The following is a 143,753-nucleotide window of genomic DNA, read 5'->3' as shown; positions in this document are numbered from 1 at the left end:
TGAACCCAAACAAGGCAAAGCAGGGGAGGCCACAGTTGGTGGCCAATGCTGAGGCTGAGAGGGTGCTAGAATAAACAGCCCTAGGTGAAGCCCAGTGTGGAATTCTCTAATAAATAGCTAACAGGCAGAAAAGATTAGAATAACTTTCATAGAACATGGAGAGATGGCTCAGTGGCTAAAAGCATGCCCTGCCCTTGCAGAGCATTTGAATTTGGTTTCCAGCACCCACATCAGAGGGGCTTACAACTGTCTGTTGTTCTGCAGCTAAGGGATTAGACACCTTCTGGCTTCCTCAGGAGACTGCACTCACGCGCACATACCAGAACCCCCAACACCCACGTGTACATAATTCAAAATGTTAGTTACATAAAAGAGTAACCTATGTAGTCAAGCACAGCTCACACGTCCGTTGACTACATTGGAGAGTTAGTTCTTTAACTGTGTGATCATTCATCCTGCTGAGCACACAGACGTCATGGACGTGAGTGACAGTCATGATACCACATGCTTTCTAAACCCCAGAATGTTGGGTGTTTTCCAATAAGACTGCGATGGGGCTCACAGGTGACACAGGCATCCATTACACAGCTCCTCCTGGCCAACTGCCAATTCCTTCTCTGCACCCTTTCATAATCACCCTTTCATAATTACCCTTTCCAAAAATAGCTAGACTTCATCTTATTTGACCTCTGTTATTTCAACGAAAAAAAAACATTTTTTAATATGAATGTTGGGGATCCGAACTCTGGTCCCTACACTTTCTCAGCAAGAACCATACTGACAGCCACCCCCAATCCCTGACACATACTGTTTAGTGGGTCCCTCAGACCTGAATGGGGACATTCATATAAGCAACCCCCTGCTGTCCATAGTGATCACATGGAATGTGCAGTTTGATTCTTCTGCCACCAGTTTCAGCGGTATCATCTGTGACCCTGCCATGTTGTTTCCTTGTTTGTTTTTTTTTTAACCTACATGTAGTAATTTCTGCTGTATGTCTTACCCTTTGTTTACACATATTTAAATATTTCCAGAGAGGACATCAAACACTGCAGAGAGCAGTAGACAAGGCAGTAACAGAATCAATGCCTGTGTGAACAACCACGCCTGGTCATTCTCTTGCTGACATGGTGTCCAGTCAGTGCTCTCATCTGCCGTCCACCCTGCTCAGGGCCACCGTGAGGCTCTATGGTGGATTCATTTCAGTTCATGTGCAAGAGCGTTCCCTTTGTGATGTTGTTGGATTTGCTCTAATAATGCTCCTCAAGATTCTCTACACACATTGGTAATGGACTAGGCTACCACCTTTCCTCCTGTGTAGATGACAGCTAGACCAACCCCCACCAGCACTTCCAGCTACTGCTCCTTCTCAGTTCTCTGTGCTGGACAGGCCTTCGCTGTTCACCCAGGAAGCCTGGCCCCAACCTGCAGCTTGTGTGGAGTTTTCCTTAACCTGGCTACTGCAGCCCTGGGTCTCCAGTCCTCAGATCCACTGGACACCCCAGCTTGGGGACTAGATGAAGTATACAGCTCGCTTCTTGATGAGACAGGGACTAGCCTGGTGTATATAAACTTTTCCCAAGCCAAATGCCTAGGTGGCCAGTGATGTGTATGGGGGCTCCATCATCAGAGTCCACAGGACCTGCCCTATAACCTGGAAAGGGCATGGATACGACTCAGTGTCCTCTAAATGGTCACTGGCACCTCACAGGCCCAGGAGGAGGACTGCAGTGAGCCATTTTTGTTGGTGGCTTTGTCCCATGGAGGGTTCTCTATACATAGTGAACAGTAGGACGGCATGCAAGTCATTTCCCACACACGAATATGTGAAATTTCCAAGGGCTCAGCCTTGTCATTGGTTGATCAGCCCAGTATTGTGGGAGAGCCCAGAAATTCCTTAGGATAACCATCTGTTAAACATGGTGCAGGGTGAACGCACAGCTCTGGGCTCAGGCGATGATGAGAATGGTGACCTCCATTACAATTAAGCTGACTTTATCCTCCTCTGCATGGTTCTGCTGTCCAGTTTGACAGAGAAGCCCAGAGAGCAGAGACCTCTGTCTATGAGCCCCAGTATGGCTCATGTAGAATCTGAGTCCCTAACAATTAGGGGCACCACTGAGCCCTGGACAGTCAGGTCACAGCACATAATAAATATTCTTCGACGCTGTTGGTATTTGGCCATTTTCTACCACACCAGCTACTAGCTACTTGCCTTTCCCTGCTCCCATGATATCCTGCAAGGGTCCCATTTCCATGATTGACCTGTTTGGCTCAGAGCTGAAGTCCACAGGTAGACGTGAGCAAATATTACCACATGGGAAATGAACTGTATCATTTAATATGAGTAAAAAATTCATTTTATTAATAACCAAACATAAATAAAAACTCAACAATCAAAACAATAAGAAAGAAGCCAATGAAATAAAAGGAGATATTTTCTCTAAAGAGAAGGACAGCTTAGATGGGGAACCACAGCAGGGTGGAACTCTGCAGACAATTCTGCTAACTATACGTCAACCTCAGGCAGAGGGAAAACAAACTCTGGTGCACCTAGCTGCACAATGGCAGATAGAAATAAGTGCCTGGCAGCTGGAACATCTGCAGGCCCATCTGCAGCCACACCTGCAGCCACACCTGCAGACCCATCTTCAGCCACACCTAGAGGTGACTGTGTATCAGCTGATGTGGGCAGAGCTTGATCCAAAGTCGGAAGCTACCCTGGTCCAGCTTCTGGCACAAAGGGTTCCAGAACCGCCGGGTCCAGGAGTTCAGGGTCCTCTCCAGGTTGCAGGTCTCCCTGTGGTTCGGCCACAGAAGCTGGAATCAGAGCCAGAATCTCTTGCATCCCTGAGGCATCCTGCACTAAGGGGTTCTGGAGTTGTTGCACAACCTAGGGGCAGAAGGAGATGGGCTTTAGTGGAGGCAGCCTAGAAGCTTCCAGGATGGGGTGAGCTTCCCCAGGATTGCCTGACACACAAGGCCTTTCCATACCAGAGAATTCCCAGTCCTCTCCTCACTGTAGGACATCTTACCTGACTGCTGTCCAGCCCTGGCTTCAGGCCAAAGCTCTGGAGAATTCCCTGGTGGGATTTACCACCGAACCCACCTCCCCCCTTGCCAGGCAGCCGACCCCAGGCCTTTCTCAAGCTTTGACTTTTTGGCCTCCTGCTCCTCCAGCACTGAGAGCAGCTCCCTGGCTTGGTTATCTACTTCTTCGGAAGGCACATTGAGCCTCGCATAGTCCAGCAGCTGCCTCACGACGACCATGTCTTAGGGCTCACAAAAATCCTGGGGGAATTTCTGAAAGGAGAACATGGTGCTGTGGGGAAGAGGAAGTTGCAGGGAAGTGGAGTCAGATGCCTGGCCTTGCTTAACCAGTGTAGCTGTGGGCCCGATCAGACAAGGCAATGGCTGCCAGCCTGGGTGCTGATGGGCACAGTGGTCAGGAGAGTCGGGCTGTGTGTAGAGGGCTGCAAACACTTCCTGTTCCTCAGCAGAGAGACAGGGCTAACTGGGCTGGGCTGTAGTGGGGATAGATTCTCCCAGGGCCCTTCAATTTCCATCCTTCTCTCTGCTCCTCAGAACTCAGGAGCCCACTGGAGAGCTCTGTTCTCCTTCACCTGCAGGTGAAGTCTCAGGTACCATAGTTCCTCTAGTGGGAACCCCCACAGCCCTCAGCCCTCGCCCACCCCCACCTCCCACTGCAAAAATGTCAAAATGGGCCCTTACCTCCCTCTCTCCACCCCTCTCACTGCAGAGATGGTCCCTTGCCTTCCTCTTCTCACCACATCTCACTCCACAGATGGACCTTCACCATCCCCTTTATCCCCACCCCACTGCACAGATAGGCTCACCCCCTCTCCCTCACTCTACAGAAAGGATCTTACCTCCCTCTTCACCCAAAGCCCACTCACCTCTTTGCTGGTCCTCCACAGTCAGACCGGAAGGATCCACACCTGTGGCATTCCATGAGGTGTCACCCCTAAGGCCTTGCTTCCCCAACCTACTAATAGAGCTACAGGAAGCTACTCAAATCAGAAGAAGCTGGAAAGGAACCAGGGATCCTGGGGCTCTCTGCCCTGTTCTCTGAAGGCCCAGGAATGAGCCTCTGTTGACAGATCTTCAGAGATCTCCAGGCAATGGGTGGAAGCCTAGGTGCTCCCTGCCAGGACTCTTGTTGGTTCTGGGCTTCTTGTCTGGTTCCATTAATCCCATAGGTCATTTAGGGCCTAGAGCCTTTTTTACACATGGGGAAAGAGCTCTGCCCAAGGCACAAGAAGGGAGAGTGTTTGACACTCCCTGGAGACAGTGAGAGACAAACTCGAGTCTCCCAACCCCTCCTTTGGCCATGTCACTTTGCAGGTTCAGACCCATGACCAACACTGCCAGGGTACAATCATACTTGTTCTACGGGAGCACAGAGTCCTGGGGAAGAGCAGAGCCCTCCTAAAACCCTAAAACCAGTGTTGGATGTAGCCACTCCCATTGTCAGCATCAGGTCCAGCACCTCCCCGGTGGTAGCAAACTTTGGGGAGATGGCAGGAAAGTTGCGGATGGACAAGTGGTCGTGGTTCTGAACCGCAGTTGGTATATGGTACCATTTATTTGTTCGATGTATCCTGTGCGGTTGTAGTTAAACCTGGGGGGCTTATGCAGAGATGCTGGCTCCTGTGGATTCTGAGGCAGGACCAAGGAAGGCAGGAGGGTTTAAATGTAGAAACTCTGAGACGTCAGCAATCCACTACCATCCATTGGAAAGTGAGCATAAAGAATGTCCTCGGTGTCTCACAGGAACACACACCCAGGCAGGGGCCTCGGGGGATCAGGGGGACCTCGGGGGATCAGGGGGACCAACCAGACAGTTTCTTACTAGAGGTTGGCCTGTGTTACCTTAGGATTCCTGGGGGAAACACGCCAGAAGTGTGTCAAAGGGCGTATCCAACGTCTCCAGAGTGGCCAAGGCAACGACCACTCTTGGCTTTTTGTGGCCAGAGCCACTGGAAGTCTGGAAACAAGAGAACTTCCTGCTCTCTCAAGAGCCTCCAGACAAGTAAGTCAGGTAAAGTTACTGTTGACCTCTGTTTACCTGGTAACCAGGATTCCAAGTTCCATTTGGGTTGCTAAGCAAGTGGGGTCACTTCCTGATTCCTCCAGCCTGAGCCCCTCCTCATAGGCTTTCCTAAGTGGCTACCAGTACTGCCAATTGCTGTCCTTCTGCCTTCCATGTTTGTAACGGGACCCAGTGGCGTCCATAAACTCATGCTACTACCCTGACCTGGGAAGTTGGCCTGCAGCAAGACCTTCAACTTATATCTCAACATATTTAGGAATGCAAAAGAGGTTTCTAAACCATCCCTTCTATACCACAAGCATCCCAGGAAAAAACGATTTCTTCTCAGAGTCTTCCCACTATCCTGATGTCATTCCTAAAAATCACTCTAGCACAGGTTTCCCATCCTAGTATGTCATCATGTGATATGATCACAGATGCCCTATACCTGGGAAAACCTCATAATAGTGTTACTTGAAGGGAAAGCACACATAGGCACTTGTGCTTATGTGCACACACACGTACACACACATAAACACATGAACATGTGCATCACACACATGCACGCACACACGCATGCACACACGCATGCACGCACGCACACACAAACACAGGCACAGCCACACACATGGGCATGTGCATGGACACAGAGAGCATCCATTTACAAATGCCCAGGAGCATGTCAGTGTAGAAAGGCCCCTAGTAGGTGGGTGTCAAGGTTACTTGGTTGAGGTTAATGTTGTGGTAACAAACTTTAGCCAAGTGCATGTGTTCATCTCTAACTCTGTCTTTCTCTTAGGGGAGAGGGCAGGGCAGCTCTCCTTTCATATGCGTTCTAGTGTTTGTCCCCTTTGGGCTTCCACAGGCAACAGGGGGCTTCTTCTGTGTTCCCCAGACAATGGCTCACTGGGTTCTGGCTTCCGGCTTCCAGGCTGTCCCACTCTGCTCACAGCAACGTTCCCTACCCTGAGGAAAAACTGTGCACTAACTTAAAGACTTTGGTAATGTTTCCATATCTTAATTCTTCCATGAGGAGTTTAGAATGCACTCATAGTTCAATTTCATGTTGTTGATGGGAGAAACGAGAAACTTAATACTTCTGTGCAAAAATGGACAAAGAAGGAAGAAAAAAAGAGTGTGGTTCCTAAATTTTATAGAAATATGAAAAAATCATGCTGGCATACACAGCGTGAAACTCTCTTGGGAGTCAAACAGGATGAATGGTGTTCCATGGGGATAGAAGGATGTGTGGGAGGAGAGCTGCTCAGGGCATGTATGTATTTGTATGACAGTAGTCTCCTGTTCCCCATCTCCATGTGCAATGAACTTTTACATAGTTAAAAGTGGTTTTGTTCTTTGAAAAACATCTTACTATTTCACATGTATGAGTGCATGTGTTTCTACGACAGCATGTGTGCAGTGCCCATGGAAGCCAGGAGAGCGTGTTGCATCCTACATACCAAGGTTCTGCATGGTTGTGAGCTACCCTGTGGGTGCAGGGAATTGAACCCAGGTCCTCTGTGAGAGCAGCCAATGCCCTGACAGCTGAGCCATCTCTCAGGACCGTTTATCATTCTCTGGCTGGTCAGAGTAGCCCACTGTAGAAACCACGATTGGTATCCAGTGCTACCCAGCGGGAAGTTTCCAGCTGGCTTATTGGATACAACCCGGTTGTGTCATTCATTTCTGTCCCTTAATTAAATTTTTTTTCAAAACCATCAGACATTAGCAACCTCAGGGATGGCCACACCTATTCTGGCTACAGCCGTGCAGTTTCCATGACAGCTCACTGGGGAGTGGTGGAGCTGTGTCCCAGGATACAGGTGGGCTGCCCACCAGATGAGGTCTTCCTAGCTCAGGCCTGCCGAGGGATGCTGTGCTGTCTGGCAGCTGGGTCAGCTGTTTTCTGGCTTCCCCATAGGAGGGTGGTGGAGGCCCAGCAGAAGGCCTGTCAGAGCCTGGCCTTAGAAGCCAGTCATGCATGTTACATGCAGAGCAGTTACAAAACCCAACAGTCCCAAGGGGAGGCAACCACAGTCTACCTGGTCATAGGCAGCAGAAGATTCTGGAAGAAATGCTCTTGTCCAGCCTACTCGCTTGTACTAATAGAACCTGGCATATGGGTTTATTTTTAACTGACGTTTGCTAAATTGTGCTCCCAAGAAATTGCACAAATGCTCTCCCAGCAGCATACTGAGGAGGAATATATATCTCTAACAAAAGGTTAATTGTCATAAATGGGTTGAATGCTTGTGAACCTCTGCCCACGGATATGATGCTGTGCCATGTGGCCACTAGAGGGCAGTGGTTCTCCATGGAAGCACAAGGAAGCCCTCCCTGACCCGTGCTGGCAGTCATTTCAGATAGGGATGGAGGTTGGGTGGCCGCTGCAGGGAGCTCAACAGAACAGGATTAGGGTCAGGGGCTTCATTCCTCTCTCGGATGCCCTTGGTAGGCTGTGTGAATAACATCAGAAGGCGTGGCTTTCCAGTTCTCTGATTCTCTGCAGAGCAAGTGCCTCTGTGAAAGTGCCCCGCCCATCCCACCTTCTGCAGAAGCATGGGCCAACCAGGGCTGACAGTTCCTTTTCTGGGACAGAGGGCGGTAGAGGGTAATTAATGAAATTTCCTCAGAAGCTCATTTCCAGACAGCTTTATCTTTACCTAGGAATGTGGGGCTCGTCCAGGTTCAAGGAGATCCAAGCCCCTTATGTATTCTGGGTGGCCCTGGACGACAGCCCCTTCCCAACCTGTGTTCACATAGAGGCCAAGTTCACTTAAAGAGGGTGGTGCTGAGTCCTCAACTCCAGCTTGTCTGGCTCCTCCTCTTTTCCCAGAGGAGCCGGGGCCACCATCCCAGGACACTGTCGAGGCTTCTCTGTCCCGGGATACCACCAGTCAAATCTGCCTGTCCCCTGACACCCCAGCTCCTCAAAGTTCTGCTCTGTCCCCCTGACATCCACCTGAGGGCGCACAGGCAGGGAAGCTTCCAGGGGTTGTCAGGGTCAGAGCCTGGCCCCAGGCACCCTAACAACCTAGACTATGGCCACCCATTTTCCTTAGGCCTGTTAGACAAAAGTGAGAAGCCGAAAAATCTGGGTATGGTGGTGCATGCCTTTTCCCCAGCACTCAGGAAGCAGAGGCTGGTGGGTGCCTGAGGTGTTCTGAGAATTTTGGAAGAGTCAGGCTGAATAACAGACTCTCTCAAGATCAAAACAAAACAACCAAACAAAAAGTAGCAGAGAAAGAAGAAATAATTCAAGTCAGCACTCTGGGAAGAGGAACAACTAATGGGGTCCCAGGTTACCCCACCCCACACTCAGGGTCCTCACATGAGGGTTCCTTTGCAATAGAAAGCAAGCAGTGTGCAAAGCTAAGCCGTCCTGAGTGAGGCGAGGTCAGGCCCACACTGAGCCGTCATGGCCTCTGCTCCAGTGTCTCCTGTGAGGTAATCTGACGAGAGACCAAAACTCTGTGAGGCTTCTGTGGGAGCCAAGGTCTCCTCCTGCCAGCGCCAGGCTTCAGCCTCCGCCCTCTGCCTGCAGGAAATTCCCCAAGGGATTTGAATTGTCTCTGGTGTGTCTGCTTCCATTTCCGGTACCTGATGGGAGGGGCACCGTGTCTCTCTGGAGTGTCTTCACTTTTTCCAGGTCAGTGATATTTCCCCGTCTTCCTTTGCACAGCTCAGTCTTGAGTGAAAACACCCATGTCCAAAACTAACAACATGAATAGAATAGAAGTGGGATCCTGTGTTAGGGTAAAATGAACTCTTTTTAATATAAATCTGAGTAATAAATTAATCTGGCAGCTGTGTTTCTTCACCTCCGGTAGTTCCCAATAACCGCACAGAGAACTAAGATTGATTAAGATGGCCTTGAGTCAAATATTGAGCAAATATTACTCCACTGTGAACTCCATGCTGGTCAGGCTTCCTCCCGACAATACCCCACAGTACTTGCATTTCTCATCCTTTCTTGTTCCAGGTCTCTTTTCCTGATGCTTCCTGGACCTCTCCTCATGGCTTCACTCTTCACTTCCTGTGTCTTTCCCCACTCCTCCAAAAATCTGACATCCTACCTTATCCTCTCTAAGAGTTTGTATTGGCTCCATGGCTTTTATTGGCAAGGCAGAGAACGAATGAGGAGCAGTGTTTACTCAAACCTGAGATGAGATCCTCTAAGAATAAATATGACAGAGCCATGTCCAGAGTGAACCCGGAGAGTGGGATAGGGAAACCAGCATTTGAAATAACACAAGGGTGAACTTTACAGAGGGTTCAAAAACATTACACCTACTGGTTGAGCACATTCACGGTCTTGCCAGGCAACCATACACAAGAATCATTGCTCTCTATGCGCTTGTTTTTAGCTATTGTTGAAATGGCTGACACTGTCATCTCCATTTTGTTGTTGGCTTGGAGACCGATCAAGCCATGAAGCACGTGCTGGCTTCAAAACCTTAGCTTCCTCTGCCCCAGCTTCTCGAGTACCGAGCACAGCTATGCTGGTAGTTTCTTGTCGACTTGACACAGCATCTGGGAAGTTAGACTTGATAGTCAGGGGGAAGAGGGAACCTCAGTCGAGGAAATATCTCCATCGGGGTGGCTTTCAGGCAAGTCTGTGCTTCGTTTTCTTCATTAATGATTGACATGGGAGGGCCCATGGGAGGTGACACCACCACTCCCTGACCCACACTGGTGACTTCAGGTTACATGAGAAATCAAGCTGAGAAGCCCCATGGAGCAAGCAAGTGAGCAGCACTCCTTTATGGCCTCTGCCTCGGTTCCCGCCTCCAAGTTCCTGCCTCCAGGTTCCTGCACTGACATTCCTCAGTGATCAATCATGACAGGGAAATGGAAGTCACATAAATCCTTTCCTCCCCAAGCTGTTGTTGGTCGGCGGTTTATCACAGCTATAGAAACCTAAGGAAGATAACAGGCAAAGGGTACTCTGCCATTCGAGATTCCCTCGTGATTGCTCTTCCCTTGTCCTTGAACAACAGTTTCTGGACACATCACAGACTCATCATCTTTTTTGACCTTGTTACCATGGAGAGAGATTTGTTCCATCTGGTCTGATCCCACTCTGGGGACAAACGTGTCAGATGTCAAGGAGCCAGTGCCAGTAAAACTCTAGCCTGTTTTAAGCAGCCAAGAGTTATAGCAGCAATAGCTCTTAGATCAGGCCTACCTGGAATCCATTCCTGCATTAGATTCTGTCTGTCCTGTGGGTGATGTCCTAGCATCTCAAATGCTGCCCAGCCTCCTCTAGGTGATGCATTTCCTCATAATGCTAACAGACGTCAGTTACGCTTATTTCCTTTCATTCCTGTGGGTGTTTTGTCACCTGTGTGTCTATGTCCTGGGTGCATGCAGTCCCTGTAGAGGCCAGAAAAGGGCATGGGATCCCCTGAACTGGATTACATCAGGTTGTGAGCCTTCATGTGTGTGCTGAGAATTGAACCTGGGACCTCAGAAGAGCAACCGGTGCTCCAAACCCCTGAGCCAACTCTCCAGCCCCCTAAGTGCAAACACTTAGAGAAAAATGCAGGTGCCCTCCTTAGGCGTCCAGTACCTTTCAATTATTTAGAGGCTTTATTTGAGTGCACACTGCTAGGGCTTGCTAGATTACCTCCGATCACTAAGGGACGCCAGCGAAGGAACCTGGAGGCAAGAACCTGGAGGCAGGAACATGGAGGCAGGAACATGGAGGCAGGAACTGAAGCAGAGGCTATGAAGGAGTGCTGCTTACTTGCTTGCTCCATGGGGCTTCTCAGCTTGATTTCTCATGCAACCCAAAGCCACCACATGCCCTGTGTGGGGCAGGGAGTGGTGGTGGCATCTCCTAAAGTGAGTTGGGTCCTCACATGTCAAGAGATTCATGCTACATTTGGGACATTTAGTGCCAGTGACAGGCAGATTTTTTTCAATGTAAATATTGCATCTTATATACATGCTAGCATAATACTACTTTGTCAAGGCACGTAGATATACAGAGGACAAACTCAAGGGAAAATTTCTCACTGAATGGCATTGATGAAGAATAGCAAAAATGTTCAGAAAACTTGACACAAGCTAGCATCATCAGAGAGGCAGAAGCCTCAGCTGAGGAAATGCCCCTGTGAGATCCAGCTGTGAGATACTTTCTCAGTTAGTGATCAGTGGGGGAGAGTCCGGCCCATTGTGGGTGGTGTCATTCCTAGGCTGATAGTCCTGGGTTCTATAAGAAAGCAGGCTGAGCAAGGCCTGGGAAACAGGCTTATGAGCAGCACCCCTCCATGGCCTCTGCATTAGCTCCTTCTTCCAGGGTCCTGTCCTGTTTGAATTCTTGTCCTGCCTCATTTGGTGATGAACAGCAATGTGGAAGTGTAAGCCGAATAAACCCTTTCCTCCCCAACTTGCTTTTTGGTCATTATTCATCAAAGCAATTGAAACCTTAATTAAGACACACATTAAAAAATATGGTCTTGGGATACCATTATCTCAGGCTAGTTCTGTGTTTATTCATACTAACAGCATAAACAATTGGGGACAATAGAGGCTGAGCTGTTGTTTTCTTAATTGTGGCTGTTAGAAAAGCATGAGAATTGGGGATGGTAGTCCCATGCCTGTGAACCACTCAACATGGGTTTTATTAACTGCTGAAACATCTTACCAGCCTCATGGAGAAATCCTTTTAGTTTTGTGTATAGGGACATGAGGAAAAAAGACAATTCTATTTTCTTGCTATGAATTTTCTTCTATCTTCCAAAACTATATTTTGGGCCAAAATGAACTCTTCTAAATCTCCTTTATGATTAAAAACTCTGAAGAAAAGGAACAACACAAACTTCTTCTACCCCATGAAGAAAATCAATACAAAAGCCTCAGCCGATTTCATACGTGATGGGGAAAGCCTGAATTGGGGGAAGTTCAGAAGTCTACTCTGACTACTGGCATTCAGTCCCATCCTAGAAGTGCCAGCTTGTGCAATAAGGCAAGAACATTTCATTGAAGTCACACGACGGCAAAGCAGTGAATAGAAAGGATCCCATTTTCAGGCCTCGCCATGAAGTCCATGCAGAGTCCACCAAAGTGTACACGGAATGAACGCACAGAACAAAGAAGTGAATTTGAGAAACTCATAGGGCACAATGACAGCACAGGATTCAGCTGCATTTGAACGCAATGGTGACAATAAGTGGGGAAATAGTAAGAAATGATGTCATAGCAATAATTAGAAATTAAATGCTGAAATCATGAGTGGAACAGTATGTGCTGGGTCCTTAACCTGAAATTATCTATGTGGTAAGAAAAGTCAGACTAAAAATCAGAGAGGCATATGGTAACCACTGATCAGAAGACACAGCACAATAAAAAGATCCCCCCATGTTTATTTTAATTTTTATCAGAAATCTCATTGAGTTTTTAAATTCCAAGTTATTCATAATTTGTATAGAAAAGCAAAGGTTTAAGAACCAACCAAACAATTCTATAAAAAGTAGAAAGAATTATCCACATGAAGTCACTCATTAAGGGAATAATTCCCCAAAGAGGGAAAAACACAGCACTAATTGAATAAAACAGATGAGAGAGTGTCCCCCTCACCACACACACACAAGTAATAGGTCTAATACGTTTTGGAGAGAACAGCTTTCCCCAAAATAGTATTCAAAAAATTGAACATGTGTGTTACAATAGGAATCTTTACCTGACCTTCAGACCAAAAAAAACCAAACTTACAGAGATGTAAATCTAAAATATGGAACTACATGTTACCACTCAAAAAAAAAACATAAGAAAGCCAAGCAAAAGTGGACTCACTTTACCCGCTGTTCTTAGATTTTCAGAGGAATGGGTACATACTTTGGTCAACCATCTGTCTCGTCTGCCATCTATGACAAGGCCATTTGAGAGACTGCCAGGTGCTGCTTAGTGGATCCATCGGTTTCCATGCCCATCCATCCAACTGAGGTCTTTCCTGTCAACAGAATCCTGGTCGATCATGCTGAGTTTGCAGCTAGGGTGGCTATGACAGAGCCAATTTATCTTGCAATTAGCAATTTAGAAAGTTTATAATGGTCAGGCGATGCCTAGGTCCAGTTCAACTAACCTATCAGGATGTCTACTAGATACAAAATGTTAAGCAAAGGCCTAGAGATACAATGGTGAGTAATACCTAATTTCTTGACAATCTCACAATTTGGTAAGAAAAATGTGCATAGAATCCCCCAATGTGCATGAGTGTTTTGCCTGCATGTACATACATATGCCATATGTACATGTGAAGGTCAGAAGTGGGTGTCAGATGTCATGGAATTACTGATGGCTGTGAAGTACCATGTGGGTGCTAGGAACCAAGCATGGGTCCTCTGCAAGAGCAACAAGTGCTCTTAGCCTCTGAGCGATCTTCCTAGCCATTAATGCCAAGGGCACTTGAATCCATTTCTACTCTGCGCAGCCTTGAAGAATGCTGTAGGGCTCTTTGATATTCACTTGGAGTAACAGTGGAAACATGTGCAAGAGGGGATTTCATCTAAGAAGGGACTTTAAAGATGTGAAGCCATGCCACAGATAGGTAACAGTTATATTCATATAGGTTGTAAGGTGACCTCAATGAACGCGTGTTGAGTACAAACAAGGCCTGCCACTTAAGACCAGTAACTACTTGTTTTTGTTTTTGTTTTTGTTTTTTTCTTTTTTTTTTTTTTCGGGGCTGGGGCTTGAACCCAGGACCTTGTGCTTCCTAGGCAAGCGCTCTACCACTGAGCCAAATCCCCAACCCCAGTAACTACTTGTTAAACAAGTGATATTTGCTTGATATATTTTCTGGGTCTATGGATATACACATAACTTCTGCAGGGTAAATCGTCTTCCCTTTTGAACTCTAGCCTTTTGGGCCAGTGGGATTTATGAAAAAGGCTGTTACCATATCTGAGGATGATGAAGGGAAGAGACTTCGACCACTCCTGTCTCCAGTCTTCACCAGTGGCAAATCAAGGAGGTGATCACAATGAAGACGGTTTCTACTTAAGGGACGAACCGAGACAGGTGGAAAACAAGTCCATAATCCCTTTTCAAGGGTCGGTCCTCCGAGTTAAAGATGGTCTTTTGTCTTCATACCCAGAGGACCCATCATAAAAGCTCATCACCTCATGACTGGGATGACGTGTCTTTCTTGGACCCGAGTTTCCACAGTTAGCTATGGCTGTTGCATTTTGGGCTTATATGTTCCCCATCATCGGGCAGTATGATGTCAGTGAAACACTTGAGACAAGAGGAGAAAGGGGAGCCCATACACATGAAAGAGTGAGTGGCTGATGGGACTGTAAGTACCTCAGTGTTCCCTCAACTCTAGGAATAAGACATCTGCAAACTGACACCAGGTAAAGGCCAAGGTATGAGTGCGACAGGAACCTGGACCCCTCCGGTGATCTTGTGGTTCTGACGCTGTGGCTCCCTGCCTGGGTAGCTTGGGGATATGAGCTGCCTCCCTGTAAATGTCAATTCCTATGTCTCTCCCACCTCAGCTTCTCTGGAGCTTATAGCATGAATGTGATTGCTGGGGCATCATTTGGAGTGAATGTTGATTCCCTCAACAACCCGTAGGATGATGCCTGTGCGAAAAGCCAAGAAGATCTTAACAGATTTGGATTTTTCTCGACCCACTTCTCTCTATATAAAAGTTGCCACTTTGTCTTTTGTTCTTCGTCCCTCAGATGCTCCCATCATTTAAAATATGTAATTCAATTTTTGCCCAAACAAGGCAGTGTGCACCCATCACCATTGTCAAGCCAGGGAACGTTTTACTCAAGAAAACCTGCACCTTTTCATACTTGCCTTCCACTCCTCCTTGCTGTAGAAACACCAACTCACTGTCTGTTCCTGTGGGTCTGCCTGTTCTGGGAACAACATAAAAACTCAGTAGAAATAATGTTATAGAGCGTGTAGGGCTTAGCGAGTAACTTCTTTCAGTCAACAGAGGCAGGTGCTGCAACCCCCATGTTCTGCAGACAACTCATTCAAGATGAAAGGCGTTGTAAGGCTGTCGTGGCCATTGGCATCAGAGATCAGGATTTAACTTTGTAGGCCCTTGGGGTGGAATTGGTGAACTGTGTAGGGATTCTGTGTTTGATTTATTGAGCAACTGAGAGGGTTGAGAGAGAGAGAGAGAGAGAGAGAGAGAGAGAGAGAGAGAGAGAGAGAGAGCGCTGCAGAACTTTGTCAGGAGTTCATGAGGGCTCCCATTCAAAACTCTGTGTTGTTGATTCACGATGCTCATAGCAGACATTCAGTAGAATAGTGCCATGCATGCTGGGCTGTGCTTTCCCCAGTGCGATACCACTCTCCCACTTGGGAGACATTATTGTCATTCTTAGATAATCATCTGATCAACCTCTGTCATGTGTAGCTGAATTTTTTTTTATGTGCTTGGCATTGAGTAGTAAGACTGACATGTGTTTCATGAATCGTCACTTTCCAGACATATAATTAACATATTTTCTCCATTTTTAGATGTCTTTTCATCTCCTTGATGGCATCCTCTGAGGTACATATTTTTACATTTTTGAGATGTACAATTTTATATGCTGTGATGTAATCTCTAAGAACCCATTGTCTGGGCTGAGATTATGAACATTTAATCCCTCCTCAATCTTAACTGGGTACTACCTTCCTTAGACCTTTATTATTATTTTTTTTATTTTTGTTTTTTTGAGACAGGGTCTATGTAGTTCTGGTTCTCCTAGAGCTTGCTAAATACAGCAGGCTGGCCTTGAGTGCAGAGTACAGCAGCCTCTACCTCCATTGTGCTGGGATGAAAGATGTGTGCTCACCACAGCCAGTTTAGACTTAGAATCTTTGATGCACTTTTAGTTCATTTGTATCCATGGTTATAACATTAATTCTGAACAAGCAGTGGCGATGGTACTTGCCATTAAGTCCAGCACCTGGGAGGTAGAGGTAGGCAATCTCTGTGAGTTGAGGCCAGTTGAGTCTAGAGAGTAAGTTTCAAGACAGCCAGGGCTACACAGAGAAACCCTGTCTCAAAAACCCAAAAATAAAATAAAATGTATTCCTGTCTTGGGGTAGAAAGAGTGCAAAAACTGGAAGCGGGGAAGTACATCACCTTCTGGACATGGACGGCTGTCACACTCTCAACACAAAGTTGTGAAGGGATGTCTTGGGGAGGACCCCAGAGAAGCTGGAGAAGCTAGGAATGGAAAATGGGGAAGGGGGTGAATGTTACTTCATTGAATGTAAGAAATGATCAAATAATAATAGTATTTCTTCCTATATTATTTTTTAACACTTTGTAGTCGGATCCTTTATTTCCTTTGTGTCCATTAGGCCATGAATTCGTGTGGAATGGGCTCCAGCAGCTCAGGCTCCTTTCCGTTAGTCCTCACAAAGTGGGCTTCTCTGGGTGGCGCAGGCTGGCGCTTCAGCTGAACCCAGGTGCCCTTCTCTTTGGCTTCCTCTTTCTTCTGATCATTCTCCTTCACCTACTTCAGGAAGCTGTCTCTGCTCTCCGCGTGCTTGATGTGCTCAATCTGCACACTGATCCTCCTGGCCAGAATCTTGCCCTTGTTTATAAAGATGCCCACAGCATGCTGGGCAACACTGTAGACTCTTCCGGTTTTGCCGTGGTAACACTTATGGGGCATTCCTTTTTGAACAGTGCCCATTCCTTTGACGTCTAAAATATCACCCTATTTGTAGACTCGCATGTATGTGGCCAAAGGAACAACTCCGTGTTTTCTAAAAGGCCTAGAGAACATGTACCGAGTGCCTCTCCTCCTTCCCATTGTGACATTTTGGTGAGTTACTGGAAGATGGCTACCACAGCTGAAAGCCTATATTGTTTTTAAGATTTTATTTTTAGTTACGTGTGCATGCATATATGCACGCATGTGAGTGCAGTGTTTCTGGGGTCCAGCAGAGGGAGATGGATCCCTTAGAACTGGAGCTGCAGTTATAAACCATTCAACGCTGAGGACTGGGCACTGAACTTGTGTCTCCTGTCAGCAGCAAATGCTCTTAACCACTGAGTCATTTCTCCAGCCCATATCTTGATTGTTTGATGTTTTGATGTATTATAAAGACAACTATCTGTTAGCATCGCTTTGGCATCTTCCTTTGAGTGGAAAAGAAATATGAGTGGATTCTGGATTTAGCTGAGGTTGATTTGATTGCTATTAAGTGAGTAAGCATTTAGTGGAGATTGTTATTACATTTTGTCTTCTGTGTAGTTCTGTTTCCATTCCTTACTCCAATAGACAAGAAGCTAATATCTCTATTTTTCCAAACCTAGTGTCTTAGTTAAGGTTTCCATTGCCGTGAAGAGATACCATGACCAAGGCAACTCCTGTGAAGGACAACATTTAACTGGGGATGGCTTACAGGTTCTGAGGTTTAGTCCATTATCATGTCAGGAAGTATGGCAGTGTCCAGGCAGATGTGGGGTTGGAGGAGCCTAAAGTTCTACATCTTGACCCAAAGGCAGCCAGGAGGAGGGTCTCTTCTTCAATAGGTAAAGCCTGAGCATAGGAGATCTCCAAAGCCCACTCCCACAGTGACACACTTCCTCCAACAAGGTCACACCTACTAACAGTACCCCTACTTTACTGTCATTAGAGTCCACTCTGGGATTCCAGTGTCAACTAAAGACCAGCTGAGACACCCAGCCTTGTAGACTAGATTCTTGGACTTTCTGTTCATAGCTAGCTATTGTTGGATTAGCTGGACCAAAGCCTGTCATTTTAATAAATCTAATAAAATTTTACACACACACACACACACACACACACGCACACGCACACACACAAATAAAATGAAGAGAAAGATTCATTCTACACGTCCTGTTACCCTAGAGAACCCTGACTAATACAATTAGAACGTGTTAAGACATGATGCAGGGGGTGTGGGCTCTCCGAAGGTTCAGGCAATCTCACTGAGGACAGAGAATGCTGGTCCTCTTTCTCCTGTTTCCGGATGTTCTGTCTCTGCAGACAGTGACTCATCTAAGGTGCCATCTGCTCTCTGGACATTGAAGACATTTATCCGCAAGCAGGTTCTTATTTAATATGGAGTCCAAACCAGCTGGGGGTGGGGTGGGGGTGCAAACCTTTAATCCCAGCATTTCGGAGGCAGAGGTGGATCTCTGAGTTCTAGGTCAGCCTGGTCTACATTGTGAGTCTTAGGACAACCTGTACTATGGGAGACCCTACCCCTTAAAAACAAATAAAACCACTTACATTTTGACTATGATTTTCTCATTGTTATAGTCCTAATCGAAATAGAGAAAAGTTTTTTTTAATTATATTTTCCCCCATGAGAACAATGGCATCTAGAGTTCAGGGACTTAGACATGAACCAGCTTCTATTAATATACTTACTGAGGGCAGAGGCCTTTTGGTCCTGTATTCCTGATGACTATAATTCTAGTTTTAGTGAGTCCAGTGCCTTTCTCTGGCCTTCAAGGACTCTGGGCATGTACATGAATGTAGGCAAAACACTTGTATCATGCAAAAATAAAAGTAAGTGTATCTTTAAAAATAAACGAGAGTTCTGTATGTTTGGACTGTGGATTCGTGTTAACTATTTGTCTTAGTGTTCTGCAGAAAGTTGGGTTGATGTAGTGCCTTGAGAGGCATGCATCATAGGTTTTTCAGGTTAGAGTTTATGGTTCCTGGGGCACTGAGTGCCTTTCAGTTCCTGAGAAACCGAGGCACTCCCTCAGGCAGTGAAGCACTCAGGACACTTGAGTGTCTACATCCCCGCAAGTCCGTGAAGCGTGCAGAAACTTGGCTAAACAATTAGGCTTAGAAATTAACCTTGTTGTGCTCCGTACAGCTTGAAAACATCATTGTATCCTGGCAACTACTACTGTATTGTTTCTGGTAAGGGTATATAATAAGTCTAATTGCTTGCAATAAACTTGTCTCAGCTTCAGACTTGCTGAGAGCCCCTCTGACCATAATCAGGTAACCCTGGCTCAGTGAGAAAGCACTGGTGCAGAGAGCGTTCTAATTCTGTGACGAGACATCATGACCAAGGCAACTCTTATAAAAAGGAGAGCATTTAACTGGGGACTGGCTTACGATGTCAAAGGCTTAGTCTACTATCAGGGTGGAGAGCATGGCAGCATGTAGGCACAATGCTGTGCCAGAAGTAGCTCAGAGTTACATCCTGATCCACGGCAGCAGGCAAAATGAGAGAGTGAGTGAGTGAGAGAGCAAGAGGGAGGGAGAGAGCTCAAAGCCCACCTCCGGTGACAGATCTCCAACAAGGTCACATGACATCTACTCCAACAAGACCCCACCTAATCCTTCCCAACAGTCCACCCAACTGAGAACCAAACATTCCAGTGTGAGTCTATGGGGAGTCAATATTCTCATTCAAACCACCCTAATATTGACAGGAGAATAACAAAAATGGTAATCATGAAGGGTCACAACAATATTAGATAATACAAGAAAAAATCCAAAGAAACAAAGAAATACTAAAAGGATGTAAATCTATGGGAGAGCAGTCAGGAAGCTTCAAATCTCAATACAGAAGTCTGCAAGATAGCTGTAGTCTAGTTTAGAGCCCTGGCCAACCGCTTGCTTCTTTCTACATTAGACCCATAAAGGACACAATCATTACTCAATAGAAATTATATACAGATGCACAGCCTTTGGATGTGGCGGCTTTGTTTTCTGGGAAATGGAAGTATTGTAGAAAACCCTTCTGTGTTCTTCACAGATACCAATGCATGACTCTCATTCAGTCACACTATGGCTTCCAGACGGTACCCATCCTGTTGTGTTTCAAGCACCTAGCAGAAACGCCTTTTTTTTTTTTTTTTTTTGGAGCTGGGGACCGAACCCAGGGCTTTGCACTTGCTAGGCAAGTGCTCTACCGCTGAGCTAAATCCCCAACCCCCAGAAACGCCTTCTAATGCTGTTAAAACCATCATATCTTGAAGATTTAAGTTGGGCATCATGAGGGCCTGCCAGCAATCCTGGCACCGAGGAAGCTGATGGACTATGAAGATAAAACCAGACTAAGTTATAAAGGGAGACCTTCTTTCAAAACCAACAAAAACTAAGTCCAACAAAATACCAGCGGGTGTGTGTGTGTGTGTGTGTGTGTGTGTGTGTGTGTGTGTGTGTGTGTGTGTGTGTGAAGTGTCTGCCTAGTGGCTGATACTTTTCTTTTGGGGGGTGGGAGGACGGGGTGGTTCAAGGCATGGTTTCTTTGCATATGCCTTGACCATCCTGGAACAAGGTCTGTAGACCAGGCTGGCCTGGATTACAGAACTCCGCCTGCCTCTACCTCCCAAGTGCTGAGGTTAAAGGCATGTGCCACCACTGCCCAGCTTCTTTATCTGTGTGTGCCAGCACTCCTTCCCCCACTCAGGGGGTGGCTGGTTCTCACATCTAACACCAAACAATGCCTTTCTGAGGCACAAGATGGAATGCCTACTTTCTAGTTCCACTGTTATCAGCTTATAACAAGCTTAACGGACAAAATGAAGGCATGTGGTTTGGTTTTTGTTTTCATGTGTGTTCCTGCACGTGATGTGGAGGCCAGAGGTCAACTGTCTTCTTCAATGACTCTCTGCTTTATTTTTGAGACCGGATCTCTCATTGAACCAATCCGGTCAGACTGGGTGGCCAGTAAGTCTCAGGGATCTGTCTGTCTGTTCCCCTAGACCTAGGAGTGCAGGCATGCACCACTACACCCAGCTTTTACGTGGGTGCTAGGGAGTGAACTCACTCCTCATGGTCGCCTAGCAAGCATCTGACTAAGCCATCTCCACTGCTGACTTCCTGTAACAGCTCCTTTACTGGGTTGCTGCCATGTCTCTCCATTCTGCTGTGTCCTGTATGAAGTACTAGAGCAATCTTCCTTAAACGTAAAAACTTACCGACACCTGTCGCTAAAATCATCAAGGGAAAACTGTTGTCATCTAACAGCTACAAAATGAAATGATGATCCCTCAATTAGTCTGATATATAAAGGACGTCAATTCAGGCTCAAATCAACCTTCCTGGACTCACGAGAAGCCTGCAAGTTATTTATCCCCAAGTCCTAACTTTTACAGAAATCTTTCCTGTTGGTGAGCGCACCCTGTGCTATTTCTAGGCACGTGACTAATCTTATGTACTAAATGTGATCACTGACTGAAAAAAAAAAAGCTAAATATGGAGGTGTTTCTAAACCTCTCAAGATTTGACATGAAATGCTTTCTTGTGTTTTACCCGAGTGGCACTACCCCCCCCCCCACACACACACACACACACACACGAGACCCTGTCACATAGTCATAAGCAAACATCAAAGTAAAAATCGATTTGTTCCTTCCCTAAGAGCAAATGTCTTTTCCATGAAGATAGGGACTTGATCCGTCTTGTCAGGTAGTGAACCCTGCCACCAGTCACCTAGTGTGGAGTAAGTATTTGGAGATGAGTAAGCCACAGTGGACAGAGAAATGAGCTCACACAGTCTTTAATGTTTACTGGTAGAAATAGACTTTAATGCATACTTTGTGTTTATATAAACTCTATGTTCTTTTAAAGGCTTTAATTTGGAGCTTTTTGGCATCCAAATTTACATATTTTCTATGCATTTCACTACTTCATAGACTTTAAAGTATTTTAGATTTTAAAACTAAATTTGAGAAATCAAGCATGCTGTAAACCCTACCTAACCCCAGAAGTGTTTGTACTTCTAAAAAAAAAAAAAAAAAATCACAAAAAAGACAAACTTAAACTATCTGTCATAAAATTTCCACATTCCATGAATAAAGAAATACTAGATTCATTATTATACATCGCTCGCTCTCTAGTAGGTCAGATTGTCAGACACGCTTCAGTAAACAATCTCCATCTCGATTAATTCACTCCCCCTTAGAGATGATCCTGTCACTGTTAACACTGTGCCACATGCAGTCTAAGCCCCAGAGCCTCAGTCTCCAGCCTGCAGTTGTCAGCCTGGATATGTTCCCACAGTTACATACCTGCAGACACACGCGCCGTGTGCCACGTGTTAAATTACCAATTCAAGTAACTTAAGTATATCTAGCAGACATTCAGCCTAACAGGCTACGAAGACTCAGACAGTAGTGTCCAAAGGAAGCACTGAGTTCAAACTCGGAAACCCCAGCAAAACCTACTGCAGAGTTGAGAAAGAATCAAGATCCCTAACATACTGGGTTGTGCAGATACAAAAGTGCTTAGCATGACAAAATTACCAAAATAAAAACATTTTAAAGGTTATTTGGTTCTAGCAATATTAACTATTCTTTACTTTTGGATAATTTAACATCTGCATTTTAAATTTTTATATAAACAAACTCTTTGTAACAAGGTTTAAAAAAAAGCACACAAAAAATAGTGCAAACTATAATCTGATAGGTTTTTTGTCTTGGTTACACCATCACAAGTAACTCAAGAAAAGTGTTCGACTATGACTCCAGGAACACACAGCACTGAGCAGACCCCATTGCTCACCCGCTGTCTGTGGCCCCCAATTCTAAAACAGGTCGCCGACAGACGGGGCAGGTACAGTTCTCTGACAGCCAGCGATCGATACAGTGAATGTGGAACTCGTGCAGGCACGGCAGCTGCCGGAGCTTGTTCCCGGCCACATAGTCACTGATGCACACACTGCACACTTTACCTAACTCACTGTCAACCGCGCTTTGCTCATAACTCCTGGTAGAAAGATTGTCAATCTGCTCCTTGGTTAGACCACGAATTGGGTCATCATCGCCTTCATTCAGTAGGAAGAAATGAGCAAGGCGCAGAATGGGTAATGTCCCAGCCTCAACGACATTGTCTGCCCTGCGTAACTGCCTTCTACCTCTGGAGCCACTGGAGCGAGGCTGTGGTGGGGTGGGCTCACTCACATCTAGCGTTTCCGCACTGTCGTCTTGGGCCTGAGGGGCCTGTGAGGAGCCTCCTCCATGCTGACCATGGTCATCAGCCGCACCTCCATTACTCAGTTCTAGGTACACCTCTGGTAAATGCTGATCATTGCTTTGATTCTCTGATGCAGGCTCCACCTCCATTAGAGAACTCAGCTCTCCAAACCCAGTCATGATCTGCCTTAAAATTGACCGAAGAGCCACAGAGGATGGCTCAACCACTTCATTCTCGGAAATCCTCCGAAGAGGAACTGTAATGGTGCTCACATAGGTCCGGACACCCGACCGTTCTAACTGAGAAATAGTTCTGTGGAAGCCCCCACTGTTGCTCTCAACTGTACTTTCGGCCAGCCCTGCCCTAGACCGGGTTCTATTTGCAATGCTATCCCGATCTCTAGTTTCTCCAGGACGAATCCTCCTGACTTGCAGGTCTAGTGTGATTGCTGGGTGGCGCTGGGTGGCAGCTGAGGACCTGCTGGATTCTCCTTCTTCTACTGTTATCCTTGACACGAGTCTTGAGTTGGACAGTGGGGTATAATCGGTGCCTCTGCGTTCTGTGCCTTGTTCTAAAAACACCCTGGTTCCACCTCTCTGCCTCACAGACCTGTTTCTACCCGTTTGCTGTAGCGGTCTACCCTGTCTTTGGGAATTATGACCAGTCCCATTCTGTCTCTGAATAGGGGACCGGCTTCGACTACTGAGAGCAGGACGTAATCTTATTGGCTCTAATCTTTGGTTTGTGTTCCTCACTGTAACATTACTTCTAGCCCCGTTTTCCCAAATATGTGCTGCTCCAAACCGCTGCCGTCCACTTTGCCTGGGAGCACTACCATCGGACTGGTTCGTGTGGGTGTTAATAACGTGAGTGCGAGGGGCACTAACTCTGGAAACGCCAAGCTCTGCTCCAATGCCATTCCTTAACCTCCCCAGTGCTGAGAAAGATCCTTGCACAGAGCCCTGCCTCCTCGAGCGCCTGCCCCCGGGAGCACTGGAGAGACCAGCACTGGAGCTCACGGAGGTCTGGCTTCGGGTTCGCCTAGCCACAGGACTGGAGGGTCTCTGCTGCCCATGCTCTCTGCTGACACCTGACAGAGGGATGTCCACAGGCTCCGCTCCGCGCACCCCGGAGCCTCTGCTGTCGGGGTTGATGTGGATCTCCAGGCTGAACCCGAACTCCCCGCTGTCCGGGTTTGTGCGGCTCACAGCCCTCCAGCTCTGACTCCCACTCTGTCCACTGCGCGTCACGTTCCCAGTGCGCCGGAAAGTGCTCAGCCATCGGAGCAGAGAGCCCTCATCTGAATGTTCTCTGAGGTTTTCTGAGTCTGGAAAGTGAATCAAATCAATTTAAGGTCAATTTCTATACTAATAGTTTAGATCTTTATTAAAACATTGCAAGAAAGACAGCTGTACTTGAGCTAAACTCGGGCTCTGCATTTATAATGAATGGAAAATGAAAAAAATCAAACTTTCTAAAAGTGTATTAAAAGCACACTACAGAAATTAAAATACTGCGCCTATGACAGGGCACATGCTGCCAAGCCTAACTGTCATGAGCTGGATCTCCAGGACCCACATGGTGGAAGAACTGCCTTATACGCAAATTGTCTACACACACACACACACGCACACGCACGCACACACACGCACACACGCGAGCACACGCGCGCACACACACACAGAGCGTTTAAAGAAAAATTCTATTTAGACTCAGAAACCTTTTATCAGCCTTTTATCAGAAACCTTTTACCCTCCTTAAGGTCCAGCCCATACTTGTGGGGACCCATAAAGCAACCTCTCCCCTTGGCCATTGTCTCACTCTGCAGCCCCAACCTGGCCCCACCCCATCTCCTGCTCTCAGAACCCCCACCAGCCACCTCCGTCCATGCAACTGGCCCACAGTGCATGCAATGAGGAACCTCTTCCCTTCTGCTCCACCCCTCAGAACAGTAAGACAGTAACGACCTAATTCCAGATGCTCATGGCTCATTGCAAAAATAAGCTATATAAAAAATAAAGACGGGCTGGAGAGATGGCTCAGTGGTTAAGAGCACGGACTGCTCTTCCAGAGGTCCTGAGTTCAATTCCCAGCAACCACATGGTGGCTCACAACCATCTGTAAGGAGATCCGATGCCCTCTTCTGGTGTATCTGAAGACAGCTACAGTGTACTTATATATAATAAATAAATAAATCTAAAAAAAACCAAAGGAAAAAAAAGTCTTTAAAAAAAAAAATAAATAAAGACAATGCTAAAAAAAAAAAAAAAAAAACAAAAACACAAACCCAAAACCTCCTACAAATCCCATCAGTGCCATGGTCCCAAGGAGGATCACTTTCAGGAACAAAAGTCAAAAGAATTAAACACCATCGAAGAGTTCAAAGGATTTAAGGAAGACAAGGATAAATACTTGAATGAACTGGTAACAGCAGGAATTAACAGAAGCCCCAAGGGGTTGGGGATTTAGCTCAGTGGTAGAGAGCTTGCCTAGGAAACACAAGGCCCTGGGTTCGGCCCCCAGCCCCAAAAAAAAAAAACAAAAAAAAAAAAAAAAAAAAAAAAAAAAACCAGAAGCTCCGAAAGACACAAACACATAACTAAATGAAACAAAGGAGAATGGAATCTGAAGATGAAGACAGAAACATAGTCAAATACAAAACTCAGGAAAGCCTCAGTCAAAATAGGTCAAGTGGATAAGAGCAATGTCAGGACTTGAAGGCAGGGCAGAGGAATTGGGAAAAAAAAAAGCATGAACAAACATGTAGGATCTTTGGACACCGTCAAAGAAATTAAAACTATAAATTACGGGGGTTGGGGTTTTTGCTCAGTGGTAGAGCGCCTGCCTAGCAAGCGCAAGGCCCTGGGTTCGGTCCCCAGCTCCGAATTATGGGGCGCTATAAATTATGGGGGGTTGAACTCCAGGTCAAAAGCATAGAAAACATTTTCAATAAAACCACAGGAGAAAATTCCCCAAATGTCAAGAGACCCTTAAACAAGAGAAAATAGGAATGATGCAACAAATTCCAGTTAAAATGCTAGAAGAAAAGGCCAAGGAAAGGGTGCTCAAGCTTCGAGAGAGAAGGCCCAAGCCACACAGAAAGGCAGGCCTATCACAGTAATCAAGTCCCAGAATCAAGTCTCAGAATGACATTACCCAAGTTCTGAAAGGTCACACATGCCAGAATATTATACCCAGCAAAACTGTTTGATAAATGTGTGTATATTTATGAATTCATATACATATATATGTATATATATATGTGTGTGTGTATATAATTCATACACACACACACACACACACACACACACACATATATTCTTGAAAACTTTCCTATATCTGCAGCACTCGACTTGTCATAACAACTACAGTAATAGCCAGCAGGTGTTCATAACTGAGGGATGATCCAAGTTCCCATTATCTCTCTTACTTCCTCATGCTTTTATGAACCCAGGGACCTTAGGCCTACTCAAATACCACTCAACTGTAAACATGGAACTCAAAAGCCTTTGTCATAAACTTAAAATAGGACACAGGTAAAATGTTCACAGAGATGGTGAATACTAGAGACAGAAAGGCTTCAGGGAGGTGAGTTCTTAGGAAACCTCCTTTCTAAATTTAATGTTGATCACACCAGCTGTCCCCCTGAGGAGCTAGGAATGACCCCCAGCTTCTGTGCAGGTAGAGCAGAGACTCCTCAGCCAGCTGACTGGGAACATTACCAGTGATGGATATCTCTGGGAGAGAAGGTAAAACAGAAAGAGGGGTCCCAAAATTGTGCTTGCTTTGAACTCTATAATTGCAGTTAGTTTAAATTGGTTTGCATTAGTATTTTGCTTATTGCAAGAATTTTTAATGATTTAGTGTTTTCTTGATGAAATAACAAGCAAGCAAACGGAAAAGCAGCAGCAAAGACAGTTTCCTGTCTGTATTAGGCTCTGTAATACAAAAGCAATGTAGTGTGCTCATGCAAACATTAGGAAGAACTATATTTGGCTAGGGGATGTAGCTCCGTGTTAGAATATTTATCAAGAACACATGAGGCCCCAGCTTATCTCAGGAAGGTTGGAAGGAGGGAAAATATATATTTACTATTCTGTACACATAAACTTCCTGAAGGCAAACGATGTATGAGAACACCTCTGAACTTATTCTCTGCTCTCTAGTCCCTAACCAGACTGCTCTCAGGAACACACGAGTTATCTGAATGAGGATCACATCACAACAGTGAAGCGCTGCAGGCAGGCTGAGTGGGGCAGTGCAGGCCTCAGTACCTCCATCACTTGTCCCACTCCCCGAGCCAGGCTGAGATACCAGCTGCTCCTTCGCTCTATCCAGGCGCTGCTGTAGCTCCTCGGATGTTATGTCTCCTGAAAGAACGAAACAACACTCATTTAAAAAACTTACATTACCAAGTTTTATGAGAACTCATGAAATAAAAACTTTAGCAACTGGGGCCAGTGAGACAGCTCAGTGGGTAAAGGCACTTACTGCTAAGCCAGACAACCTGAATTCAAAGAACCACACAGTGGAAGGAAAAAAAAAGATACCTACTGGCTGTCCTGTGGTATCTAAACACTCACCTTCATTTATACACACACACACACACACACACACACACACACACACACACACACACACACACACACACACACACAATAAAATGTAATTTAAAAAAAATTCTTAACAATCTATAAAAGTTGATCCTTATTATTTTCATGGTCTATAAATTAAATATTTGATACAAATACACATAACTTAGTCATATCTCATTTATTATTTTATTAAAATTGATGTTTAAACTTGAATAATTTTGGTTACCAGTATCTCTCCGTAAGAACCTGTTAAGTGGTTGGGGAGTTAGCTCAGTGGTAGAGCGCTTGCCTAGCAAGCGCAAGGCCCCTAGGTTGGTTCCCAGCTCCAAAAAAAAAAAAAAAAGGAAAAAAAAAAAAGAACCTGTTAAGTTAGGGCTGGAGAGATGGCTCAGCAGTTCACAGCACCCAGATTGAGGGGCTCACAACTACTTCCTAATGCCAGCTCCAGGAAACCCAAGAGACTGGGACCTGAAAGGCTCTGCTGGCCTTCTTGGACTTGACCTCACATACACAACCCCCCACCAAAGACAAACATCAAAAACTAAAACAAGTTTTAAGACAACAACAATACAATGAAGAGCTGTAGTCGTGCAGAGTTTGCTTCTTAAGAGTTAACAAGAAAATTGAGGAGTAGTTTTAGGGAAATGTTCAAATCTTGGTGCTTTGATTCTACCCCAATATTTTATTATATGAGTCACCAACATAGAAATATACAAGCACACAGACAAGCAAATTTCAGCTAGTTTCCTATAAAGTGAATTTGAAAGAAAACATATAGACATACATTGGACACTACCTAGCTGAGAGTTAACACTTCAAATAAGTTAAGAATTAAGTTTCAAATAACATTTTATTTGTACAAATATTATGTGAGAGAGAAAGTGTGAGCGAGTGAGCTGGAGTGTAGTTTAGTGGAAGAGCACTTCCCTAACAGGTACAGAACCCTAGGTTTCAATCCTGAGTCCGTCTCCATGAGGAGTTGGCAGGGAGGGTAGTGAGAACTATACATATAAACACTTAATGCCTATATACATGAACTTTTGAAGTTCGGCCTGTGTATGCCCATATACCCAGTATTCTCATGTATTTATCAAACACAAAGGGCAGTGACTTTGTTACACTGCATAATTTCAGACTCACAAAACAGTACTCAAAGGAAGCACTCTCTTTACTTTTTTTTTTTTTTTTTTTTTTTTTTTTGGAGCTGGGGACCGAACCCAGGGCCTTTGGCGCCTACCACTGAGCTAAATCCCAACCCCCTCTCTTTACTTTAAAAATCCTCCTTCTAAAAAAAAAAAAAATCCTCCTTCTAATGATAGAAAATATTCCCCCCCCCCTTGCCCATTTCTTACCAGGGGTGCCTAAAAGATTATGATCTCTCATTAACCGATAATCTTCATCATTGAGCGCATTAATAAACTGGTAATAGGCTTCTTCTCTGTGGAGACGCTCTTGCTGCCATCTTCTCTCATTTTCTTGAAATGAGATTTCTTCTCCACTACCACCTGATCTAGATCTAGATGGATTCATCCTGAGACTTCTAGTTTCCTGTTTAAAAAACATGTACAAATTCAATGCATCAGTCATGAGCTAACATAGCTTCACTGTGTTTTGGTTTTGTTGTTGGTTTATTGAGGTCAGCTCTTACCATGTAGCCCTGGCTGGCCCAGAATTCGCTGTGTAGGCCACTAACAATCTCAATTGTGATTCACAACCACCTCTAGAGACTCACTGAACTGATAGTCTAAGACTCTAAGAAGCAGTGTTACCTTTCCTCATCTCCTCGCCAAGGTAGAAAGTCTCTTCTCAAGGACAGCACTTACACGTAGCCCCCAAAATCAGAAACTCCTGAGGCTAACCATTGCAGGCTGAAGGATGGCCTGATACCAACAGCCAGAGCTCTTGTGTGCTTTCTCAATCCTCAGAGCCAGCCATGGCGTGTTGTTTCCTGTTGGTTTTCAGTCTCAGTGAGACCAACTTTGAGTCTTCAGCAGACACAGTAGGCAAAATTATTTTCATCTCAATAAAGTGCACTGAGACAGTGGTGGCCATTTTATATTCGCCATCTTTTCTGGGAGGGATGCAGGACATCATCATCTAAAATATAGTGGGCTGCATTCCTAACTGTCCTGGGACACATGTAAGAGCCCTTGTATATTAAGAACATGTATTATTCAGGCCTAAAATTTTAACATGATGAAGGCTTCTCAACACAATTTTTTGAGAGACAAAGAAAAAAATTTTGAAAGACGATCAATTTAATATTCAGATATGAGATTTGTGTGCTGAATTGTACCTGACTCAGTGGTAACTTTTAGAGCAAAAGCCTAGACCTACGAGCTCCTAAAAGTTGTTTTGTTGTTTATTTGTGAGTTCTATATTCTAAGATTTGACACATATATTTGACTAGTGGATACATTTAAAAAATAATAATAAAGTAGCTAGGCAGGTGGTGGCCCACACCTTTAGTCCCAGCATTCAAGAGGCAGAAGTAGGGGAATCCTGAGTTCAAGGCCAGCCTGGTCTACAGAGTAGGCTACAGAGAAACCCTGCTTTGAAAGTCAAAAACAAAACAAAACAAAAACCCAAACAACCCACCCCCCTAATTGCAAAATGCAAAGCTAGCTAGTTGTCTTAGGTTTCTATTGCTTCGATGAAACACCATGACCAAAACAAGTTGGGGAGGAGAGGGTTTAATTGGCTTACACTTCCATCACTGGAAGAAGTCAGGAGAAGAACTCAAACAGGGCAGGAACATGGAGGTAGGAGCTGATGCAGAAGCCACGAAGGGGTGCTGCTTACTGGCTTGCTCCATCTGCTTTCTTACAGAGCCCAGGACTACCAGCCCAGGGATGACACCACCACCAGACAGGGGCTAGGCCTTCCCCCACGGATCACTCATTGAGAAAATGCCTTACAGCTGGATCTCATGGAGGCATTTCCTCAACTGAGGCTCCTTTCTCTGTGATGACTCTAGCTTGTATCAAGGTGACACACAAAACCAGCCAGTAAACTAGGTGTAGTAACATGTATTCATTCCTAACACTCAGGAGAAAGGCAGACTGATCTCTGTGTGTTCCAGAGCGGCCTGGTCTACAGAGTGAGTTCTAGCATAGTCAGGAACACACACACCTGGAGGGGGGTGAGATTCACTCAAGACGTTAATAACATCAAAAAGTAAAGGGTTTCCATTTGCAATGTAATTAGTACTATTATTAGCAGACAGCATTTTTGGTGGTCAGAAACCTCATTTTAAAAACAGATGTTTAATAAGTAAAAATCTGATGACAAAAAAAAAAAAAGTCAGGTTCCTTAAGATATTCAAAACCTGAGACCTTCTCCAAGGCAAAATTCTTGGATTACTAATCATAAGTAAGCCAAAATGAATACCTTATTTTCCTTTGAGCATTCTTCTAACAGATAAGACTGTATCCATGCTTCTGATATTTCTGTCTTTTTTGAGAGCTGCTCATCTGAAGTAATAAAAAGAAAAGTTGAATTATTCAGCAAACTGCCTCTTTGAGGTCCTGGTAGTCTCCCGACTCCTCTGCAAAGCTAAAGCGCTAAATTCTTCAGAAGGTTCTGTTTTATCTTCATCTAGGAAATTAGAGCTTCATACAATTAGATAACAAAAAAAAAAAAAAAAAAAAAAACTCCCAGAAGGCCTCTCCTTCTACACTGTCACTGCTACGAGGATTCCGCCTCCTCCTTTCTCAAAGGCCTTGTATCACGTTCCCATCCGGGTATAGCTAAGGTTAGGTGAGGAAGTTAGGTTAGTTTAGTTCTAAGCCTTCATTTCGTCGTCAACCGCCTCCACCATCCCGCTACCGGTTCTTTTCCTTACCCTGTTAATCGAGGCCTTGGACTGGGGGTAAAATGAAGTCCCTACTCCCGTGTACAAACTGGACTCAGGAACCCGACCAATCTCACCTCAATCTAGCCTCAAGTAACGCTTCCCCTGTGACCTGGATTTGGCTTTTGCCAATCAGCAACTAGAAAAGCTCAACCAGCAAGCAATTAACCAATCGGATAAGAGGTAAGTGCCTCTCCCCTCCGGCCCCCCGCCCCTTAGCACGCCCTTCTTTCCGAGGCGTCTCCCGGAAGTAGTAGTGAGACTCACAAAATGACCCTTCCCCGTGTACGCAGCACCCCCCCCCCCGATCCCACCTCCCGCGGGATGACCCGCGGTTGTCCTCACCGAGGCAGCGAGGGGGCGGAAGATTCTCTGGCCGAGCCTTCGAAGGCCACCTACGCCCTCTAATCTTCCACTGAGGCGCGAAGCTTAGAGTCTCTGCTGCTGCTCGGAGTCGACCGAGCAGAAAGAAAGCTAAGAGAGAAGACCGTCCGGTCTCAGGCCTTCTTTCACCATCTAGAAGAACTAAGGCACGCCACTGTCTGCGCCGACCCTGTCGGTGCGTCTGGAAAGGGTGCTCGCCGGAAGCCGAGCCGCGGCGCATGAGTTCCGCATCTGCAGTGCGCAGGTCCGGCTGTCTCGAGCTCCGGTCTAGGCTCTCGAGAGCTCAAGGCAGCTCCCAATCCCGAAGGCTGAGCCGCCTTTCCACGCTTTGAAACTGCCAACTCATCTTTTAATACTTTCGTGTCCTTTGACGAAGTCTGGCGAAAAGTGCATCTATAAAGCTCTTCCTTGCTCTTTACTACCCGGGTGTAACTACCCAGTTCGAGCATTTATTTCCCTTAGGGTAGTTCACTGGGATGAGGAAATTAAACGTCAAGTGCTTGTAATGGGAAAGCATTTTGAAACTCCCAATATTAACCATTTACGTTCTTTCTCTCCTGCTATCCCTTGTCACCACCTCCCTCTCTTTTTATCGTGTGACACCAGACTTATCTAACCATTTTTTGTGGTCCTAGTGGGGCCCTTTCCTGACACCCCCATCAGCTAAATGGCTTAATCACAGTTTAATACGCGCATACTGCTGTGATTCATAATTCTTTCCTCCCTTCTTTCATTATTGCGTGAATTTGTTTTGTTTTGGGGTCTCATATAGCCCAGGCAGACCTTTAGTCGGTGAACTTCTTGCCCTTGCCGAGGAATGTGCTACCATGTTTGCGGGGTGCTTGATTGCCCGGATGTAGCAAGCCTTATTGGCTAGCAGGAAGATTCCCCCTCTCCCCCTCCCCATCTGTTAAATATTTAAAACATAGGAGAATGGCAACATTAAACAGGTTCTTGGCAAGTGTTACAGATTTCTCCTACAGAAAAGTGCCCCCAGCTGGGGAGACCAGTGACTTTAAAGTGGGTTGGGTTTTATTTAGGGTATCCTGCTTGGTGATTCCTTTCCTTCCCTTTTAAAATTGATCCAAGGGGTTGGGGATTTAGCTCAGTGGTAGAGCGCTTGCCTAGCAAGCACAAGGCCCTGGGTTCGGTCCCCAGCTCTGAAAAAAAGAAAAGAAAAAAAAATAAAATTGATCCAAAAATGTTTAAATGCCCCTTTTATGTTGTTGTTCTTAGGATCAGACTTTCCTCTGACCTTCTGAAAGCAGCAATATCGTTGGAGTTCCTTCCCTCAACTTCATCAGGGAACCACATGATGGAGGCAGTATTAGGCTCACTTCTCTGTGTAGCCCGTCTTTCTTTTTGTCTTTTCCAAGATTGCCTCATGAATTTCTAAAGCTTTCTTTGTATGTCTCTATTGGGACTGTGGTGGTTTGAATAGGACTGCCCCACCCACCCAGACCCTTGTGTTTGAATGCTTGGCCATAGGGAGTGGCACTATTTGTAGGTGTGGCCTTGTTACAGGAAGTGTGTCACTATGGAGGTGAGGCTTTGAGGTCTTTTTTTTTTTTTTTTTTTTTTTGTTGTTGTTCTTTTTTTTCGGAGCTGGGGCAAGCGCTCTACCTCTGAGCTAAATCCCCAACCCCGGCTTTGAGGTCTTAAATGCCCAAGCTGCAGCCAGTGTAAAACACATCCAGTCTCTTCCTTGCTGCCTGTGTGTGAATTATGATGTAGAACTCTCAGCTTCTTCTCTAGCACCATGTCTGCCTGCACACTGCTATGCTTCCCACCATGATAATGGACACTGTAAGCCAGCCCAATTAAATGGTTTCTTTTATAAGAGCTGCCTTGGTGATGGTGTCTCTTTACAATAGAAACCTTAACTAAGACAGGGAAAGGTCTATTTTTTTTTTCTTATTCTGACTTTGTCTTTCAGAGGCACACATAAAGCCAGCTCTCTAGTCTTTCACCTTACCTTGAAGTCCCTTCCATTTCTTTTTACTACTGGTCCTTGTGGACTGAAGTTCCCCCTCCCCTCCAGGGGGCAGGGTGCTACATCTATGTTAAGCATTCTACAAGGCGGATTGATTAAAACTTTCATTATTGTGTTACAAGTAGAAGCCAAATAATCCTGTGATATCTCCCCTCACCCCCAAAGAGCCACTTAATGCCCATTTCTGTGTGTGACCTAACATCCTTGTGACTAGCAGGTTAGACCTTATGAAAAGTCCCTCTAGCTTCCACCAACTCAAAATAATGTAAACAGATAGCATCTGTGGCCTGTAGTCCTAGTCCATGCTTACCTGATTTTCTGAAATCTGTCTGCCTGCTAACACCAACTTCCACCCTGCCTTCCTCCTTCCTTTCATCCTTCAAGATAAGGTAGCCTGTGAAGCCTGGCTGTCCTAGAGCTGGCTTTATGGACCAGACTGGCCTCGAACTCAGAGACCCGTCTGTCTCTGCCTCCTGAGTGCTGAGATTAAAGGCATGTGCCAGCACAATTGGCTTATCCACCAAGGTATCTTGAAAGTATCTTGATTTTATTTTCTGTGTTCTGTTACTATAAAACCATCATGAATCTGTTACTGCTATGGAACATGTTATGTGGAGTAACTGAAATCTGTCTTCCAAGCCATGGTCATTCAAGTTTGGCTCCAGGTTAAACCGTCTCTTACTCTCTCTGAGGCAAGAGCTGTTTTTTGCATTAATGGGTTTTAGTGGCCCCAAAGATGATCCAAGAGTCACTGGGTTGGTGCCAGGACGGGCCACTTATGCCAACTGTTAGGTGTTGATTCCTCAGGGGAATGCCGGTGAGTTGTTTCTGGGGCTTGGATCTACTTTGGTTTGCTTTATTGTGAGCTGGTTGCCAGGCCCCTCTTTGTTTGGTTACTTTATTATTCTCCCTGTTTGCTTAGGGAGCCCTTTGTTTAAAGGCATCTGTTTCATTTGGTTTCTGCCTGTGCCGAATTCAGTTTGTTTGCTTTCAGGACATTTTGGTTTGTTCGTTTGCTTTGTGCCTCTCTAATTCATGGAAGGAGGAAATGTTCAGAGAAAAGCTGCCATGTGTTACTCCAGCTGGTTTTATGTTTGATAGTTGTGTTAGTTTAACTTATATGTGTTTGGAAAATGGGGAAATCTAAAGATAACTTGGTTTTATGAATCTCTTCATTGAAACATTTAATCCAAAATAGGAGAGAGAGAGAGAGAGAGAGAGAGAGAGAGAGAGAACACACACACACACACACACACACACACACACACACACACCCTTAAAAATCCCAGACAAGAGAATTTAAAATGAACAGACAGCCTGCTTTGACATAAAAAAAACTTCCATAAAAAAGAAGTGATAAAATTGATGGTTAACAAAAAGTTGATGGGCTGACTATATTGAAATTAAAAGGAAAAGCTCAATAGGAAATTGGTAAGAAAATGTGATAGGTTATATCAGACGAAATTTTAAGAAATCGAACTCTTCTCAACTCTCTGTTTCCTCTCTTACCCCAACCCCCCCTCCCGAAACAGGGTTTCTCTGCATAGCCCTGGCTGTCCTGGAACTTACTCTGTAGACCAGGCTGTCCTCAAACTCAGAGATCCGCCTGCCTCTGCCTCCTGAGTGCTGTGATCAAAGGTGTGGGCCACTGCTGATGTCGTCACTGCTGCCAGGCTCAGTTCTCTATTTTCATTCATACTTTTCTAACCTTGATCTTATTCCTTCTTCATTTCCAAGCAGAACAAAATTCCATATGCAGAGAAAAGATGATCACAGTTGGTTTAAAGATAAAACTTAAAAACTTCACATGGCACATGGCTTTAATCTCACCACTAGGGAGGCGAAGTGGGAAAGATCTATAAGTTTGAAGCCTGCTCTGTCTATGGAGTGAGTTCCAGGATAGCCAGGGATACACAGAAAAACCCTGTCTCAAAAAAACAGAAACAAAAACAAAACCAAGAAAAAGAAAGAAGAAATAGAAGAGATTCCATACTATATTTAAAATAGGTATCCTTAAATTATTTAGAGAGTGTGTTGTCTGTGGGTATACATGTGCTCTGTGTGTGTGTGTGTGTGTGTCTGCTGGAGTTAAAGAGGGCATTGGATCCCCCAGAACTGAAGTTATAGATGGTTATGAGCCACCACATGGTGCTGACAATTGAACCCAGGTCCTTTTCTACAACAGCCTGTATTTTTAACCCTTGAGTTACCTCTTCAGCCCTAAAAACATTGTATTTAAAGGTAAGACTCTGCTAATTCATTCTCTCTCTCTCTCTCTCTCTCTCCCTCTCCCTTCCCCTCCCCTCCCCCTCCCCCTCTCTCCAGGGTCTCTTTATATAGTTCTAGCTGTCCTGCTCACTATGTAGACAGGCTGTCTTAGAACTCAGAGTTCACAGTACAGTACATCATGGTGGGTAAACCACAGCAGCAGGAATTTGAGGCAACTCGTACACAGCAGATTTCTGATTTTATTTAATCTAGAACCATGGCCCATGGGATTGGGGTGGGGTTTTGGAGACAGGTTTCTCTGTGAAGTCCTGGCTGTTCTGGAATTTAGAAGAGCTGCTGGCCTTGAACTCAGAAATCTGTCTGCCTCCCCCCCCCCCAAGTGTGGCATTAAAGGTGTGGGCCAGACAGCCTGTCATGGGGTGGGTCTTAATTGTAGCCTTTGATGGGTGACATCTTCCCTTCAGGCCTTCTTTCCAGTTTTTCCAATGAAGAGAGTTAGTCTGGTGGTTTGAATATCCTTGGCCCAGGGAGTGGCACTATTAGGAGGTGCAGCCTTGCTGACGTGTGTCACTGTGGGGGTGAGCTTTAAGACCCTCCTCCTAGCTACCCATGAGACAGTCTTCTGTTTGCCTTTGGAAAAGATGTAGACCTCTTAGCTCCTCCTATACCATGCCTGCCTGGACACTGCCATGCTTCTTGCCATGATGACAATGGACTGACCCTCTGAACCTGTAAGCCAGCCCCAACTAAATGTTGGCCTTTGTAAGAGTTGCTTTAGTCATGGTGTCTCTCTGGTTAATGGAACCCTAACTAAGACAGTGGGTTTCTCTTAAACAGTTACAGATGCTTTGTTCACCATCTTAAGCTCACAAGACGCTTTTTTTTTTTTTTTTTTTTTTTTTTTTTTTTTTTTTTGGTTCTTTTTTTGAGCTGGGAACCGAACCCAGGGCCTTGCGCTTCCTAGGCAAGCACTCTACCACTGAGCTAAATCCCCAACCCCACGTTTTCTTTTTCTTTCTTTCTTTTTTTGTTTCAGAGCTGGGGTCCGATCCCAGGGCCTTGTGCTTGCTAGGCAAGCGCTCTACCACTGAGTTAAATCCCCGACCCCTCGCGCATGTTTTCTAAGCAAGCTCCACCGTTTTCTTGTCTTTGTCTCCACTTGTTATCTCTTCTCTTCTCAAACCAGGTATAAGAACAGTAAGCATTAGACAGACGAAATGCTGGCCTGTCTGGATGTTTCCTCCAGGAAACAGATTAGTCTCTCGCCCGTGGCTTCAGCATCACTCGTGATCTGAGGACATGGGCAGACTGCTGCCAGGCTCTTAGGTAACACCTCTAGTCATCCCTATCCCAGTTCCTGATAGCCCTGTTCCCCCTGAAGCCTCAAAAGCTGGGTCTCATGTCCTCTTTCTCTCATCATTTCTCTCTTCCAAAGTTCCACCAAGATGACCCATTTCAATCTGATTACCAGATTCAAAGTCTTTTCTAGCCCAAAGAGTGCGGAACTCTTTCACATTCGTCCTGTAAACCAGCTGTAAAGGCCTAGGACCTCGCATGCAGTTTTATAATATCACCAACTCCATTTTACGTACCAACCTTCTGTAGTAGTTACTTAGCTTGTTGTACTCAAATATCCTGACGGTTTTCTTTTGATTCACAATTCCTGGGTACAGTCCAAGCATGGTGGGAAAGCTATGGTGGCATGTTGAAAGACCCTGTTATTAAAGTTGCAGTACCTCATGACCGGATGACTCTCGAAGCTTGGTGCAAAATGGAAAGCTCCCTTTCTTCTTGGGTCTTCCCCATCTCTGCCTGACTTTGTCTGGAGAGTGTCTGTAGTCCCTAAGCGATTTGCCACAAAATCCATCAAAGTCTTGGCCATCACCTCCTTCCTGCCCCAGCCTATGGGCAGTTGTAAGATGCCCCTGCAGGAGCTGTCAAAAAATGGCAGCACCATGACATCTCCTCAGCCTGCAGCTGTCACAGGAGCTGTCCAAAGACGGTCTCCCCTCCCACCTCAGCAGGAGCTGTCCACAGCTGCAACACCTTTCCTGTCTCAGCCTACTGCCTGAATCAGGAGCTGTCCAGGGTGCTGACGCCTTTCCTGCCTCAGCCTACAACCTTGGTGAAACGCCACTGCAGGAGCAACATCTCTCCAGCCTCCCCCAGCAGCTCCACTAAGATGGCGCTCAGAGAAAGCCAGCTGCGGCCAGGAAGAACTTCCCACCCTAACCCATAGACCTAATGCAGGGAAAGGGGGGTGAAAAAAGCAACCGATCTCTGAGCAGGAAAAAAAAATACCATTCCCAAGATTCCCACAAAACCACACCAATCCCTGAGCAGGAGAACCCACCAATCCCTGAGCAGGAGAACCCACCAATCCCTGAGCAGGAAAACCCACCAATCCCTGAGCAGGAAAACCCACCAATCCCTGAGCAGGAGAACCCACCAATCCCTGAGCAGGAAAACCCACAAATCCTTGAACAAGAAACCCCACCAATTCCTAAGTTTCCCAATCCTCTCCCTGGAAATGTATGCCCTGAAAAGCCTCCCTCCCCCAAATATATAAGCACTGCCCCTCTGTCCAGTTCCCTGCCACCTGTTCACTGGAGTAAGAGGCAGTCATCCCTGGACTCTTTCCACACCCTGGACCCTCCAGTAAATCTCTTCATGAGGCTTTCTGCCTGGTGTGACACTCTTGTTGGAAGAAGAAAAGAAGCAACAAAGAGAAGAAGCGAAGAGAAAGAGCAGGGCCGGGGCTCCCGAGCTCCTCGGCTCAGCTGGGGATACCTCCCCTGGGAGCTGCAACGTCTCTGCTGAGGAGGCAGCATATCAGAGCTGTGTGGTTCCTGAGCTCCCGTGTCTCAGATGCCCTTCCACTGGGACACGACATGTCTCACCTAAGAGCTGTATGGTTCCTGGGCTTCTGAGTCCTAGGACACCCTCCCACTTAAGCAGAAACACAAGAGTAACATGGGAAGTTGGTAGGAGGAACAGGAAGAAGGGAAATAAAGTAATTATATTATAATCTCAAAAAAGAAAAGAAGACCTACCCTGCAAAGTTGTTCACAAATTGCACACAATTTTTGTTTGTTTGATCAGCACTTGGCCACACCTACTGGACCTTCACGTAAGTCTGTTGGCTTACAGGCAATTACACTAGGTTCCTCCCAGGGACCTAACGATAGCTTATGTCATCACCTGCGCCATTACCTGCTGCCAGGTGTGGGCTGTGTATAAAAGGACTACTCGGGGTTGGGGATTTAGCTCAGCGGTAGAGCGCTTGCCTAGCAAGCACAAGGCCCTGGGTTCGGTCCCCAGCTCCAAAAAAAAAAAAAAAGAAAAGAAAAGAAAAGAAAAGAAAAGAAAAGGACTACTCATCACCCTGTTGGCTCTCTCTCTCCCTGCTCCCACATGTTCCTGGCTGGTCTCTCTCCCTGTTCACACATGTTCCTGGCTGGTCTCTCTCCCTGCTCCCACATGTTCCTGGCTGGTCTCTCTCCCTGTTCACACATGTTCCTGGCTGGTCTCTCTCCCTGTTCACACATGTTCCTGGCTGGTCTCTCTCCCTGTTCACACATGTTCCTGGCTGGTCTCTCTCCCTGTTCACACATGTTCCTGGCTGCTCTCTCTCTCTCTCTCTCTCTCTCTCTCTCTCTCTCTCTCTCTCTCTCTGTTCACACATGTTCCTGGCTGGTCTCTCTCTCCCCCTTCTGTCCTTCTCTGTCCTCATGGCCCTGCTCCCATCTGTCTGCCTCTACTCCTCCTCCAGGTCCTCACTCCCTTCCCTTCCCCCAAATAAACCTTCTTTATATCAGATTTGTTACATGGCATGATTTCTCAGGGGCATCTTGGCATGGGCCTGCCAGGTACACTTCATCCCCAGCTGTATTACATTTCATAAGAAGGTCCCCCAGCATGGAAACCCCGGGCATTCCTCTGCCTCTTCTCTATAAACTAGTGTGGCTTTGTTGGAGGAAGTGTGTCACTAGGAGGTGGGCTTTGAGGTAGCAGAAGCTCATTCTGGCCAATGTGTCAATCACTTCTTGCAGATCCGGATGTAGGACTCTCACCTACCTCTCCAGCACCATGTCTGCCTGCCGTTGTTGTAAAATTATAAAAAAGAAAACGCTGCCTTTTAACCCACTCTAGGTCTGGAACTGTAGCGCCCCAAGATATCTCCTAGATATCTTGCCAGAAGCACACATACCAACTCTGTGGTGGCCCAGACCAGCTGCCCCACACTCCCTTACACTTAAATCTGCACATGAATGAACACACAGCACAATAAACTTTGATCCAATTGATAAGACATAATTGCCCACCTTAACATACAAAGCCCTGTACACACCCATCCCTTAAGAACATTCATAACGCCCTGTAAAGATACAGCGTGGAATCCTAACGTCCTCTTCCATGCTGTCCCGTGGCTCCTCTCTGTCTCCACCCCTCTTCCGTTCCCATCTCCTCCTCTTCCCTCAAACTTTCCTCCCGCCCATCCTTCCTTCCTGTCCAATGACAGGTCTCCTTCTATCTTGTACCTGCCTCACCTGTGACATCATCCCGCAGCCTGCTATGATGACTAAACCTCTGTTAGCCAGCCCCAACTAAATGCTTTCCTTTATAAGAATTTCCATGGTCCTGTTGTCTCTTCCTAGCAATAGAAACCTTAACTAAGACAGTACCCCACATGTCTAAGCTCAGAATCTCTTGGCAACATTCCTACCAACCATGCTTTCTATTTCTTAAGTCTTTTCTTAAATGGAGGTCTTTATTTTATATAGTCATTTTTCATTCACTATTTCTTTTTTTAATTAATTAATTTATTTATTTAATGTATAGGAGTACACTGTAGCTGTCTTCAGACATACCAGATCCCATTACAGATGGTTGTGAGCCACCATGTGGTTGCTGGGATTTGAACTCAGGACCTCTGGCAGAGCAGTCGGAGATCTTAACCACTGAGCCATTTCTCCAGCCCCCTCATTATTTCTTAAAATACAAATTTCCTTGTTATAATTTTATAACCCGTGAGCCTGTCTTTTAAGAATATGTATTCATATATTTATTTCTCTGTGTGTGCATGTGTGTGTGTGTGTGTGTGTGCGCGCGCGCTTGCTTGTGTGTGTGCTTGTGCTCTTTTGAGTGTATGTATGTGCCGCTCCATATGTGTGGTGCTCACAATCCCAGAAGTGTGTCAGCTCCCCTGGAACTAGAGCTACAGAGATTTATGAGCCACCATCATACGGGTGCTAAGAGTCAAATCTGGGCCGTCTAGAAGAGCAGCCAGTGCTCTTAACCATAGAGCCATCGTAACCCTAAGCACCTGTGTTTCTTGCAATTGTAAAATTAGCAAGGATTAAAAAATTTAAAAAACAGTCATATTTTGCTGACAAAAAGTAAATGAGTGACGGGAGGTTTTGGTGTACACCTTTAATCCCAGCACCAGGGAGGCAGAGGCAGGCAAATCTCTGTGAGTTTGAGGCCAGACTGGTGTGCGGAGTGAGTTCCAGAACTGCCAAGACTAGCAGAGAAACCTTGTCAGAAAAAAAAAAGTTGTTCCTATTGGACTTCCCTCTTTTCTACTATAGAATAAGTAAGATTTGATTATGTAAATAACTTTTAAAAAGGTTTAAAAGTATTTAATTGTGCTTACAAAGTCTGTAGAATCCTGCTTTCTCAGAACTCAGACTTCATAATATTTTTGAACTTATAACAGCCTCCCCCAATTCCCATGTAATTTTGTTAAATTGGAATTTGAGTTTATATTATTGTCCAATTTCATTTGCAATGTGATTTTTTTCACCTACTTCCCTAAAGTTTGCTCCAGTACTAAGATAACTGAACAGATCAAATTGTTACCCACAAATAAAGGTTAGAATGATTTAGATATCAAGACAAATATTTCTTAAATGAGAACTAAACATTTTTTAAAAGATTTATTTATTGGGTTGGGGATTTAGCTCAGTGGTAGAGCGCTTGCCTAGCAAGCACAAGGCCCTGGGTTCGGTCCCCAGCTCCGAAAAAAGAAAAGAAAAAAAAAAAAAAAGATTTATTTATTATATATAAGTACAATGTAGTTATCTTCAGACACCAGAAGAGGGCGTCAGATCCCATTACAGATGGTTGTGAGCAACCATGTGGTTGCTGGGAATTGAACTCAGGACCTCTGGAAGAACAGTCAGTGCTCTTAACCACTGAGCCATCTCTCCAGCCCAAGAACTAACCATTTTTTATGAGGTTATAGTTATAAAACAAAATTGGTTTTAAAAGTCTACCAAAATTGAAAGATTTAAACATTTCTAAGCATTCAATGAAACAGTTTATAGAGTGAAAATCACTGTAAACACAAAGGGAAATATACGGTCCATTTAGTTTAAAATTACAAGTTTTGTCTGATGAATAGACCTGACTTCCTCTCTGTCACATTTACTTCCTTGGGTCATAATGCATTGTTGATTATTGGGTTTTTGCTTTTTTTTTTTTTTTTTTTTTCATTTTTATGTTTCTCAGTGCCCATAGAGGCCAGCAGGGAGTGCCGGATCCCCTGGATGTGGCGTACAAGCAGTTGTGAGACTTCATGTAGGTGCTTAGAATGAAACCTGGGTCCTCTGTAAAAGAGTAAATGCCCCTAAGCATTGAGACATCTTTCCTGTTCCAATCTGGATTATTTCAATTGTAGGTATAATATACCTATTATATTTCACATATTATATCAGATGTGGGGAGGTGGGAAGAGGGGAAAAAAATCAAACTTGGATCATTATAAAAGATGTGTTTTGATTTGACCCAGGTGTTTTGTTTTTGTTTTTCCGTAACGGCTTTACCTGCTACTTCTCTTCCCTGAACCCTGCCTGGCTTTCTTGCCTCCTCATTCTCATCAGATGTTAAGGATGATGAACATTCCACGTAGTTGACCTCCACATATGCGAAGATGTGGTGCTTGACCAACAGGGGGAGCTTAAACCGAAGTTTCCAGAAAAAAAACAAAACAAAACAAAACAAAAACAAAACAAACAAAAAAACCCCTGCACCTCAAAACATTTTCGAGGAGTGATTAAAACTTCCGCAACCAGGGAGAGGTAGGACGTGCTTATCTTGGGAGTTTTTAGCCGCCTAAAAGGCTATTTATTGCTCATCTCTGTGACTGGCATTGGCTGGTTTTGTGTGTCGACTTGACCCACATTAGAGAAAGGAGCCTCAGTTGAGGAAATAACCTCCATGACATCCAGCTGTAAGGATTTTCTCAATTGGTAACCAGTAGGGGAGGGCCCCGCCCACTGTGGGTGGTGCCATCCCTGGGCTGATGTCCTGGGTTCTATAAGAAGGCAGGCTGAGCAAGCCACAGGAAGCAAGCCAGTGGCCCCCTCCATGGCCTCTGCATCAGTTCCTGCCTCCAGGTTCCTGCCCTGCTTCAGTTCCTGTCCCAACTTCCTTTGGTGATGAACAGTGATGTGGAGGTATAAGCGGAATAAATCCTTTCCTCCCCAACTTGTTTTTTTCGGTCATGGTGTTTTGCTCTAGCAATAGAAACCCAAACTAAAACAGTGACCTAACAGCTTCATATTTGTTAAATCTTCCAGGGACATATAAACAGACCATTAACTCTCACTAACCGAAAACCTCTAGAGCAGACACATTCTCGCTTTCCTATCAGCAGCTTACCTGACATTTCTGCCAGTTTATCTGCCTGTGTGCATGTGTGTATAAGCGTTCTTGTATAAGCACCTATGTGTGCCTATGTGCCTATAAGCATATGTATACGCCTGTGTCTGGAGCCGAGAGGTTGATGTCTGTCGTGGAACCGTGAGAGCAGACCATTTCAGTAAAGCTAGCTGGTCATCCTGCTACAGAGGTCCTATCCTGCCTTTTCTGCCTTCCTTGCATTAGTATGACAAGCACACACATAAACATGTATGGCTTAAAAACTTTTCTTTCTTTTTTTTTTTTTTTTAAACAGGTGTCTTGGCTTCTTGACAGCAGACTGTTACCTGTAAGTTAATATAAATCTTTTCTTCCCCAAGTTGTATGTAGACATGGTGTTTTATCATAGCAACAGAAATCGTATTACGACACGTGGCAAGCATTTTATCAATCTAGCCATCTCCCCAGGTCCCTTCACTAAGTTTTTTCCTCCTGGTATAACGATGTCATTAAACTGTTACCACGTTGGAATTTGTGGTAACTTAAATCTGTGTCTCTGAGCCATGATCCCTCATATTTGTCTCTAGAATAAACTATTACGTTCTTTGAGTGATAACTATTTTTCTGTTCGTAGAGTTCAGTATTAACTGAAGTGAAAACGGCTTTATCTGGCTGGAAGTATGACGATATGCTTACCTAGCACGTAGCCCGAGAATTTCATGAAAGATGCAGTCAGATGAAAGAAGAGAAACCTTAAATAGAATTACGTGGTTTATTGTAGCATTTAGAGACAGGTAGAGGCTATAAGAGGGAAAACCTGGACTCTTGGGGCTGGAAGGGAGCAGCAATTGCCCTTTAAATCCTGGAGTTCAGAAGTGACTCCAATACAAAATAACTCCTTCACTAACGGGTGTCTTTTGCTAAGTTTATATTGGATTGTACAGATGCGGCTTTGGGAAAAATAATCTCCATGCAGCAGAAACTCGTTGCGTGATGGACTACCAATCCCATCATGCAACGTTCTGAATTCGCCGCGTCGTGGTAAAGTCGGCTACAGCAGCCACCCGTGCACAAGAGCCTTGGCGTTTTGGCTGCACTGCCGACTGGGTTGGTCCACGTGGTAAGTCTGTCAGCATCTCCGCACCGCCGCTGAGCGAGGCCCTTTCGCCTGCTGGCGTCAGAAGAGGCGGCTGCCACCTCCTAAGCCGCTCACAGGTGGGGCGGAGGCAGCGCGAGGCTTTGCGACGTTTTTACGACAGCGGCTGCCGTCTTCCGCGTTCGCCCTCCCTCCCTCCTCCTCCTCCTCCTCCTCCTTCTTCTCCTCCTCTCTCGGAGGAGCTACCGGCTGTTGTGTGGCGTCGCTGGTCTATTGGGGCGGATGGCTGCCTGAGTGTTCGTGAGAGCGTGTGGAAGAAGGTGAGGCGCGGACGCGCGTGGGCGAGGAGCAGAGTCAGCCGTGGCCGCCCCGCGCCGCACCCGCAGCAGCACGCGCGGCCAACCGCGCGCGAGCCGGCGCCCCGGGAGCGCGGGGACAAGGGCGGACGCCGCTCCCCGCCCCCAGCGCGTCCCTCGGCTGTCGCGCGCCCGCGGGACCGCCCGGCGCTTCCCTGGATGTCCCCGGCGCCCGCGCGGGGCCTCCTGCCGTCGCCGCGTGAGGCGGGCTGGTGCTGCGGCCGGCGGGTGTAGCTCGGGGGCTGCGGCTGCCGCGCCGCCGGGTCCCCACCGCGGCCCTCGGGCCCCCGCCCCAGCACCCCGGCCTTGGAGGCTGTGACAATGGACTATGACTTTAAAGTGAAGCTGAGCAGCGAGCGGGAGCGGGTCGAGGACCTGTTTGAATACGAGGGCTGCAAAGTTGGTCGAGGCACTTACGGGCATGTCTACAAGGCGAAGAGGAAAGATGGGTGAGTGTGGATGTCGCCGCGGGTGTCCTCGAGGCTGGGAGGCAGGTGCCTGGCCCGGGTGCCAGGGTCCCCACTTCCTCCAAGACTGCCTCTGTCCTGGCCAGCCTGATTTGGGGAGGAAGTGGTGTCCCAGGAATCCAGACTCATAAGGAACCCTTCATGCAAGAGGGAGAAGGACCTTCTGTCTCATGGGCAGTGTACCTTTTTTTGGGGGGGGGGATTTCAGTCCAGTGCAGTTTCCTTTTTAAAAGAAGATGGTTATAAAATGCCATTTTAAATATATCTGTTTTCCTTTGGTGGATTTATCCGGTAACCTTTTGGGGACTAACTCATCTGGGTCTGTATGATATCTATCCCGTCAGTCTGGAAGAGAAGCTCTGATCTTTTCCCCTTAATCAGTTGTGATCAGTTGATGACCAAATTTGGCTTTGATTGGGAGAAAGAAGAAGGCAGCGAGTAAATGTGGTTCTGGAGAGTTCCTGGGAGGATCATCTGTAATATAAATGTAGCAGTTGCTATTCAGGTATCATTAGCTGTGAGGTTTTTTTTTATATAGAACAATGGGTATTTGGTGCAGAGTGGATGGTGTGTGTGGTGGGGAGCAAGTGAAGGATAGAGTCTATGTTGTGCAAGCTCTTAAAGCAGAATGTATCAGCTGTCAGTGAACTTTAACCTTTTTGCTTTAAATATTCTCTTCTAGAAACAAAAATTAAACCTTTGGCTGGGGATTTCTCTTAATTGAGTAAAGCGAATGGGCTCCTTTCCCTTTCGTCAGTAGATGACTGCATTGTAATATTGCCAGAAGGGAAAGTACTTCTTAGTTTGGGAGAAAATATTTAATAATTTCCCGTTTCCTCCTTGTACAAATAGATATTATCTCTGCCTTTAGCACTGGGAAATTATTGGGAGGATTATCATAGCTTATTATATAATTTTTTGGATTTATTAGAAACAGCTTTCTTTGAGTATCTTATTTGGCTAGTTGCTATTTCACCGCTTGGGAAAATGGCTTTTTTCATGTTCACAGGAGTGCATATTCAGAATTGCATGAGCACCGTAAATGAAAAGGCTAAAGCTGGAGTAAGTCCTTCTTGAGGGAGCTTATTTATACATACTTTCCGAGTCTGGATAGTGGAAAAGGAAGTGTCTGTTTATTAAACACTTCTCTTCGCTTTACTGGAATAGCTTCCTGGTTTATCATGTATTTCAGTGCTTTTGTGCAACAGTGGAACCAGCAGCTCTGGACAGAAAGGAGGGGATGGGCAATCTGGCGTTCTGGGTGCCCTGTAGGTTTAAAACCTTTTTCGCAGAATGTATAAAGCAGGGACATCCAGAGCCCTCATTAATTCTTGTCTAACTAGATTTGTTTTATCAATATTAATGAATTATATTTAAAGAAATTATCCAAATCAATTTACTGCATAATAACTTTTAGAAGGGCTAAAGCATCCTCCATCCCTTAGTACTATGTAGTTTGGGGCATGGTAATAAAATCTTCACTCCCATGACATTTGATATTATAGTACATTTGACCAGTCTGTCATTTGTTTTAAAAAAAAATGTGAGTGGTTTCTATATTTTATTCTTATAAAAACAGCCAATTCTAGTTTCATAAATTATCAGTTTAAGCTAATAAACTATCCAAATGTGTTTGAGTGTGGTCTATTTTTTTTTTCAAGTATATAACGCGTATAGAGGGAGATGCTTTAAACACCTTTTACATCTTGATGATCAGGTTTTCATTTAGGCTATTGCGAATAATTTCAGAAGAAACTATATAGCTTCAAATAGCTGCTGTTAGTGTGTATTTCTTAGTCATCTGTGGCAATTGCAAATGAGTATTTGCATTTTGGGGGGATTGTTTTTTAAGCTGTAATCCTTTGGGTTTGTTTTCCAGCAACCTTTAATGATTCTGTTTGTTGTGATGAACCAAATTCTTTTTTGTAGCGCATCAAATGTCAAGAGAGTTTTCGAATTGGGATAGTTTTGGTTTCCGCAGGGAATACTCCATTTGGCTTGTTTATATGGCCAGGCTACTAATGTGCTACATTGTATTTATGACATACTTCAGTGAAGCACAACTTTATGCATTCTTGGACTTGGTGTAATGCCATTTGTGGCTGTTTGAATCTTCTATAGTAAGATGATCAAGTCACTTGCTTCTGGTATTGATTTACTTTCAAATTAAATGGTATATTCTGCCACTGAGATGTCCCAGTCCTCAAGGAACTTGGGCAGGAATAACACTTTAAAGAGAATCTGGAACCCTGCAATAAAGTTAAATAATGGGGATGCCTTTGCTTGGACATATTTGGTTGTTAAAACGAATACATGAAAATGTTTCTTTCAGCTGTCCAGTAAACAGAATATGGGGTAAAGAATTTAGACTAGAGGAATTAGCTTGTTGAATTATTCAAGCTTAGGAAATAGCTTAATGATTGTGGCATCATGAGTTAGTAATACCACCCTTCTTGTATATTACATGGCCAGATTAAAAAATTCGCATCATAAGGAGTAAAGGGAGTAAGGAAGTACTTCGTTTTAAAGCATGACTATACAAGATAAAGGGCCTTTTAAAATCATGCTTATTTCAGGTTTTGAGAGAGTTAAAATAAGTGCACACTATATATCTTGAAATTAATTCTTCTGGTGTGTGTGTGTGTGTGTGTGTGTGTGTGTGTGTGTGTGTGTGTGTGTGTGTGGTTTTTCAAGACAGGGTCTCACTACGTTGCCCTGGAACTCTGTAGACCAGGCAGGCCTCAAACTCAGAGCCCACCTGCCTCTGCTTCCCAACCGATAGGATTAAAGGTGTGTGCCACCACTGCTGCCTCTAATTCATTCTTTTTTCTTTTCTTTTCTTTTTTTCCAGAGCTGGGGACTGAACCCAGGGCCTTGCGCTTGCTAGGCAAGCGCTCTACCACTGAGCTAAATCCCCAACCTCTAATTCGTTCTTAAATGTGCCATAAATAGATAGTGTCCTTTATTTCTGAACACCAAAAGAGTACACCATAGGGGGCAGAGGGCGTGGGGAGGGGTTGGGAAAGAAAGGATGAGCATGTGGCTGCTTCTTAAGCCAATTGTATTTCCTTTTAAAAAACAGAGGCAACCAAATATAAGTCTGAAAGAATGGAAAACTTAAGCAAAACTTGTTCTCAATATAGTCACTGGGCGTTTGTACAATTAAAACGTTAATTTGTTTAGCTGAATGTTTTGCTGGCTAAGTCAGGAAAATCAACAGTTTAGGCTATCCTGGACTACCTAGCAGACCCCTGAGGTAGGTGTGTGTGTGTGTGTGTGTGTGTGTATGTGTGTGTGTGTGTGTGTGTGTGTGTGTGTGTAAATTAGAAAAATCAACTTAGAATAAGAGTTTTTTGGAAAACACCCATGAAATTTTTTTGTCTTATTTTTAGTTTTGTTTTTGTTTTTTTTGACACAGAGTCTGACTGCAGCTTTGACTGTAGACCATAGCCTTGAACTCATCTGCCTGCCTCTGCTTCTTGTGCTGGGGACTTGGGACACTATGCCTGGTGCCACAAAAGTATTCCTAATCCTTTATAGCCTTATTCAGTAAGCCAAAGAATATAGAAACGAGAGAGAAGCAGGGGGAGAGAGAAAAGAAAAAGGAAACTTTGAGAAGATTCAGAAATTAACTTATAAAGGTAATGACAGCAGCTAAATTGTTAAGAGAATTAAGCCCTAGCTAGGTCCTGACTGAAGCACTCTAGATCAGTTTCCTAAGAACAACCCTATTATGTTCCATTCACATATGAGAAAACCACGCCATTGAAAGCTAAGCAGGTTTGTCCTGTGAGTACATGGCTAAGCATAGCCGTTAGGACCTGAGGATATCCTTGCCATATGTGTACTCTGGAGCCTATGTCTGGCTTGCTTTGTAGATCAGGCTATCCTGGAACTCATGGAGGTCCTCCTACCTCAGTCTCTGAGTGCTGAAATTAAAGGCATGGGCTACTGTGTCCGGCTGTGATGGAGCACATGCCTTTAACCACTGTGCTTCATAAAATGAATGTGAAGGCTCCAAGACAACATTCCATCTGCCATTGACCCCTTGGATACCATTGGATTTGCTGACTCATTTGACCCAAGCTGACCTGGAACTTACTGTAGCTCAGGCTGGTCTCCAAATTAAGCAATCTTCCTACTTCAGTCTCTTGTGCCTTTTTTAAATTTATTTTATGTGTATGAGTGTGCACCACATATGTGATTATGTGATTGCTTGAAGTTATGGATGGTTGTGAGCCATAATGTGGGAATCTAGCCCAGGTCCTCTGTAAGCCGGCTTCAACTGAGCCATCTCTTCATGCGTTAACCCTGGTTCTCATTGGGCAACTCCCAAAGACACCACAGTTCCTCATTGGCCACCTTAGCTTTGGGCTAGTATCTGCCCTACAGTGTCTGCTGTTGGGGAGCCAGCATGAGGGACTCTTGATTCAGTTTTTATTGCAGTTTTGATTCTTTGGATAGCTTGGATGTGCAATAATGAGTACTCCTTATAACCTTTTAAAAATGTGGTAGGAGGGGACAAGCATAATGTTTACGGTGCATGACTTACCTATGTGGCATTGAGTGGTACATTTTTAGCACCTTTTTTTTTTTTTTTTTTTTTTTTGGTCATTTTCAGGTTTGATGCTTAGAATCCAGGTTTTTCTTTTCTTTTCTTTTCTTTTGCTTGCTTCTTAGTTTGTAGGGTTGGCAAGCTGGTTTCATTTGGAACGTGCTCATGTGAGCTTTACTTTGACCGAGTCTTCCAAGCTTTGAAAAACTCATTTACTGATCTATTCAGCAGATATCTAGTGGGTCTGTCTGTATGCTACTGTTGGAAACATTGGGAAGGCAGACGAGAGGGAAACATTGAGTTATTGGAGGAAATATCTACTGAGAAAAGAAACTTGGGAAAAAATTAGCAATTTAATAAGCACTATAATGTTAATTGTAATGCAGGGAAGGAAGCTCTGAATTACTTTGGGATAGTGTGGGGAAAGACTCTGGAAGACAGTGGTATTTGCTTGACTCTTGGAAGATGTGACGAGCTCATCAGATGGTCATCTAGAGAGGACTAGGGAAAGTATGTTTTTATTGTTTCCTGCAAAGTCCTGTGGGGCTGAGTTCTTTGCCACGCTTTTCTGGCTTACTTTCTTTTCCAGTTTCTTTTGTGTGCTTGCTGTGTGTGTAGTAGCTCAAGCCCCACCAGTGCTCTTCTCCCACTGGCTGGGATAAATGAGGTCGCCGTTATTTTTGTCAGTGGGAATAGGGTTATCCACATGCACCAAGTGGGTTACAGCAGCTTCCATCAGAGGGCTGTTGACCATGCAGTCCGGGCAGCCTCTCCGTGCAGGTGTCTGATTCAGGAATTCCTTCCTGTGGAGCTGCCACACACTGCCCAGCTTTGCCTGTGGCTCTGGATATCAGATTGTTGCGCTCTCGCTTTGTCTCCACAGAGAGTTGGAGCTAGGTTTGCAGCTTATTTTCTTTACTCTTGTGTGTGTGTGTGTGTGTGTGTGTGTGTGTGTGTGTGTGTGTGTGTGTGTGTGTGTAAACATGAGTGCTGGTGCTTATGGAGATCAGAAGAAGGCATCTGAATTTATAGGTGTTGTGAGCCACCGTATGTTGCTGGGAAGGAGCCTGAGTCCTCTGCAGGGGCAGAACTGCCTCTTAGCCGCTTGCTGAACCAGCTCATCTGTCCAGCTCCACCCAGCCTGCTGTTTTGACCTTAATACTTGACCTCTGGGTGTCAGTGATTTTTCCGGATTCGTTAAGACAGTTACCAGAAGTCCCAAACTGGGCCGGTGAGATGGCTGAGCTGATTAGGAGTACTTGCCATACAAGCTTGACCTAAGTTCCACCTTCAGGACTCATGGTGGAAAGAAATCAGTCTGCTTGAAGTTGTTCTTCACCTCCACATGAAGCATACAGGCATGTGCACACACCTACACACACACACACACACACACACACACACACACACACACACACACACACACTTTAAAAAAAATTAAGGTCTTTAAACAAGCCCCTGCTGTCCTAAGCTGCCTTGATAGAATCTTCAGGTCCACTGAAGCAGGAAAATTGCTGGGAACTCTGTTAAGAATTGAGGTGTGTCCTAATCTATAAAATCCAACCTTCTCACTGTATTTACAGGCTGCGTTAGCCATTAACACTGCTAATATTCCTGAACCTTTCGTCTGTGAAGAAGCCAAGTGACCATTACCAGCAATTCCATATCTCCCCTCTCCTGCAGCTTCTGTTCGCCTCTCTGAGGATTATGTGGATAATCTACACTCACCAGTTGGACGTTTGAATTGTTTCCACCTTGGAATTGTTATGAACAATGCTATTATAAACTTCCATGTATGAGTTACTCTGGCTGTGTTTTTGGTTCTCCTAGGCATACACCTGGGATTGGAACTTCTGAGTCACCAAGCAGCTGACACCAGATTGAAGTCGATACACTTGTTTAGGAGCAGTGATGCCTTTGTGTGCAGGGCTGCATTAGGTTGGCTCGGCCAGGGCGATGGGCACACCTTGGCTTGTCACAGTGACTGCAGGAGTAAACCCTTTCAGGTGCTTTTGTCAGTGCCGAGCACTTCGCTCTCCCAGGTTAGAACTCCCTCTGGCTGAGGTGGCTCTTAACATAAAGCCTTAGGAGTCCTGTGTTGTCTTTATACGAAACAGAAACATCTCAAAATCTTGTCACTTATTACCCATAAAACATAGCTTGTCCTGCATTGGCTCGTTCTGTAACTACTTGAGTGTACCTGTAGTTAATGTTTGCATATCTTTCGGGGTTCTCAGTGAGTATTTATGGGTGAGAGGGTATAGATTTCTTCTAGGGCAGCAGTTGACCTACGGTGCTGACATGTTGCCAAATGGTGACAGGTGTGTGTATGTGTGTATACACCCGAAATTCATATTTGCTAATCATTGAATGTTGCAGCAATTAAGAATGTAAGGCATATTAGAGTAGAGTAGAAATGCAGTGCCTTCTAAAAATAGCACGAGAAGCTAGGGTGGCTGTTTAAGTACCCTGAGTAGAGCTGGGAAAACACAAAAGCAACGGCAAACGTTAGAGTCCAAGTGGGTGTTCAGGGTCTTTGAACTAACACTTTAGTGAGTCCGCCTAAGTGAGATCAAGCCCCTACTTCTGCAGTTAAGAGATAGAGTTGAGGGCTGGAGAGATGGCTCAGCGGTTAAGAGCACCCAATTACTCTTCCAGAGGTCCTGAGTTCAATTCCCAGCAACCACATGGTGGCTCACAACCATCTGTAAAGAGATCCGATGCCCACTTCTGGTGTGTCTGAAGACAGCTACAGTGTACTTATATATAAATGAATAAATCTTAAAAAAAAAAAAAAAGAAAGATAGAGTTGATCTCTGAACCCACATTGCCATTGAACTTGTGGTTTATTTTCCTTCATGTGATTATTTAGATTAACTACTACCCAGTTACACATTTCCCTAAAATCAGTTTCCAAAATTGAATTTCTTCCTGATTCCAAGGAAGAAGTCAAGCACAGAGCCAGATACATTCTTTTCACCAACAACAATTTGAAGTGTAAAATTACACAGGTTAATTATTTGGCAGTTCATTTGGGTTTTTCTTTAGCTGACGTCTTTCTGTACATTTGGTTCCTAGGATGTATTTGGTAGTGATTATTCGCTAGGTTCTATTCGTGGGTCAGATACAGGTGATTAGTTCTTGAGGAATTTTACAGACTTCTGAGGAGTACAGGTAGTTCCAGTAGGGGTAATCTTACAAAAGGGTGATCTTACAGCTTGTCATGCAGGTACCCAATCTACATTTAGGGGTGCAAGGGTGGCATTTCAGGTGACTAGAAGCTATGCTAGTGGACGGTCAGTGGCTACTAGGGAGGAGACAGGGTACATCAATTCTGGATGAGCAATGACTATTTGGGACTAGGGATTGGAAAGTTACAGTGTAACTGGATAGGTTGCATTAGTTGTGGCCCCAGGATTATTTCTTTTCTTCATTCCTTCTCTTCCCTTCCTTGCCCCCACCTTTAAAAAAACAAAAAAACAACAACCCAAAAAAAAAAAAAACAAAAACAAAAACAAAACAGGGTTTCTCTGTGTAGCTCTGGCTGTCCTAGAACTTACTCTGTAGACCAGGCTGGTTTGCCTGTTTACCGAGTGCTGGGATTGAAGCTGTGAGCCATGGCTACTTAGTCTCCTCTTTGCTTTTGGACAAGGTCTTGCCACATAGTTCAGACTGGCCTCTCAGTCCTCCAGAATCTCCCAGTCATCCAGCCACAGTGTTTTAAGTGCTGGAATTCTATAGGTGTGTGCCACAATGCCTCACTCAGAATTTCTTCACTGGGGAGGAGTTGCAGTCTGGTTGAAAGGGCCCACAGTAATAAGTACTAGTCAAGTTGTTGTGTGATTCTTTTTGAGATAGTTTTGGGATCTTGTGAGTTACATGGAAGAAGGCTCCCACCTTTGGAGATGGCTGAGTAGCATGTGCAGAAGTGTGGAGGAGAAGCTTGGTAAGGTGAAGCAATGGGCACAATCCCAGTGCTGATCCTACAGAGGGGTGGGGGTGGGGTGGGAAGAAAGGCATTTAAAAAAATGTTGGGAGGGGCTGGAGAGATGGCTGCTCTTTCAGAGGACCCTAGTTTAATTCCCAGAACCCACATGGCAGTTCACAACTGTCTATAACTCAAGTTCCCTTGGATCTGACTCCCCCACACAGACATACTTGCAGGCCAAAGACCATTGTCCATGAAGTAAAAAGAAATGATTTTGTTGTTGTTGTTGTTGTTGTTGTTGTTGTTGTTGTTGTTGTTGTTGTGGGTGCAAGTGTGTTTTCGAATTTGTTTTCTGGACTTCTTCTGGGGTAGTGGGAACCATTTGTGGGCTTTTAAGCTGAGTGGTAACCAGTTTACAGAGATGTTTTGGTAACTGACTATGGGGAACTGTGCTTAGGAAGCTGATAGCCCAGATGTGATGGCGGCTTGGGTCAGGGAGTGAGGGGAAGAACCAGTAGTACTAGTTGATTTGTGAGATTCGGAGATGGAGGGGAATGAGTTGTCTGGGTCGACTTGAAGTATTTTAAACAAATTAAAAGCCCACCTAAAGCGATGCTGGAGTTTAAATAATGCCCTGCATCCTGGGTTTGTTCTGGGTGCTTTGATACCTCGTTGTGGTGTTCTGTGAACGTGACTTGCTTGAAATCAGGGCAGCTCTGATGACACAGGACTCTGAGATCCTCACTGGATGGGGCCTATTAACATTGCCTCTTGGAAGAGGAGGAGGACTCTGAAGGCCTTGGAGCCTCTCCTCTCCCTGGGGATGGGCTTCTGAGTGGCACAGCTACAGGTAAATTTCTTTATGTTCCTCTAAGTAACCCCAGTTAAACCCATTAGTTTACCAAACTAGACTTGGGTAGGATAATTTGTTTGATATGTTGTTGCCCTCGCTGTCTGGAGTAAACAGAATTAGACTTTTCAGTAGAAGTCATGCAACACTTGGGCTTCCAGAGGCTGCATAGAAACCAAGATGAGATTGGAGGGCAGAAGCATGCAGCCAATGCTAACAGTTTCAGGACTTAGCATCTGAGTGCACATAGAGTTGTGTGCATATCGCTTTGTGGCGTCGAGTGGGATCCCTTCTCCATGTGGTACAGAGTGTGGTCATGCCCCTTCTCATGTGGTGTAGACTGACATCTTTCTTGCTGCAGTACTAGCCCGTGCTATGAGTGATTAAGACATACAGATGAAGGTGGAGAATTGGGGAAATCTGGGTGCCTCTCTGTCAAGCCTATTGATGAGCATGGGGATGTCTCAGGTGACCCAGTGTCTTAGTCAGGGTCTCTATTCCTGCACAGACATCATGACCAAGAAGCAAGTTGGGGAAGAAAGGGTTTATTCAGCTCACACTTCCACATTGCTGTTTCATCACCAAAAGGAAGTCAGGACTGGAACTCAAGCAGGTCAGGAAGCAGGAGCTGATGCAGAGGCCATGGAGAGATGTTACTCACTGGCCTGTTTCCCGTGACTTGGTCAGCTTGTTCTCTTATAGAACCCAAGACCACTAGCCCAGGAACGGCACCACCCACAATAGGCTGGGTCCTCCCTGCTTGATCACTAGTTGAGAAAATTCCTTACAGCTGGGTCTCATGAAGGTGTTTCCACAACCGAGGCTCCTTTTCTCTGGTAACTCCAGCTTGTGTCAAGTTGACACACAAAACCAGCCAGTACGCCCAGCATATGTGGAATGGGATTCTAAGGAAGCCATGACAGCAGTTGCATTGCTTCAGATGTAGGTGACGGTGCCAGACATGCAGCTAAGGCTCAGCTGTGCCAGAAAGAAAGTGCTCATGCCGGGGAGGAAGGCACAGCACACAGGTTGATCTGTTGGTGCATTGGATGAAATAGACTTGCCGTGTCTTATAACTGGGAGTGGGCAAGGAGGAATTTACGCAGTAGATATGCTGAAGAGCTCCTTGGGATCGAAAAGTTTGAAGAACACAGTGTCAGCATTTTGGGGTGGAGGTAAAGGAGGCACAGCTCTCCACCGTCACTCTCAGCAGACCAAGTAGTTTGCTTAGAGCTTTAGGGCCCTCAACTTAGACCAAACTAGGTAGGATTCATGGTTGTGATGCTGAAAATACTTTCAGGGTTAGCCAGCATGAAGCAAAGTCAGAGCTTGTTTTAAAGCTATTTTAGTATAGGTTTGAGAAAGGATTGGGGAAAAGGAAAGAGGAAAGTCAGACATAACCAAGTATGGTTGGGCTCTTCAGGGAGAATTGCAGCTCATTGTTTTTACAGCGATCGCATACAGGGTTACGGCGGTGCTTAAAGGTGCACTGTCTTCTTACTGAGACAACTGCAGTCAGCAAGGTAAAAGTCAGCCCCCAGGGATACTGGGAGGAGGAGCCATATCTTTACTGTTAGCAGAAGTGTCTGGGGGAAAGAGATAAGACTCTACCCAAGATCACAGACACTTAACCTGGCTCACCGCTGTTCTAACCTAAAATATCTGTATGAAAGGAATCTCAAACTGTGCTGGAACACACACTTCCCTGCTAGGGAGAACCTTTAATCAGACTCTGGGACGACAGGGTCCTTCCTCTCACGTTCTTGTAGTTTCTCTATTCCTGCCTCAGTAGGAATACTTAAACGGTGAAGAGAAAGAAATGAGGTAAAGTACTAGTGAGGAACTGATCATGAAAGAGGCTGGACGCAGAGCCAGTGAGAAGACCGTTCACCTGAGTCAAGAGGCAGCTACGAGCTTCTGTGGCTTTGGTGAGGCCCATGGTGGGTCACGATCTTTACAACGTAGGAGAGGCTCTGGAAGAGCTGAGTGACTTCTCCTGGCATGTGAATCGGGCTAATAAAATGTTAAAGCTGTCAGACATAGAGGAGAAAAAGAAAGGAGATAAAGGGTCCTGCTTGACAGGAGCCCTAGCACGGCTGTCCTCCGAGAGGTTCCACACAGCAGCTGACAGACAGGTGCAGATATGCATAGCTAAACCCTGGACGGAGGTCGGGGACCCCGTGGAACCGTTAGGGGGAGGATCGAAGACTCAGAAGGTGCTGGCAACCTCACAGGAAGACCAACCGTGTCAACTAACCCGGACCCCTGGAAGCCTCCAGAGCTACCAACCAAAGAGCGTACTTGGCTGGCCCAGCACATACGTAGCAGAGGGCTGTCTTCTTAGGCCTCAGGGTGGGAGGATGCTTGGGGTGGGGGGCACCCTCTCAGAGGTGAAAGGGAGGAGACATGGGGAAGAATCCTGGAAGGGGGAACTGGGGTGGGCAGCATTTGGCATGTAAATACATAAATAAATTTAAAAAATAAAATAAAAATAAGCTGGGGGAAAAGTGTGTGTGGGAGGGAGGTCTTGCTTGGGTTAATTAAAAGCGGATGTGGAAAGATTGCTAGAGAAAATTTGACAGAAAGTCCATGCTGTGCTTAAAGTTCTCCTGCTGCTAAAGTTTGTTGCTGAGGAGCAAGATCTGCTAGGTTGGGAACTGTCCCACCACTCCTCCAGTGGGATGGCTAAGGTTTGCTCTGTTCCGTCAGGAGTTACTGGTCCGCTTGGTTTCAGGTGATGTGTACTGGTAGACAGATGGAGGCACATGGAAATGTTTGTGTCTCCTCAGGATAGGCGGGTGGGGGGCGCTGTGGACTCTTCCTGCCTTCAGGAAGTATACTGGGAGTGGAAATTACTCCCCAGATCAGCAGTCAGGTGTCAGTTGTCATGGAGAAGTGTTAGAGTGTTGGGTACTATGCCAGGGAACGGCTCTAGAGGCAGGTACAGCAGATAAGAGCATATATAGCCATATATATTTTCATTGAAGTTACTACCTTAGGCTGGTGAAATGGCTCAGCTGGTGGAGAGAACTGACTGCTCATGCTAGGGCATACATGTGTGCACAGAACACAGCACAAATTCACACATATGTAAAATATAAATAAGAGCAAACTTTTAAAAAACCATTCATTTCCATAAATGTATAGTTCTCAATTGGTTTTAATATTGTAGAGTATTGCTGTGTATGCATATAAATATGTATTTAGTTAACTATTTCTCTGATGCTAGACATTTAAGTGGTCTTCAGAATTTAGCTTTTTCAGTTGTCACTTGATGTCAACTACACTCATGTAGTTTTCCAATGTAGTGTTAAATTGTCAAGATAGGATTGCAGATCAAAGGCAGTGTATTTTTATTATTGAATGCAATTGTATTTTAAAAATTAATGTATTCTTTTAATAAAATACTCAAACTGTACAGAAAGATACCCAGGGAAATCTAGCCACCCCTCCTCCTGTCTTGGATTTTCACTCTAATCTCACTTTGACCATTGCCTGTGGCTCTTTGCCTGCCTGCAGATAGAAGCATAGATCTGCAGTGATAGGCTTGAAAGCTTGCTATTTTCTTCTTCTAAACTACATGCATTTGTGATTGTCCTGGCCTGTCTATTAGACTTAGATGCCTGGTAAGCATGCGGAATACATGTTTTACCATATCGTTCTATTCCACAGATAAAATAATGTTAATGTACTAGGCTAATCAAAATACATTTGGGGGCTGGAGAGATGGCTCGGCGGTTAAGAGCACTGACTGCTCTTCCAGAGGTCCTGAGTTCAATTCCCGGCAACCACGTGGTGGCTCACAACCATCTGTAATGGGATCTGATGCCCTCTTCTGGTGTCTGAAGACAGCTGCAGTGTACTCACATATATAAAATCTGAAACAAACGTACACTTGAGGTTTCATTCTCTAGCTATGAAAACAATACTGAATGTCTCACCTCACCTCTCTGCACATAGTTCATTTTGATGTAGAGGGGGAACTCTGCAGGTGTCCAAAGCACCCCAGAAGGTTGTTGATGTGGGCGATACTTTTGGCAAGCTGTAGAGATTACATCCATCGAGAAGGGTAAGGGGAACAAAAAACTTCCTTGGTTGTATTCACAAAGTTAGACTTTTTTTTTTTTAACCTTTTGTCTGGTGACCTTGAACTTCTGATCCCTTAAACACCCTGACCCCTGACAGAATTACAGGATCATACCACTGCGACAGGGTCTACATGACTGGGGGTAGAACCAGGATTTAGTGCATACTAGGCTAGCACTCCAGCCATGAAGCTGCAGTCTGTGTCCTCTGGAAACTAGGCACAGTTGTAGTCACATCAGAACCTCAAGAGTAAGTACCTCAGAGGGCAGATGTGTACAGAATGCCTTTTGTGTTGTGACCACGGAAGTTGGGAACTCACAAGTGTTGAGATAGATGGCTTTTGTGGAGATTTTGTGCTGTGTTTTACTTCCCCACACTAGAATGGATCTGCATATTTTAGGTTGTATATGGGATGAAGAGTCATGTCGTCTAAACTTACCGTCATTTCACTATTCTCACATCTTAGTTTGTGCGTGCTTTCCTGGCATCTAAGTCTTCATCCTCTTGCTACCTATACTTCACTTCCATCACAAATGATGGCTACTCTTCAGATGGTCCACCATACCCACATCTATGTAATGCTGATCTGTTTCCTGACTCTTTGGTCATCTCTCTACCCTATTGCATGGCTTTGGTCCTGCTCCCATTTTATGTGCCCAGTGATGACTTCCTACTCATTTTCTCCATGTCTCCACCTCTTGCCTTGACTTTTCTGATTCATATTGCTTGTGGCTTTGTTCTGGTTCTTGTCTCCTTTCTTAGTTCCGCTTAGTGCTGGCCTTTTTTGCATTCATAGGATGGGAACCCAAGCCCCTTTCTGATGCAGAAGTAAGCCTTGCTAATTGATAAGCAGAAAGGTCACTATTGCTAAGGAACTTCTGATGGTTTTTGTAATTAAACTTTGAGCTAACAAACAAAACTCAGTTTTGCCATGACATTTCGATACATACATAATTTGCTCTTTTTTAGGTCTACGAGTGCCCTCTCAAGGCTTCTTTCCCTGCTGGTCCCTTCTGCTTCTCTGCAAAGAGCCCCCCTTCTACTTTCATGACATATATTCCAGTACTCTCTTGTCCCCGCCTTCTTCCTTTAGATCTCTTTCCTCTCACCTACCCTCTGTTACTTCCATCTGCCCCTACTCCTTGTTCACTTTCCACACAGGAGAAAACAGATATTTGGACACTTGTTTTTCTGAACCTGGTGTATTCACTTGGCACAACAATCTCCAGTTTCATCCACTTTAGGACAGATGTCATAAATTAACTTTTCTACAATTGAATTATTTCTGTTGTGGACTTTCTTTACACATTTACCTATAGATGGACATGTACACCTCACCTCTTATCTTTAAATTCTGCCCTGTTAGTGGGGCCTTCAGTTATACACGCTCAGCTTGGCGCTGTTTCCGTGCTGCCACATGCTAAGCAAGTACAAGTGTCATCTGCTTGGGTTACACTGGCGACTGCTCACCGAGTCCAGTGTGCCGGCCTGTCTTACAGGAGAACTACCACGACTGCTTGCAGTTTTCTTTAATGAAAGATGTATTACAATTATGGGTGACATGGCTACTAGTTTACTTTTAAGTGTTTAATTTGATTCTTCCTGTTGTACTAAGTAACCAAATGCTAGTTACCTTCGTGGAGAAAGTAACACCTGCAAAATGCTGCAAAGAAGCTATAATAGATAGACACATTGCTCATGGAGTGTCTCTAGGGCTTTATTGAGACTTAATTCAATAGTACCCTAAAGGGGTACAGTAAACTGCAGCTATCACAGCCATCTAATTTTAGAGTGTTGTGCCCCGTTCCCTCCTCTCCGCTCCAAACAAGAACCCTGGACTCAGTTATTCCTATTCCCTCTAATCCTAGAGCTAGGCTACCCTCAGTCTATGTCTGTTCTTAGAACTGCTTATTTTGAACAACTTCACCTAAATAGTACATGGTGTGGTGTCTTGGTTGCTTCCTCCTGGCTTTGAGGCCCTTCTTAGGATAGTGTGTGTTACATTTTGTTCATTGTTTTATTCATTGATGGATACTTGGTTTTCTTCTCTGCTTTTGTGAGTGCTACCTCTGTGGACTTGGGGTTACAGATGCCTGAGTTCCAACCCTCAGTCCACAGTAGTCAGTATACTTACCTTTGTGGTTTGTGCAAAACTAATTGCAGGTTTTGTATTGTTAAATTTGTGGTTTCGTTCTAGAATAAATTCTTAATAAATGTGATTTTATGCGTCAGTTGAATGTACCTTTCTTTGTTTTACTAATAACTTCTTATTCAGTGTTTATATTTCTTTTACCCTATGGCCATGACGTTAGACAAAAAGCAAATTCAACTATTTTCTTATTTGAGTTGAAAACGGGTTGTAAAGCAGCAGAGACAGCTCGGAACATCAACAGCTCCTCTGACCCAGGAGCGCTAAGGACGCACAGCGGTGCTAGGTGAAGATGGTTCACAGAGAGGAATCCCTGACGATGAAGAGCGCCGCGGCGCATCAGAGGCTGACAGTGACCAAGTGAGAGCGGCCACAGAGCCAGTCAGCGGCCATTTGGCATTTGAAGCAAATTGGGAAAGTGAAGAAGGTTGGTAGATAGTTGCCTCATGAGTTGAGTGAAAATCAAAACCACTGTCATGTTTCCATTCTTACTCTGCCCAGCAACAGAACTGGTCTCTTGGACTGTAATGTATGCCAAAACATGGTTTATATACAGGCACCAGTGGCGACCCTCTCAGTGGCTGGATTGAGAAGACATTGCAAAGCATGTTCCAAAGTCAGATTCCCACCAAAGCGGGTCATGGATGGTGATCTGACCCAGGTTTCTGAATCCCAGCATTATTAGTTCATCTGACAAGTATGCTCGGCGGATCATCCAGACGAACCAGCTGCAGCCTGCATTGTCCACAGGAAAGGGCCAAGTCTTCTTCATGACAACATCCAGGAGGCTGCACCATGCACAACCAGTGCTTCAGAAGGAAAAGGAGCTATGAAGAAAAGCCTCTTCTACCATCTCCATCTGACTTCTCTCCAAGCAGCTACCACTTGAGTATCAACAAATATTTTAAAGATAAATACTTTATAGACAGCAGGATGCAGGAAATGCTTCCCAACAGTTCTTCAAATCTTTGAAGTATGTATTAAAAATTTTTTAAATTACATTTTCTTTTGTATGTTATGTGTGCGGGAGTGACTTTGTATGGTCCTACCAAGTCAAAGTTTTATTATTAAATGTCAGGAACCATCATCATATCTAGAACAATTTGGCCTTAACTAGCTATAAATACAGAACAAATACAAGAAGTTCCGCCAAATCTGTAGGTAGATGTTTTGTCTTTGAACACTGATGACACCAGACCTGTAATGTATTCTGCTTAACTTTATTCCTTTGTTTATGTGTCCACTTGCATTTATCCGTGAGGACAGAGGTTGCCCCTTGCAGGAATGTTCATTTCCTGGGGAGCCAGTCCCCTCAGGCAGTGGGGACTTATTTGGACCATCTTGTGGAAACAAACTGAGAAAATGATAAAAATGAGACCACACTTTGGCTAAGCCTGCTTAATAGTATGTTTCTCTCTCTCTCCTTTAGTCCCAGTTTTAAGTTAAATCCTAAGTCTCTTTACCCTAAGATGGACCTCAGGGCTTTCCCCTTAAAACCCAGTTCTACTGTGTTCTACAAGTCATTTGGGCTACTCCAACAACTTAGATTTATATGTATATTTAAGACCCACATTGTGTCATACAGAATATAAAAACATAAGAATGTGTAGGTAGCGTAAATACACTGTTGGTTACTTTCCTGTGGCTTTAACAAAAGACATTGGCAAAGCGTCTTAAGGGAGGGAGGATTTGTTTAGTTGGAGGCTCCAGACCATGGCAGGGAAGTGCAGAGCAGTAGGAGCTGCTGACAGTGTCTTCAGCTCAGCAAGAGTGGGAAGTCCCCTCTAGACGCACACCCAACGTCCTCCAGTCCGCAGCCTGCTTGTGTGAATTAAGTTACAAAGCTAGCTCCCGTGAAGGACCCACAAATGCTGCTTTGGTGAAGAGAGGAATCACATTTTCCATGAGCAACAGAGATTGTCATTTATAAAAACACTTTACAGTTGGTTTCAGCTCCCTGGAAAATGAGTTCATCACAAAAGCAGCTAGGTAGCTCCCAAAGGAACATGTGTGCTTTGAAGTCATTCCCAAGGTCCTGGTGGTGAATTTTATCATGAGGCTGTAAAAAGGTGGAAACGCACCTGAGTGTGTCTAAGAACCAGGACCTTGGGACTAAATCACCACCACAGAATGCAGGTGGATTTATCAAACAAGGGAGAGAGATTAGCCCAAAAACTCAACTTCTGCCTCTTTCCTGCAATGTTCTGCATTGTCTCAAAGACTGCCAGCCAGAAGGCATGGCCAGATGTAACCCTGGAAGCGCAGAAGTGTGAACTAAATAGAACGTGGTCCTTCAGAACTGTGCTAAAGCAAACATCGCTCATCAGGTTCTCCTGGCTTCAGTATTTTACTGCGGAACACAGAACAGAGTGATACTGGTGATAACAGACCTTAGCCTAGCAGCATGCTCCTTCATAGGCAGTATTTGGCCAGGCCTTCTTGCTTTAGTGTGGGATCTACAATTGAAGATAACATTCCTAATGTGGCTGGGCTGTACTGGCTGACCGTTGGGGTGTGATTAAGCTTCAGCAAGTCTTGCTCTAGACTGCAGGGCGTCAAGGCCCCCTTCAGACTTTACTAATAGTAGTCTCCAAATTCCCCCTATTCTTCCCACTTTTCTTGAATATTGGTGGTGCTTTGCAAAATGAATGGGTAGGAGCACCCATCAGGCTGGGAACACAAAACTGGATAAGGGCTTCTCCTTCCCCCTCTTTTGGTTAGACAAGCTCTCACTTTGTCACACAGGCAGGTCTTGAACTCCAAAGTTTCCTGCCCAGACTCTGGTTCTGGTCTTGTACCCTCACATTCCCAGCCTGTAGGTTGTTAGTAGGTTTTTTTATTTTTTGCAACTTCCTGTTTGAGCTGTGGATCTCCAGCAATGAAAGACTGAAGTCTAACAGAAGAATAAAGAACACGTTAAAAACACACAGACTAGTGGGGTAGTGGTGGTGGGGGAATGGTTATATGAAAATATTAGGAGGTCTTTGGATTCGTGTCTGAGTGACCTTTATTATCTTAATCAAGGATTATGCTGTGAGAAATGAGGCCAGGACCTTCTCCTGCTCAGCAGTTTTAATAAAAAGCTTTCCTGGTATTTATAGATGATGTCATCTATCAATCTCTCCACACTAGAATATATATCTTTAATACATTTCCAGATTCAACTCCTTAATCACTGGTACCACAAAGAACCATTCTGAGATCGCCAGAAGTGTGTTTTGTAATGCTAGGGGAGGTTCTCTAGGCTGTGGTAGGCAAGTGTTTTACTAGGGAGCTATAGACTTGGCCCTCTTACTTAATTTTTAAATTATGACAACCAACCAACTCTGGATTTCCTAGTGTTTCTGATGTCTATATAGGGCATAGTTTATCAGCACTAGTTTCTCCCTATTTAGGAAGTAGAAGAGTAGCAGGGATCAACAGACTTTCCCTGAGGAAAGCCAGAGACTAAACATTTAGATTCGATGGGTCACATGCAGCCACTTTGTGGGGATGTGGGGTGAATAGGTGGGTATATTTTTAAGCCACTGTTTAGAAATATAAAAACCTACGTAGCTGTGAGAGCATATTAATGGGCCATGCACTGAATTTAGCTCTTGCACACTGGAACGCTGCAGTGACATTCTCTGGAGCAGCAGTTCTCAACCTTTGAGTGGGGTGGGTAGGGCGTCAGACGACCCGTTCACAGGCGGCCTAAGACCAGGTACTTATACTATAATTCAGATTAGAAGCACAGTTACAGTTGTGAAACAGCATCAAAAATAATGTTCGGGTTGGGAGTCCCCACCTGAGGAGCTGTGTTCAAGGCTCTCAGCATTAGGAAGGCTGCATCTCACTGGGATGCTGACAACCCAGCAGTTGGCTCAGGCCGCAGAGCTGCTTGCTTGAGCGGTCTGGTCCCACAAGTTTCCTAGTGAGCCGTGGGTCTCTAGTCAGTAGCAGAAGCCTGCAAGTGCTAGTTCTGACATCCATGAAGGTAGTGGCAGCAGCAACAGGGTAAATTAGCTCTCTGACAGGGAGGGCCAGGCTTGAAAAAGGGCAAGTTTTCTTTCTTCTGGCCTAGCCCTCCTTTATGTGTGCTAGGGTAGGTTCTTCCACATCAGTCAAGCAGTCAGGACAGCTTCTACTCAGCGTGCTGATTTTTTTTGGCAGGTTGATGTGAAAACCAACTGTCATTTTCCTGCCCCGTGACATATTATAGAGTGAATGGAAATACAGGAGAGAGGAAGTCATAGTTATTATATAAGGGAGGCTTCTTGCTTAAGTGTGTTTTCTTCAGTGAGCAACAAAGATTGCACAGTATGAATGACCTTGGAGTTTAGAGACCTTTAGACCAGCTGTCAAAGATAGCTCAGTGGCTAAGAGTGTTTACCGTTCTTCCAGAGGACCTGAATTCAGTTTCCAGAATCCACATCCAGCAGCTTATGACTGCCTGTAACCCCGCCTCCATGGGATCTGATACCTTCTTCCGGTCTGCCACACTCATGTGGCATATGCTCATACGTGCACATAAGTAAAATAGAACTTTAAAAAGACCCGGAGATCAGATAAATAGAAGCCTCACTTGTGGGTGTTTTCTGCCTGTCTCAGAAGGAATGGGCAGTAGTGATTGGTCCCTGGGTGGTGAGACTTTTGTTCTAAATTCCATGAAGTAGTGCCAAAACTTTTACAAAGGTCAGATCTCATGTATAAGTAGCTGGAAAATTTTGTAATTAGATAAATTCAAAGAAGGAAGCTGCTAAGTCCTCATTTTAAATTGGTAAAGATCTGTTCCCAGGAAAGAATCTTGGGTATGGGAGACTTGGTTAAGCCCTTTAATACCCACCCATTATGGAACAATGGCCACTGACCTTCTGCCCGAAGTGGAAACTTAAGTTCTTTGGAAAGTCAGTTGGATGGTGTTTTGCTGGGGCAAACATGTGAAGGAATGTTTTCCTGAAGTGGACACAGGTGAAAAACTAAGGCAGACTCGTGAAGGGATGTTTCACTGAAGCAGACGCAGGAGAGAGGATGTTCTGCTAAAGCAAGCACATGAAAGGACACGTGACGAAGGATTCTGTGCTAAGCACGCACATGTATTGGTCCGCCTTACACTGCAGTTGATCTGCATTTGTCAGGACTCTAGAGAGAAGCATGTCCAAAGCCTCAGGTGCTGTGCTGCGGTTTCTTGCTGCTTCTGTGGGCTCAGGGTGATTGACAGAGTGATGTCACCTGAGGCAAGACCTGTGGAGGACACGTGGTATCTGAAGGGTATAAATAGGACTGGACAGACAGTGATAGAGCCTGAGCTTGGTTTGCTTAGAGCTCACTGTAACGCTTTGGATCTCGAATCTTTGCTGATCTTTGCTTCCCTAAGAGAAGCACAGCCGAGAACTGCCGGCATCCCTCCTCGTCCTCATGCTGACTTGTGCCTAGGCTACTGATTCGTGCTGCTATCCCAACTCTACTGATACGGAGTGCTAGGTGTATCTGAACGACTGGATCGAGCTGCTGCTGCTAACCTGTGAACTGAACTGCCGATTTCCAGACAACACAGTTTGCTCCAAAGAACCTTTCTAAACAGGTCTACTTCCCCTGTATCCTTTCTTTCTCACTACCTCTGGTGGGTGGTATGCTAAAAGGGAGGTTAAGTCATTTAAGAACCATCATTAAAAATAGGTTTTGAAAAACTTCAAGTTACATCTGCCTCAGATGGTCAGTGGATCTTTGCCATCATCTCTTAGTTACAAGTACTGGGTGTCTGCCTCCTGAGGTTGCCTCGCGTCTTCTCTGAGCCAGGTTGGGAAGGTGCACAGTGAGAGTTCGCTTATTCAATTTTTAGATGGTTCCCTAGAGTAGAAGCCAGGAGTGTGGATCTGCTCCAGGACTTGCTGAAAACATGGAGGGTGCTCACTTCCCCAAGGGACAGCTCATCAAAGAAGATAAGCAGGAACATACATGCAGCCTTCGGCCTTCAGGAGAGGGTAAAGCTAGGATAATGTGTGTGCGTCGGGGTGGTGGTGTGTAGCCTGTAATCTCAGTACTTCAGAGTCTAGGACAGGAGGATTGAGTTTGAGGCCAATCTGTACTCCACAGTGAGTTCTAGTACAGTATGAAAAACAGTAAGGCTGTCTCCACAAACATAGGCAAAAGTGTTGCGTTTGTGCTCGCCATGGGGATGTGAGGACAGAGATGCAGTCTGTTTACAGCCCTGAGATCCTGAGTCTGTCCCTCCTCCTTCCATTGCCTGTATAGTCTTCCTGTCAGCTTTTGCTTCCGGAACTCTGAACGGGTGTTTGGATTTGGTCTTAACAAATCTGCAATGGTCGGTGGATCTTTTCCCTCAGGACAAAGTTGCAAAAAAGAAGCTGCAACCACAACTACTGACTTGATAAGAACTCAGTGGTGTGGAGATGCTGCAGTGTTGCAAGTTCAAATCGAAAGTTATCATAGGCTACTTTTAGCCCTCTGCCCCAGCCATTTATTACCCACCTCTATATAACCTTCCAGACCCCTGGCTCCTACCAACCTAAGCAGGTCTTCAGACAGCATCGGGGTCTATGGTGTAGACTCCCCAGCTTTGCAGGGACCTGCAGCCTCCTTGATGTTCCCACCAGTGCATTTTAAAGTGTTTTATGATTTGTTTTGTTACATAAAACATCACGGAACTGATTTGGAGTTGAGCCTATGTTCCCAGGACATAGTCAATTAGTTTGGCTCCAGAATAAACAGCCTCAGCCTCTTACCTTCTTTGACATGAGAGTTGTGTTTTTACCTCTATGCTCTCTTTGATTTCAGAAAATCAGACTTGATTTAAATAAAGATGCGTCTATAAACAATGTCCAAATTAATTACGGTTTACTTATTGAATAAGGGTGACCTTGGGGATTTTAAAGAGGAACACTAGAGGAACATTTAAAGTAGTGGTTTGTTTTGCATTGTAGATGTTCCTTCCACAGTGAAATTATCCAATTCATTTATAATGCACAAAATATGAAAGACTATTACTCTGATAAGTTCTCGAGGGGTGTGAAATGAGGAATTATGGGTAGTTTTCCCCCTATTTATTTTTTTTTAGCTAATACAGCGTAGTTTGTCCTATTATCTTTCCAAGTACTTCTGTCAAGCAGCTGCCTGCTCTCTTTATGATGAATGTGGTGTAGGTGTATGGCTGTTAGACTAATAAGATCATCAGTGGCATACTCTGATTTTTTCCCAGAGAGAAGGCTCTGCTGGTGGTTCAGGGGGAAGAGAACAGTTTCCAGTCTGGCTTTTGCTTGCATGTCGAATGTTGTATTCTTGTTTTTGATTACTTCACAGAAAATAATGAAAAAGCTTATATCTGTTTCAGGAGTTCCTGAACACTATCTGAGGATGTTGTTAGGATTGTCCTGAGACCCTCAATAAATTTGTTTTTCTTGTGCAGCACTGAATTAGACTTTTGCAGTTTACAAAGGAGTGTGGATTTAGGCCTTCCAAAAACTGCACACAAAATCTGTAGCTTTTCTCAAGCTCTTTAATTTCCTAGAAAGCCCAAGATTTTTCAGGTTACCTGTGTGCTTTTCCTATTTGAGTTTTCTATGCATGAACTAAATAATGTAGATATAGCAGCTATGGATCATATATTTCTCAAACTGTTTTTAATTCTTTTGGAAAGGAGCAGATAAGAAAGTTAGGATCAAGAGAACAAAGCCGTGTGGAGTTGTGCTTGCTGTGTGAGAGATATTCCTAGTGTTGTGGCTGATGGGTCTTAGACTTCTACACAGAGCTTCAGCTCTAGGCTACATCTGAGGACAGCCCTCAGTCTTTGATGATCTTACATAGTTTAGAATTAGTGCAGAGCTTGTATAAGTTTTAACTTTTGTAATATATGTATGTATTTAGTAGTAGTAGACAAGCTATAGTCTACAGATACTTTATGCATTCATAGTGTACCTAATATTTTAATTTTTGTAATATTTCTAGGCTACATAGTTCATCTGCAACTTTTTCATACTCATGTAAATATTAAGAAAATTGCATATTAATGGACCTGCAGAACTCAAACTCATGTTGTTCAAGTGTTAGCTGTACTTAGAATGCTATACTAGCATTTATTTATAATTTGACTGCTTACATTGATCATTACTGAAACCAGTAAGTAAATCTTTTTAATTTAAAATTGTGTAGATAGTAGGACGTGGTGGCACATACCTTTAATCTCAGCACTCGGGTGGCAGAGACAGGTAGATTCTGCGAGTTTAAGGTCGCCTAGTCTATAAGTCAAGCGCAGGCCAGCCACGGTTGCCAAGTGAGATCCTGTCTCAAAGGTAGGACCAAAGGCAAGAGTCTCAGTTGAGGAATTGGCCAGATCAGATTGATGTGTAACTGTGTCTGCAGAGGGCTGTCTTAGTTATAACGTGGGAGGCCTGCGCAGGGGGTCCCGGGTCACATGAGAAAGCTAGCTAAGGGTTGGAGGCGTGGCTGAGCAGTAAAAGCACTACTGCTCTACAGAGGACCTGAGTTCAGCTCACAGCACTGTGATGCCTTCCGGCCTCCACAGGCACTCGTGTATGTGTACATATTCTTATTTACACACACACACATAAAAATCTTTAAAAAAAGCAAAACAGCAGCGGCGGCGGCAGCAGCAGCAGCAGCAGCAGCAGCTGACCGTGAGCCTGTGAGGGGCCAACAAGCAGCAGGTCTCCGAATTTCTGTCTCAGATTCCTGCTTGAGTTTCTGCCTGACTTCCTTCCGTGATGGCTGGATCCTGTAAGCTGGAGTAAACCTTTTCCTCCCCTTAAGTTGCTTTTGGTCATAGAATTTGTCACAGCACCCAAGATGAAGCTAGAATAAGATATTAAGAAGGAGAATGAGCGAGTCTTTTGAGCTCAGTATTTCTGTGCCTTTCTCATTATTTGTCCTTGGTGGGTTAATCTTCTGCCTCGGGCAGAGCAGAATGTATTGTATAACATTGATCAGTTAACCTCCCCACCATATAAATATGTTCAGTAGACTTGCTAGTGAGTTTATTGTTATGTCTTTACTTATTTCAGACTTTGAAAAACCATCCAGACTTAGTATTAGTACAGTTATGCTTAATGCCTTTCTCATATGATGAGACCTGTGGAACTTTTATTATGAAGTACATTGTAAAATCCTTTATCATAAAGTTGTTTCCCCATGGGAAATAGGGAAACAGTGTCCTAGTTGAATAATTGAGATTTGTTTACCTGAGGATTTGGTATAATACATTGTAAAAGAAAAGGATAAAGCAATGTGAGTTTTAATAACAACTTAAAGTGAAGCCTTAAGTGGCCTTAGCTGGTTTTACAAGGGTTGATCCAGTCAGCCTCACTGGATCCCCCTCTGCATTTCCAGCCCTCACTGGATCCCCCTCTGCATTTCCTGTTATGCTGTGAGCTTGTCTTCAGTTTAATACAAGTCATGAAAGTCATCAAAGTGAACATTCCCCAACTTTTCTGTTCCTTGATCTTCTTCAGGCTCCTCAGTAGTATCCAGGAAAATAAAGGGTATCAGAGTGCCCAAGCCCTGAGCCATTACCCCAGCTCGATGATACTTCTGAGAAGTCTTCGCATAGGTCTTCTGTCAGAGTAACCCCTGGGTTATGTCTCTGGCTTATATGTGACCTGTCCAAGCACTTGCATTGTGTTACGGCAGATTGCTTACTTAGGATGTAAATACACGAAGCTCTAAGAGATAGAGCGCTGGTGTAACTCCAGTTTTTAGCACAGTTCTTGATACATAACACTTAGAAATAGGTGCTGAGAGAATGACTCTGGAAGGTACTTGAGTGTGGCCTGAACTGTTATTGGGGTGTGATTATAGTATGTTCTAAAATGACAGCGATTTTTTACTTTGCCGATGTATCTGAACTTCTCTGATGCATTGGCATCTATACTGGCTTTAGAAACCATCTTAGTTATGGTTTCCATTGCTGTGACAAACACCATGACCAGAAAGCAAGTTGGGGAGGAAAGGGTTTGTTTGGCCTGTACTTCATATTGCTGTGCATCATTGAAGAAAGTCAGTACAGGAACTCAAACAGGGCAGGAACCCAGAGGCAGGAGCTGATGCAGAGGGGTGTGCTTACTGGCTTGCTTCCCATGGCTTGCTCAGTCTGCCTTCTCCTTTAGTATGTGCTGCGGAAGCGAGCACTCAGCCTCCCTTCTCATAGGCAGACGGGTGGTCCTGTAGAGTTCTCCTCCATTCATCACTAATTAAGGAAATAAAATGCCTTACAGCCAGGTCTTAAGGAGGCGTCTTCTCAATTAAGGCCCCCTCCTTTCAGATGACTCTAGTCTGTGTCACGTTGACATAGACCAGCCAGCACAGGAGCCACGCTTCATTCAGAAGGAAACTTGTCCTTAGGCATCCGAGCAGGGTGTCTGACTGTGTCCTCCACAACTAGTTGGAATCCTGGACAAGGCTGCACATTGCGGGGAAGGCACATTCTAGTGGTCTTACCACCCTCCCCAGGTAACTGCCGTGGCCTGCATTTGTCAATTTTCTTCTCTAACAACAGTATTAAACACAAGATTTGGTTTTTATATAGTGCTTTATTAAAGTGCATGCAAACACAGAGTAACCTGTGTATTCAAATAACTTTTTTTTTACAGGAAGGACGATAAAGACTACGCTTTAAAACAAATAGAAGGAACTGGAATTTCTATGTCGGCATGCAGAGAGATAGCAGTAAGTGAAGCTCTTGTTACCACATCAGCTGATGTAGGAGTCAACTGTGTAGGTCTCTGCTGTATTTGCCATCAAATGAATTGAAAACCGATAAATATTTTTTCGTTTTAGGTATTTCCAGAAAGTGCATTTTTAAAAAAAGGAGACTTGAAGTTCTTGTAGAGTTTACATTTATTTATTTGTGCTATCACTGATTCTTAGAGCTCCTGTTGTCATTTCATTCTGGTTAATGAATATCAGTTATTATATAAAGTTAACAGTTCTGTATGGCTGGAATTAGTGTCTTTATGTATGCCAGTTAAAAACTGAGATTCTGCTTGATTATCACCGTGTTTGTTCATTTTTCTTTCCTGTCTGTTGCTGTTGATTCATGAGCGTTTGTTTCCTCCACTCCTCTTACCTCTTTTCTTCTATTTTGGGCTTGTGCTTCTCCATTTTGCTAAGTGGTTTATTGGCTTGTAAACTCTTCTTTCCTACTATAAATATTTAAAATTATAATTCCCTCCAACCTGTGTTTTACTTTCATGCCACACGTTTTGTGATGTTTTATTGTTTTATTATAGTACAGAATATTTTCAGTTTTCTTTTTTTCTTTCTTTGTATCCATTAGTTACTTAGAAATCAGTTGCTTACTTTATAAATGTATGAGGATGTATGAGGCTTTTCTGGATACGTTATCATTGCTGGTTGTTATTGATTTTCATTGTGTTGAGAAAAGATTGCTTTAGAGGTACGTACTGAGATACTGATGAAATGGTATATATAATATCTGGTGGGGAGAGGAATGAACTTGAATGTACATACAGTGACTGTAAGTGACAGGCTTAACTCAGGGAGACCGTGTAATAAAAGGCAAGGGAAGAAACCAAGTCCATCTTTGTTTGCCCTGACACCTCCTCTTACTAAGGTGCTCACACTCATGCAGTTTTTTCATATCTATTACAAATAAATATCTTAGGATTCCCATTGTTCATTGTGATCTGTTGCCACCCCTATGCAGGCTAGACTGTGACACACAGCAGCATGGCTTAGATTGTGTGCAGCCATTCTTCAGGAAGCATTTATAAAAGGGAGGAGAGAACCTTCCAGGGGAGGTGTCTTCACAACACTTCCATTTTGCTGTTTGTCACATTCCTCACCAAAGTTTCCTGTGGACTGGAATCCCTTTAGTTCAGGGTTCTGGCCAACTGTGCAGAAATCAGCTGGCCCCCAGTATCCCAGAGAGTGTCTGACAGATGGTGCAGGCCCATGGTTAGTCTGCTTTCCCAACATACTTCTCAACTTCAGCATCTGTTTCCATCTTTTTCTAAGAGTTTGGGAAGATTGAAATTAAAGAGAGAGTCTACAGTGTAATTGTTTTTTGGAAATAGATTTGTCATAATTCAGGTTTGGTTAATCTATCACCGTACTCGAGGTGTACATTCAGAACCTGTTTTTGCATTATGAATTGTTAATGTTGGAATGGTGTCAGGTGGAGACGGTAGTTGGTAACATACTTGCCTCACTAAGACCTGTTGAGCTCTCGGGACTCAAGTAGAATGACTGCCAGTGCTGTGGCAGGGCAGTGCTCAGGGAGTAAGACAGGAGGCTCCCTGTGTCCTCCCGCTGTCCAGCCTTGCACTGGTGAGCTTCTAGCCCATGAGAGACCTTGTCTCAGAAGGAGGTGAGGTGGGTAGCAGACCTGATGATGACCCCAGAGGTTGTCTTCTGGCCTGTACACACACATGCATACACATGCACACACATGCACTCCACATGCACTCCACAAACTTAGAACTCTTTAAGAAAACACTGCTGTTTTGAAAATATAACTAGTTTTCCTACCTATTTTTTTTCCTCATTTCTGAGTGGCATATATTGACGTGGTGTGCTTTTAAATATTTTTTTTGTACAAGTTTAAGTTAAGTATGCCCATTGTGGTAAATCAGGTTCATGGTGAATAATAAAATTGAAATAGATAAATATTTAAAAAATTAAAAAATTTTCCCCCACTGGTAAAATTGAAAAAGCAAGTGGTTTCTGTGAATAAAGTTGGTATGGCTGTATCTATCCCTTTTTGTTTTGTGAAGATTAAAGGCCAGTTTAGTCCCCGGGACTCACCTGTCTCCACTGACCGCTTGGCAGTACCAATGTGCACTGCCGTGTCGGGTCTTAAAGTGTGTTTCTGATGGCTTTATCAGAGTCTAAACCTCTGGAGTGAGGAATGTCTCCATATAATGGGATGAATGCTCTTACCTATAAAAAAGGAAAAATCAAACCCAAACCCCTGCTACGTGCTATAACATGGGTGGACCTTGAAGATAGCTCTGTGTGAATGAGCCAGATGTGGAAGGATGAGTGATGCTGGGTGGATAAAGCGCTTCCAAGGTCCTGTTTGACCCCTAGAACCTACAGGAAAGCTAGGCATGGCTGTACCTGCTGGCGCTTACAATCCCAGGCCAGAGGAGGAGGTAGGAGCTCAGATTCCTGGGGCAACAGCCAGCCCGGCCTCAGTGGTAAATTCCAGGCCACTGAGAGATCCTGTCTCAGGGAGGGAGGGAGAGAGGGGTGGGCTGGGGAGACCGCTCAGTGGTAAAGCCCTCGCCGCTCTTCTAGAGGACCTGAGTTTGATCACCAGAACCCACATCCGGTGATTTATTTCTCTAGCTCCACAGGTAGCAGATACACATGCACACATGAAATCAACCAGTCACATGGGCACCGCAGGAGTGAGCCAGAGCTCTCCTTCCTCCCACTGGGGGGTTACAGGTCCGTGCCTGCGCACATGAGGAAGATGAGGTGTTATGAGAACCCACCATGGCTAGGTGTCTACCACAGGAACTCTTAGGGACAGGTAGTAGAGTTTACCTAGAGCTGGATCAGTGGTAGCATTTTCTACTTGGAATGTTTAAAAATGTGTAAATAGTAGTGATGGTTCTACAACACTTATATTTAATGCCACCCATTTGTAGATTTTAAAGTGGCTAAAACTGTAATCTTGATTAAAAAGTTAAAACCAAGTCAAGCAGCAAATGACAGATTTACTGTTACCCTCTTTTCAGTGTCTTTTTCTGTCATGAAGCACCTGTGTAGCAGTCATACTGAGTGGGTGCTGATTGAATGCTTAGTATCAGTGAGCATTGACTTACATTGCTTTTACGTTGCAGCTGATCTGGGTGGGTGGGTGGCTGGGTAGTGTCTGGGATGGAGCCCAGCTTTGTTGCCCAAGCTAACTGTGGATTCCTGGTATCAAGTAATCTTTCTGCTTGAGCATTCATAATCTGAGACCTTTGTTCACTTCCTAGCAGCCAGGTAGAAATGGCTGCCACGGCGGTAGCAGACATGTTATATCCTTGTGTACATGTATGCACTACCACACCTAATTTGGTGTGTGCGTGTGTGTGTGTGTGTGTGTGTGTGTGTGTGTGTGTGTGAGTAGTAGTAGTAATAGTAGTAGTAGTAGTAGTAGTAGTAGTATTTTGTGTTAAATTTTGAATGGATCTCCTTTGTTTTGTAGTTACTTCGAGAGCTTAAGCACCCAAACGTCATCTCTCTTCAGAAGGTGTTTCTGTCTCATGCTGATCGGAAAGTATGGCTTCTCTTTGACTATGCTGAACATGACCTCTGGGTAAGGTGGACTGCTGGTAGATAGGCCATTGTTTTCAGTTAGGCTTGAGAGTGACTAAACAGCTTCCACTGCACTAGAAATCACCTTACAGAGTAACAGTCGATGTATTCCCAGCCTGGAGGCTTTTGCTTTGTTCAGTGGGTTGAGCTCCCTTACCAAAATGCTAGACAGCAGAAGTGTCTCAGAGTTTTGATGTTTCAGATAAGAGGGCACTTACTTGCACCTATTTAATAAGACCTCTTGGAGACTGACATCATGTCTAAACTTGAAGCTCACTTGTGTTTTAATTTCATATTTACCTTATACATATAGCCTGAAGGAAATTTCATGCATTGTTTATAATAATCTTGTATGTGAAACAAAGTTTCACTCTGTGGAATCATGTTAGCTTTCAAAAAGTTCTGAAATTTGAAGCATTTTGGGTTTTCAGGCTAGAGAGATTCTCCAGTATTTCTTTTGATCCTGGTGTTTTGACCTTTGTAACCGATGGGAAAGAAGTAAGAGGACTATGAACAGTGGCGGGAAAGCATTGCTTCCTGATAGTTTTCATTTGGAAAGGCGACCTTACATCCTTTCCTTTACTCTGTAGTGTGAAGGAATTTAAAATGAAATAGTACTTCTGGGTGAGCGTGCTATAAAAGCATAGCCGTGTCCAATCACTGTCCCTGCCTTGTTCTGTGATGCAGGAAGTTCTCCTAACAGTTCTGAGGGGGTTACGAGTTGAGTAGCTAAGCATGGGAAGCTTATTGATCACTCCCTGGTTATTCACAACTGATAATTAATGTAATACATCCCATCTTCATTGGCAATGATGTCTTACTGTCTGACTTGCCATCCTTTTGCATAGGAAAAGACAGTCACTGCGATGAGAGCCACACTACAAAGTGAGATCAGCGCAGAAGTAGACGGCAGTGTTTCTTGTGGGCTTGGTTTTAGGCTTGTCTGGCTTACAACATTTCCAAACAGACAGATCCAAATGGTATATTCGAAGATTTCTTCAATGAGGACTCAGAGTTTACTGGTTTAGCCAGTATTGTGAAAGGCTCATACTGTATTGATAAGAACGCAAATGCATTTTGTCTTACACAGACAAAGTAAAACCATCTGCCTCCCTATCTCCTACGTCCATGCAGCTAACCTTAATTGAACTCAGTGGGTCACAAACTGTACAGGATAGGACAGCAGGACATAGAGCTCTCTGTTACGTTCAGTATGGCTTCCAGTAGGCTTGGGGATAATACTTAATTCTACGTATAAACTATGTAGCATATATGTATAAGTAATTTATAATTCTGTCATTTTACTAATTTTACTGAAGGCAAATGAATATTCTTAACATTACTTTAAAAATGACCGCTCACTTCCCTAAAACTTAAAACTTTTTCCCCTTTTAACTGGAATATTCTATGTGGGCTGGCTGACATAGAGCAGCAAAACTCAATTAAGAGTTGTTTTAAAAATCATTTGCGTCGGTGAAATTTATAGCTCACGTACCTACCGTGTATTTGATTTATAAATGTGAAATGTGAAGAAAATGCAGGTGAAAAATTACCATCCCACAGGGCTTTATCTATTTATATTTAGTTTTATGTTTAGTTTTAAAATACTCATTTTTTAGAAAAATCACTATAATATTCAAAGTGTGACCTCAAGAAATACCCCTTCAGTTATCTCACCTCCTTTCCTTGGTGTTTACTCTGGGAAGCTTGAAGCTTTTAGTTCTTAAATGCACTCTCTTTAAACCTATGGTTACTGCATTTGGAGAGCCATGGGATCTTCTTCTCCTGACACAGCCTTGATTGTTATCACATTTTACGATAGGTACACATATTCTGTTATTAAATAATGTCTGAGGTAAAAGATTGACCAGAAACTTAAGGTGTCTAAATACAGACAGGCGCGCATCCGTGAGTATGTTTGTCTTCTCCCTCCCGACTTTCGCTACATTTCCCCCTTAGGAAATACAGCTCCTTACTTCACAGCTCACTAGTTATTCCTTATCAGTGGATTCTGTCTAACGTCAGGGAGGGAGTGTTAAGTATCACATTTCTCCTCTCATTGTGTTTTTTGCTTTTTGGTTTTTAACCACAGGAGTCCCTTGATACTGAAGAGCCTCTGTGTAGTGTGTGTTAGCGATGAGTGTCTTGGTGTCTGAGGCAGAGATGACTGAGGTTTTCCTGAAGTGTGAGGGGTTCCACAGAAAATGAAGAAGCTCATCGAGAGCCCGAGACATTAGTGTACATTTATTTTTATCGTGCTTAATTTATAAAGTTGTACTTTATTTCTCTCTGGTTGCCTGGTCATGTGTACAGAGAAAGCTTGTGAGGGTACCAGGCAGGCTCCTCCTTATCTGAATTCTAACTGTACCTATATCCAGCTCGAACTGGCTGTCTACTTGTTATCTTTTCTTTAGTTTCTGTATGCTGGGTGTGTTTTACTGAAACACATCCCCGACTATTTATAACCCATGGGTATCACACCTGTGCTATATTGGCCAATCAGAATTTTGTTTTCCCCCTCTTTATTGAATCTTAAAAGAATGGTTCTGTTCTTGGAGATTCCTGCCAGATTAAACAGGCCTATAGCACCCCAGATGTAATTAACTTTTAATTATATGTTAAAATGAGGAGCACCCTAGTCCGTCCGTTCCCCCATCCCCTCGGCTTTCATTTTCTGAGATGCTGTCACATCCCTTGAAGATGGAGCCTTACCCTTGGTTCTTAGGGAGAGCTTATTGCGAATGTTACTTGTTTGCTGTGCTGTGGTGTCGTAGGTGTCCTGGGTGATCTCGCACTGCCTTTTCTGATAAGAAAATATCCAAATTGCCTTTCTCTCTTTGTAAAGCTTCTTATGGTGTTTTCTTTCTTTCAGCATATAATTAAGTTTCACAGAGCTTCGAAAGCCAACAAGAAGCCAGTTCAGTTACCTCGGGGAATGGTGAAGTCACTGTTGTACCAGATCCTAGATGGGATTCACTATCTTCATGCCAACTGGGTGTTGCACAGGGATTTGGTGAGTGGATCCACCGCTAGGTTCAACCAGGAAGTGTGTTTATAGCAGGCACGTTTCCTGTTGTCTGTAGAAAATTGAGCCGTAGGGGAGTAGGCCTGACGGTGGTGCATGAGTGTGCCCCAGTCCCCTGTGTGAATTGTCCTTATGTGGTTGGTAGGATGCACCCTGATGTGAGGGTGCACTGATAGGAGGTGGCAGTCAGCTAACTCCCCTATTGCTTTCTTCCCTGTTAGCTTAGTGATGTTTACTGAACCTACCTCTGGCTGTTTGCACTGGACTAGACAGCCAGCGAGCCCTGGGCAGCCCTAGGTACCCTCTGTCCCCTTTATTTCTTGCAGTGGACTTAGAGTTGCACTAGCTTTTGAATGGGTGCTGGAAGTCAGCTCCTTCTGCATGTGCGGCAGGATTTCACCACTGAACTGTTTCCCAGCCTTGTCTCTAAAAACCTAATATGTTGTTAGTCATCGTGTCTTCATAGGTTTGAATTACGTGAATTGCTTTCTTTTTGCATAAGTAAATGTGCTCTTTTAGTTTTCTCCTAACGGTGGTAACTGAAGTCAGCCTTACAGCTGCGCTTTCTTTTTAAACAGTTACCTGCAGAGCAGGATTTCACCTCTGACCACGTGTGGACACAGGAACAGACTCAGGGGCGGAAGCGAAGCCACAGGGCTGCTGCACTGTGGTGTTCATTCCGTCTCTGGTCTTAGATGAGAGATTCCAGTCAGCTTCTGCCTTCTGCAGCAGTAGGAAGTAATCCTGTCCTGAACGTTGGACAGAAATCACTTTGTCTTGGCTTTCACGCTTACAGAACCTTTAAGACCAGGAACAAAGAAATTCCTTGAGTCCTTTTCCTTATGCAAACTTAGTAGAGTTGAAATATCGTGCTTATAAACAGTGAGCTTACGGAACAAAAATAAGATTCAGGTTCTTTATGAAGTTGAAGATAATTTCAGACCCCAGAAATAGTTTATTTAACAAAAATGTTTCTTTTTTTTCCTGTCTGATTTGTCCTACCAGCTTTTATCATACTTGTAAGAGAATGACAGCCCCAGTGGAAGGTCGTTGTTCTCACAGAACCAGTTACACTAGAAGAGCTCTATAGTTTGCTTAGTTTTGTTTTGTTTTTTTAAAATAATTCTCTTCACTTAAAAAAAAATCCATTTTCAACAAATCCGACCGGCTTTCTTAATGAGTGTTTAAGTTTTCCACTTGGCTGCTTGCAGTGTGGACTAGTTTGGAGAAGCTCTTGTGAGATGTGGAAATGCTCTGTGACGTGGGCTAGGGAAGAGTAGCCTCTTTCAGAAGGTTCTGGTAGGGCCTGTTTTTTAATATATATATATGCATGCATATGAGTACACTGTCACTGTTTCAGACACACCAGAAGAGGGTATCAGATCTCATTACAGATGGTTGTGAGCCACCATGTGGTTGCTGAGAACTGAACTCAGGACCTCTGGAAGAACAGCCAGTGCTCTTAACCACTGAGCCATCTCTCTAGCCCTGGTAGGGCCCTCTTAAGAAGGAAGGGTTTAGAAGGCCAAGGCACCTTGACACAAGCAACAAAAAGTTCATTGGAGACGCTGTCCAAATAATAATGACGAATACCAAGAGTTTGTGGTGTTGCCATAGCCTGCTAGAGTGCTGAGCCGTCTTAGTAAGGCCCTCTAGACTGAGGCACTGTGCCCCACCATTAGCCCTCCAGGTCCAACACACTAGCTGGCTAGTTATATATCTGGAATGTTCTTCATTTGGCAACACCTCTGTGGCTTCCTTACTTGGAGTGAGGTGTCTTTGATGTCCTCTGTTGGACGAGTCAGTGCTGTTTTTTTTTTTTTTTTTTTTTTTTGGTTCTTTTTTTTTTGGAGCTGGGGACCCGAACCCAGGGCCTTATGCTTCCTGGGCAAGCGCTCTACCACTGAGCTAAATCCCCAACCCCCGAGTCAGTGCTGTTTTTAAGCATCCATCTGTCCTGTATCTTAGAGCCATTGTCTGATTAGCATGGCAGGCTGCCTTCAGATTGGTCACTATTCAGGTGCCAACCTCTCAAACCTTGCTTTCTGAGTGAAAGACTCCATTTTTAAAAGTGTAAGCACTTGTTGTCAGCTAAAAGTTAAAATTTGGATTTAATTTGGGTTCTGCAGTTTTTCAAAGTAGCTATGTATGATGCCGATACTGTGATAATAAAATATTTATCCTCAGACTGGTCAGAAGCCACACACACACAGCTTTTAGCTTCCCAATTTTAGACATTACATGCAGATGAAGCATTCATCAGAATAAATACAGGCATTGTAGTCTCTGCCTTTCGAGTGAGCCTGGTAAGAGGTGGCAGTGATGCCTGAAACATGTGTACATTACTAATACTAGGACTTTGACCAGTTGATGGATGTTCCTCCTTGCCACAGCAAACCCCTTGGTAAGGTGGATAACTGATGCACACACCTGAAAACACCCTTTGATAATAACCAAGGACTTACTGAACTTCCTGTTTAATTAAAATCAGGATTCTTATTACTAGAAATACTGGTTTGAACATGCCTGTGATCCCAGCACCCAAAGGGCAGAGGCAGGAGGATCATAATTTTGAAGCTATCCTGGCCATATTTGCTCTCAAAAACAAGAGTGGAAACATTCTTTTGTTGAGATGATAGATGTAAATACTGAGCTTTTACAACTAATGCTCTTGCTTGGTAAGTGAAGATTTATATTGTCATCGTTAATCGTCACATAGCCAAGGAAGGTGGCTCAGACTTGATTTTGGTAGGAATTACAGAGTCATTCTTGTGGAGCCCGCGTGGGCGATGTGACTGCATTTGCATGGGTGTGTTTTTGTTAGTTTCTTGTTGTAGTATTGGGAGTTGAAGCCAGGACCTTGTACATGCCAGAGTGCTCTAATATTAGGCTACATGTTCACTGCGTGAGTGTTCCCGGGAAATGGGTAGGAAGGAAGCAGCTAAACCAGCCTTTTCATAGTAGAACAGTAGAGTCTCCAGTTACATGGAGTGGAGAGAAATTGAGACAAAGGTGCCTGAGCCTGTGCCCTGCCTCTCCCTGTGCTGGGCTCCTCTCTCTTCTGTCCCCACTTCTTGGCAGTGAGAATGTTTGTAGTAATTACAGTCCTGGCTCTGCTGCTCCTGTCTTTGTTAGGCTTTCCCAGAGCAGCAGAGCACACGGGGTGTCGGTGTAAGGATGTGGAGAAAGCTGTTTATTTTAGGAAATTGGTTCATGCATTTTAGAAGCCTCATTGTTCCAAATCTGCAGGATATGCTGCAAGCCAGGGAGATTTAGAGTACAAATTGGACATGGGAGCCCACCCATCTGCTAGGCCATGCATTGTTGCTCACAGTCAGTCTTTTCCTATCAGACGTCGTTTGATTAAATGAATTCTCATGGCAAGGAGGGACTGGCTTTGCACAGCTGTGATAAAGTAGTTGGCATGATTAACTTAAGACAGATGTGTTTTGGCTTATCGCTTTGAAACTCCAGTTCATAATAGATGGGCTGTCTTGCTTTGGGCCCCTGATTGGGTTTAGGTGGAAGTAATAGGGAATGAGAGATGGGGAAGGAAGCAGAAAGGGAGGAGCTGAGGCTCTAGTGTGCCATGACAAGGATTCCCACTGGGTCTCACCTGAAGGACCCACCACCTCCCAGAAGTGGTTCCAGGTCTTTAGTACATAGACCTTTCAGTCTCACAACTGTAGCGGGAGGAGAGTCTGTTTAACTCATGTTTGCTGATTTAAATGTTAATCTCATCCAAAAGTACATTCATAGAAATAATTACAATAATGCTTGACTCAGACACCTGGGCACTGTGGCCCAGCCATGCTGAACCACTAATCTTCTAATACAAACATTCCCAGAGCTCTAATGAAGTAACTGGGGTAAGTTACTTTCATGTTTCTTACTTTTACCTGGTTTTCTATAATCAGGAGTGTGGGGTCGAGATTTTCCACATGACTATGGTAGAAGAGGAGCTCGTGGGAACTTTTGCAGATATCGATAAGGATGTTTGACCCTTTTGCATTTCTGGTGGGCATGTAAAGTGATGAGGCTGTTGTGGGAATGAGTGACAGCTCCTCACTTCTGTTCACTTAAATCATGTCCCTCCCCTCCCCCCTGTCTCTGCGTAGGTGCTCCTAGAGGCTAGAGCTTAGCTTCTGTGTGTTCTGAGTTTGCAGGTGCTCTTGGAAGCCAAAGCTCAGCCTCAGCTTGTCATCAGGCTAGCCTCCGCTTTCTTGTTTGAGACAGGGCCTCTCACCAGCTTGCCATCAGGCTAGCCTCCGCTTTCTTGTTTGAGACAGGGCCTCTCACCAGCTTGGCTCAGAGCTAGAATTATTAGCACATACCACCACCATACTTGGCTTTTCATGTAGGTTCTGGGATTTGAACTCATGTCCTTAGAATTAAGCTATTTCCTCAGCCCTATAAAAAACTCTTACCTTTAGAACCATTATCCACAATAGCAAAGAAGTAGAAGTGACAGAAATGGCCATCCATGGAGGAGCACATCTAACAGTGCAGCGTGTACACACACTGGACTGATACTCAGCCTTACAGTGGAGAGAATTCTGATGCATGTATAACACGAACCTTGAGGACATGGCAGACAGGATTATCAGGAGGATAGCAAACATTTCCTTTAAACAGTGTTTGGAAGAAAGGAAGAGGCTTTGTAACTGTTAGTTACAGTCTTTACTTAGGACTTTTCATAACATTAAGGAACTGAGGTGAGCGCTCCCACCTTTTGTAGCAAAGTAGATGATCATCGATCGACGTTTCTGCAAACGACCAGTGAGTGTGGCTTTCTTAGTCAGAGTCCCTCTAGCACAACCTGTCTTACGTACTATGATGTAGCAGTGAGTGGCCAGCTTCTTTCTTTCTTTCTTTCTTTCTTTCTTTCTTTCTTTCTTTCTTTCTTTCTTTCTTTCTTTCTTTCTTTTTCCTTTTTTTTCGGAGCTGAGGACCGAACCCAGGGCCTTGCGATTTCTAGGCAAGCGCTGTACCACTGAGCTAAATCCCCAACCCAGCTTTTTTCTTATTACAAAACAGAAATATAGTATTTATAAACAAAATACCATAAAATAGGGCTTTTTCAAAAGATGATTTAAAGTTTTTCTGAATTATCCTGTTAAAGCCTGTTTAAAAAATGTTCTCAGTTGTGCTGTTAAAAAGGATTAAAAAAAAAAAAAAAAAACAGGCATGGTGAAGTACGCCTTTAGTCCCAGCACTCAGGAGATAGAGACAGGTGAGTTTGAGGCAAGCCTGGTCAACAAAGGGAGTCCAGGATAGCCAGTGCTATTATACAGAAAAACTGCCTCGAGAAACAACAAAACAAACAGAAAGGATTAAGAAATAAACCGTGCAGTCTAATGTTTTAGCGATCGTCAGACCTTAGGTGGTTGTTCTAGTCCAGATTTCCAAAGGTTTACAGAAGGAGAGGAACCTAGTCGTGAAAGGGACACTGTAGTTTAAAGTCTTCTCAGGCTCGGATAAAGTACCTGTCCTAAGGCACGAGGGGCTGAGCTCCATCCCCTAGCACCCAGTAAAGGAGCCAGGAGTGTGGTGTATATAACCTACAATCTGAGCCCTAAGGCAGTGGACATGGGTGTAAGTTCTGGGCCAATGAGAGCTTCTGTCTTAGAAGTTAAGGAGGATCGCGCACCCTGGAAAGGCCTGCACATGCGCCCCATACAGTGTACACCCCACACAATGCACCTAGACCAACATGGGCATGTGTACACATAGGAACAACAAAATCAGTGATAAATCCAGTTTTCTCACACTGTTCGGAATCTGTTTTAAATCCCAGAGCCACAGAAATCTTTGATTAGGTGTTTTTCAGTTTGTGAGAAATAATCAAATAGAGGGGAAAGGTGAGTGTTCCCACAGAAGCAAATTCAGAGTCTGGTTATATTATAAAATCCCTTAATCTACTTGTGTAGTTTACTTAATTTTTGTAATGTAAATGTTGTTTGAGTTAGCACACAGGATTTAATTTTTTTAGATTTAATAAACTAAAATTACGTCAAGTACAATTAGATGCAGTCAGTGCCTCAGAGCAGCCTGCTGCGCGGAGATGACTGCTCTGTGACTCCAGCGCACGTGCGGGGCTTGGCTTCCCTTTGCACAGTTGTCACAGCGTCCCTTTGCCCTGGTTTAACTTCTGCGTAACTGACCAATGGGTTTTTATGCTGTCAGTGTGTGTGTACTCTGAGGATTTCTAACCTTGTCCTAAAGTAATTAATATTTTAAGTTCTAAACTCACAGTTTTGAATTTTCATTCTTTCTGAATTACAGATAAGCTTATAATTTAAATCAATACCACTTAGCGTGCATAAAATTTAACAATAAAGTAGGGGATGCGGAAGATTAATTTCTCTTGACTTTGCCTAAATATCTCTTCATAGAAACATAATTTGAAATAAAAAATTTTTTTTAATTTTCTCCAGCTTCATAGATTTGTACACTTTTAGGTTGAAAGGTATCTTCTATACAAGTGCCTTAGTCTCTCCCTCGCGTGCTTGGTTAACTCTTGTGAGACCTCCTGAGGGATAGCCATATTGCCTGCTTGCACATCCTTGCTGTGTCTGGTTTGCTCTCCTAAGCATACACGCTGGTATATGACGGTCATCTTTTAGTTATAAAATGCAGTTTATGGCACGAAACTTGCCTTTGTCTTTATAAATCAAATGCCAAAAAGAAGGGAACTGAAGAGATGGGTACAGCCCGGGAGAGAGCCAGACAGGACGCTAAAGGGAAGTGAAGGATCAGTAGGAGGATGGCGCTTCCGTCACTAGAGGAAAAATCAAGCCCTCCCGTTGACTCACACTTGAGGTGTGTTTGAATCTTGGTTCCACCTCTTACCTCAGTAGCCTTGGGAAGGACCAGCCACTCACGGTGTCTGTGTTTCATCTTGCTGTGCTGCTAGGGAGCAAACCCATGGCCTGCACTTGGTAGACACAAGTCCTTGTATTGAGCTTTACTCCCACTCAACAAGCTCCATTCTTCTCATCTATAAAGTGAGCCAGGTGTGCACACACACACACATGCACACACACACGCGATGGCAAGGATTCATAGGAAGCCTTAGGACCTAGAGATGTGCTGTCCGTGCGGGAACAAGAGTGGTGGTGTTCACAGTGCAGGTATCTCCTGTTGGAAATACTGGGTTAGGAGGTGAGGCACACAGCAAAACAAGCAAGCAAACAGCAGCAGCAAGCCATCCAGCCGTAAATGAGGTCACGCTCTGTTTATTACAATCAGTTAATGTTCTCAACAGGAAGGCGCTGTAGCTTCATACAGCCATGCCCGTGAGTTCTTGTCATTACCCACTATGCAGTGATGCTTGCCCTGTTTCCATGTCTGTTCATAAATAACATGGCCATGCTGGATGCCACTGCCAGGATGTGAGGATTTCTTAAGGTGAAAGGACATCTGGTTTCCATGGAGTGTATGTCCATGGAGTGTATGTCCCTCAGAATGTCACCAGCAAAGTTCCTCATCTTTCAAGGTGACCTTAGCACTCTATAAAAAATACTTACCACAGATATGGTTCCATCTAGTACTGCTTGGAAGGAGGTCTTGGCTGTAGAGCCAAATTCATAGATTCTACTACTGACACACACGAAGGAAAGAAACTAGTTTTATTGGGGACTAGGTTATTATCTTAAGATGCTATTGGATAATGAAATAAAATTACCTATCAGATCTTTTGGAAGCTTTCTCAGTACTAAGCAATAGCATCAAAGATTTGATAAGACTAGTCAAAAACACACCTGTTCTCTGTACATACATACACAGCAGATACACCGTGTCCAGGTTGACTCTGAAACCCGTTAAAAAGCTAAGCTCTGAGAGGTGCACACTGGTAGGTAGTCCCATTAGTTGAAAGGCAAGGCCTGAGAATCCCATGAGCCCAAGAGTTCAAGGACAGCCTAGCAACAGGGGGTGGGGGGGTGGGGGGGTGGAGGAATAGAGGGAAGGAAAGAAGAAAGAAAGAAATTGTGAGAAAAACTAAATCAAGTGGACCTTTAGACCCAAGACTGGTTTCAGATTTTATACCAGGTAGGGAGTAAAGTAGCAAAGACACTTGTAATAGTAGGGGCTGAGGAAATGCGGTTTAGAGCATTTACTGTTCTTGGAGACAGCCAAAGTTTGATTCTTAGCAGCCACACAGTGACTCATAACCATCTGTAACTCCAATCCCAGAGATCTGTGGGTAAAACACTCATATATAAACTAAATCTTAATTTTAAAAGTTAAGGAATTTGACTGTGAATACATACAAGGCCAGATCTTGACATCTTCGTCAACTATTCGTATAGTCACGCCTCATACACTCATGAAGACTACATGGCTGTAGTCCTAGCCGTCCTCCAGCTCGGGCTCAGAGCTTGTTCAGTCCAATAAGGTTAGAATAAAAAGAAACGAGCAAACTGGCCAGGTACTTGAGAGAGAAAGGCAGGTGGATCTCTTGCGTTCAAGGCCAGCGTGGTCTACAGGGTGAGTTTCTGGACAGCTGGGGCTGTATAGGGAGACCTTGGTTGGTTGGTTGGTTGGTTGGTGGTTGGTTGGTTGGTGGTTGGTTGGTTGGTTGGTTGGTTTTTGGTTTGAAGAATAAAAAGAAGCTTAAGGTGAAGCCAAATAGGTTTTTCCCTTTACTTGATGCCAGGCCATTGCTCATTCTTGTGGCTTTGAGGGTCTGCTACCTGGGTAAGAAAATGTTTTAAGGAGAGAAGTCTTCCCATTTCGCTCAAGATCACAGGGGAGTGGTTGTGATTGCTTGTACCTTTGCTAGATAGAGGCAGACTTGTTTCAGGCTGTTCAGGACCTGTAGTTGGGATCGTGCTTTTGCACAATAGGCACATAATTGTTTAGGGCTGGCCAGGAGCATGCTCTACTCCATCAAACCAAAGCAGTTAATCTGCTTGTATCTTTAGAAGAACTGGTAGGCTTTGTTGTGGGTAGGAGGGGACAGTAAAAGAGACTTAGACTCTGTGTGACATTATAGCTTGAACTGTTTGCACTCAGAATGTTTTCGTTGTTATTTCTGTCAGGGAGAAAGAAGGAAAATGCAATTTTGTCAGATAACACACAGGAAAAATCCCTTGGGGATGGCACAGCAATTAGAGTCAGAGAGGTCATGGTCTACCCAAAGAACAGGAGACACAGGAGTGGGGCGTGTATATGAGAGAAACTCTCCCAGGTGCCATGTGTACCATAGTGTGTGTGTGTGTGTGTGTGTGTGTGTGTGTGTGTGTGTGTGTGTACGCACACATGTGAGTGTGTGTAGGGAGAGAGCACAAGCTCTCGAGGGAGGCAAGAGGAGGGTAGCAGTCAGGTATCCTTACCTGTCATTCTCCATCTGTCCTTTGAGGCAGGGTCTCTCTCTCTCACTGAGCCCGAGGATAGAGAGGATAGAAGCTAGCCAGTCCTAGCCACTCCTGTCTCTGCCCTCTTGGAGTGGAGTTAAGGTATGTGAGACGCCCGGTTTGCTTTGCGGGTGCCAGGGTCCAAGCCCTGACCTCCTCCTCACAGACCCATTCTCTTAACTGCAGAGCCATCTCTCCAGCCATTACAGGAATGTTTTAATGAAAATATCAAGAATTATCTAAGCGTTTTTGAGAAAATGATCCATTGTTACTTTAACACTTGTTCTCCTAAACCTTATTCACAGAAACTTTTTAAAAACCTAGTTCTGTGGTTGGGATGTAACTCAGTTTATAGTGTGCTTGCCCAGGGTACAGTGTCCTGGTTTTATGCCCACTACCACAAAAACCTGGTTTTGTTAAAGGAGGAGGGGGTTAGTAGATAATATTCGAAGCTGTATAATGATTCTGATGACAGCCCAGGATACAGGAGATCCTATCTAAAACCAATAGATACTGCCTGCTTCTAGTCACAGGCTGCATCATTTTCTGTTCTGGTTCTCCTAATTTTCATGTAGTATCTATGCTACCATAGCAGATCCCCAAAACAGAGGTGACATAATCACATTTGTCTTTTAGGAAGACAGGTTTGATGGGAAGAAATGCAAAATGGGGCTAAGGAAAAGACATGCATGGTGAGGCTTAGACCCATTTCCCTCACTATGGAATCACTGCCTGACTCCACAGAGACAGACCCACCATTGATTACCCAAGTGTAGGGAGACAGTTCTACCCCTCTGGGCAGCATCATAGCATCAAACTCGCTAGGTACAGTGTTAGGGTTACTCTCACTTTTGGCACATCACCAGCTGCCCCTGTGATCATGATGAAGATGTCAGAATTTCATTGTTGAATAACATGGTGGTGGTGGTGGTGATGACGACCTAGATAGGGAGGCACACTGGTTCAGGAACTCGCTGGAGGCTGTTGAGGAGACTGTCAGGAGGGGTCAGCGTGTAGCAGTAGATTCTGTCCTGCACCCACCTCCCAGTTGTCTGCCTTCTAGTGCTGAGTTGCCTCATCTTAGATACTAGGAGTCTGCTACCTCTCATGTCATGGCCTGCCATTTCAGCAGTAGCATCTGGCTTGTGTGTCAGAGGGTGGGGGGCTGCTTAAAGAATTAATTTCAACCTTTGGGAGTTAATACATCAGTCTGTTGTAGGAACTGCCTTGGCGCCATCTCCAGTGATGGCTGTACAAGCCTATGAAGTAGTTGCCACTTTAAACAGCTTTCATAAAAACCTCTAATTTGATTTTTAAAGTTGTTTAATATTTGAGATGTGCCCAAATCCGGTCTCACTTCTCTTTAGCATCCAGATTGGTACAGCTGAAGCCCTGTCAGTTGGAAGGGTAGAAAAGGATAATGTTTGAGGGAGAAGCAAATGCGGCCTCCTTTTTCCCAGGGGACAGCCCTCAGACACCAGCAGACTAAGTGCCACTCTTAACAGGTCGTAGGTAGCAATCTGGTGTGGTCTTTAGAGCTTAAAACTAAAATCCACTTTGACAAAATCTCTTAAACTTTGTCTTCCCTTTTATTTAAAGATAAAGAACCCTCAGAATTGTTGTGAGTGTAAAATGCTATCCTGTGCTAACTCGTTTAGAAGAAGACCGTGTCCGGTGTCTTTATGTTAGACACAGGTGTGTGCCTGGTGCTCCACAGAGTGCCAGGTGGATGTTTGCCTGCGATTAATTTGCTCCTCTGTATTACAGGAGCCGAGGAGATTAGGTTTCCTTAAACTCTGACTGCTTTATATAACGGAGAACTTGTCGGAGCTGGAGGCTCTTGCCAGAATCCCAGCACTCAGAAGGACATGGCGAGAGTCACCTCAAGTTCAGATCCAGCCTGTGTACATGTCAGGTTCTAGGCCGACCAGAACTACAGAATGCGTAGTAGGAGAAGACAGAAACCAGCAGATCTGGGAGTTCCAGGCTACTGTGGTCTATAGAGTGAGTTCCAGGACAGTCAGGCTGTTTCATGGGCCCATATCGAGAGAGGGGGGTGAGGGGCAGGCACAGACAGACAGCAGACAGACAGACGACCTCGGCATTGTAAGTTTCTAGTGCTCCACAGTAAAGACCTGTTCATTGAGGACCTCAACTATGTCTGCCATGAGGCCATGTGTGGCCTTGCTTGTATACACATGCACTTTCTTCCATGGCTTTCTGTGTTTAATTTTAATTTTTGAGGAAAAGTATTTTTAAAGTATATATGTTATATTAACATATTTGTCTAAAGGAAAACTACTGTTTATTTAAAAAAAAATTTTTTTTTTGTTTCCACAGAAACCTGCTAATATTTTAGTTATGGGTGAAGGTCCTGAGCGAGGAAGAGTAAAAATTGGTATGTTATATCTATGATAAGTCACAGTTTAGTATATTTGAAATTGTTGTAAGCAGCTGTATTACTGTTTCTTATCAATATGTACACATCTGTAGTTCCAATGGCAAAAACGTTTCTAAAGAGTGTACATAAAGGGAAACCCTTCCCACCTGTGTCAGACGGTCCTTACAGAACAAACTGCTGTAGCTATAAAGTAAGCCACACAACACAGGCAGGCTTCCTCCAACCATCTGCTGGGTTAAACAGCCGGGAGCTGGTGGCTTCTCTCCTCATTTGAGGCCAGGCTTGTCTCCTCTTGGAAGCTCATGGTCTATTTGATTCTCCCATCAGTCTCCGTAGCCAGGTTAATGAGAAGCTCTGCTGTCAGTCTTCCAACTGAGGAGCTGAGCAAGTGATGTGACCTAAGTGGCAGTGTGCATAGCTCTGGAGTGCACAACTGTCCCTGGCCTTGCCTAAGGGCAAAGGCATTCGTGGCAGTGCCCCTTGATGCTGTGTGCTGTCCTCTACATCAGACTTCTCCAGGGCGACAGTGTTTAAGAACAGTGAAATTTTACCCTAACTACTGCTCCTTTCATTGTAGTTTTCCTAGGCAGTGTTTGCACTTACATTCAGTTTGTTTGGGGAGGTAGAAGACATGTAGTTAAATTATAAATTAGTGTAACTAAGATACAGAGTCGTAAGAACACAGAACACAATTAACCGTAGTTTCCTCTGCAGTGTTTGACATAAAGCAGAGCAGTGTTCTCAACCTTCCTAATGCTGCAACTCTTTCACACAGCTCCTCATGTTGGGTGGCCTCCAGTCATGAAATGATTGTCCTTGCTACTTCATAACTGTAATTCTGATACTGTCATGAGCTGTAGTGTAAATATCTGTTTTCCAATGGTCTTAGGCAGTCAGAGAGCAATTTTAAGTATGTCCTTGACCATGTGATCTAGAAAAAATTTTGCGTAACACATTTAAGGTCTCCTTTAGAATTGCACTTTTGTATACTAATGTGTGACGTTGTGTCACATCATCAGGTATTCACATTTCAAAGGAAATATTTGATAATCTGATTCAAGGTTTTTATTTTTTTGCCAAAATTTGGGTTTCTCCCTCCATAATTAAGTTAATTAAAGGTAACTCTACTTCATTAAAAATATGTTAGAATATGTGCTGGAGATTAGAATATGGCTCAGAGGTTAAGAGAGCACTGGCTGATCTTACAGAGGTCTTGAGTTCAATTCCCAGCAGCCATGTGGTGGCTCAGAACCATCTGTAATGAGACCTGGTGTTCTCTTCTGATGTGCAGGCACACACACCGGCAGAACATTGCATATAAAATAAATTAAGTTAACGTTAGAATAAAATTATGTTTTCCAGATGGTCTTGAATCTTGACATCGCCCAGTGGGTGCTAAATGTGGGTCATCCTGTATTTGTGTGTGGTGACTGCATGTGAAGCCATATAGAGATGAAGCCTTTATGATTATGAATTAGCAACGCAAAGTCCATAACCAAGTAGTTTGGTGGCCTGGCACTGGTGCCATGAACTCTTCAATGCCATCTTGGAGGCCTAGCTTTGTGTGTTTTGTTTTTTTTTTTTTTTGAACTTCTGTCTCATGTGAAGAAGCATAAAAGTGAAGCAAATTGCCTTTTCAACTTAAAAAGTACAATGATTTTCTAAGTTAGTAAAACTCTGGCCAAGTAAATGAGGAAAATAGCATTAAACTACAGTGTAGTCAGGTCTGATAACCGCAGTGAACAGGCTGTTGACGGAGATGATGGAAGCCTAAGTGCTGAGAGGTGAGGTTAGGCTCATGTCAAACCTTCCCCTCTGAAAGAAGTCAGCCAGAGGGGCAGCCTTACCCTGAAGATCTGACCACACAGCCAGTCAGTTCAAGGGCTGGGTGACTGATCTCAAGCTTTTCTACATGTCCGTCAGTAAAAGTCGTGAAAACTTTATCCTCCCCCCGCCCATCTGCACACATTTTTAAGAATAACACTGGCAAATGAGACTACATGTGCAAAATAGACCTGTCTGTTTACTTATGTGGTTCTATTGTTGTTTTTACAGCTGACATGGGCTTTGCCCGATTATTTAATTCACCTTTGAAGCCTTTAGCAGATTTGGATCCAGTGGTTGTAACATTCTGGTACCGAGCTCCAGAATTACTCCTCGGAGCCAGACACTATACCAAAGCAATTGGTGAGTAGGGCTCATTAAAACTACAGGAGGCATTTGTGTACATGCATAAATTAAGTATTAGCAAATTATAAAAACAAAACCCCAGAATCTCACTGTCCATATATACACATTAGCACCTGAGAGCATGAAGTTGCATGTCTCTTTATAAAAGAGGTTCAGAATGTTTTGAGTAAAAAAAAATTGGGGCTGGGGATTTAGCTCAGTGGTAGAGCGCTTACCTAGGAAGCGCAAGGCCCTGGGTTCGGTCCCCAGCTCCGAAAAAAAGAACCAAAAAAAAAAAAAAATTTTAATTTTATATGAAAAGAGAAAACTAAAAAATTTAAGTTCTGGAACTTCGTACAAATGTTCTTTCTGCCACCAAAAGAAATCCTAAACTTCTAGAAGATACCTCAAATTTTAAAGAAAATGTGCAAACTTGAGAAGTTAGGGCTTTTTCGAAGTTAGGAGCATGGTGCTCTTGCTTCCTCACGTCCAGTTGTCGTGTTAATGTTGTCAGAGCATGGCCGCTCTTTCTCAGGTCCTCTGCTGGCTGCCTTTCTAGTGGTTGGCAGCCAACTTACTTGGTACAGGAATGAACCTCTCAATCACAGCCTTTTTCTGCTACTTCCCCACAACTGGTATCTTCATCATTTTACCGGGGTGAATATGACCGTAAGTCCTCTCCTTTATGCTGATGACCGAGAGGCTGGTAGCCACTCCTCCTATAGAGCTAACCCCGCCCTGCCCTGCCCCACCCCGCCCTGCCCTGCCCCACCCCGCCCTGCCCCCAGACAGTTTCCTTTATTCTTCTAGACTGGCTGTTGTGCTCTCCATCCATGATTGTGTCTTGTTTTCTCCTCCCATGGCTTTCTTTGGAAGAGCACCTATGGTCTAATTCATAGTGCTTTTTAAAGACCTTTATAAACTTGGAGGTTTAGAGTTGTGCTCTGAGACAACTTCTTTGCCTTTAGCTAGCAGTGTGGCTAATCCACTCTCAGGTCAGTCTTCTCAGCTTACTGTGGGTCACTTAGGGTTGTCCCTTTCTGAAAACAAATGCTATTTCTCATTTCTACATTTCATAGTGATTTTTTTACAGTCATTCAGCTCTTACCTCTTGTTTCTAGACAATTCTTAAGGTATGTGGTTCTTTGATCTCCCCTGGAAGTTTCCCATTCCTTTCTTGTGGAATGCAGTGCTTTGAGATGCTGGACCTCTTAGTGTTTTCCACTGTGCTTTTCTTTCTGATGTTTTCCTGGCTTTCTTGGGAGCTCCTTGTCTCACCATGACTTTTGTGGCCTCTTGTGTTGGTTTACGAAAAGAAAAGCTTTGCTGACGTCTCTGCAGACAAGGATTGTGGACTTGTTTGTGGTTTGTCATGCACCCAGAGTTCTCGCCTGCTCGGTCTTTTCTTATGTGTTATGTTGGAAGATACTGTGTTCTGGGGAGTCAGTCAGGGTCCTTTCAGAGCTTCTGGAATCTTAGTGCCAGTGGCCCTGAAGCCTTGAGCACACTGAAGTTCATTGTCTTGCTCAGGGCCATGCACTTGTCTTGCTTGTCTGCAGGTCCATTTTGGGGGCTCAAGCATGGGTGGACTGAGGGACATACTGCAGGGGCACAGATAGGTTCTTGTGGTTCTGGAAGCAATTTTACTTGCAAATGTAGCAAGTCTTGGCCTCTGCATCTTCGTCTTGATCACCATACCTGACAGAATCTACCCTCAGATGGAGAGGTTGCCAGTGAAAGGTCTTTCTTGTCTGTGCTCGTGTCTTCCGTGGTCTCTTTGGGTGTTCTTGTAGTAGTGAGGAGACTTCTTGCCAATCTTCCGGCTGGCCCCTCATCTTGCTTTGAAAGTCCGTGGGCTGCTATTCGTAAGCACTGAATGTCAGCCGTCTCCCTGGCAACCTGAGGAAAGAACCTGTTTTCTTTCTAGGCTCTGTTGTCTTCCATTTGTGTTGTTTCTCATCTGCGTTGTAAGGTCCCTTAATTACTTAGGTGACCCCTAGTTTCTCTATTTGTATTTAAGAATTAAGTTACAGAAACCACCTGGGAACTCTGTGTTGGATCATGGGGTATGTAGGTTGCTGATTATACTTTGAAGTTCTCCATCAGTCAGCTGTCATCCCCAGGGAGAACCGGATGCCTGAATGGGCAAGCCTGTGTTCTGAGGCCAGTTCAGACATAAGAATCTCTTGGCTTTTGGCCCAGTTGTTCTATATCAAAATCCAAGGGCATTGGCAGAAAACGGGGAGCTAGGTGTTGCCACAGCAGTCCTCCCCAGCTAGGTGTTGCCACAGCAGTCCTCCCCAGCTAGGTGTTGCCACAGCAGTCCTTCCTGGTTTGACATGGCCGCAGTGTTGTAGGATTGTGCTGCTCAGACACCATGCCATAGACTGAGGTCTGTTTTTGCATTATTCCATCTGCCTTCCATGGACTGGAACTATTTGCAGCATCTGTATAGAACATGTCTTTACACCATCACTCTCTTCCCTTTCATTCAGACTTTAATCAGGATACTGCTGCCTCCTTCCTGGAGGAAGCCATCTGTGCTAATGCCATCTAGGATAGTCTTGCTCTGTCACCCACACCACATCCTTGCCTTGTCTGCAGAGCTCCAAGCTGTATCTAGAGTCCCACAGACCAAACTCACCTTCCTGTTGTTCACCACAGCCCGCTAATGCCAGTCTGTGCTGACAGGTGAGCATACACTGTCTAAAGCAGGCACTCAGGTGTGTTAGGGTTTTGCTCATATTTCTGTGAAGGCTTTTCCAGTCTGCAGATGGAAAAGGGAGGATGCTTGCTCTCAGCCTCTGAGTTAATCTTGAATCTCTAGGCTTTTACTTGGCAAAAGCTTTGAGTTCACTAATGTTCTTATCTGCTTTGAGATCACATTTTATTTCATAGAAAAACAATTATAAACATAAGTCAGATATGAAAGGTCTCTCTGCAGCTTTGTATGAATCTAAAATTATTCCAAAATATTACCTGTTTTAAAGTCAGGCTCTTCTTCTTCCCCTCTTGCCCCCCATGGTGATTCCTTGGGGCCAGTGAACTTACCCGAGAGCAGCATTCCAGTAAACCTTCCTGTAATAAATACATATAATAAATATATAATAAACTGTTTCTGAATACTTGCTGTTACCTAGACATATTGAATATTCTTTTGAAAATATTCTTAAACAAATTGAAGATGACTTTCTCGGTTAATATGATAGTTATTTTTTATTATCAAAGAACTGATTATTTCAGAGCATGGTTACATTTGGTGAGATCTTAGCAGACTGAATAGATAGTGGAGTGATTACGAAACTTAGCCCCATGCCCCAAGCACCGGAGACTCTGTTCCTCACAGTCCAATAGCTGCAATCTGACGTGGGAGTGCAGGTGAACTTTGCGTTTGTCCCGCTCCTTCCTTCTCATTTGTACATAAGCAGATGGCCAGCACGGTGCCTTTTAATATGAAATCAAATTCTGGGCCTTGTTCCTAAGAGTTTATTATCTAGTCTGCATTATAGGAAAGCAGGGAGGGACACATGCACAGAATGACTCTGTCAATTCTTGAACAAGGAAAGTAGCAGTGGCCCACTAGGAACTGTGTCCTCACTGCTGACAGGTCCCCTAGTCCATAGGAACTGTGTCCTCACTGCTGCTGACAGGTTCCCTAGTCCATAGGAACTGTGTCCTCACTGCTGACAGGTCCCCTAGTCCATAGGAACTGTGTCCTCACTGCTGACAGGTCCCCTACTCCATAGGAACTGTGTCCTCACTGCTGCTGACAGGTTCCCTAGTCCTTCAGTGCCATTTCCTAGAAATGGGAATTTAGCTATATTCAAATGTATTTGTCCACATTAACTCTAAACATTCTATGGCATTATACAGAAACATTGCCTTCTACAGTACGAGTAGCAAAGGGAACTGACTTGTTTACAGTTGACCCGATTCACACCAGTGCCATTTCTTCAGTGGTACTGATCCCTGGGCATGTATACCTGCTTTGGCCATGATGCTTTTGGCGAGCACTTCATTTCAATCCACACATTGCCAGAAGAAGCCATAACATAGCTGCCTTCTTAGCTGTTTGTATCTGAGAGGTCATGAATTTGTTACTTTTAGTATTTTTAAATAAGGTTGAGATAGTGAAGGGGAACCTTCAGCTCTAGTTGATACTCCAGTGTCACACCTGCCCCTTAAGTCTGTGGGTAGCCTTTGAGCTGGTAAAGCACTCAAATTCCCCGCATCATTTAAAAGTTCCTGCTGGAACTGCGTCTAGATTTGGCGTGTGAGCAGCTACACCACCCTTGGAGTTAATCATCAAAGTACCTGGAGCATGCCCCTGTGTCCGTCCTCAGGGTCATTTAGAAGGGGGGCCCGCTGATGGCATTCAGCAGATTGTGTTAGACTGCAGAGTGCATAAAGAAAACATCTGGCTTAGACTATGATAAATCGCCATGGCCCCATTTCCCACTGCAAATGGTCACAGAGTTCAGTGCTGTGCCCATTTGGACAGTGCTGGAAGCTGAATCATTAAACCAAAGAGAGAAGAATGGGTTAGTGAGCAGGATATCTAGGGGACTGAGACTAGGTGTCTGGCCTGTTAGTTTTGTTTGTTTGGTGTTGGGAGGATGCTGAAGGGAAGGTCTGAGTTCCCAGAAAGCTGTGACTGGATCTGTCTTGAAAGCCGTGCTGGAGTGTGGGATTGAGCAGTGCTCTCCCTCCAGTTGTTCAGTGGGTACTGGTTGGGTGGCCCTCTCTTGACTGGGGAGTTTGAGGGAAAACAGAAAAGATGGGTACTTGTTCTTTCTATCAGAGTCAGCACTATTGATTAAACAGTGTTTAACAAATCCTCCTCTGTCCACTTGGGTGTCAGGTGACCGTTCCATCTGATTAGCTACACATGGCTGCTGCATGTTTGAGAAGTTAGGCAGGAAGGTAAACACGGAAGAGCCTCTTAGGAATTTGGCGTATTTTCAAACATGAGCAAGGAAAAGACACCTTCTTGGAAGGAATTAGGGAGTTAATACCCAACCATCTGACTAGAATCTGTGTTTGGTGACTAAATCAAGATAGTGATGGCGAAAGGTAGAAATTTGGCACACCCAAGAGACAGGTGGAAGTTGTGAGTTAGAAGTGACCAGGGTTAGGGTCACCCTGTGACTGCTGTGCTTTTCCTCCAAGAGTGAACACCTGTCATGCTGTCATGGAGAAACTACTCCATTCGCCTTCAGGGTTTTCAGTAACTAACCAGATGGTTCATCGTAGTATCTTTTGGGTATAAGTTGAGTTTTTAAACTGCGAAGTATTCACTCCCCCGTGTTTTAATCCCTAGCCTTCCTCCCCATGCAGTAGCTCTCCTGAGGACCCTCTAACACTGAAACAAAATAGCCTAACTGTTCCTTGATGAAACTTTTCCCCGTGTGGTAGCATTGTCTTACCTAGACAGTGCGGTGCACACCTTTAATCCCAGTACTAGGGAGGCAGAGGCAGGCAGATCTCTGAATTGAGGCCAGCCTGGTCCATAGAGTGATTTCCAGGACAGCCAGGGCTACACAGAAAAACTCTTGAAAGCAAACCTTCTACCCCCCTCCCCCAAATGAAGGGATAGTATTATCATCTTGGCTTTCTGAGATGAAAAAAATTGTGTTTTAAAAAAATTGTCTTTTCAAATTATGAACTTTTATGTAAATAGAGTAACTTGTCACTCTAAAATGTAAATATGATAATTTACATATACAATGAGAATCTTATGTATGAAGATATAAAAAGTCATATTGTGATAAATAATATATTTCAGTGCTGAAGTTTAGAAATTCTTGTAACACTTTTTTTCTCTCATTTCCTGCTTAAGCCCTAGTTTCTCAGATACCTGAATAATCAGCCTCAATATAAGGATGCCTTTTGTAATTTGTTCTTGTGGGTTTGTGGTTTTCATGTTTGCCCTGGGTTTTGTGTAGGTCATTCAGAAATCACTTACTGAGCTTCTGCCATTGCACAGCACTGCAGAAGGGAGACAGAACCTGCAGCCAGGCTGCGTGCCAAACCTAACAGTGGGACGTGGTTAGCATCACACTCTTGAGTAGGTAGCTCTTACCTCCTTAGTAGTTCTGTTGAATACAGACTTGGTGAATGAAAGTGAACACGTCTTGTGAATGAAAGAAATTTCCTCTGCAGTTTGTCTGCTGTGAATACTGTTACTAATGTGTAGCCTCTGTACCCATTTTGAAGATTGTGTGGTTACTTCTGTGTTCCAGTTAGCTCTGTGAGAGCGGCGCTGCTGCCTAGCGTAAAGAGATAAAGTAGAGCCCGTATCTTCTCAGTAGTGTTAGGACAGAAGACAGTTAGTAGGCTTGAAACTTAACAGGTAAATCAACAAGATGGAATGACCATCATGAAACACGAACGTCCCTATATTCTGGCAAGTGCCCAATTTCAAGGGTTCTGTGGCTTTTACGTTTGTTTTGTTTTGGTTTCATTTGTTTGTGGTTCCCATGTTCTACATGCAGACTGTTTTATGGTAATGTTTAAGTGTTTAAAACGCACCCAGACTCAGAAAGTAAACAGCGGCTTCTGTGAAGTCAGTGGGAGGATGAGATGCCTTAGCAATGAAAGCTCTGTGGGCGGGGGTATGGACAGAGGCCCGTGGTATTCAGGGTTATGCTTGCCCAGGGATTGCTATTAATGTTTGAGAAACAGAAAAAGAACACTCCCCTTTAAAGTAAAAATGCATTTTCTTTTGGAAAGAAGCACTTTATTTTCCTCCTTTTTCTTTTTCCTTTCCTTTTCCCTTTTATTTTCTCTTTTCTGTTTTTGTTTTTGTTTTTCTTTTCTTTTTCTTTTAAAGATATTTGGGCTATAGGGTGTATATTTGCAGAACTACTAACGTCAGAGCCAATATTTCACTGTCGACAAGAGGACATCAAAACTAGTAATCCTTATCACCATGACCAGCTGGACAGAATATTCAATGTAATGGGATTCCCTGCAGGTACACACTTGCTTTTGTTGTTTGCTCTCAATCACTGTTGTTGCTGTCTTCTCTGGAAAGCTTGTGCTTTGGGCTTAGGAAAGCTTGTATTACTTGATTCTTTGTTTTTATGACTTTGATTTTTTTTCAGAGAATCACAGAAATAGCAAGATTTATAGAATTCAAATATCAACATAAAAAACTTAGGGGTTTCCTGAATTTAATGAGGTTTTTGTTTGATTTCCTTTTGGTTTGCTGTTTTGTTTTGTTTGGTATTTGAAATGACGAGACCTTGCAATAGCTGGGTTAACTTGATGCCTGTTGTTCTTGCCAGCATAAACTAAAACAAGCAGTAGAAGGTTTTTTGTTTTTTGTTTTTTTTTCTGGTAGCACATGTCATAGCTGCCACTTGAGTGCAGAGGCTGAAGGCTCTGGTTAGGGAGAGGCTGTGCAGAGCAACGCTTGGCAATGACAGCGCTTCCGCTCCCTGGTCTTGTCAGTATTTTTTTAAATGTCTTGCTAAAGCAGCCAGGATGTGAGTGAAAATCACAGCCGTGAATTTTACAGCAGAGAGGAACTGGATGAGTATTCACCTCTCTCGAGTTAACAATCTCTCCTGCTGTATCCCAGATCCTAGTTGTAGCACAGGCCAGTGATTCACCAGCCTCAGAAACTGCCCAGGGATCCGGAAAACCCTTCAAGAAGGTGGCCAGTCAAGCATGGGACTGCTTCTTAGGTCCACAGCTTAAGACATAAAGAGTCCCACCTATCAATTACATAGACTTCCCTTCTCCAGAATGACCCACTATTTTTGGGGAAGGCCTTATTGGGATAAGAATGTCATTTTCTCATTGCATGCTACTATCTTGAATAAAATATATTGACAAGGACTGGGTGTGGTATCACACACCTTTAATTTCAGCACTTTTCAGAGGCAGCAACAGGTGTATCTGTGAGTTCAAGCCAGCCTGGTATGATAGCAAGTTCTCAGACAGTCAGAGTAACAGAGAGACCCTGTCTCAAAAAGAGACAGACAGACAGATACACACACATACACATATACATAGATAAATAAATAGGTAGGTAGATGCAGGCAGGCAGACAGACATTGATTCTTGCCCTCTTAAGCGTTTGCATTGTTTGGGTGTCTTTAAAAGTAGACATGGTTTGAGTGGCTAAAGGAAATACTTCTCCCTTCTTAGATCCAAGTTCATTCACTATTTCTGAGGCCCATGGGAAGGAGACGTGGCAGGGATTGGAAGCAATGAGGACCACAGTCATGGATGATTCTCAGCATGGGTTTAATAGTTCAGATGCCTCAGTTAATGAGAAGCCAGGAAAGCAAACAGCAGCCAGCAGGGATCCATAACAGACACTTGAGCCGTAGGCGAGGCTTGTGTTCTGCTAGAAAGGTTCATGTGGCTGTGGACATTAAAGTTCAGTTAGAGTGGGCTAACCAAAGTCAGGAAGCCAGCTACGTATAACAATACCACAGCTGTAAGGACATAATGAGGATGGAAAAGAATGGACAAATACATAACTTTTAAGAAGTTAAAAGAAAAATAAATGGTTATTTAAGGTTTTTAGCCTGAAACATTGGCAGAGCAAATAAGTAGCTGAGGAGAAAATAACCTCACTGGTTGGTGTCTGTGGAGGAGAGATGGCCAGTGCCCTCAGCGCTGGTACAGTGCTTTGCACCTAACAGACCCTCGGTGACGCCACTGACAGCGTCAGAGAGTCAGCCGAGCTGGCATGTGTGCACAGTACTTCTGGAGCAGTCGTTTTTGTCTCTGTCGCTCACAGGTACTGAGCAGTAATCCTAAGAGTAGCCAAGATAGCAGTATCCGTGCTGTGTCCCACTATTTCACAGCGTCAGGAATGTGAAAGGAGGGCTGCCTGCCATTCAGAGAAGTGTGTTGAGACAGTCAGGGAAAAGATCCTAGATTTCTCAGTTAAAAAGACTGCCTGCTGACGGAACCAGGAAGTTTGATGAAAATAATAAATAAGACTTTTTAATAACAAATATTTATTTGTGATTTATTTCCTTTAGTGATAGAACAGATACTGGCAAGTTACAGTGTAACAGAGTAGTAGCGAACGTAGGCCGACATGTGATTAGGTGTAAAGCCAGAGGGCGGGTGTAGCTGCAGCCTGAGCAGTCCTGTGAGAGCCAGGACTTAGAAAGCTCTGAGTAAGCTAATCTTTGTTAGCATTCTTGAGACTAGGAGCCTAGGCAACATAAACATTTATCCATGTATTTCACAGATAAAGATTGGGAAGATATAAAAAAGATGCCCGAACATTCAACATTAATGAAAGATTTCAGAAGAAATACGTAAGTTGGGAAGAAAATGGACCCTTTGTGATTTTAACTTTTGCAGAGTAGTCACAGTCAAATTAAATGTGCAGCATGCCGCAGCGCTTGTCTAAGGTTACTGAAGAGTTTCCTCACTTAGAAATGCTGCTTGGTGTTATTTCTCATTTATTAACAGAGAGATGTCCTTGTTAGCAGCTGAAGAAGGGATCCACTCATTTCTTTCCATATTTACTCCTTTCTGGAAACTGGATATTAGTGGGAAGCGGGAAGCCAAAGAAAGAAAATGCAAACCTTGCTTATGGCTGCTTGTGTAGCCATTTACAGTATATACAATTGAAAGCAAGTTTTAATTAAATGTTTCACCTTGGGCCAGGGGTAGGCAGAGTCCAGTACTTACACAGGACAAATTAATGTCAGTCTTACTGGTAAGGCTAAGTTAAACCATTGGCACAAATGTTACTCAAAATAATTCATGTGGGGAAAATACCCTCCAGAGTGTGTTCATTAAGTTGTCTTGAATTTCATCGTCAGCACCCACTCAGGAGAGATTAGTGTGGCCGGGAGCGGGGCTCAGTTGGAAGAGTGCTGGTTAGCATGCGTGAAGCCCTGGGTTTGATTCCCCAGCCCCTCGAAAACCCCCACTGGGGTTGGTAGTCGTAACAAGTAGCATTAGGTCTGGTGTTTAAGATCAGCCCGGGTACATGACACCCTGTCTCAAGAGAAAAAAAATCAAGAAGTCATGATTGTAGCTGGGTGTGGTGGTGTGTGCCCATAATCCTAGCCCGTGGCATGGGGGCAGGAGGTCAGAAGTTCAGAGTCTACTGCACGGAGTGGAGAGCAGCTTGAGCGACAGGAGAACAAACATCCAAAGACTAGGGTGGACATTGAATGACGTGTAAGCTGGCATAAGGCAGTTATTTTATGCTGCTCGGAGCATATTTGATGTATGCTTATAATCCAAACAGTGCACATGGGAAGCTCTCAGCCAATGAGAAATTTAGCTGCGATCTGATGTGGATGTTTCCTGGTGTTTCTCTTCCAGGTACACCAATTGCAGCCTTATCAAGTACATGGAAAAGCATAAAGTTAAACCTGACAGTAAAGCATTCCACTTGGTGAGTGAGCCTGAGACAGCGACCTGCCTGGGGCCCTGGCGTCTCCCTAAAGGTTACACAAGTACCAAGAGTGCACTCCTGCCACCCAGAACCACATCTACCTTGTTTTTCCATTTTAGATCTTTTTGTGCATTTCCAGGAATAAAATCTTTAAGCCTTGTTTGCACTCGATAGTCTCCCTGAACAATAAATGCCTAGTTTTATGCTGTCATCTACTTAAAGATGGTTTGTAAAATCCCAAGTTACCTCATACACTTGAGTCTCGAAAGCTCTTCGCTGACACTATTACTCCTTGTTCTGGAGAGCTGACACGTAGTCATGTAAACAGCAGGCTAGACTCTGCCAGCGGGCGCCCTGCAGGGAGGTGGTGCTTGCCGGCCTTTGCTCACTTGGTTTGTAACTGTCCATTGTGGGGCGACAACTGAAAGTACTTCTTGGTTTATATCTCCCGGAAGGGCGATGATACATCAGAGGAGAGCTCGGCAAGCTTGCGTCTCACTCGGCCTAAGAGGCTTTTAAGATGTACTCCATTGTAGTCTTAGCCAGGAATTCCTTGACTTTGAAGAGGCCACCCTTTCCTTCATAGCAACCAGAGCACTGGGTGAAGAGCTCTTCTGATCCTGCTTCTGCTGCTGCTTTCCCGTTCTGTTTCTGCTGCTCTGCCGTCCTCTGGCTGTTATGTCATATTTTGCAAGGCAGTGGCTTAGCTTGCCACGTTACCACATGATAATGATTTATTCAAATCTTTTTGCAACACGACTCAAGTTGGGCAATTAAATTGGATCCTTTATGATCTAAGACTTAATTGATCCTAACGAAATACTGGTCAAAAGGCATTATTGGGATTGCCTTGCCTGTCCCACAGGCCCATGCCTTCTTTGCAGTGTGAGACCAGTAGAACCTGAGAGACCATCTGTCTTAGGGTTTTACTACTGTGAACAGACAGCATGACCAAGGCAACTCTTATAAGGGACATTTAATTGGGGCTGGCTTACAGGTCAGTGGTTCAGTCCAAGTGCACCCGGATAGCTCAGACAGTAGAGCATCAGAAGTTCAGTCCATCATCATCAAGGCGGGAGCATGCAGCATGCAGGCAGGCGTGTGCAGGAGGAGCTAAGAGTTCTCCATCTTCATCTGAAGGCTGCCTGCAGAATATTAGCTTCCAGGCAGCTAGGATGAGGAGGGTCTTAAAGCCCACACCCACAGTAACACACCTACTCCAACAGGGCCACACCTCCAAATGGTGCCCCTCCCTGGGCTGAGCATATTCAAACCAGGACACCATCCTTGTATCTTGTTTTGGGCTTTAACCATAGGACCTCCTGTGCCCCTGTGTGTGCTTTGCTTTCAGGCCACACCCCAGCTCTGTCTGTTTTATTGAAAGCGTTGGTATCTTAAATGAGTCTCCTACTATTCCTGCATTTTAAAGATATTTGTATCTTTTATCCTCTACGGGTCATCATCCCTTAAATCTCTATGTTTATTAGTTGATTACTTTTCAAACCAATCTCAGTCCAGCAACACAGACACCAACTGGAACTTGTTGGAAATGTAAGTCCTTAGATTCCTGTTCACATCTATCTATCAGACATGGCATAGGGCTTAGCTCTCTATCATGCTGCAGGAATAGAACTCAGCTCTCTGTCAGGCTGTGGGGGCAGGGCTCAACTCTTTCCCATGCTGCAGGAGCAAGGCTCAGCTCTCAACCTTTCAGCAATTGTGTTGCACTCTGATGTCTGCAGATCAGCGCGGGAGGCCATTGTTGAGGTGTCTAATATCACACTAGCAATGACTATTCCCGTAGAGCAGTGGCGGTACACACCCTTCACACACCCTTCATCCCAGTGCTTAAGAGTGAGGCAGAGGGATCTCTGAGTTCCAGGGCAACACATAGAGAAACCCTGTCTTAGGGAGAGACAGAAAGGGAGAGAGAACAAACATTGCAGCTGGCATTTAACGCAAAGGTGCTGCATTTTCACACTAATGTGGCATCTCTGGATGTGGCAGAGATGAGCTCAGTGTAGCTAGAGTACTCACACATAGGGTTCTTTGTAAAGAAACATCACGGGCTGGGGATTTAGCTCAGTGGTAGAAAAAGCGCTTACCTAGGAAGCGCAAGGCCCTGGGTTCGGTCCCCAGCTCCGGAAAAAAAAAAAAAAAAAAAAAAAAAAAAGAAACATCACAACTGCTTACCTGATATTCGTTTAATACTGAAAACAAGCGATAGTAATTGGTGGTGGTTTTCTTCTCCATCTGGAGAGAGATGGTTATAAGGAGGTGGACTGAGCTGCCCAGGACCCTCAACCAATACATTGTGAGTGAGGGTTTGGAGTAGGCACCCGTGTTTCTGTGGGAGATGCCCTGACATTTCCAACTTGTGATTTCAGCTTCAGAAGTTGCTCACTATGGACCCAATAAAGCGAATTACCTCAGAGCAGGCCATGCAGGATCCCTACTTCCTAGAAGACCCACTCCCCACGTCAGAGTAAGTAGCAGGTTTGCTGGCTTCCTGCACACTGGCATCTTGTCACACTGAGTTGCCATGCCTCTGAGGGACCTGAAGACAGGGGGCTTTTCTGCTTTAATGTGGTTTTGGGTTTTGAGATTAAGAGGCACTGCTGAGATGGATTCATTCAGCAGTAATCAATCCCCTTACTCAGTGGTGGGTTCATTGTGCTATGGCTTCTTCCGCTCACTGCGTTTTGTAGGGCTGCCTGCCGCCAAGGGTTCTGATATCTGGAGTAGCAGTCCTAAATAAATTTGTGTTCTCTTTATCATTTTGTGTTTTAACTGTGGAAGGGCAGACAAAACCCTGCAAACAGTGGTAGATCTTTTGGTTGCACTAACGAGAGAGCTGTCCTATCGGGTGATTACTGATTAGGTTACAAGTGAAGGCTCTTTGGACCACCTACTGCAGTGTCTGTCACTGGTTAAAGGATGGGTTCTTTGCATCACACTTGCATGAGAGACACTTAGATCTCTGTAACTATGGAGACACAGTTCCATCTTCTTAGAGAGAGACAGTGAGTCACCTAAATGAAGCACTGGAAGTACCAGGCAGCTCGTGAAACAGCTCTCTTCTTCTTTCTTGTGAATAGTGTTTTTGCCGGTTGTCAGATCCCTTATCCCAAACGAGAGTTTTTGACAGAAGAAGAGCCTGATGAGAAAGGAGACAAAGTAAGTATAAAGTACAGTCGGCGGTGCCCTCCTCACGGCCTCGGGGCCTCTGCCATGCAGCCAGCTCTTGTTCTCCCACTGAGTTGAACTGTGTTTTCTCTTTAACCAATTGAGAAGAACCAGCAGCAGCAGCAGGGCAATAACCACACTAATGGAACCGGCCATCCCGGGAACCAGGACAGCGGCCACGCACAGGGGCCCCCCCTTGAAAAAAGTGAGAGTTGTCCCTCCTACCACTACCTCAGGTGGGCTCATCATGACCTCCGACTATCAGGTACTGCACGTGTCTCCTACTGACCTGCTCTTCTGGGGTTTCTAAAGGATGTTACCCATTGTGGTCTACAGTAGCGTTGGTGTTCCTGGAGAGATACATCGGCATGGAAGGTTACAGGTATGGACGTCTACAGACATGGAAGAGTAGAAAGGGATCAGCTTTCAGAGCAAACTTGGAGTAGAAAGGCCGATTTGGCCGCCCAGTATCTTGCGCCCCGTGGTGTTTTATAGTGTATCTGCTGGGGTGGGGAGATAGTGCAGCAGGTAAAGCACCTCCCCCAGGAGCACTCAGACCCCAGCACCCATGTAAGTGCTTGGAGGATTGGTGGCCCCTCTGCATCCTATAGGTCCAGTCATTTCAGAGGCAGAGACAGAATCCTAGTCAAGTCAGTGAGCTCTAGGTTCCAGTGAGAGACCTTGCTTCTCTGTAAAGTGGACAGCAATCAACAGCACCCTCTGGCCTACACACACGTACACGCACACGCACATATGCACACATGCAAAGTGAATCAAAAAACACTTGACTTCATTGTTTCTCATCTATAAAATGAAATTGGTAAGTCCGCTTAAACATGTGTGCCTTGCCCTTAGGCAGTGGCTGCTTTTGTTTCTGAGCACTGTGGAAGAGTGATCAAGGCCACAGGCTCTCCCATCCCACTTACTTCTGTTCAGCCTTGAAAAAGAAACCTGGATGTTCTCCATGTCTTCAGTGTAGGAAGGATGGTAGAACAGAACTTCCTTGCAGATGGCATCCTCATTAGCAGAGCAGGAACAGTGATTAGAAGGTCAAGATTGAGAAGACTGCATGGCTGTACGTCCTGATCGTGGTGGCCTGACTGGAAGCCCTGCACAGACAGTGCTGGGAGTTTTCATTTTGTTCTTATCATCATTGACATTCTTGCTGTCATTCACAAGTGCCCTTACGTGGTGGAATGCAGCTCATTACGGGTGTGTGTGTGTGTGTGTGTGTGTGTGTGTGTGTGTGTGTGCGCGCGTGCGCAGGCCCTAAGTTGATAGCGGGTGTCTTCCTTGAATCACTCCTTTATTCTTTCCCTCTTTACTGAGGCAGTGTCTTACACTGAACCTGGGGCTTGCAGTCTTAGCCAGTCCAGCTGGCCAGTTCCCCAAGATCTTGTCTCTCCTCCCAAGTGCTGGGATTACAGAGCCACCATGCCTACCAGATTTTATATGGACTTGATGTACAAACTAAGCGCCTCATGCTTATGTCAAGATATGATCAAAATTCCCCAGCATGTAAATTACTGTCCTTCATGTCCTAATTCTCGGCTTCCTGAAGAGAAGCCAGTGTTGGAGGACTTGGGAGCTTTGTTTGCTTTTGTTCTGTTTCGCTTTGTATGGGCCAGGTGTGAGGTTTGTTGCCGTTTGTTTTTTATTAATTCTAAAGCTCTAGTACCTTGCAGAAACTTTTACGTCTTTGCTTCCTTGGAACAAGACTTCCCTTCCCTTTCAGCCTTGATGAGGTAGGGCCAAGCTACCTGGAGAAGCTCCTAAATCCCGTTTTTCCCTTGTCTTCTTTCCAGCGTTCCAATCCACATGCTGCTTATCCCAACCCTGGACCAAGCACATCACAGCCCCAGAGCAGCATGGGATACTCAGCTACCTCCCAGCAGCCTCCACAGTACTCACATCAGACACATCGGTACTGAGCTGTGCTGGAGTCTGTCAGTGCACTGTTGCTCATGCTGCAGGACTGGCTGCAGCACTCTGCGGGAACCTGGTGTGGGCCATGCGAATGTACTGTACAACCACATCTTCACAATGTCCAGTAGCCGAGTTCCACAGTTGTCACAGATCGGGGCGGTAGCTTCCAGGTTGTACCTAAGTTTGGAGTTAGACTTGAAATGAAAGTGCTAGCACAGTTGTGGTGTGGGTTTGCTCCTTCCATAGTTTACTTGACATGGTTCAGACTGACCAAGCATAGTTTTCAGTGACAGTCTGTAGCAGTTGAAGCTGTGAAATGTGCTAGGGCGAGCATTTGTCCTCATGTGTGGTGACTTTCAGTGTAACAGCGTTATCTGACCAATAGTACACACAGACGCAAGGTTTAACTGGTACTTGAAACACAGATTATGTTAACAAAATAACCGAGACTTAAAGATTATTTTGGTACACTTTCTTTTTAGTGTCTTATCAGTGGGTTGATTCATCTTCTACATAAATCAGTGTTTTATGACCAAGAATATTGCTTGGATTGTTTTGAAAGTACAAAAGAACCACATAGTTTCTACTGACAGGTTTCAGAACTCCCAAAGATTAATTTCCACTTAGAGGTCTGTTTTTATTTTCAACCTATGACTTGACTGGTCCTAAAGCTGCTATTTGATTAATACGTTGTCATTGATAGAAGCCTGTTGGTTCCGCAAACTGAAATGATTGTCGCAGACAGTGTTTCCTTTTTCTTGTTGGTGTTGCTGATTTGTGAGCATGCTTTCTGATTACAAAAGCGTGAGTGGAGACCTCCGTGAGGCACGGCATCAGTGTGCACTCTTCTGTCCTGATTTAAGCTGCCTAGTGTAGTGCTATTACAGTTTTGTTCAGTTAACTTTCTTTTTAAAAAGTTGTTCGCACATTTTTAGGGTGCCCTTACTTCAGTAAAGGAGAGGGAGTAGGAGAGCCTTAGAACTTTTGAGGGGAAAATAAAAAGCTATAACATACAACGTACTGTATCAAACTATTTTACATGAATGACACAAGTATTCTGAATAAAAAAAATTGAACATTGTTAAAAACAAGGTGTTATGTAATAAATTTATTTTTCATAAATCAATGTATGGTTGTCAGCTATATTTTTCGAACTCACCAAGGGTCTTTTGTAATTTTAAAACGTGCCTCTGCATAGCTCTTCTTGGTGACTTAGTGGTGACGTCTGTGTTCTGGCTGTGTTCTGGAGTGATGGCCTAGGCTGAGGGGTGGACTCTGGTCAGCTGTCTAGGCCTGTAGCACAGGGGACAGGCAGCTCTGCAGTCGGCCCTGTTCCACTCCTACCCTGGGTTCCTCCTTTTTAGAGCTGACAGATATTTTCTCAAAATCTGAAGGCATCCCTTTAAAAAACATTCTAGAGCAGTCCAAGAGCTGAGGAATCAGTCCTGATAGGCTTGACCAGCAGAGAAAGGGGCTGGTGAGGAGTGGCATTTCAGGGTCTTCTCACCCCAGGTCACACCCACACTGCATGCCTCTGATAGGCCTCTGAATTGAGTGCTTGTGTTTGGTCTGTCGACCTTACCTCTCACGGTGTTTCTTATGTCCCTTACACTCTATCTTCTGGTGTTTTCTCCTACACTAAGTGGCCTAGAAGCTCTGTGGCTCTGAGGGTGTTTACACGTTCCTCCTTTGGGATCTGGGTCTAGAGATTGATTCAGTAGGACTTGGGTGGATACAGCAATGTGGCTCCTTTTTAACAAACTCCCCTAGTTCTGAGAATGAGTCTAAGAAATGTGTTAGGAAGGACCATTCTGTGGGGCTGGAGAGATGGCTCAGCACTTAAGATCACTGTCTGCTGGTCCAGAGGACCCAGTCCCAGATGCCCCCTTCTGGCCTTCATGGGTACTGCATACATGTGGTATGTATACTGAGGCAAAACATTCATAAAAGTAAACCTGTCTTAAAGGACTGCTCCAAGGCCATTCACCTCCACAGTGAGCAGCAGACTTTAGTGACGTAAGAGAGGGGCTTGCTGTGCTGACAGGAGTTCCAGAAACAAAACCCCATTGTAGCAAGCTCCATTCTGATGTCAGAATGCCCAGGGGCTGTTTTCTCACATTGCCTGAATTTTACTGTCATCTAAGTGACCCTGTACAATCTCATGTTAAGACATGGTGGTGGCTACCAGGTTGACATATCTAGCCTGCTTGCTTTCTGAGTTTTAGTTTCCTTCATAGAATTATGTCTGCTACAGAGAACATGGCGGTATGACCTACCTGCCAGCTTTCTTTATTCCATACCTCAGCTTTAATTTGCTGTGTACCATTTGTAACCCGACTGGCCACGCCTGTTTGTTTCCCGTAGAATGGAAGCTTCTTGAAAGCAAGGCCCTCTTATGTCTGTATCCATATTGCTCCTAGATAATGTCATCCAGGTTGTAACTTTGTTAGGCTGGTAATCCCAAGATTTCCAGTCCAGACCTGCCTGTCCTGCCTGACCCATCGCTACAGATTGTCTGGACTGGACTGGAATCTCCTTGACATACAACTGCCTGCCCTGCCAGAGGGCCAAAGTGCAGCGTATTCTTTCCTCACACGTCGCGTGTCCATTTCAGTTATGTGTCTTGTCAGCTCTCTTTAAAATGGAAATACGGTCTTCAGTCTAGCTTTGTAGTAGCATTCAATAAAACTCTATTTGGAATTTGAGGTTTGGATCTTCTCCAAGGTGAGCTATTGGACTATTGGAAGTACAACTCCAAGGCAGTGGGAATGATCTACAAAAGTGGTTTGACTCGGTAAAAATGGTAAAGACAGAAGTGCGAACAGAGAAGCCTCTGGACCTAAGATTTAATTTGATTCCTGATAAAGTTAACTTAAGCAATACATCTGCAACACACACACACACACACACACACACACACACACACACACACATCAAATACATCATGTTCCCAACCAGCCTCCCTCAGCAACAGTCCTACCCTCAAGGTTTATGTGGCCCTTGTAACCGTGATGCTGATAGATTGTCGCTCCACTAACCTACACACTACCTCCCTCCGTCTTCAACACAACAGACCACGTGAGCCTTCTAATGCTAAGACCGTGGCCATCTTCTCTCCCACATCTCACATCTCTCACACACACGTCCTTTAAAGCAAAGACCTCCGTGGCCCTCACAAGTACCTACATAATCTGGCTCCTTGTGGGATCTGCCTTGGGATCCTCCGGCTCCACTGCACCTTGTCATTCTCAGGACTGCCATTCACTGCCTCGTCGCACCTTTTACATCGCCCTGTTCTCGGCTGCCATCTACTAAAAGAAGATGCAGAATCTAAGAGGAATGTCTCCAGCAGTTCCAAGTGTCTACACTTGCTTTCTAGCTGGGGGTTCCGCATTGCTGGTGTCGATGGAGCCTTCAGCATGTGGGATCTAGGTGTTTATCATGGGTCACTGGGGAGCAAGCATTGAGGGTCGTTGGCTCTGCTTCAGGCATGAGCTCTCCTCTTCCAACACCATGTAACTGACCACCTCGCACTTCTGAGGACGAGGCCAGGAGAGGCCTCCTGCCTTCATGCCTTCCCACTGTGAGAGACGGCATCCTTAAACAGTGAACCTAATAAAGCATTTCTCTCTCAAGTTGTTTCCAACATATACTCTGTTACAGGGTGAACAGTCATTTTAATAATTCGTTTTGGGTGTGGAATGGCATCTAAAACTGATGCTGTTCAAAAGAGCATGGAAATCTGATTCATTTTCATGGAATGGGGACAACTGAATACAGGATAGAATATACTGATCTTTCTGCCTTTGTATTTTACTCTGCCTTTTGTTTCAGCCTAAAAAAGCACTTCAGTTATCAAATCTAAATTGATCTAATCTCCTGCTTCCTTGCACTCTGCAAGTTGAGTTCTTAAGAACCGTGGTGGTGAAACAAATGTTTTCCTTCAAAATGAAATTCTTGTTTCCCACAAGCTGTGGGGGACATCAAGGTGATCCTGCATTCAGGGATTGAAGTATTGAATGTTTGGGCTTTGCCACAGGGAAGTGGCAGAACTTAAGTATACCTTTAAGACTTGCTGCTCATGGGCCTCCCTCTTGTTACCAGTTTCCTAGAAAGGACTAAGTCTGTGTAGCATGGTGGAGATACCATTAAAAACATATTAAAAACAACGGTTACCATTGAACAAAAAGAATAGGAGATTTAAAACTCAAGGCATGCTCCGTGGCCATGTGAAAGGATACATGAAAAGTGCTGTGATCAATCTTAGTACCCCTAATTGATCTGAGATCAGGATACCGAGCATCTTAAAGGCAGGTGAAATATGGGAAAAATTCATTCCGCACCTAAAGCCATAGTTCCCAAGACACATTAAATGTGCTCATCTTGTTTTCAGTGAATCACAGAATGGTCATCTCATGTTTTTAATCATTTGGTGGTCTTGTCACACTGAGAGTAAGGTCAGCGTTACCCAGTGCTTCCCCAAACAGCCCAGTTTGTTGACTTCTCCAGTCCAACTACTTCAGCCTCTTTGGAAATGTTGGTCTAGCACCTTCTCAACTCTTGGTTCTCATTTGTACAGTCTCCTTCCCAGAGTTCCCTTGCCCGATGCTATCCGGGCACTTGGTTTTGCTCCATTGCCACCTTCTTGAGAGGGGTGTTCCCTCAGCAGCATGCCCAGAAGGTTTCTCAGGGCAGGCTAAAATTAGGCGCCAAGTTCAGCAGGACCAGGACTGGGCCCTGCCAGTGACTGGAAGTAGGGCCCTGACTGAGCTGTATAACTTTCCTGTTTCTTTTTTTTTTTTTTTTTTTTTTTTTTTTTTTTTTTTTTTGGAGCTGGGGACCAACCCAGGGCCTTGTGTTTGCTAGGCAAGCGCTCTACCACTGAGCTAAATCCCAACCCAACTTTCCTGTTTCTATACAGAGCCCAGATAACTCATGCTTCCGGAGTCACACACACACACACAAAAAAGTTAAATGTCATTATCTAATCACTACAGAAGGTTGCATAACCCAACTCTCCCAGCTCGGTCCTAAAGGAACATACAGGGCACTTTGCTAGGCAGTGCCCACATATTCCTCTCAACACTAGAATGATGAAAGCACTTTTCCATTTTGTAGATGAGGAATATGATCTCCGGAGAATTTGTGTCATGTATAAACACAAATGTAGCCCAGCTTGGAGCCCTGACCTTCAGCTGCCCTTCTCCAGAGGAATTGATAGACTTGGGTGGTCACACTTGAGCTTGTGACCACTCTCAGAGGACAAACGGGCACCACTAGTCAGGGGTAGAATTGGTGAGCATGGGGTCGGCGAGGACTGTCTTATCTACAGAGTGTTAATTAGGAATGCTGACCTGCTACTGCCAGAGTACAACATGAATTTGTGTTTTACTGGTTACTAACTATACCCATTCCACACACACACGTCACTGCTTTGGATTTAAAAACATGCTAGCTGATTAGACCCTAACAATCAGTCTGTTTAACACACAGTGGTTCTCCCAATCCAGTTTCTTCACGGACACAGATGTGCTAAAATAGACAAAGAGCAAGTTTCTCTCAGTCTGTATTGGTTTTCTCAGGAACAGGTTATCCAAGAGTTGCTTCTTTGCACAAAGAAAGGTTGGTTTTTTTGGATGGGGCATGTTTGTTTTGTTTCTCTGGACAGGATCACTCTGTGTATCCTTGGCTGTCCTGGAATTTGTTGGTTTGCAGTTCTAGAGTCTGAGGATTGTTGGCTCCTGGTGGGAGGATAAATCACCCTCAGCTCCCAGTAGGGAAGTGCTGGGTGCCAGTTCTGACGTCCGCACAGATTCCTTCCTGAGGATGGAGCCACACAAGCCTGCTACCTCTTAATAGACCAACCACCTCTCAGTGCTATTGTGGGCCAAATCAACGTGGATTTGGGGCATACCGTACTCCTTGTATTCATGATTTTCAAGTGTTCATCCCTTCTAGCCACTTCTGCAGTCAGTGGTTCCACCTAAGTAATGCCCAGTGTCTGCCCCATACTTTGCCTTAAGTCTGTACCAAACACGTGTGTCTCTTGGAGCCTCTTGGAGGCTTCAGTGTAGAATGTCTCCAGGAATTCACGCTGAACTGGGGAATGTACAGTAGGTTATAGTGAAGCTAACAACCAAAGTTAATGACCGAAGAGTTACTCTAGATGGCTGAGAAGAGCCTTGTTGTGATTTCCAGAGCAGGCCAGTTTGGAGATCTCCTCCATCTACAGATAATCATGATCCTAGCGAGTCAAGCCTCGTAAGGAAGGGGTCACAACTCCGCGAGGGGGAAACAACGTAAGATGGTCACAAGACTCTTGACAACAGTAAACGGTTTTTGAATGCATGGTAAGCAAAATCTGATTCAAAACCAAATGTGTGATGAATCCGAGGTGAACCTGGCAGCGCTCGCCATGCTGTAACTCCTGACTTTGGCGGCATATGTTGCATGCTTTGGGCTGTGCATCCATCACGCTGCATAGCACTAACGGTGTCTGAAATACTTCAGCCCAGATTTGAGAATTTAGTATGCTATGAGCTTACACGTTCTTGCTGTATGTAGTAGTAACTTTTCTGTACTTACAGAAACATAACGTTTTAGTAACAGAAAACAAACACTTGGAATAACTATCTCCTGTTGTTTCTCGATATATAATACCGAATTAGTTCATCTTCAGCTTGTGTTGACGGTTATAAAACAAAATATCGATTAACGCTAAAAATGCTGACACACCTCTGTAGCACGGTGGCCAAGACCCGTTACTTTATGTAAAATATATACATTTGACACAATTGTATGTATTTGATTTTGTTTTTGCTAGATGGTGATTTATATGCACCAGAGAGTTATCAAGTAAGTTTACTTGAATTTTATTATCAACAAATGTCAGATTATATACCCATTTTATTTCCCCATATTCCCAGAGTCATATAAATGGGGGGGGGGCGCGTGTGATGAGAGGTGGTAAAGTTTTCAGAAGCCCTAGGGTAGAGTGACAGGTACTCACAGCTGTGCCGCAGTCGGTTTCGGGTATCGATGTGGTGGCACACGGGGAGATAGCAATCAACTTTTCTGGCTGCTTGCTGCAGCCCCGGTAGCAATAAGGACTTTCTCTCTCAAGTGCGGAGGGTCTGTGTCTGACTGGCTTGTTAGTCAGATCACTGAGTCCTGGGGGTAAAGGTATGAATGCCGTTATCCTGGCGTCCACCTTATGCCTGGTTTCTTTTGGTTCTTTCAGTTTTTGTTTGTATTATTGGCAATGGAAAATGAACGTGTACAGAGAAAGACATGGGCTCAAAAAAAAAAAAAGAAAGAAAGAAAGAAAAAAAGAAACAGATAACAGGAGGTTTTCACTTCTGGCTGATTTCTGACGTAAAGGCACCTTACATCACTCACCGGCAAATCCTGGGTAGACAGGGAAACCTAATTGCCAGAATTTTTACCTTATTAAACTCTCGGTGTCTGTTCATTTGTTTACCAAAAAATACCAAGGTATACAAAGAACTGGAAACTATGGCCTGCTTACAGGCCATAAAAATGGCATAAATTATACACGAGGCACAGGTGCCTCACTAGACAGAGTCATAAGCAGACGGCTAAGGGTGTCCTGAGGACTCACAGGAGACGCAGGGCTCAATGGATAAAAGCACTGCATGCTGTACAGGCCTGACGACCTGAGTTCAATTCCTGGAACTCGCAGCGGGAAAAGATCCAACTCTGAAAGGTTGCCTGACCTCTGCACATATGCTGGCACGAAGGTCTGCACTCAGATACACCATTCACATGGAAGGGTGGTGGTGATGATGATGATGATGATGATGATGATGATGATGATGATGATGATGATGATGATGATGATAATGATGATGATGATGATAACTTCCTTTAAAACACTGGGGCAATGATGCATGGGACATACTCTAAATCAGGATGAAAAGTATAAGGAGTTTACAGGTCTGATAGCAAACATACTAGAAGGATCCAAAAGAAGATTTGAGGGGCTGGAGAGATGGCTCAGTGGTTAAGAGCAGTGGCTGCTCTTCCAGAGGTCCTGAGTTCAGTTCCCAGCAACCACATGGTGGCTCACAACCATCTGTAACTCCAGTTCCAGGGGAACCAAATGCCCTTTTCTGACCTCCAGCAGGCAGCAAGTGTGCAGACATAACGCACAAGTAAAATACCTATACACATAATTTTTTTAAAGTACCTATGGACACACAGAAGAGAGTTGAGTTTAAAGATCAACCTATTGGCATTTTAAAGGGTGAGAGACAATTAATAAAACCAAAGGGACCCTTGATGTGCAGGTGTGGACATCCCAGGGGAAGAGAGATGTTTCTTAAAAGATGCTAGCTTAAAATGGATGGAACTAGAACATATCATCCTGAGTGCGGTAACACAATCACAGAAAAACACACATGGTATGCACTCATTGATAAGTGGATATTAGCCCAAATGCTCGAATTACCCTAGATGCACAGAACACCTGAAACTCAAGAAGGATGACCAAAATGTGGATGCTTCACTCCTTCTTTAAAAGGAGAACAAGAATACCCATAGGAGGGGATAGGGAGGCAAAATTTAGAACAGAGACTGAAGGAACGGCCATTCAGAGCCTGCCCCACATGTGGCCCATACATATACAGCCATCAAACTAGATAAGATGGATGAAGCAAAGAAGTGCAGGCTGACAGGAACCGGATGTAGATCTCTCCTGAAAGACACAGCTAGAACATTTCAAATACAGAGGGGAATGCCAGCAGCAAACCACTGAACTGGAAACGGGACCCCTGTTGGAGGAATCAGAGAAAGGACTGGAAGAGCTTGAAGGGGCTCAGACCCCATATGAACAACAATGCCAAGCAACCAGAGCTTCCAGGGACTAAGCCACTACCCAAAGACTATACATGGACTGACCCTGGGCTCCAACCTCATAGGTAGCAATGAGTAGCCTAGTAAGGGCACCTGTGGAAGGGGAAGCCCTTGGTCCTGCCAAGGCTGGACCCCCAGTGTACGGGATTGTTGGGGTGGTGGATTGGGAGGTGAACACACATATAGAAGGGGAGGGGGAGGGGCTAGGGGGCTGTTGGCCTGGAAACCAGGAAAGGGAATAACATTTGAAATATAAATAAGAAATACCCAATTTAATAAAAATGGAAGAAAAAAAGATGCTAGCTTAAAACTTCCAAATTACATAAGAGATGTGAATATAAATAGCCAAGAAGCCCATGTCCAAGTCCAAGCAGAGTCAAAGATCTGTACAAAATTCACTCTAACTGGAGAAGTTACCTGTCACCTACAAGGGGTCATTGATGAGGTTATGAGTTGATTCTCAGGAGAAACTTTGGGAAACATGTCAGTAGACTGAAAATTTTTAAGTTCTAAAAGGAAAATTCTTTTAATTTTCTTTTCAATTTTTTAATTTTCAGAGGACAGTTTTCAGAAGTCATCTCCCTTCTGCTTTTATCTGGGCCCTGGGGATTGAACTCAGGTTGGCAGGTGTTGTCGTCGTGTACTGGGCCAGCCCTGTGTTTATTGTCTGGACTGAACGTGTACAGACGCTCCTTGCCATTACTTCCTGGACATCGTAACTAGTTGCACACTGTTTGTGTTGTATTTGGTATTTAAAGTCAGCAGAGATGGTGTGGTGGGACCACACAGGATCTGTGCAGACCACAGCCTTTCAGATAAGGAACCGAGCAGCCACGGGTTTGGGGATTGGGAACGAATCCCCCATGGATTCCAAAGAACAGCCGTACTAACCCAGACAAAACAGACTCTATATGCAAAGCATTTGAGTAAAAGATTTGATGCAGCAAGAGGCTCTAAGTTATTGACATTTACACATTGAGTAACTGACCCTTGAAGTAGTCCATGACCCTGGAAGTAGTCTGCGTTCTGCCTGCTCACCCTTTCTTCTCCATCAAAAGCGTCTTAGCTTAAGAAACCCAACCGATGTTAATATTAATTAATTAATTAATATTCATCAGGTTAATAGAACAAAGGAGAAAAGAAAATGTCTGCGCACCTCAATTATTGAAAACCAGGCATCTGACAGGTCCCAGGTCCTTTCATGATTTAATAATGGTAACAATAACAACAACAACAACTCCTAGAAACTAGGACCAAAGAGCAATGTCTGAACATAAAAAGATATTTATGAAAAGCTGGCATGAACACCATTCTCCATAGATAAAAACAGGAGGTTTTTCTCTTCGAGCAGAAACAAGTCAAAGATCTTGACCACTCAGCCTTCTACTCTATGCTCTGTCATCCCCTCCAGGCTAAAGTGAGAAGTGTGCCTCTGAGGGTGTACTAAGGGTAAGGGTTGAAGCTGTCATGAAGGTTTGTGGGTGCGGGGGTGTCCTGAGTTAGGTCCTAGTCAGACCAGCTGTGTATTTAGCTCTACTGTGTTCATAATGATTGATGTCTACAAACTTTTCTGGACATACCTGGGAACCTAAGACTGTCTGGTAGATGTTACGATTCTCTATTAAAAAGGCCTAAAAGGGGGTTGAGGACTTAGCTCAGTGGTAGAGCGCTTGCCTAGCAAGCGCAAGGCCCTGGGTTCGGTCCCCAGCTCCGAAAAAAAAAAAAAGGCCTAAAAGTACACACGTATTTAAAATTATATATCTAATTATTAAATCTATAGGATTATAGATAGAATTAGAAGAGAACCGTGTGTATTATGTGTGTCCTTTAAGGAAAGAAAGTGGAATGATTAAATATCAGTTGATGGTAAGTTCATAACAAATGAAAGTATACACTAAGTAAGCAAACAGCAACCTTCTCTCCAGCATCCTCACGTGCAGGTGGACGTACAAGCCTGTCGTCCATTTCACTGCTGGACAGATACAGGTCCCTCCTAGGCTGCCTGTGCAAAGTGGCTGTATGAATGGCAGTGTCTGGGAAATTGTGTCCCTTTCCTTAACTCTCTGTCTTTGAAAACAGAAGACACAGCTAAATCCCTAGGACTGAATTTCTTCACAGCATTTCTTCTTTGGTTCCTGCCATCAGTGTACACAGATGCCCACTCTCCCCTTCTGCCTGCGTCACTGAGGAAAGAGGATTGCTTTTGTCCGGTGAACCCTGGTGATGTGCCTGATAGTTCATAACTCGTTGTGTCACTTCATTAAATTAGGAAAAATAGCATTTGCCACTTCGGGTCCCATTTTAGAATCTACTAAAAAAATAAATAAATAAATAAAGTGTTCAATTCTTCAGTGGCTCCCAGGAGGCATCCTGGGCTAACATGAGATTTCATTCAACCTGAACCATTTCCCATGGTTCACAAACTCTTTTGTTTTACCTCTAAGGCCGTAGTTTGGAAGTCAAGTGGTAAACTTGGAAGTGATTTGAGAAAAAAACAGGAGGAGAGTATTATCAGGTCATGACGTTGGTGCATTTTTCTGCCCAGCGGTAATATTGTTTGCAGTGTGTGTGTGTGTGTGTGTGTGTGTGTGTGTGTGTGTGTGCGTGTGTGTGTGAGAGAGAGAGAGAGAGAGAGAGTGTGTGTGTATATATGTGTGTATATATGTGTGTGTGTGTGTGTGTTGTATGGGTGTATGTGTGTGTGTGTGTGTGTGTGTGTGTGTGTGTGTGTGTGTGTTGTGTGTGTGTGTGTGTGTGTGTGGGTGTGTTTGTGTTTGTGTGTGTTTGTGTGTGTGCGTGTGTTTGTGTATGTGTTTGTGTGTCTCTATGTGTGTGTGTCTGTGTGTGTGTCTGTGTGTGTATGTGTGTGTCTATGTGTGTGTCTGTGTGTGTCTGTGTGTGTATGTCTGTGTGTGTGTGTGTGTGTGTGTCTATGTGTGTGTGTGTGTGTATGTGTGTATGTGTGTGGTGTATGTGTGTGTGGGGTGTGTGTGTGTGTTCCAGCAGCTGTAATCTAATCCCTCAAAGGGGGAGTTACAGGTGATAAAGCGCCTTCCCCCACCCCATGTGGGTGCTGGGAATGGAACCTGTGTCCTCCATAAGAACAGCTCATGCTCTTCGCCATCGAGCCATCCCCCCAGCCCATTAATATTTTATTTGACAGAAAACCAACTGCTTTTCTGGGCCGCTGACCCCTCTGATTACAAGGAACTCTTGGCTCTTGAAGTTGCGGATGAGCTCCCAGAGCTTCATACAGATCCTGGCTTAGACGGAATTTCCTCCCTCAGATTCCAATCCCTGAAGAACAACCCTGCGGTCCTCTCCAGTGGCGCCTCTCTACCAAGCATGGATGGCCCAGCACTCTCATGACCCCTAACCTGCCCTCCCTTATCAGGGGTTTATCTTCATAGACAAGGGCATTTCGTGTGTGTCAAGCCTAGATGTTTTAAAAGATGGAATCTAATAAATGGTATTTCCTTAGGGCTCTTTTTTTTTCTTGCTCTGTTTTGAGCGGGGCAGATGCTTCTGGAGCAGAGCGTTTTACAGCATCCTCTCATCTTGGGCTGCCAAACCAGCTTGGAAAAGATACAGCCTTGCCTTTATGATCCTTTCAGAGGACTTTAGCCGGAATGCTGTTTGGAGCAGGTGGCCCGGGCTGATACAGCGCCAAACCAGTAACTTGGTGCAGTTCCTGCTGCTCGGCCCTGGTTTCCGGTTTTCACCTTGCAAAGCAGGAAAGGTGGAAAGTAAGTCATAGGGGGTGGCTGTGCTTACAGATGGGGCTAGTGTCTCTGGATTTATGAGCATGGCTGACCAGGCCTTTTGAGAGGCCCTGAAGTGACACCCACAATGTCCCCCACCACTCTGGGAACACAACTCAGACTTACACAGTGTATGCCAGTGGCACGAGGCATGGAGACTGACAGAAGAGAGCGGCTGGGTCGTAGTTTTTCTCTCCCCAGAGGAAATCCCGTGGGCATTTGGAGTTTTGACAGTAATTCAAAACAGTGGGCATTTCTAGTAAGCTCAGTAGGCTGTCTGCCCTGGTAGCACCCAAAACCAAAGAGCCAGGAACACGACTCACCCCATTCCTGTCCTCCCCACAGTCCTGCACCACGCCTGGAGATGCGATATTCCCCCAGTCTACGGGACTCGGTTGTAATGCAAATTAAGCTTGAGTCTAAATCATTGTTTTATTTGGAAAATACCACAAACTTTGAGGATGCTTGAGGCTGGTGTTTTCCTTTTGATGTCTCTCCTGCTTATGTTGGGATAAATAAAGCTAATATTGAGTGGGGTTGGTGGGGGAGCAGACCCTAAATTCCCAGGGGAGTCAGCACGGATCCACATCCTAGAAACTGATCCACCTCTGGACTTTGAAGTGACGTAAGCAAGTAAACACTCCAACTTTTGAGGTACTTTAACTGGCGTCTGCCGTTTCCAGCAGAAAGTGGCAGGCAGGCCTGGATCTGCTCGCTACCTACAAGTGTGCTGTGTTCCTCCTTTAATGAAGGTCTAGTTGGTCAGTATTATACACCAGATGAAAATTAAGCCATACCCTTAACTTGACTTTCTGACGCTTAAAAAATGTGTCCTGGTGCCACAGTCTTTCACGGGCTCCACTTCCTCTCTATCCTTCCGTGTTTATTCTGAGCCTCTGAGAGCTTATGAGAGTCTCAGTCAGCGTGGAGACAAAGGCGACATTTACTTCCTGGCGATGTGTTCCAAACGCACTCTCTGGTTGCAGGGCCCTCTCAACACTCATTTCTCAGCTCATTTATTTATTTAGGAGCTGCACAATCCCAGCCTTGTGCCTCTGTTGGGAAAAGACTCTACTGTGCTCACGTGGCAGTGACCCGTTTAGAAAGGTTTTGTCCTGGCCAAAGTCTCTTCTGCATTCCTAAGTCTCAATGGCACTCTTATTCTTACACAGAACCCACTGTCTCCCTCCACCTGGAAGCACTTGATTGAGTCACCAGCCCCCAGGGACAGGAGGAAGCAGGAGTCTAAATGGTACTTACACAGCCAGGTGACCTTCAATGAGCGGCGGTTTGAGAGCAAAACAGTTTTAAATGCAAAAGATTTGGTGTTGAGCCAACCTATTTCTTGCTCAGCTTTCCTGGGAAATTGGGAGTGCAGTGCTCACAGTGTGCAAGATCTAAAGAAGGAGGTGTGGCAGATGCAGGCATTTACGTCGTCCGTGGCTCTCGAAGGCTAGTGTCCACAAGAGATTGCTTTCCATTGGGAATAGCTTTGGTTCATTTGCAGGTCAAGCACGGCCCATAACTATAGTGAAAACTGCAGGTGTTCTAAAGGAAGCCTGGGTCAGTAGGACTCGGAGCAGAGGGAGGGGTCACCAATCCACCCACAAAAGCCTCCACCCCAAATTTGTTCTTCCTACAAGAAGTGCAGGGACCGAGAGGGAGCAGACTGAGGGAATGGCCAACCAACGCCTGGCCCAACTTAAGACCCATCCCATGGGAGAGAGCCAACCTGTGACACTATTAATGAGACTCTGCTATGCTTGCAGACAGGAGCCTAGCATAACTGTCTTCTCTACCCAGCAGCTGACTGAAATAGACCACAGACCCACAGCCAAACATTCGATGGAGCGTGGGAAGTCTTGTGGGAAGAGTTGGGGGAAGGATTGAGGGCCCTAGAGGGGATAGGAACTCCACCGGAAGACCAACAGAGTCAACTAACCTGGACCCTTGGGAGCTCCTAGAGACTCAACCACCAACCAGAGAGAGACCTAGGCCCCCGGTACGTATATACTAGGCCCTGGAGATTTTACCAGTGAATGTTTGAGAACACTCCAATGGTCATTAACAAGACTCTTGAAAAGAGAAGAGACAATTTTCAGGGGTCTGATCTCTCCTCCAGGGTTGGTCCTAGGGATCAAACTCAGATTATCAGGCCTGGCGACACTCACTCAGCCTTCTACCCAGGACTACTTACCTTCTGTAAGGCTTCAAATCTGTTGTCTCTAAGTTGGAGATGGTAGGGATGATTGTTTAAATAAAAGGTTTGTTTTATGAATAACGAGGGTGGGTCTCCAAGGTTCTTGGCAATGCTTGGCACTTGCTAACTTACCTAAGCTTATCTTAATGTTCATGTGTTGCCGTTTTTCTCCCAATAGATTCAGAGGCTCTCTTACAACTCAGACTTCTTCACATCACATAGCTTTAGAAACAGGAACACCAAATTAATAGTTCACACTAAGATCACCAGGGCCACCGGATATCGTGCGACCTCCCCTGCCTCCTCCCCAGTGACAATGGGAGGGGCATATTGAGAAATTTCCATCATTCAAGTTGTAGGGACCCTGGTGTCAGCTCAAGATACCCCTGGATCAAGTTCTCAGCACAAAGGATATTTATTTGTCCCAGAAGGACAGATGACAGGGATTAGGGACAAAGACAGGAGATAAAGAGGGAGAACGGGAAGGGAACAAGAGAGGGGGAGCAGACACAAAGGACTTCCTCTGAATAGAGAGGAAACAGATGTGGCCCATAGGCAGGTAGTGGTTTATAGGGTAAAAGGGAAACCCTGGGTGAGGATGAGGTGTTTAATTTTGATTCAGTATGTGTTTTTAAATATCTTTAGTTGTTTTTTTTTTTCTTACAGTCCAGTTATTATCCCCCTCCCGGTTCTCCCTCCAACAGTTCCTCATCCCATTCCTCCTCCCCTGTGTCCAAGAGGATGCTCCCACACCCCTCACTCCACCAGGCCTCCACCCTCCCTGAGGCCTCGAGTCTCTCGGGGTTAGATATATCTTCTCTCACTGAGGCCAGACCAGGCAGTCCTTCTGCTGTGGATGTGTTGGGTGGCCTTGTGTCAGGTAGTGTATGCTGCCTGGTTGGTGGCTCAATGTTTGAGAGATCTTGGGGGCCCAGGTTAACTGAGACTGCTGGTCTTCCTATGGGGTCGCCCTCCTCCTCAGCTTCTTCCAGCCTTTCCCTAATTCAGCCACAGGGGTCAGCAGCTTCTGTCCATTGGTTGGGTGTAAGTATCTATGTCTGACTTGTTCAACTGCTTGGTGGGCCTCTCAGAGGACAGCCATGCTAGGCTCCTGTCTGTAAGCACACCATAGCACCAGTAACAGTGTCAGGCCTTGGAGCCTCCCCTTGAGATGGATCCCAAGTTGGGCTTTCCCTCAGTCTCTTCTCCATTTTTGTCCCTGCAGTACTTTTAGACAGGAACAATTCTGGGCCAGGGTTTTTGACTGTGGGATGGCAACCTCATCCCTGCACTTGATGCCCTGTCTTTCTACTGGAGGTGGACTCTACAAGTTCCCTCTCCCCACTGTTGGGCATTTCACCTAAGGTCCCTCCCTTCCAGTCTGAGCCTCTCTCACTTCCCAGGGTTCTGGTACATTTTAGAGGGTTTGATTGGGTATGTTAATTAGAGAGGTGGTTTGATAGCTGGACTTCAATGCTTTGGCAGCTGGACCCTGGTGGTCAGCCCCGGGAGGAGGAAGTGGCCAAATAAGGGAATAGGCCCTGGGGGCTGGATTCAGGACTGTAGTCTAATGGTTTTCAGGAAGGAGGAGGGAATGCGGAGGGAGGACAAGGCTTGCCAGAGCCATGATTCCTGTGCTTGGGCTGGCTTGAGACCCTTCACACATCACAGGATTTTAGATTCTCACACACTCAGAAATATCCATCTTAGCCTTTCCGTAGTCTGTCATAGTTTGGTGCTAATGGTAGTGAAAGTGGCCCTCGGGTAAATCTTTAGGAAACAGGGTAACCCTTTCCTAATTTGTCTTCTTTTGCAGACCACTAACCACTCCACCTAACCACTAAGAACACTAGGCTCAAAAGAAAGAAAAACATGTTTTCATTGGTGGGGGGGAAACATGCTTTCATTGGGGGGAACATGCTTTTATTGGGGGAACATGCTTTCATTGGGGGGAAACATGCTTTCATTGGGGATGGGGGAGATGCTTTCACTGGGGGAAGGGTCACAGATGATGTATCAGGAAGAAAATTCTCAACAGAGGCAGGACCAAACATCCCCAGCTGCCCTTTCAAAGACTTTGCCTACAGATCTATCTGGCAGCAGATTTTACCGTCCTGATATTTGCAAAGAAGCCTGTGAGATTTTAGTCTCAGGTCTAGGGCCAGCTAGCTGGTGCTCTCTCCTCCTGTCAGCCCCAAAATGCTGTGAGTTTCCTTTGTTTTCAAATGTGAGATGTGAGAAGTTCATTATGGAGTGCTCTTCAAACTGTTGGTCCTGGGATTGCTTAAGCATCCTCTTTTCCAGCTGTCTGTCTATCTGTCTGGCCTCTTCTTTTCCCAGTCTTCTTGGTACTCTCTTTTCTGTGTCTCTGAACCTACCCAGGATACATTAATAACACGACAATGATGGGTTTTTACTCTTGTGGTTTTGCCGTGAGTGCCTCTAATACTAAAATCATCATCTTGAAAGGCAGGGACTGTATCAGGGGTCGGGAAAGAGCATAATTCAAACATCTTTGAGAAAAGGAAGGTCAAATGTGGTTTTAGGGTCATGGTCTCCCTTGGACCAAGTTTCATATCTGATGGTTGTGACCATAGCTTGCTGGATTAGTAATTTTCTCCTGTGTAAGAAAAGACAGCATGTTGTATTTGAGGCTATAGACAAGTGAGGTGATGTGCAAGCTTAAAGATTTCTGCACGTTAAGAGAACAAATTAAAGGGTAACTTTTGGGATGCTGGAAATGCTCTGTGCTCTTAGCTGAGGAGGGATGGCCACATAGGATGCACTGGGAATCTCAAAAACTGCGGAACAGACATCCAAATCTAGCAATGGACTAGAGAGACCATTCTAGGGAGGTACCAATGGATACATGATAACAGGCTCCAACTCCCTGGTCACCAGAAGAAAGAAAATTCCCAGTGTTTCAGCCACCTTCTCACATCCAGAGGAAGGTGAGTTCTTTCCTTCTTTCCTTCTTTCCTTCTTTCCAAAGAACTGAGGCAGCCACAGAGTGTTGGATCCATGCTCACCTGAAAGCACTCCGCAGCTCAGGTCGTCCGAGCACACAAGAACACCATCAGGAAGACGAGTCATCCTTGTTAACTGGCTTCTGCAGGGAAAGGTCAAGGGGGCAACTGTATATGTGGGTGTCTGCCCAGAAAGTCAGTTGTCACCAGACTGGATAGAGCCGGACCAAGGACAAAAAAAAAAAAAAAAAAAAAAACCCTCCCACGATGGAAAACCAAATCTTATTTTATTTTAAGACTTTATTTGGGTTTTTGTTTGTTGTTTTTGTGTTTGTCTTTGAGACACGATTTCACTAGGTAGCCCTGGCTGGCCTATTAAGTCATTATGTGAAACCAGGCTAGCCTCAAGCACACAGAGATCCACCCGCCTCTGCCTCCCGAGTGCTGAGGTTAAAGGCGCATGCCACCACACCTGGCATAGAGTTTACTTCTCATGTGATCACGTGATGTGCCTCATCTTATACAGGTGCCACTTGTGTCCTGCCATCTTGGACGGGAGACAAATGCATCTCTGTTCACTGCAGGTCATTGGTCTTTGGTGTTCTCTCCCGTCACCACAGCAAATGTGAAGACACACGAATGTCCCCACCAGTGCCCCTGTCACTTTATCTCAGCTGCCCTTTCCTTTCCTCTATTATCATAGGAGCCACCACCAGTGACAAGGTCCTGGCTTCCTCCGAGCACAGGGTCATCAGGGTCTACCTACAGCACCTCCCTGCTTTCTTTCATTTCATTTTCCCACCTGTCCATAATCTATAGCCTCCCTTGCCATCGGCATGCCGTGCGGCCCCCGGGAAGGTTACTATGTACGGATGACGGCTTGGCCCATCCCACCTTTGGTTACAATTGAAGTTCACCTATTGTTTCATTCAAGGCTCTCCGGTGACTTGATGCTGGTTACTCCCAGTTTTGCCTATCAGGCCGATCATTAACGTGCCCTTGTTACTTGGCTTGGTCTGGGTGTCTCTCTCCTCTTTCTACCTGTTTCCATCAGCCCATATTCAAAGCCCATCTCTCCTGCAAATTCTTTTCTGAACTGTAAACTCAAAACATTTTCTCATGGCACATCGGTTTTTGTTTTTTGTTTTTTTTCTGTTTTTTTTGTTTTGTTTTGTTTTGTGTTTTTTTTTTTTTTGTTTTGTTTTGTTTTTTCGCTCCTTTGCCTCGGAGTAATCTGGGGACTTAATTAGTCTTTAGTGTTTCTGTGAATGGTGAGTGAGACCATTCTTAGAGGCAGAAGAAAAGATGGAGTTTTGAAGGCAGAATTCTGGTGGCAACCTGTCTGTTTTTCTGTCTTAACTCCCTCTGGGTGGGGTGGTGCACTCCTTGGGAGTATGGAACTTATTTCTCATCTTGAGACCCCTTGAAACTCTCACACAGACGACAGAGTGTGCTGGAGTGAGGGGCTGACTGATGGCTTCTCACTGATTTGTATTTCTGTCTTCCCCTGTTCTCTGTGTCCCACTTCTGCATCTCTTGGTAATCTCTGGACTCAGCAGACATCGAATGTGTGCCCACCCCTCTTTTGTCTAGTTCTTGAACATAAAACAAAATCAACGAATGATCTGTGCTGGCAAAACTGAATTGTGTTTCAGGACAGGTTTGAGCTGAGATTCAGACCAATCCCGTTTGCATTTGCTTTGCTTTCGTAGCTGGATGCCAGCAGCACTGTCCGCTGTGAAATGTATGTCTTGTGGAGGTCCCAGGCCACTTTGACGTGTTCTCTTTCCTCACCTCTACCCTGCCCAACACTCCACAACACACCAACACTCCCTACTTAATTTGCAACTACCAATGACTGTCCAATGCTCGGCATAACTCATAGGCAGGGTTGATGAAACTGACACCAGCTACAGGCAGAATCCTCCCAGAGGATGATCTACTTCCCAGGCCAACCATTGCCCCGACTAAGAGAGATGCTGCCCCCAACTCAAGGAACCTGTGACAAGCTGGGATGATCTTCTGATCAGCAATAGCTTTGATGGGATGTCATAGTCCCTGTCCCTCTTGACTCTGCCACATTTTTCCCGGAAGCTGGCATAGTGTTGATATTGTCTGCTAACAGTGAGGGGCTTCAATGCCCACCAGAGCTCTGTGGTTCTCGGGGTCCACATTACCATGGGGCTCTGCTGTGCTTATGCTCTTTCAAAAGCAGCAGAGAGTCTTTGGCTCCATCAGAGTGCTGCATGCACACTAGGAAATCCTTGTTTAGTTTTCAAATTCGTGCATGAAACTCACTAAGAGCTCTGCTTCGCGAGGGAGTGGACCTCTTGGGCGTTGGTAGTCTTGAGCAGCTGTTGAGGGATTTCTGAATTCTGTGTACACATTTGTTCCCACGAAGGGCTCCAAGAACATCCAAACTCTTTCGCTGTCTTCTTTCTGCTCTGGCATCTGGGCTCTCACAAGCATTGCTTCAGTTGTCCTGAGCTCGGTCAGTAAAGGCTGTCCCTTTGAGCGCCATGTTAATGGGATGCGTTCTGGTTGATCAAATACATTTCTCCGTACTTCAGAATTGTCTTGCTATGGCTTCTAATGATTGTCACGGGCCTCTGTCTATTATTTAGCAAATGTCATGGTGGTGTACTGATAGAAAAGGCCATGCTCTTGTTGGAAACTGGAAATTATGGAAAAATGCCAGGCATTGTGTGTGTGTATGTGTGTGTGTGTGTGTGAGAGAGAGAGAGAGAGAGACAGAGACAGAGACAGAAAGACAGAGACAGCAGAGGGGATAAAAATATATATTATGTATAATTTAATACATGTAACATGCTTGCATATTAACATGTGTAGAGAGCTGCTTCCCTTGACTCTTCAGCCACAAGAGTTCAAATTGTTTTCTCTGAGGAGAAGGAAACTGAGAGAGAAGAGGACAGCCAACCTCCCAAAGGAGATCTCTTGCACAGACACAATAGCCACTGAGTCATGTCCTGGCTTCTGGCCTGACACCACGGATTCATCTTAGGTTTCCCCAGGTCACAGAGGCAAGCAGATGTCCACAGCTGTTTCCAGGCATCTACAGAGACAGGCTGGACCAAGGTTACACTCGAGAGGCAGAGCCAGGTTCCTGTCCCAAGGAATTCCTCCCCAAACACTTCAAGAATGCAGCCTTTGAAAGTCCTGGCTGGTACATTTGACCTTCCAGCTGCTTCAGGAACAGAAAGTAACCCCCAGAGACAAAAACACCCTCAAATCAAGGGAACAGCACAGTCTTGACTTTGGACTGAAGAGTGAGGAATTTGGAAGTTTGTCCTTATAAATTTGACATTTTGAAGAGCTCCACGATCTCTCGGAATCTCCGTTATGAAATGCATGTGGAGTTTTCCTCTCAACCTGGTTCTGGACGGTTGCACCAGGCAAGCTCGTCAACTCCCTAAGAGTTCAGAGCCCCTATCTCCCACTCCGAAGTGTCAGGAGTGCATGCTGGGATCCGAACTGAAACGAGCCAATGGACAGCAAAAGTGGGGATATTGGCCTAGCCCCTATGAACACAGAAAGTTTGTTTGTAATATTCTTCAACCAAAGAGTCTTTGTAACAGCCATCAGTCTGACGAGACTGAAAACTGCCACAGAGAAATGTTTACTCTCCTGGCTCTCCTTGCCCTGGCAAGATCAAGGGCAGATCAAAACCTGCTGGGTGTAAAGGAGCTGGATGAGGGAGCATGTATACATGGCTGCATTTGCCTGTAGCGGTCAGAAGAGGGCCTCAGTCACTCTGGAGCTGGAGTGACAGATGGGTCAAGTCACCACTTGTTATGGGTGCTGGGAACTGAACTTGGGTCCTCTGGAGGAATGGTGTATACTCTTAATCAATAGCCATGCTTCTTCCACTCCGGCCTCTGTCTATTCCCTGAGGTGGTGTCTCGCCGTTGAACCTAGACTTTTTTCAAAGACTGTCCTAGTTGGCCAGATTATTCAGAGGATCCCATGTCTACCCCTGAGTGTTAGAATTTCAGGCGAGTGGCCACAGCCACTCAAGACTTGAGTGGATTCTAAGGATCCAAACTCAGATTCAGCTCTAAGGGCTGGGCCACCTCCCAAGTCTCTTAATATCAGCAATTTAAAAACCAAACATTCTAACGTGGTATAACCTAATCTGGTACCTGGTGAGGTAGGATGGTAGGAAAGTATTAGAAGTCTTTGTTTCCACCACTGAGTCACTATGTGTCTGCAAGAGTAGAAAACACTGCAACTCGTGACATACGACAGTCTCAAGTCAAAGCCAAGGGTTCCAGGCTGTGTTTGTTGGTAAGGCATGGAGCTGTGGCCACTCAGAGCAAAGTGTGCACGCTGCACATTCAGAAGCAAGGCTGTCATGAGGTCCCACAATGCACCAGGACACACCCGCAAACAGGAGCCACACCTGGAAGGCAGACTTCGTATGACCTCACTGACACCTGGAAACCAGAACATCTGTGCTCAAAAGCACAGAGGAGAACGGTGGTTATCAGGGGTTGGGGAGGAAGGAACGGGGAATGGAATGTTAGTAACAATGTGGCCCCTGAGCCAAGATCAGTGAATTCAAGAAGTTATCATGTAACACAGTGGCAGGAGTTAATAACACTCCATTGTTTTCTTGAAATTAATAGGAACAGGTTTGTAAAGATTTCCAATCACCCACAGAAAATGAGTAAGGTCCCTAGGCTAACTTAGCTATTACATAAAGATATACATTTCAAAACAATGTGTTTATATGTACATACACATATGAAGATACAATTAAAAACCCAGGAAATTCTGGCTCCTGCACCTGCTGGCCGTCATCTTGTGACATTGGCAGACTCCATCTTTGATGAGAAGATACATACAGTCAAGTGTGGGGCCTAGCACACAGCTGCTGCTCGCTAAATGGCGGACAAGGAGGAACACAAGGGAGGCCATTTCTGCTGATAGCATCATGCCTCTGGTGAGTCTACTGTGTCTTTATTTGAATTTGGTGCCTGAAAGCTTGGTTAAACACGAGTCCGCCGTTCTTCTCCGTGGATCTCTGCTTCTCTGAAGGGTTTGATCCCTTCACATTCAACCCATTTTCTGTCTTTGCATCTTACCCTCCCCAGCCCATGCCCTGCAATCCCATACCACACCAGCGATCAGATTGGTAAACTCAGCAATCGTTATCGCTAGGGTTTCTTCCAAGCACTCTTTCTTGGGAGCCAACACAGATGTGTGAAAGCAAATGCTCTAGGATGAACACACAATCGTTGTAGACAATAATACAGACAAGCAGTAAACAGAGGTTATAATAATAAAAACCCCTCCAAATCTTTCCATCCAGACTTAGCCGCAAAAGCATCCAGAGGTCCCTCCGTGAGTGTGCCTATGTGTATACACACCTGTGCATTTGAAACACGTGATTTCTGCTTTCATGGCTCATTCACTCCAAACGTCTATTAGACTGTGTACAGATAGAGCTGCGATCTGCTGCACTGTGGACAGTAGTTCTCCAAGACTCGTGTACATAAGATGCTTACGAGCATCCTTGCTGCTGTTAGCACTGTGATGGGAGGACCTTGCGGACTTAGTCGGTGTTTCCTGAGAACAACCGGCTGAGGGGAAGTACATGAGTGCGCTGTATCTTTTAAAGACTTCTAGTACACAGATTGTCCTCACAATCTACAAATCTATGATCCCTCTGACATGAAGTGGGAGGGAGGCTGGTTCTCTTTATGCTCAAGTCAATACTAACTTGGGGGCAGTGTGTTTTAAATTTTTCTAAACTTATAGTCTTTTTAAAAAAATATTTATTTTCATGTGTGTGGGTTTTGCTTGTATGTGTGTGTCTGCACAACACACATGTGCCTGAGGAGACCAGAAGAAGGCATCAGATCCCCAGGAACTGGAGTCACAGGTAGTTGTGAGTCATTGTGTGGCTACTGGAGATCAAACCCAGATTGTCTCCAAGAGCGGCCGCTGCTCTTAACTGCTGAGCCATCTCTCTAGCCCCTATATTTCTTATTTTTATTATCTGATTTTTTGTCGTTATTGTTGTTGTTACCGCTTTAGGCCGTTTTCCCACTTGGGTTTTTCTTATGATAGATCGAGTTGTTTAAAGTTCCTGTCTGTGAACAGCAGCTGACATTAACCTGCACCCAGAGAGCATTCTTCATGCTGCTTCAGAGAAATAGCCAGGGAATGAGGTGAAGGAGGCAAAGCTAACTTGACAGGGCTTGTAAAGGACAGAGGTCATTCTTCTAACATAGTGGGGCCGCCAGAACTAGCTGAGAGGGTTGTCCTTGTAGAGCTGCCAGCTCAGTGCATGGCTGTGGCTGGACACTGGATTTAGATGGCACAGGGTGAAGAGGTGGTGGTGCCAGACCTAGGGCACCCTGCATCAGCCACACTCAAAGACCCCCCCCCCCTTAGCGATACATACTGTCAGAGTCCTGCTGGAGAGGCTCACAAGCACATGGTGCTGTATTTACCATGGAGCATTAAATTCACTGAGAAAATAAGTGACACTTCAGCGGTATTGTCCACCTTAGTCTGCAGCCATCGATCCACCCATAACACAACACTTTTTTTTTTTTTTTTTTTTTTTGCTTTTCAAGACAAGGTTCCTCTGTGTAGCCTTAGCTATCCTTGAACTCAGAGATCTGCCTGCCTCTGCCTCCCGAGTGGTGGGTTGAAAGGCACCCGCCATCTGGCTACTCTTACTTTTCTGAACAGAAACCCTGTACCCAGGACACAGCCATCACAATCCTACGTTCTGCCTCTGTGAACCAGGCCGTAAGTGAAATCATACACCCTTGTTATCGTGCATCTTTCGAGTTTCACTTAGGAGAATGTCCTTGGAATTCCATGCAAAAGCAGCACATCTGAGAATCCTCTTCATCATTAGAGCTGAATAATATTATGTTCGTTGTGTGTGTGTCTGTCGAATTCTGTCTCCACTCATGTGGTAATGGAACGCTTTATAATCCAAAGAGCAAGAAGTACAGACTCACAGGGCTGGATTCAAAGGCAGCTTTTCAATGAGACATACTGTGGTGGGGCCTCCCTCGAGATCTGTCCTCTGCAGTCACACCCTTGGCGTATTTCTTAGTGTCCAGATCTCTTTTTCGAAAGATACTGTAGCCAGATTGGATTGGGGCCCCATCTACCCATGTGGCCTTATTGTTTCTTGATCTCTTCTTAAAGGCTCTGTAACCAAAATCAGGGGGCTAGGACTTCAACACACATGCCTTAGAGAGGGAGCTGCAAACCCGCTCATGATGGTGACTTTCCGGTTTCCCTGACATTTGAGACGCTTGCATTCCCTCCTCTGTCCACCAGAGGGCAATCGTCTAAAGTGGTTCTGTGAGATCCTAGCGTTCCTGCGGAACGATTATGCAAATGTTGACCTTTACTATTTCAGTCTAATTTTAAAAAACCTAAACACGTTAGAAATAGTTAACCCTTGTGCTTTTTATTGGCACTGATTATTATTCATTCAAGTCGGAACAGATCATTCTCTATGTGGGTTCAAGATCCTAGGGTAATAATTTTCAGTATTTGATTCAATGGTTTGTTTGTTTGTCTGTCTTTCTGTTTTCTTTTCATCCCGGAGACAGCACCTGTAAAATATCTACCAGCTAAGCCATGTGCTTCATGTCGCATGGGATCTTCAATCAGTACTGCAGACATGTCCGTTCCCTTGGAGATGGACGGCCCTGTGCATTATGGGATGTCGAGTCTTCCCATTTCTGACAGAACCCATTAAATACCAGCAGCATACTTCTTTCCTTTGTGACAGTTACAAAAACCAAAACAACGACAAAAAAACAAAAAACAAAAAACCAAAAAAAACCCAAACCCCCCAAAACCAAAACCAAATGTCTTCATTCAGTACAAGATATCCCCCAGGGGACAAAATCTCACTCCTCCCTGACCGACTCCTGAGCTGATGAAATTTGTTTATTGTGCTATCCTCCAAGAGAGCCTCGATCCCAGTCCTGCCCTCTTTGTCCCAGGTCTGAAACCCTCCCTCAACCTCTCCCAAGCTGGTCTATACTGTGTAGTCTCCTTTCGATTCACTTGGGTCAAAAGCTGATGCCTTGTTAATTTTTCTTTTGCCGTAACAAAACACCGTGACCAAGGTCACCTACTGAAGTAAGCATTCATGCGTGCCTATGGTTTCAGAGGGTGAGCCATGGCCAGCGTTGGGTGGGTGGGGTAATACGGCATCAAGTAGACAGACGCGGTGCTGGGGCAGTATCTGGGAGCTTACATCTGATCCACAATCATGAGGCAACATGGCCTGTGACTGTTTCCATCTCCTTTTAAGTCCCACCACATGGATGTGATAACAAACGAGAGGGAGAGAGAGAGAGAGAGAGAGAGAGAGAGAGAGAGAGAGAGAGAACAAACAGGCCTTTGAAACCATCTCCAGTAACCTGCCTCCAACAAGACCACACCTCCCAATCCTTTTCAAACAGGTCCATCAGCTGGAGACCAAGTATTCAAATAAGGTTTTTCTTTTGTGTGTGTGTGTGGGGGGGGTCTTCACTGTCTGACCCTGTGTGTCAGTGCTGCTTGATAGAAGACAGCACAGCAAACATTGGTGGTTGGTCATAGTGGACTCTGATGTATGAATGAGGAACATGGACTTTGGAAACCCATGGCAAGGTGGCAGGTGGTCCTGAGCCACCTTTAGCCCACGTGTCACGTGTCTGTGTCTTTTTTTAAAAAAATATTTATTAATTTATTTTATGTGAGTACACCATCACTGTCTTCAGACACACCAGAAGAGGGCATCAGACCTCATTACAGATGGTTGTGAGCCACCATGTGGTTGCTGGGATTTGAACTCAGGACCTCTGGAAGAACAGTCAGTGCTTCTTAACCACTGAGCCATCTCTCCAGCGTGTCTTAAGTACACCTCTTCCGGTTGCTGAGTACATTTGCCTGTCTGGATGGCGGACTACACCAGGCAGAGGCACTTTCTAGGAGGCCAAGAACCAGTCTCTGTGGCTGATTCAGCATCCTCTCTCCTTTTGGCTGGGTGAGACATCTCTTAAAAGTCCTTAGTGAGTGGGTGAGCCATTGCAGTTACTCCTCACAGAAGTCTTCATCTACATGGATGCACAGGGCTCTCGTAGGAGGCAGAACTGTGATTCATTAAAACCCTATCCCTATGATTTGATCTTTCCCTTTGAGATACGGGGTACATAAGATGCACCAAGAGACCCAGTGTGGTTTCCATGGAAACGGGAGAGCTGAGCCTCTCTGAGGCCAGCAAGATGCATCCGTGTGGTGGGACTTGAAAGGAGATGAAAACAGTTCACAGGCCTCAGGTTTCTATGTGTACAGGGGCACACTCCTACTCCACACTTAGCAGGGTGACTGTGGTGTCTCCAAGACAGCCAGCCTGTGTGGACAGCTAATGAGACAGGCAGTCTGTTATCTGCCCTTTCACTGCTTCCTTGAATTGAGAAGGAGTTGTATAGGTAACTGTATTCCAACTGTTTTGGGGGCCACAGGTACTACAAAGAGAGACTCTCGCCCTCAGCATGGGGTCTCTGTAGCTCTGTGGCTTGAACCAGAATGGTGGGGAGATGACACTGAGAACTGTGTGTGATGCGTTTGTGTATCTGTGTGTGTATGTGTGTATGAGTGGTATATGATGCATACGTTTGTGTGTGGTGTGTGTGTATGGTGTGTGGCATGTGTGTGTGGTGTATTTGTGGATGAGTGTGGCATGTATGTGTGTGATGTATGTTGACATGTATGTGTAGTATGTGTGTGCTATGCGTGTGTATGTATGTGGTATGTGTGTGTGGTATGTGTGTTGTGTGTATATGTATGGTATGTGTGTATCTATGCATGGTGTGCTTATGTGATGTGTGTGTGATTGTTTTGTTTTGTATATGTGGTGTGTGTGGTATATTTATATGTATGTGTATGTGTGGTGTATGTGGTGTGTATGGTGTGTGTGTGTATGTATGTGTGTGTGTGACTGTTTTGGTGTGTATGTGTATTTATATGGCATGTGTATGTGTGTGTATGTGTGGTGTATGTGGTGTGTGGTCTATTTATATGTATGTGTATGTGATGTGTGTGGTGTGTGTGTGTGTGTGACTGTTGTGGTGTGTATGTGTATTTATATGGTATGTGTATGTGTGTGTATGTGTGGTGTATGTGGTGTGTGGTCTATTTATATGTATGTGTATGTGATGTGTGTGGTGTGTGTGTGTGGTATGTGTGGTGTGTGTGTGTATATGTGGTGTGTGTGTATGTGTGTGTGTGGTATGTGTGTGTATGTGTGGTGTATGTGGTGTGTGGTGTGTGTATGTGTATGTGTATGTGATGTGTGTGGTGTGTGTGTGTTTCTGGTGTGTGTGACTGTTTTGGTGTGTATGTGTATTTATATGGTATGTGTATGTGTGTATGTGTGTATGTGTGTGTATGTGTGGTGTATGTGGTGTGTGTGTGTGTGTGTGTTTTTGTATGTATGTGTATTTATATGGTATGTGTATATGTGTGTGTGTGTGTGTGCATGTGTGGTATATCTGGTGTGTGTGTGTGTATGTGTGTGTATGTGTGGTGTATGTGGTGTGTGTGGTGTGTGTGACTGTTTTGGTATGTATGTGTATTTATATGGTATGTGTATGTGTGTATGTGTGTGTATGTGTGGTATATGTGGTGTGTGTGTGTGTGTGTGTGTTACCTGTACTAGTCAGAGGACACCTTCCAGGAGTCAGTTCTTCCTCCCGCCCTCCACCTTCTGTTTCTCTGCTTCTTAGCATTATACTCCTGGCTGGTGCTTGAGCTTTGGCCCATTCTTCTGCCTCTCATCTCCCTGAGGAGCACTGGGATTACAGATGTGGACCAATGCATGCAGCTTTCAAAGTGGGTCCCAGGGACCAACCTCGGGTCGTCAGGCTTGTGCAGCAAACATTCACCGTGGAGCCATTCCATGGCTCTCTTGTATTTTATAATCTGCACGCACATCCTAATATTTTTCATTCCTTAGAGCATGACCTATAAATTATTTCAGTTCAAGCCTCAAAGCTTATGCCCTTTTATTATCCATATTAAGAATGTCCCCATCTTAGCACATTTTCATTCAAACAAATTGTGTTTCAGAATTTCACCCTTAATCATAATCTCTCTTCCTCTCCTCCTCCCCCTCTCCCTCCCTCCCTCTTCTCATTACCATTCTCTTCACTTCTTACTTGGGGGAAGACCTGTTCTAGTTTGTAGCCCTGGCTTATCAGCGATGGTACGATGGCCTTCAAGTGCGTGCAGGGTAGGAGCTGGGGAGACGGTGCAAGCGTCACCTTGGGTTGCATCGGATCACCTGAAGGTCCCATCCCCTCAGTGTTAACTTGGCCATGATCTCTACCCATCCTGCCTGAAACACCTGGGTTGTTATTCCTTCTCAAGTATAGCTCGACGTCTACTTATCCTGATTGTCAGTGTGATGGTTTCTATATGCTTGGTCCAGGGAGTGGCCCGATTAGAAGGTGTGGCCCTATTGGAAGAGGTGTGTCACTGTGGATGAGGGTTTAAGACCCTCATCCTAGCTTCCTGGACACCAGTCTTCTGCTAGCAGCCTTCAGATGAAGAGGTGGAACTCTCAGCTCCTCCTGCACCATGCCTACCTGGATGCTGCCATGCTGCCACCTTGATGGTAATGGATTGAACTTCTGAACCTGTCAGCCAGCCCCAATCAAAGGTTGTCCTTTATAAGAGTTGCCTTGGTCATGGTGTCTGCTCACAGCAGTAAATCCCTAACTAAGCTCGATTTAGACAGTCAGCCTGAGTCTTGAGACAGGCCTCTAAGCGTGTCTGTGAAGATGTTTCCAGAGACTTAACAGAGGTGGGAAGACCCATCCTGAATGTGGGCGTGCCATCCCAGAGACTGAATGAAAAGGAGAAAGAAACAAAATATCAGTGTTCGTCTTCCTGAGCAGAGGGAAACATCTCTGTCCCGCTTCAGCTACAGCCACTGTCACTGCCTTCCCTTCCCTGCTGTGATGGAACCTGAGCAAACCTTTCTTTTCTTTTCTTTTCTTTTTTTTTTTTTTCCGGAGCTGGGGACCGAACCCAGGGCCTTGCGATTGCTAGGCAAGCGCTCTACCACTGAGCTAAATCCCCAACCCCCAAACCTTTCTTTTCTAAAACTGCTTTCTGGTATTTTGTCATAGCAACGAGAAAAAGAACACCATCGGCTTTCTGCTACTGTTACAAATACCTAAGATAATTGGCTTACAAAGAGAGGATTGGCTTAGGACCACAGTTTGGGAGTCCCCAGTTCATGATTATTTGACTCTGTTGCTTTGGGGTTCTAGCGATACACAGATCAGAGTCCTGGGGGTCACCTGCTGAAGAACTTTCCAGGTCTCTGTGTCCTCGGGGAGAGAACTGTAAGACAGGCATGTGGCCAGGCAATAGATAGAGAAATAGCTCATCAAGGAAGGGAAACAGCGGGTGAAAGTGTGAGGATGGGCTAGTGAGTGGTGAACTGGCATCATCGGGCATCTAAGCGCAGGACCCTTCAGAGGGCATCAGCACCTACCCAGCATGCACTTGTGTATCAAGGTCTTTCCTATGTAGCTCCAGGTGAGAGGGGCTTTAGTCATTTTCTGTCATCTGGATTTTTTTTTCACGCTCACCTCGATACTGCTTTCTCCAGTCCCTGCTGTACCCCTGTACGGGAAACCTCTCCTTTCATGGCCAGGATGTCAAAGACAGAATGAATGGGCTGAGGCCGCACCATCCATTTTGGGGGGTGTACTCAACTAAAGACCTCCCTGTGGGCTTCCCCTGCCCCCCTCCAAAAGCTTCCACCACCTCCTTATAACACCTCCCTGGAGACCGAACATGCAAGCTGCACTCCCAGGGCAATGCTGAGTAAGTAACTCGGGGAGTCATTAATGGACTCTGCAGCTCTTAAGTAGTGTCTGCTTCCACAGTCGCCTGCTGCGGGGACATGGCAACTGCCTGTTTAGCAGACAAGAGTATGCCACTGCTGGTCATAGAAACCACGGAGGATAAAGGCTGAAGGAATGGGTCGAATGGAGCAGAAGAGGACCTGGGAACTTAGCTAAAAGGTACAAGCCTCTGGTCTTTCTTATTTCTTAAAAAATAAGGTTGAGTTGCTTCTGCTCAGGTGTCTAGATTTAGGGTAAGGGGCCTCCAGAGCTTTCCCAAGTACGTTGAATGCCCTGATGCACTGTTGACTCTCCTCCACTCACGTTGTCTTGTGTGCGTGCTCTGTGTGTGTGTGCTTCTAAGTATGTGTCTGTGTGTCCAGGTGCATGTGTGTGTGTGTGTGTGTGTGTGTGTGTGTGTGTGCGCGCGCGCGCGCGCGTGCATGCATGCACTTTCCCTTGTTGGGAGCGATGCCCTTGAAACCCTCCACTATTGATGTTAATATTTTGGTTAGAAATATGGAAACCATTTCCATGTTTCTTGTCCCCCATTCTCTTCTAGGTACCCTCTGCACACTCGATGACAAATTTCCCTTACTCTCTCTTTTGTGTGGTGTGTGTGTGTGTGTGTGTGTGCACATGCCTCTCTGTCTATGTACACATGTGTGTCATGTTCTAGGTTTTGTTTCTGTTTTGACTCTTGGGGTTTCCAGAAAGAAAAATGACTGGAGAATTCCACGTGGGAGGAATCATCGGAATGGTGTTGATGTGCCGCTTAAATAATAATGGGTTCCCCTGATGAGCCAATGACAGATCGAAGTCATATACAAATGAGCAAAAGAATGTTCTGGGACCCCTGTAGTTAGCAAGTCTCGGGGCAGGTTGTTCAAGCTGCCCCCCCCGCCCCCCATGTTTCAGCCAGCGGGATGGCCCAGGGGCATGCTATACTGGCTCTTATGGGGAAGGAGAGGATATCTACTTGGGAAGGAAAGGGGTAGAAGCTCAAGATTGATAGCAGGCTTGATGAGGTCACCTCTGTCCTGGCTAAAAGATGGTCAGGGGACCGAGCACCAGCAGCCCCACTGTTCAGCAAACTCCATGGAACAGCATCCTTGTTTGTCCTGTGACTAGCCTCCAGTGCTGGTCACTGCAGCTCAGCTTGCAAGCTACGGATGTCTCTGTTGAGCAGCAAACTGTTCTAGTTCAGATCCCCGGTGCCCAACCAAGAGGCTATCCCATCACCTTAGTGGGAAAACTTGTCAGAGAGCTGATTGCCCTGGGATTGCAAGACCCCCAGAGTGGGGAGACCCTCACTCAAGTCTCGGGATGACGCAACCCCCCAAGAACTCACACAAGACCGTCCTTGCTGTAATTACATGAGGTTTATCGATAGTAACCAGTGCACTGGGGTCGAGACTCGTATCCCACGCAGGGGCAGTGGAGTTCGACCACGACCTGAATTTTCACAGAGCTTATAAAGGAAAAAACCACAAACCAGGGGGAGCAAGAGGGAGGGAGGAGGGGAATTCTAAAACCATAAACAGCCCATATAGTTAGATCATATACTAGTCATGTGTAACACTAGGCAACACACCCCAGGGCTTTGTGACATTGTGATTAAGGGCAGTGACATTTTACAGGGCCGTTGGAACATTGTGGCCGGAGGCTATGGGTCATTGTGGCTGTTCCAGGAAACTTTTCATGCAAGAATGTTCCGGGAACCATTGTACAGCAAGGGAGGGGTAAAAAGTTCATGTTCTCGCAGACCCTACTTCTTCTTTTTGGGTAGCTAGGCGGCTTATTATTAATTTTTAATACTTCATTCCCCACTTCTTCTTTTTTATTGGCTCTAATCTTAGAGCCATTGTTCATCTCATTGTAACTCTTGGTACTGTTGTCGCAGGACCAGTACCTGAACAGCACTCACTCTTTCTTTTATAAAAGCCACCAGCCTATTGAGTATACATGGCCCGAAAGTAAGTAGAAGCATGAGAATTATAATGGGCCCAACTAAAGTAGAGAGGAGAGTGGTTAACCATGGGGACTTATTAAACCAACTTTTAAACCATCCCTGATGCGCTTCTCCGTCTGCCTTTTGTCTAACCATTTTCTAAGTTTATTCATGGAGTCTTTAATTACTCCTGAATGGCAGTTCTGAATTCTCTATAAGCCTTGTATTGCAACAGCAGATGTCCTTGTGCTGCCCTTGCAGCACCTAGATAGCCTTAGCCCTAAGTAATTCTCAACTCCTTTTTTGTGTCTTACTAAGTCGTTAGCATCAGGATTCCAATCTGGACACTATCTAAACCTGCACACCAAGGTCATGACTAGCTTTTAGAACTTCTAAACTTATACAGATTGTGATCCCTGAGGCACAGTCCCAAGAAGTGTTAGGAGTACTAACGTATGTAGCGTTACATCATTTGTAATGGAAATCAAGCCTATCCCACACCTATCTTGATAGAACCCAGGACAAACATGACTGAATTTCCCTCTAGGTCCCAGCTCTCAGCCCCAACAGCTAGTACACGGCTGGTGAGGGCTGAGAATTGACAGCTGTCAGGGTGGTCAGCAGCACCAGGTACAGTCCTTTCCAGCCCGAGGCTCGAATGTCTGGGCTCAGTCTAGCTGCAATCTCCGGCCTGGAACTCAGGGTCTCCGGGGCATAGGCTGCTGTCAGCTGTGAGCAGATTTCTTTCTGTATCACCTGTAGGTCTTTTAGCCTGGCACACAAATCATTATTACTATGGCACTATGACATGTTGGTTCAGTAACATCATCTAATACAGTCAGGGGGGCTGAGGCCCCATTTAAGATCTCAAAGGGGTAAGGCTGAATCTGGAAGGGGTATTTCTTGCTCTGAAGAGAGCAAGAGGGAAGGAGTATCACCCAGTCTGTGCCAGTCTCCATGGTCAATTTGGTCAGGGTCTCTTTTAGAGTTCTATTTATTTACTCTACCTGTCCTGAACTTTGAGGTCTGTAAATACAATGTAATTTCTAATCGACCTCTAAATACTTGGCCACATCCTGGCTTACCTTGGCAACGAAAGTAGGGCTGTTGTCTGACCAGATTACCTTAGGCATTCCAAATTGGGAAAGATTTCTTCCAGTATCTTCTTGATGATTGCAGAGGCCGTCTCTCATTTGGTGAGGAAAGCTTCTATCTATTCCTGAAAAAGTATCTACAAGCACTAGGAGATACTTGTGATTATATTTTTCTGGTTTTATCTCAGTGAAGTTCACTTCGACTTTTCACTAAACTCTCTAGGTCTCTTTGCCCTGTTTGCTTGCTAAGCATTCACTTATTGACATACCTTATACTTTTTACTGCCTCTCTGGCCAAAATCTTAAAGTCTATTACATACACTTAACTACTTGGACAAACTTTTTATCTCCTAAATGAGTCTATTTCTGTATTTGGCAAAGTGAGTCTTTTTTTTGTTCTCTGGGAGTATAGCTTTCCCCTCAAGTGTGTCATTGTCTCTTTTTTTTTTTTTTTCATTTAAGCAATTTGGGCCTTTTTCTTCTGTTTTACATTCTAAGTGAGGCCATCCCTTGTCCAATCCCAGTTCCCAGTGGCTGTCTCTTGCAGGCCTGTAACCAGGATAGGCTCCTGCATAGCCATTTCCCCGAGCCACTTTATCTGCTTTGTTACTGCCCCATGTCACTGAATCTCTTCCTCCTGTTTTCCTGGGCAATGAATAGTACTCACAGTTGTTGGCTTCACCAGGGCATCCAAGAGATGGCAAAGGCATCTGCAGTGCTGATGTGCTGGGGTGTAGAGTTCAGCCATCCCAGATGACATCATTTTGTCCACCATGGCAGCACCCACTTATCTCTGACCTTCATTCATGAAGAGAACTGTTTCCGTCTGTGACAAGGTCCTCGGCTTTCAGAAGCGGTCAATCAGCCAGTCGCAGAGGTCTTTCCTCCACCCATGGGCTTCTGCCAGTACTTGACACTTGTGCTGTGGTGACTCCAGGTCCGGACTGGGCAGCAAGGTGACCAGATTGTCCCCACCCGGTGGAGAATCTAGTCCATGGCAGCTGACCAGTGGTCCCATCTTTCACTCTATTCAAAGGCAAACATCAGCCACTCTATCACAGTTTAAGTCCTGGATTGGGTGATAATTGCTAGTGCCCGGCTGGCAGGAGTGATATGTTCCAAGCAGAACAACACTAAGCCATTCATCTCCCAGCATCAGGTACTGGTGCACTGAGACAGGTCTTAAGCTCCACATACACAGTCTGTAGATATGCATACACATGGCCTCACCCAGCCATTTCAGCCCACACAAGTCATTTTGGGAGCAATTTTCTCATGAGCAAGGGATAGGGGCAGTCAGGGGATGACTATGAACTAGTGGGTTACCCGCCCACGCCAAGGTCCACTGTTCTTGGGCAGTCCATAAGTATTGTTCGTTGCCAGTAGCCCCTTGCACTCAAGGTCTTTGGATATTGGCCCACTGGAGGGGGCATAGGAGCACAGAGCATTGGGTCCCTGTATCCACACTTCCCTTCTATCTCTGTACATAGCCAGCACTCTAGGACCAAGAAGCTCTCCAGTGGCCCCTCTTGTTCTTTCTTGGACAGTCCCTGACCCAGTGTCCTTTTTCTTTGCATTAGGCACACTGATCTTTAGCCCGGAATTTTCTTCTGTTGCCAGGTACTATCATCCTAGGTTCCCTCACTACTGTGGCCAGTATATGTTCCTTTCTCGTCTTTTATCTCTCTTTAGCTCTCTAACTTCCTCTTCTTTTTGTCTCTTTCTTCCCCAGCTTTCTGCTCTTTTACCTTCTTTCTCTTTTAACCTTACTTTCTCTGTAACTTATACTAACTCTCAGCAACTTAACTTAACCCTTCAAGTTTCTGTAACATTCTCTTCATATCCTTTCCTTATCTTGGCCAGATTGGTGGGGCACTTTCCAACCCCTCAGAGACCCACCCTTGGAGCCTGGCGGCAGACCTGAGCACTCCCCTACCTTCAGGCGTCTGAAGAGAGCAGGCAGAAGTGAGGGCCTTCTATCCGTGTCTGGAACATTTTTTCTGGCCTCTAGTAGGATTCCGTCTTTCCTCAGTGGTAAAGAAGACCTGTAACAGCTACTAACAAGCATCTCAAATGGGATGGTGAGAAAACAAGAGAATCTTGAGAATAGAGGTCTACTGAAGAGGGCAAACAG

The 143,753-nt window shown here is 44.9% G+C and overlaps 3 protein-coding genes and 1 pseudogene across 5 annotated transcripts; 1 reads left to right on the top strand and 3 right to left on the bottom strand.

Annotated features, from left to right (window-relative positions):
• Positions 1-2,509: 2,509 nt before the first annotated feature.
• Positions 2,510-7,036, bottom strand: LOC116885862 (annotated as a pseudogene).
• Positions 7,037-16,374: 9,338 nt separating this feature from the next.
• Rpl21 (ribosomal protein L21) lies at positions 16,375-16,864 on the bottom strand. The gene is given in 1 exon segment (XM_032887152.1): positions 16,375-16,864. A coding segment is annotated over 1 exon segment (462 nt). The 5' UTR covers positions 16,837-16,864.
• Positions 16,865-21,510: 4,646 nt separating this feature from the next.
• Rnf6 (ring finger protein 6) lies at positions 21,511-31,511 on the bottom strand. Of its 3 annotated transcripts, none has more exons than XM_032886728.1 (5): positions 31,381-31,511; positions 30,927-31,009; positions 28,889-29,084; positions 27,216-27,311; positions 21,511-24,268 (listed from the first exon to the last, which is right to left on the bottom strand). In XM_032886728.1, the coding sequence occupies exons 3-5, from the start codon at positions 29,064-29,066 to the stop codon at positions 22,527-22,529; spliced, it is 2,016 nt and encodes a 671-aa protein (XP_032742619.1). In that variant the 5' UTR covers positions 29,067-29,084; positions 30,927-31,009; positions 31,381-31,511; the 3' UTR covers positions 21,511-22,526. The 3 variants fall into 3 exon arrangements, with proteins under 3 accessions (XP_032742619.1, XP_032742620.1, XP_032742618.1); XM_032886729.1 differs by having other exon boundaries at positions 31,467-31,501; XM_032886727.1 differs by lacking the exons at positions 30,927-31,009; positions 31,381-31,511 and having other exon boundaries at positions 28,889-29,114.
• A 13,807-nt stretch (positions 31,512-45,318) lies between these two features.
• On the top strand, positions 45,319-108,988 carry Cdk8 (cyclin dependent kinase 8). Its single transcript, XM_032887271.1, is given in 14 exon segments — positions 45,319-45,540; positions 71,728-71,803; positions 75,300-75,410; positions 78,282-78,422; positions 90,134-90,191; positions 92,250-92,381; positions 99,196-99,339; positions 101,584-101,653; positions 102,678-102,750; positions 105,138-105,235; positions 105,849-105,927; positions 106,042-106,122; positions 106,124-106,201; positions 107,742-108,988. Coding segments are annotated over 14 exon segments (1,395 nt in total). The 5' UTR covers positions 45,319-45,412; the 3' UTR covers positions 107,868-108,988.
• Positions 108,989-143,753: the final 34,765 nt, after the last annotated feature.

Source organism: Rattus rattus, chromosome 16 (genome assembly GCF_011064425.1).
Source record: "Rattus rattus isolate New Zealand chromosome 16, Rrattus_CSIRO_v1, whole genome shotgun sequence".
NCBI classification, from domain to species: Eukaryota; Metazoa; Chordata; class Mammalia; order Rodentia; family Muridae; genus Rattus; species Rattus rattus.
The sequence above is the reverse complement of the archived record's forward strand: the minus strand, read 5'-3'. Positions and strand labels throughout refer to the sequence as shown.

Excerpts from the sequence above, each read along its gene's own strand:
- Rnf6 (XM_032886727.1), bottom strand. The coding sequence starts at position 29,099 with ATGTTTTTTAAACAGGAAACTAGAAGTCTCAGGATGAATCCATCTAGA. Across the intron at positions 27,312-28,888 it reads TAATCTTTTAGGCACCCCTG|GAGACATAACATCCGAGGAG; the intron begins GTAAGAAATGGG and ends TCGTTCTTTCAG. Across the intron at positions 24,269-27,215 it reads GAGTGGGACAAGTGATGGAG|ACTCAGAAAACCTCAGAGAA; the intron begins GTACTGAGGCCT and ends TTCACTTTCCAG.